The sequence below is a fragment of the Schistocerca cancellata genome, chromosome 1, assembly GCF_023864275.1.
Source record: "Schistocerca cancellata isolate TAMUIC-IGC-003103 chromosome 1, iqSchCanc2.1, whole genome shotgun sequence".
Classification (NCBI taxonomy): domain Eukaryota; kingdom Metazoa; phylum Arthropoda; class Insecta; order Orthoptera; family Acrididae; genus Schistocerca; species Schistocerca cancellata.
The window spans coordinates 864015950-864137845 of NC_064626.1; the positions used below are offsets into that span (position 1 = coordinate 864015950).

At 43.3% G+C, this 121896-nt stretch overlaps 1 protein-coding gene across 1 annotated transcript; it reads right to left on the reverse strand.

Annotated features, from left to right (window-relative positions):
- Nucleotides 1-37129: 37129 nt before the first annotated feature.
- LOC126108430 (hatching enzyme 1.2-like) lies at nucleotides 37130-121679 on the reverse strand. Its single transcript, XM_049913680.1, has 11 exons — nucleotides 121653-121679; nucleotides 117617-117683; nucleotides 117085-117188; nucleotides 108983-109064; nucleotides 88344-88461; nucleotides 83334-83509; nucleotides 70531-70599; nucleotides 61468-61577; nucleotides 59159-59249; nucleotides 58975-59085; nucleotides 37130-37257 (listed from the first exon to the last, which is right to left on the reverse strand). The coding sequence occupies exons 1-11, from the start codon at nucleotides 121677-121679 to the stop codon at nucleotides 37130-37132; spliced, it is 1083 nt and encodes a 360-aa protein (XP_049769637.1).
- Between the last annotated feature and the right edge of the window lie 217 nt (nucleotides 121680-121896).

The following is a 121896-nucleotide window of genomic DNA, read 5'->3' on the forward strand; positions in this document are numbered from 1 at the left end:
CGCGACGAAAGAAGTGCGCCGACCTATCATAAACACCAGTCTCATGAACTATGGATCCGTCTACTACACTGTAGAAGGTAGATGAGAAGCGGACAAAGATCGAAAGACGACTTATACCAGCAGTTAGAAAAGCCATACATTGGCCGAGAATTAGGTCACAAAAGTGTACGGTAGTTTGGCCACGTCGTTCGAGTGGATAGATCCCTCCCATACCGAGTCCTCCATTCTTAACCTGCTACAAAGCCCACAAGGGAACGTCCAAGGGGGCGATGGAACGATTATTAACAGCCCCTAATTAAGTGGAGCAGACAACAGTGGAATGTGAAGTTGGAGACGGATGGATTACTATCTGCAGCAAATATTTCCTCTATTGTGGCTCACTGACCTACTTTATATTGTGCTTTTTGTAAGGTGTCCTTTTATAATATTTTATAGAGTGCTGTTTTTTCTCCTTTTGTAGTGTGATTATTATTTTTTGTTTTCTGTTGTAGGCCTTAAAGCCCCGCTGAAGCTTTAAATGAGGATTTAATAACTTTATTGGAAGTAAAAGTTCTTTATTCTCTTTCTTCAGGTTTTGCAATTTTAATATTCAGCAGTGAAGTTTGTGAACTTGAAAGTGCTCCAACGTACTGAATAACCAATGATATTACGGGCATGTAGCTAGATGAGCACAACTTCTTATGTTGTTTCCGCAGCCGTATTCAAATGAACGGATGCATATATCACTAGTGCGGGCTCTGGTATTTTATACACACCGTCAACGACTAGACACGACTACGTGCTCGACGTCGCTACCATATATAGTAGGGCGCGACATGGATGTTGCGAGATCGACCCCTGATGACGAAGGAAATTTACGTCACCATTATTCGTCTATCAAGATAGGGAAAAAAGGCGATGACATAAAGTATCTGATCACCAGATTGGGCTCCATCATCCTAGCGTCAATTCCATACCCTTTCGAAACGTCCCGAAAAGAGCCGACGTGTTTCACTGTTGATGGTCAACCGTGCATCATAGCCGTCTTCTTGCTATTCGCGAGTTGTGAAATGCGCTGGAATCGGTTATGCCTTATTCCTTTCTTTCATTCCTCGCTAATCCTTAACGACAGAAACACAAGGGTACAACGCAGAAGTATAGAAAACAGACAGTGAGTCATAGATCACAAGAAACAGAAGACAAACCATTTCCATGAAGACTTGCCCCAAATAATTTAGTCTACTTCTTTATAATTAGTTCGAGCCACTGAGTAAGCAAACGCACCCAAGCGACATCTTTCTGGTACTCGTTCATCAAGAGAGGTGTCGAAAATAAGAGAGATTTATCAATTATTCGCGATAATTCGCCTCCATACCTGTGTGATTAGTGTATGCGACTGCACGCAGAAAACAAGAACTACATCACCACCACCGCACTGTATTATTATGCTGTGAGTACCACAATAGTGTTCACTCCTCGCAGTGAGCTGTCTGTGGGTGAGGTAGCGACCCCGGTTTCGATAGCCGACAAGAATGTTTAACAGTGATCGGTCGACTTTGGACCATTCGCTGGGTGTGATATTTCTTACATCAAGATGTACATCTCGATAAAACCTGGAACCAGTTTGTCTTAGAAATTAGGTCTAAAGGGTGCATTGATACATTCCTTATTTAACCAAAAATGTCTGGCCATTAATTACTGTTCGTTACAAATATGCCAGCAATATAATTTATAGAATACAAGACTTATTACGAATCTATTATAGCGTGCAATCTTCGTATAAAAAGTTTTAGTAAGTTGTGATACATCGAATACAACATTTATTTCCATTCTTCTTGAAGGACGTAGGATAGTGGTTGCTGTATTTTGCAAACGAAATGATTTGGGAGCCTACCAATTGTACCAAAATAATGGGAGCTATCAACAAATCAGTTACATGCCACCCTCATGCAGAACAAATCTACGTGTAATAACACCCGTCTCAAAACCCATTCGGTGTTACATAATAGATAAACTGTGTTCTTTACCAAAAATGGCTGTTCCTATTTAATCCCAGTAAACTTATTCTTCCTACTGCGAGGAATACGATAACGACAATTTTCTTATTGGTGAGTCTTGGTTCACTTGCAAGAAGACTGCCACTGAAACATTAACATAGACAAATGCAGATACAGATGTCTTCTAGCAGCACCCATTACATACTATGCAAAAAAGTTATTAGCATCTATGTACGAAACAATGTACACTACAACAGAGAATAGTAGTTAGTAGCAATCCTGCTCAATGCTCGCTTTCCGAATTACTTTTCCCTTGACTTTGAGAAGATATAAGAGATCGCTGAGGCAACAACTTTTGCATTATATTCGACGTTTCGCAATATGTGATTGTAATAACACATTGCGGATCCTGAGTTTACTCGTGTCTCGCGCGCCATCCGTTGCGGACGGATCTCGATATAACTCGTATTTTTTACACGCTGTCTGTAGAAGCCACCTGCTGTGACATATTTTAACTACGTCGTCTATTTAGATGTTTTCACCAGTAGATAGTGTATCAAACTTAATTTTTTTTCTTTATTGTGATTTCATTCCCCTGCCCCATATGGGCAGGGGAGGGCTGTCAGTGGCACAATCCGCCACTCTTCAGCAGAGTGACATGACAACCAAGACAAGAATAAAATGCTGCATATATGAGGTGATAAAAAAGGGGAACATAAAACAGAGTAAGGAGAGATAATGGAGGTAAAAATACACTGACAGGGAGACGTTCATGGGGGGCAATTAAAAAAGTCACCATTAAGTTAAAAAGACACAGTTGGCGACTCTTAAAACACAAAGAAGACACTGAATGTACATGCACAGGTTTTAAAAACACTCTGGAACAACACACTTAAAACCCACTCGTAGAGGATGTGCGTGGGGGATGGAAGACGGATGCGGAAGGCGAGGTGGAGTGCATGGCGTTCGAGGATTTGGATGGCTTTATAGAACCGGGGAGGGGCGGGAATCCAAGATACGCTGGCATAACAGAGTATGGGGCAGATCAAGGATTTGTAGGTGTGAACGATGGTGGAAGAATGCAGACCCCACGTCTGGCCGGACAGGAGTTTCAGGAGGCGGAGTCTGTTGTGAGCTTTGTTTTGGATGGTAAGGAGATGGAGAGTCCAGGTGACGTGGCCGTCGAGGGTGAGGCCAAGGTATTTGAGGGTGGAGTGAGGTGGATAGGACGGCCATAAATAGTGAGGTAGAAATCATGGAGACGGAAGGAGCGGGGGTTGCGGCCCTATGACGATCGCCTGGGTCTTGGAGGGGTTGATACGGAGGAACCCCTAGTTGCACCAAGCGGTGAATTGGTTGGTTGGTTGGTTGGTTTTGGGGAAGGAGATCAGACAGCGAGGTCATCGGTCTCATCGGATTAGGGAAGGACGGGGAAGGAAGTCGGCCGTGCCCTTTGAAAGGAATCATCTCGGCATTTGCCTGGAGCGATTTAGGGAAATCACGGAAAACCTAAATCAGGATGGCCGGACGCGGGATTGAAACGTCGTCCTCCCGAATGCGGTGAATTGGTCAAGGTGGGTTTGGAGGGTACATTGGGACCGTTGAAGGGTAGGATGAAGGGCTAGGAAGGTGGTGTCATCAAACTTAATTACGTTAATGTACTTTTATCGTATTTTGATATTTTAAACATTTGAGAACGAAGTCTTTAGCGACGGCACTGTTGTATAAAACATTCTAGGACTTCTTGCCGTGTCAGTTCAGGGTAAAACCTCGAGCTTTCGACGATGTCCTCCATCGTCTTCGTCAGGAACAACTGACTGTCAAAATTGCTGCTGCAATGGCCTTACAATGCAGAAAGACGGCTTCGATTGATCAGTAATTACGTCATGCTGTCGTAGATGGTGTCAAAACGTTTGCGTTATGGGGCGCCACTTGCCCCGCCGTAACGTAAACACTGCGACGATTATCTCTGGCTCTTCTCAGCATCGAGAACTCGCTTCCATGCACCGCTAAGATTATATCCGGCCGTCCGGTTGAAGATTATCTCACACATTCATATTTCTAAAGCCTTTGTAATTGTAGAGTCCCAATATATAGGAGTCAGGGACAAAAATTTTGTTTCATCAAACAGTATTTCATATTTGTTGGTGAACCTGTGCTCAGAAACTGCAAATTTCACTAGTTACCGATTTCGTTCTAGGCGCGCAGTCCGGAACCGCGCGACTGCTACGGTCGCAGGTTCGAATCCTGCCTCGGGCATGGATGTGTGTGATGTCCTTAGGTTAGTTAGGTTTAAGTAGTTCAGATGGCTCTGAGCACTATAGGACTCAACTGCTGAGGTCATTAGTCCCCTAGAACTTAGAACTAGTTAAACCTAACTAACCTAAGGACATCACAAACATCCATGCCCGAGGCAGGATTCGAACCTGCGACCGTAGCGGTCCTGCGGTTCCAGACTGCAGCGCCTTTAACCGCACGGCCACTTCGGCCGGCGTTTAAGTAGTTCTAAGTTCTAGGGGACTGATGACCACAGTAGTTAAGTCCCATAGTGCTCAGTGCCATTTTAGTTCCCGATTTCTTTAGTGCGCGTCGGCTTGCGGTACATTGTCTCCAGCAATGGCTAACGCTTTTATGTAACATTTTGAGGAACCTGCCTTAGATTTGGCTCTCCTTCGACCATATTCATGTCATCATTACGTTGATGACACGTTTATGGTGTGGCCACACGCACTCAAACATCCTATTCGCCGTCGAGACAGAGATGCTACCGTTTCTGGTACAACGGAAGTCGGATGGACGTCTCGGTCACTCAGTGTACCGCAGGCCGACGCACACTGATATATCTGAGCACCCAGAGTTTTCACCTTCGGGTACAGAAGAGAGTGGCATTAAATACACTGGTACACGGCGTAAAAACTGTTTCTGACGAAGATCATTTGGATTCCTATATTAATCATGTGAAATATGTGTTCCGAAAGATCGGTCACATCTTACGAAGTCGGCGTTCTCCAAAAAAAAGAAGCGTGAAAACGTTGAATATTCGTGTGATTAGCCACCGGTCGCATTCCTTCCATTCCGCGGCACTACATGCAGCAAAATAGGCAGAGTCCTGCGACGACGAGGTATCAGATCTATTTTCCGACCTCCTAAGAAGATAAAGAAGATACTACACCTTGTTAAGGACAGTCTCGGCCTCAGAATTCCTGGGATTTACAACATCCCTTGTGAGTGCGGAAGAAATTACATCGGTCAGTCCATCAGCACCATTTCAGACACTGTCCAGAACATCAGTGCCATATTAAAAATGGAGAACTGGAGAACTGGATAAATCTGCAGTTGCTGAGCACAGCTTCATAAACAAACATAAAATAATGTTTGCTGAAACAAAAGTTTATCCTAGGCTCCTGCGTACTGAGACTTTGTAATTAAAGAGATTGTGAAAATAAGAAAGTGTGAGGAAATCTTCCACCGTGACAGCGTGTGTAATCTTAGCGGTGCACGGAACTGAGTTCTCGATGCAGAGAAGAACCAGAGATATTCGAAGCCATGTTTACACTATGGCGGGAGCGGTGGCGCCACCAGCGCAGACGTTGACAACATCTGCGACAGCATGACGTAATTACCGACCCATCAGAAGCCGTCTTTTGGCTATGTAAAGCCACCACAGAAGCAGTTTTCGCGGTCAGTTGCCGCTGAAGGAGACGGTGTAGGTAATCGTCGAAAGGTTTTTATCCTCAACTGACGCGGCAAAGAAGTCCGAGAATACATTTCAGACCTTCCATTTTCGTGTCCAAGTTACTTCTACATTTATAGATGACATTGCTCAGAAAACGCAGGTAAATAGATGAATGTGAAATACTTTCGAGGGTTTTCGGCGATGATTGATGAGGTATTCCCAGCGAGAATTCGGATGGTTGTGAGAATTATTGTTTTTATGGTCATGGAGACGAATTCGGTTGCAGTGACAGCATTACACAGGCAAAGAAGCGTAAGGTGGCAGTGTTTTCAAGGGATGAAGGTTATTCTGTTCTTGTGAATGATTCGTTTTGTCACGATTTTAAACCTTTAGAGGCGGCGCCCTAGTTTCATTCAGCTATGTTAGAGCACCAGCGAGACTCGGGCGCCGTCTCGTATTTGCTAAGATTTTCCAGTGCGCCTATCTTTTCAGCGAGTGGGGCACCTGGTACGGCAGAGAGCGGTCAGCGGCCCCTAGTACTCACAGGAATTCGGCGAGCCTGGTGGACGCGGCGAGGCTCATCTTGTTGACGCTGCAGACGGCGACGGCCGGGAAGGGCACCCGCCAGATGGGGAACGTGGTCGAGTCGATGGTCGTGACTGTGGGCCGCCGCATGAACTCCAGCCACACGTCCACGATCACCACCACCACGCCCCACACGGTCGCTGCCAGCACCACCAGCCACACCAGCCTGCGGGGCACGCGGCCACACCAAAGCCGTCACCGCCAGCAAACTTACTCTGCTGCTGCTCTCACTTAAAAGCTAAGGCACGTGTGGTCTGCATCTGTTGCAAAAGTATGCACTTGTCATTTGTCATACAATTAGTTAAACATGATTTACGAACAGCCTATACAGCTTCACTTTATTTCTCTGAAGAGTGCTAGTCCAGCTGAGTTTCTGTGGAGTTTGGAAAGTATGAGAAGAGGTACTTCCAACATAGAAGCTGTGATCGCGGATCGTAATGCATGTAGAGCCTGGCCGATAAGTGCATTGCCGGCTAAAGGAAAAGTTCCCAGTTCGAATTCGGTCCAGAAACAGTTTTAATCTGACAGGAAGGGTCAAAAATACATCCAGTGCGGAGAGAGAGATTCGGTCTGGGAACTCGACACTGACATTGCAACAGTAAGACCTGCCGAAACGGGTGAACTTTCGTAGGTGTAGTGGTTTAGGAAGTGTGCGCTACTCAGGCCCACATCTCGGAGGAGAGCAAGGACACATTACCTCCAACTGGACCATCTATAGTACAGTACTGCAGCTTCGTGACGACTGCCCTCTTGACTCGGTGAGAAACACGATCTGATCAAAAGTATCTGGACACCTATTAGTGGACATTATTATGAGGTGTGTCCAATCTTCGCCATTATGGCGCCTTGAACTCTGATGGGGACATTCTTGACGAGTCGTCGGAGTCATTGAGGAGCAATGGCAGCCCATTCACTTAAGAACCAAAACCAGTTGAGGTAGTGATGTTGGATGCTGGAGTCTGGTCCAGTGTAGATTTTCTAACTCATCCCAAGGAGTTCCATTGGGATCAAGTTGGGGTGCAGGCCAGTCCTTTTGTAAGTGTTATTGTTCACAAACCGTTGGTACACAGGCGCTGCTTTACGAAAGGGTGCACTTTTATGCCCACAAAAAGAATCATCGTCTCCAAACTGTTCCTTTACTGCATGTGGTACACATTGCTGCAAAATTTGTTTATGTCCTGCACTTAACGTTTTTAATGGCAGTGGGAGGATCACACTCTTACCACGGAAAATACACCTTTACTGTAACACTACCTCCTCTGCACTTTACTGTTGGCACTACACAAGCTAGCAGGTACCATTCTTCAGTCGTTCGGCAAACCCAAACCCTTCCACTGGGTTGCCACAAGACACATCGTAATTTGACACGCCAAACCACTTGTTTATAGTCACCCAGAGTGCAGTGGTGTCGCTCTTTACAACATATCAAGCGTTGCTTAGCATAGACTACAGAAATGTGAAATTTATGAGGAGCTGCTCGATCATTGTACCCTATTCTTTTTAGCTCCCTACGCACGGTCATTGTGCAAGCTGCACTGCTGGCCGAATCACAAGTGATTCCCTCCGCTGATATCATGTTGTGTTTTACAGCCACCCTCCCCAATCCTCGACGGTCCGTGTCCGTCAGTACATGAGGTCTGCACTGTTTTAGTTTAGCTGTACTCGTTACGTAGCGTTTCCACTTCGCAGTCACATCAACAAACGATTTCGGCGGCTTTAGAAGCGCTCAAATGTGCCTGATGGATTTGTTGCTCGGAAGACCAGCCCATTCTGTTACTACTGCATTTCTACTGACAACACAATACTTCCCGGCTCAATTTATAATGCGGGCCTGTCGCTCATCACATGTGGTGGTCAGTTGTGCGTTACATAGCGATGTCCAGAGACTTTTCATCAGACAGAGTATGTTCGTAATGTGACTATGCTGTACAAGCGAATCTTCAATATAGTGGATGGGGGAAATACGATATAATGCTAGAGAACGAGAATAAATAAACATACGGAAAAGCATTCCCGGAAGACCGGACGAAATTGAATATGCGCTTCAGGCATTTAGTAATACGAAGTACATCCATATAGACTGAAGAGCAAAAGAAACTGGTACACCTGTCTATCGTGTAGGGCCCGCGCTAGCACGCATAAGTGCTGCAACACGACGTGGCATGGACTCGACTAATATCTGAAGTAGTGCTGCAGGGCTGTGCATAAATCCACGAGAGTTCGACGAGGTGGAGATCTCTTCTGAACAGCACGTTGCAAGGCAACCCAGATATGCTCAATAATGTTTACGTCTGTGGAGTTTGGTGGCCAGCGGAAGTGTCTAAACTCAAGAAGAGTGTTCCTAGAGCCACTCTGTAGCAATTCCGGGCCTGTCTTGTCTCGCATTGTCCTACTGGAATTGCGCAAGTCGGAATTCACAATGGACATGAATGGATGCAGGTGATCAGACAGGATGCTTACGCACTTGTTACCTGTCAGAGTCGTATCTAGAAGTATCAGGGGATTCCATATCATTCCAACTGCACACAATCAACACCATTACAGAGCCTCCACCAACTTGAAGAGTCTCCTGCTGACATGCAGGATCCATGGATTCATGAGGTTGTCTCCAAACCCGTACACGACCATCCACTCAATACAATATGAAACGAGATTCGTCCGACCAGGCAACATGTTTCCAGTCACCAAAACTCCACTGTTGGTGTCGACAGGTCCAGGCGAGGCATAAAGCTTTGTGTCATGCAGTCATCTAGGGTACACGAGTGTGCCTTCGGCTCCGAAAGCCCATATCGATGATGTTCCGTTGAATGGATCACACGCTGACACTTGTTGATGAGGAAACGTTGCGTTTCTATCACGCTGAACGATTCTCTTCAGTCGTCGTTGGTCCCGTTCTTGCAGGATCTTTTTCCGGCAGCAGCTATGTCGAAGATTTGATGTTTTACAGGATTCCTGATATTCACGGTACGCTCGTGAAATGGTCGTACGGGAAAATCCCCACTTCATCGCTACCTCGGAGATGCCCCGCCCCATCGCTCGTGCTCCGACAACACCACGTTCAAATCACTTAAATATTGATAACCTGTCATTGTAACAGCAGTAACCGGTCTAAGAACTGCGCCAGAGACTTCATGTCTTATATAGGCGTTGCCAATCGCAGAGCCGTATTCTGCCTGTTTACATATCTTTGTATTTGTATACGCATGTCTATACCAGCTTCTGTGGCGCTTCTGTTTAGTTTTACTTAGCACCTCTAAAAATACGCTGAAGGAAAAAATCGTAATAATAAAATTATTGATGTACAGTAATGAAACTCGGCACTATATCTGTGTAGGTACCTATTTAAGTAATTAACATTACAAGATCACAGGTTAAAGCAAGCACGATATAAGACATTGCAAATGTGAAATGCTGATACATTAATAACCCGTGTACGTACTAGAACGTTGAATGCAAGCAGGCGAACGTTCAAGTGTTGTGTTTTACAAGTGCCGGATGTCAGTTTCTGGTACAGAGTTCCATGGTCGGTCAATACAGGGACGGTTAATGCTGGTTGTGGACGATGTTGGAGTTGTTGTCCGTTGATGTCCGTCCTCGGCTGGGGACACATGTGGTGATCGAACAGGCCAAGTCAACATGTCGACACTTGGTAGAGTATGCTGGGTTGCAACAACGGCGAGTGGCGAGCGTTATTTGTTGGAAAACGCCATCTGGAATGCTGTTCATGAATGGCAGAACAACAGGTAGAATCAGCTGACTCACATACAAATTTGCAGTCAGTATGCTGTCATACGAAATCGCACCCCAGGCCATAACTCTATACGTCCAGTGCGTCTAGCATGCAGATAGGTTGACTGTAGGCAACTGACCTCTTCCTAATCAACACACGGCTGTCACTGGCACCGAGGAAGATCCAGCTTCCATCAGAAAACAGAGTAGATCTCCAATCTGCCCTACAATGATATCTCTCTTGACACCACTGAAGTCGCAAAAATCGGTGGTTCGGGGGCAGAGGAATACACTATAACGGACGTCTGGCTCGGAACAATTCGTTGTGTCTCCGTGGTGCCAAATGCTGCTAAAATTGCGGCTGCAAATGCAGTACGATGCGTGAGAACCATACGCCGAACTTGATCGTCTTCCACTCGGCCGTTCGGAGCCCCGTCTTCTTGCTACCATACATTCTCGTAACACCGCTGCCAGCAGCCATGCACAGTGGATACATTCCTGCCAGAAGGAACATCCAGCTTCTCGCAGCCCTATTACACGACTTCGATCAAACTTGGTGAGATGCTGATAATGGCGTCTTTGTCACCTTAAAGTCATTCTTGACTAACATCTACTCACCACGTCCAACCTCAAAGGGAACTGATGCTCACGATCGTTACAGCAGGTGTTTAAAGTAAACTTGATTTGCATCCTCATAGTACGCTACCAGCGCCACCCTTATGCGACTACCGCGATATTTGAATAGACGTTATCTTTCAGATGTAGAAACACGCCTACCAACTTTCGTGCGTGGCACGCAACTCCTTCTTAGCGGTGCAACTTTTTTTCCGTCAGTGTACTCATGTAATTAATTTTTTTCTTTGTTTCAGGTACATGTCTGTAGTTCTGCTACCCACCAAACCTCCACGCCAAAGTATAGTAGTACATCGCTGAAAAATGCTGCAGCCCGTTGCTAAAATGGAGTACCGCGTGGTGTCGCAGGTTCGAATCCTGCCTCGGGCATGGATGTGTGTGCTGTCCTTAGGTTAGTTAGGTTTAAGTAGTTCTAAGTCTAGGAGACTGATGACCTCTTATGTTAAGTCCCATAGTGCTCAGAGCCATTTGAACTATTTGAAGCAGTGCCGCGTGGTAGTTGGTTTTCTGAGTTTGAAGGGGCACAACGCTGAAACGATCTACGCTTAGTTGATGATGGCGTGTGCGGCAACAACGCACAATAATATGACACAGTCAAAGGAAAGGAAGGCCCTGGTCCTCGAAGAAGGGCGTAGCACAACATAGGGGATAGCGTAAAAGTGGAAATCAGTCGTTGAGCAGTTTTCAACATCTTTGCCGATTTTTTTAGGGCAACAATGGCCGCTGCTTACTGAGTTCCGCAACTGCTCGAACCCGTTCAAAAAGTGCGCCAACTCGAGGCAGGAGGATGCAAGCTGCAGCAGTGTCAGGCCAATGAAAATGATTTCTTCAAGTCAAGTAATAAAACAAAACTCATGTTCAAGGGGAATGATTTATCCATTCAACGCATAGTTCTTCTGCTCTGATGAAACATTTTAAATTTAAGAACTACTAGAAAAGCACATTTGATTGCTAAATTGTTAGTAAAATTTATGAAATTGCTAAATACATTTCGTGCCGCATTGCAATAAGCAACATCTTAAATGAAAAAAAAAAAAAAAAAAACAACTGCGGTGTTGCACTGCTGTTGCTAATCAGTGTTTCTTAAGTGCATTATTATATTAAAATTATTACATATTTTGACTGCTATACGTATGTTATTAAGAAGTACGGGTAATTGTGATCAAACGAATATGAGAGTCGATGATTCTTGTTTCATTAACTTCCTTGAATTGGTGCTCAAACCTAAATGATTTGGACAGGGTTACTTGGATGTGCCTTCGTTGACATTTAAGTAAATGTGCTATCCATGGAATTTGTAATTGCGCTATCATTAGTGTGTGTGTGTATGGGGGGGGGGGGAGGGAGGGGCGAGCGGTCTAAATTTAAATGATTGCTTATTGCGTTACGTAACAACTTTGCTTGCGACTTATTTGGTTAAATGTGTCTACCACCAACTCGATAGCTAGTCGTTAAAAACTGTATGGTTTTTGAGCTGTAAGGTCGATGTTAAAATGTGTTACTGTTCTGCCCACCGACAAAATTTCGAAAATTTATCATGGTATTTTCTGAGTACATTGGTGAAAGGGACAAATGGTGTAATTTAGGTCGTTACGGAGTAATTACATTTCGTTTGATTTCTTACCTCCGTTTCTCTTTGTTCTGTATTGTACTGAAAAATCTGCTCAAGAGTGCAGAAGTGCACTTTGTGTGTTATTTAGAAACAAACTTGTTCCATTCAGTCACGGTACTCCTTGTTAGCCATAGTAATGCCGATATTATTCTTCGCACTCCACCTTGCATTCAGTACTACTCGTTTCTGTATAGTGTCTGATTTCCGACGGTGATTGTGGTTAACTGTGATACACAGAAGTACCGTGGGTATGTTTACTGATGAAATGATGGCGACATATACCTCGTGTGTGGGTTCACTGAAAGCTGCGGAAGATCGAAACAAGGACCTTATGATGAGCTGTTTTCACAGCACTGGCAACCGCATACCAGTACTATTGCAGACGAAGGTTGTTTGTTGTATTACATTCTGATTTAGGTTGTACGTTTTGATGATCGGACATTAAAGCCCTTTTCGGTGTTGTGAAGGCATTCTCACATAAACAAAGGTAATCACGTTGAGGTAACGAATACATAATAACTACACTATTAGTCTGTCACGAAATGACTAAGACCACGAGTCGCTTCTACCAAAACACACAGAAAATATTCGTGAACAACCTCCGGAATTTTGTCGGTGGAGTTCGCGGTCTTCTTTACTTGATTTTGCCATACGAACTGACGTGGCAGTGAGTTTGCCGATACTGCTGCCAAGGAAGCATGGACCCTTCCAAAAGTAGACCAATGTCCTATCCCTCTGTGTGCCATGATGTCACTGTTGTAAAGGTCGTCATGTCTCTGGGAGGAAGAGAGTCAGATTTTGATAGATGAGAACTTAATAAAAGACACTATAACGCCGTGGCTCACGTGGTTCCTGCCAGTTAGAAAAGCTGAGTTCTACTTAACGCTTCCTCGAATATGACACAGCACTTTGATGGTGGCTTCCTTCTAAGACGTGAAGAATCGCGCGTTTGTGGAGCATGTGGCGTGCTGATTACAGTTCACAATATTTTAACTGAGCATCGTTTATATAATGACGAGAGGGGAGAAGATGTTTTAACCGGCAGACCTTCCCTCAATTTTAGTGGTGATGAGATTAATGTGGAAAGTATTCTACGATGTTTGTTTTATTTTATCTGACCTTCTAACTAAGTTGTTAGGCAGAAGATCGTATGTGTAGGTGACAGGTGACGGTTGGAGCATCCAGTTATTGTATAAATAATTAGCCAAAAATCTTTTATAGACTTCTTGTTTCGTGTCTTTTCTGGTCTGGTAACAATATTTTAAGCGTACGTCTTGAATCGGTTTTCACTTTAGTATCGTTAGGTTAAGGTGCTCTGTTTTCAGATGGTGCCCTAATCTCGGATAGATGGATATTTTGCCGCGCGGAGTGGCCGCGCGGTTTGAGGCAATTGCAAACTAGGCACTTTTAAAAAGTCATGTTTTCGAGTGGCAGAAAAGGTTTCAGTGCAGGACGATACCAGAGCTGTTCGCCTGTCTACAGCACACGTTGATGCAATCGTAGGGCATGTAAGGCAGTTATTGCAAGAAGACCGTCATGTAACTGTGCATCCGATGTCAGAACAACTTAAGTTGAATCGTGATGTGTGTCAGAAGATTTCATGCGAACGTTTAACGAAACGGGAACTTAATGCAAAACTCGTCGCTCACGCACTAATAGACGAGCAGAAAGAGGAAAGACGAAGAATTTCTGCTAAAGTGCTAGATAGAGCCAGGTGTGATCCCACATTTGTGTTAAAGATTGTTGCAGGGGATGAAGGTTGGTGCTACCAGTGTGACACTCACACCAAGCGACGAAGTCTGAATGGCGGAGTCCTGGATCACAAGCCTCGAAAAAAGTCAAATGACAACCCCCGCAAACAAAGGCAATATCGATTACATTCTTTGATAGAAAAGGATTAGTTTACTATGAGTATGTTCCTCCAGATCAAACAGTGAACGAAACTCTTTACACCGAAGTCTTGAAACGTTGGCGACAAACAATTCGACGTCGCCGCCCTGACATGTGGCATTCTCAGGACTGGTTCTTACTGCATGACAGTGCAACACTCCATACTGCTTTACCTGTTACCGAGTATCTGGCCAGATAATCTGTTATTGCCATGCCATATCTGCCATATTTGCCAAACTTCTCGTCTTGCGATTTTCTCTTGTTTCCGAGAATGAAAAGGCAACAGAAAGCAAAACTTCATCAAGGTATTGCAGACATCCAACGGTCTGTGACAAACGAGCTTACAAGCATTGCAGTTGAAAATTTGCCTCCTTGCTTCCAAGACTTCCAGAAACATTGGCAACCGTGTATAGATGGCTAAGGGGACCACTTCGATAGGGGCTAGAATCATTTTTGGTGCCATTTTCAATTAAAAAAAAAGCTGTCTAGGGACTTTTCTGACAAAGATAATGTAACCAAAATCAATTACGTATTACCAACGACAGTCATTTTTGGAGAGCTGTCACCGGATTTTTAACCAGCCATATACTTAGATTTCCTTAGCTATCCGAGAATAGGAGATATTATTCCAAATGTGATCTTAGGTAGGTTTTTAGCACGTGTGCATTTTATATGACTCGACCCTGTTCATCTCATGCACTAATTGTGCGGGCGCTGATAAACACAATGTTGAGCGCTCTGATCAAGCGAGAGCAAGTCACGACCACGATTCCCCATGGGCTTCCTGTAGAGTTATTTCACGGTATAATTTTAGAACTGATTTGTCTGTGCCTAGGTGGTCTGTATGTATGCTGTAGCTGGCAGCCAATTCTTTGACATATACGAGTATACTGAAAAGAGTCGTACCGTCGCAACAGGAGCGACGAATGGAGAAAGCCACGTGCAAAAGGCTATAGGGAAACGTTACAGTGTGTGACTATGGTGGCGCGCCTAACCGCCGGACTCACCTCTCTGGACAGGGCTGTGTGAGGTAGCGCGGCCCGTGCAGCGAGGTCTGCTCCAGGTAGTCCCTGGCCACCCGCTGCAGCGCCGCCTGCGCCATCGCTGTTGCTATCGCTGCCACTGGCCGCGGCTCGTCATACTGTGGGGACGCGCGGCTTCCAACTCAGTGCGCATGCTCCGTGCTCAGCGCCGCTACCGGCGCTCCAACCTGCCGCCACTGATAAACAAGTGGCTGCGCCTTGGGACCACTTGCCTATTATTTTATGCATCACGGTCGATCAGAGATTCTCTATCGACAGTTGTCAAAGTTCCTTCGATGGCATAGCGACCTCGAGACCTTAGACTTTTTTCGTTGTTCCGTAATGCACCGTTTTAATTACGGCACATTGTGGAATTCATCTGTGTGTGTTTCGAGCCGAATTTTAGTGTTGTGATCAGTTGTAAATAATACATTGTGAACTCATTACTACAAAAAATGCGTGTATTAACTCACTCCTGCTCGCTTTGGCACACAGTCACTCCATTTGTAAAATTATAAAAATTTAAAAAACTTACTATAAAACCTTTTAAAACTTACAGAATTTTTCTATGTATTGTCTCAATCGCAATGAACATTACAAAAATTATTTGCAAAGTGATTTCCAGTTTCGACAGCTTAACTACCATCTTCAGATCTGAGAGCAGACAAGCCAACAGAAATAATGCCTTAAGTAACGAAGTTATATAAAAATTGCTACTGGCCTACTTTTAAAAAATGTTACAGGAATTAACATCTGGCATGTATTATTATAAATGCACTCGACGTGTACAAGACCATTGCTTCGTCCACAACGTTTTTATTCTAAACTTCCAGGTAAAATGTGCTATGTACGGTCTAAAACGAACATATGGGAAGTATATTACGTGCTGGTAAATAAATAAGAATGAGAAATGTCTGTTTAGAACATCAATATTGCAATTGAGTATTTACTTAGATCGCTTCCTCCTATTCTGACATTGACAGATATATTCATTAAATAACTATCCATTAAAGAACTAAACATCTATTTTAGCAGTCTTTCATGAGAACAATCTATTATCTGTTCTATTAATGGTGCCAGAACACTCGGAAGCACCATTAATCAGTCACGCTGAGATATCATATCTGTTCTGTCACACGATATGAATTCTCGTTGTTCTTCTTTGAGCAATATAATCAGCAGGTTAAGGTATTTAATAATAACAAACTATCTCTAATCACTGTACGTCAATTATAAGGGGCGGTCAGAAAGTCACCATTTAATAGCGTTGCTGTAGCGTACACACGACGTAGCGCGACTGTGATGCGAGTATGTAAGCACCGACATGTCGGCAAGGGACTAGTGTGGCATTCGTGTCTTTCCGAGCTCCGTGCGATAAAAGCGGAAACGTGAACTGTAGTGACGTTCTTTCCAAATGCGTCCGAGCAGCACCAACGAGCTGTTTTTAATTCGTGGCTGAAGAAGGACAAACACCGGTAAACACCATCTGAGCCGGCCGTTGTGGCCGAGCGGTTCTAGCCGCTTCATTCTGGAACCGCGCGACCGCTACGATCGCAGGTTCGAATCCTGCCTCGGGCATGGATGTGTGTGATGTCCTTAGGTAAGTTAGGTTCAAGCCTTAACAATTTTGTAGGTTTAAGTAGTTCTAAGTTCTAGGGGACTGATGACGTCAGATGTTAAGTCCCATAGTGCTCAGAGCCATTTGAACCATTTTTTGAAACACCATCTGACAATGAAGAGTGTGGATGGGGCAGCATGTCTGTCGACGACCGCAGTTCTGGAAAACTGCGGCAAGGGGCACTGCCGCTCCATGATAACGCACGTCCCCACATCACAAATGTCGTAACGCAGAAGTTACGCCACATGAGTTGGCAGACAATAGAGCACCCACTCTATAGTCCTCATCTGCCCCATGCGATTTTAACGTATTCGGTCTTTCAAAAAAGGCCTTCAAGAGTCGGCGATTCCTACCGGACGAGGATCTGCAGTAGGCATTTGACGACTTCTTCATTCCAGCAGGACACAGTGTTTTATCAAACGGATATCTTAAACCTGGCGCGACGGCGGAATGATTGCCTGAATCCTCTTGGCGATTTTGACATACTGATTCTGGATTGTACAATCTTCGAACTTTTTGAGCAACCCTTTTATTTGTTACAATTGAATATTTCTCACTAGCTTCCCTGACTGTCATTTCAAGATGTATGTTTTTTTCTAAAATTTCTTTCATACTATTTTCGTCTCATGTGTGTTATGAATTCTCTATCTTTGTCTCTTAAAGAAAAAAGCCGTGAAAATTTAACTTTTTATGCTATATGCTATCTGCATTGTCTGGAACAACCCGAAATTGCTCTCTCCGATACTAACCGAGTGTCCGGTTTGGTAGTTCAGCTTCCACGCTGTTATTTGCAGGCATTGTCCCAGCCTACAGTATAGAAAATAACGTTAATTGTATCTGACGATACAATGAAGATAGACAACGGCCTTGCGGCAATGGGTACACCGGTTCTAATCAGATCACCGAGTTAAGTGCTGTCGGGCGTGGCCGGCACTTGGATGGGTGATCATCAGGGTCGCCATGCGCTGTTGCCATTTTTTGGGGTGCACTCAGCCTCGTGATGCCAATTGAGGAGCTACTCGACCGAATAGTAGCGGCTCCGGTCAAAGAAAACCGTCATAACGACCGGGAGAGCGGTGTGCTGACCACACGCCCCTCCTATCCGCATCCTCAGCTGAGAATGAGACGACAGTCGGATGGCCCCGATGAGCCATTCGTGGCCTGAAGACGGAGTACTTTTATACAATGAAGATATAACATGACGTAATGCCAAAGAAAATACAATACTTCAAACCGAAGTGCATGGACTGAAAAACCATTAACAACAGATAAGTTGCTGCCACTACGAAACGCACCATTATTTTCATTTAACATCACGTGACAGTTTAGTTCCTGCATACTTCAGACATCGGTTGTGCCACGGGAACAGCCTTTAAGACAGCTTTGTGCGATAAAAGCCGCTCCCCGTATTACCCGGCCTTCCCTAACTTACGACCAAGAAAGTGACAATCTGTGCACAAAATTACACTTAAAACACAATGTGTTTCGTATCAATTGCTTCAATATGACTTTCGTGAAATAATGGTCCAGTTGTTTCTGTTTCTGATTCTTATTCACTTTTTTCCTGCCGATGGCTTTTATCTTATAATAGATCAATGCTCGGGGTCAGAATTATTTCGTACCACAAAAGACATTCCCTAAGTCTGCCCCCACCGTGCACGTGCTCGATAGTTGAAACTGTTCACCGGCATCTCAAGGATATCATCCATAGCGATGCAAACATTTGAACCTCAAAAAAAGAAGAAATATTGAGATGCGATGTTGACGCAGTGAGACACACCTAGAGTTGAGAGCATCCGCATAGCAACCACTCTTATGGGTTGGTATTTGCTACGGTTTTTTCCAGTCTCGTGTCTCTCTACGTTGTTTCGGTGCCTTGATATAACTTGTTGCCGAAAGAGGTCCCAGAGCCCCCGCAGATTCAAAATACAACGTAACGGTCACCTCGTCAAAACCAGTTATCTTTATTTTAATGTATGATTACAGCTGTTTTCAAGTTTCGTGCTCACTTATTTGTATATATGCCATTTCTCATCTGCGTTTCTTTCTTTCTACCATAAAATAGTATCGAAAGACAGAATATTCTATTTCAACTCTCAGTTTATAATATCACGATTTTCTCCCACCAAGACCAATGGTCATCTGGCCAGATCACTATTCGGCTAACTGAGTTTACGTACAAAAAAAATCCTTTTTAGGAGTTTTTGAAAATCCGGCAGATAGGTCTTTGTTTCGATTTCCCGTAACGCCTATACTGTAACTGTCATTGAGCAAGTTTTGACTTCGTTTATTTATTTTTTGTGAGGCAGCATTCGGTTTTTTTATCTGTCTTACGGCTCTCTCTGCTTTCGTAGTAATTTTCTAGTATTGTTACTGAACATTAGTTTGTTTTTCCCATATTTCCATAACAATAATGTTCTCTGATTTATACACTCCTGGAAATTGAAATAAGAACACCGTGAATTCATTGTCCCAGGAAGGGGAAACTTTATTGACACATTCCTGGGGTCAGATACATCACATGATCACACTGACAGAACCACAGGCACATAGACACAGGCAACAGAGCATGCACAATGTCGGCACTAGTACAGTGTATATCCACCTTTCGCAGCAATGCAGGCTGCTATTCTCCCATGGAGACGATCGTAGAGATGCTGGATGGAGTCCTGTGGAACGGCTTGCCATGCCATTTCCACCTGGCGCCTCAGTTGGACCAGCGTTCGTGCTGGACGTGCAGACCGCGTGAGACGACGCTTCATCCAGTCCCAAACATGCTCAATGGGGGACACATCCGGAGATCTTGCTGGCCAGGGTAGTTGACTTACACCTTCTAGAGCACGTTGGGTGGCACGGGATACATGCGGACGTGCATTGTCCTGTTGGAACAGCAAGTTCCCTTGCCGGTCTAGGAATGGTAAAACGATGGGTTCGATGACGGTTTGGATGTACCGTGCACTATTCAGTGTCCCCTCGACGATCACCAGTGGTGTACGGCCAGTGTAGGAGATCGCTCCCTACACCATGATGCCGGGTGTTGGCCCTGTGTGCCTCGGTCGTATGCAGTCCTGATTGTGGCGCTCACCTGCACGGCGCCAAACACGCATACGACCATCATTGGCACCAAGGCAGAAGCGACTCTCATCGCTGAAGACGACACGTCTCCATTCGTCCCTCCATTCACGCCTGTCGCGACACCACTGGAGGCGGGCTGCACGATGTTGGGGCGTGAGCGGAAGACGGCCTAACGGTGTGCGGGACCGTAGCCCAGCTTCATGGAGACGGTTGCGAATGGTCCTCGCCGATACCCCAGGAGCAACAGTGTCCCTAATTTGCTGGGAAGTGGCGGTGCGGTCCCCTACGGCACTGCGTAGGATCCTACGGTCTTGGCGTGCATCCGTGCGTCGCTGCGGTCCGGTCCCAGGTCGACGGGCACGTGCACCTTCCGCCGACCACTGGCGACAACATCGATGTACTGTGGAGACCTCACGCCCCACGTGTTGAGCAATTCGGCGGTACGTCCACCCGGCCTCCCGCATGCTCACTATACGCCCTCGCTCAAAGTCCGTCAACTGCACATACGGTTCACGTCCACGCTGTCGCGGCATGCCACCAGTGTTAAAGACTGCGATGGAGCTCCGTATGCCACGGCAAACTGGCTGACACTGACGGCGGCGGTGCACAAATGCTGCGCAGCTAGCGCCATTCGACGGCCAACACCGCGGTTCCTGGTGTGTCCGCTGTGCCGCGCGTGTGATCATTGCTTGTACAGCCCTCTCGCAGTGTCCGGAGCAAGTATGGTGGGTCTGACACACCGGTGTCAATGTGTTCTTTTTTCCATTTCCAGGAGTGTAGTTGAATAGAGAAGATGCTAAGTAACTGTTGTAAATTATGCATTACCTAAAGCACCAAGAAAACGTTGTTTTAATGATGATATGCTTCTTGAGATGAGCCATGTAGCAAGTAGCACGAATTACTTTTGCTTTTAGAGCTTATATGTGGAGTCAAATACCTCACGTGCTGATACGTTGATACGGAAGACAAAGACACAGCTTCAAGTGTCTTTTTGTTTTAGTCCGGAAATCAGTCTTATTTCATGTGACTTCGCATTTAAGACTGATTACACTTCTTGGTTTCCTTGGATCAATAAACAGCAGCTGCTTCCGACATTTTAAAGAAGCAAAGAAATATAAAAGCGCAACGGAAGCTTCCATCCATGTTGCAAATTGAAATGCTTAGTTTAAGTACATGGAAACAAACATAGTAACAATTTGAACAGCTGAGTCAATTACTTAGTCGAAGTGTTAAAGCATAGGTACAATTCCCAGCATTGCTGCCAATGTAAGTGTATTGCGATGTGGAAGACCCCGAGTAACATCATACAGGGAGGATCAGCTCATATGTGTACAGAGTAAACGTCAGAGGACTCGTACTACATCTGAAATTCACGAGAAAGTAAACAGTACTCGAGCAGCTCTAATCTATGTCTTAGCAGTGCAATGGCTTCTTCTTGAATAAGGATTAAAGGGCTGTATGTAGCCCAGAAAACCTTTATTATGCAAACCAAACAAGATGAAAAGACTGGAATTCGCACAGTAACATAAAAAATGAAGCGTGCAGCAATGGTGCATTGTGCTAGTCACGGACGAATCTACGTTTGAAATATTTGTAATCCACTATCGACTGTTTGGTTATCGATCTCGTGGAGGACGTATTAAGAACCAGTGCGTGACGCCAACGGTGAATCATAGTGGACGGTCGATCATGGTGTTGGGAAGTTTTTTGGGTGATAAGTGAGAATTAATGAAACAGTAATGAAGGAAGGATATCACAGGATACGGATCAACAATGCAGTTCCATCTGGCGAGAGACTTATTTGGTCGTGGGTTTATTCTGCAGCATGGCAATGGTCCCAGACAAGCTTCTAAATTGTGCAGAGGGAATGTCAATAGGAGAGAGAAACGTGGGGAAATGAATATGATTAGGCCAAGTCAGTTACCCGACTCAAATCCCATTTTACAATTTTGGGATGAACTTGACAACGAGGTCATACAACTGAGCTCAACTAATGTTAAAAATTTTGGAATAATTTACAGACAAATTGGATTGCAATATCTGCAAAAACACTACAAAATCTTATCTCCACAATGCCTAGAGTTCGCGGAGATGTTCTGAGGGCAAAGGGAGGATGTTTTGAAGGCCTAAAATCTAAACCATGTTGTACTTTACTTAATGATAGAGAGAGAAAATATTTATTTTATTGGTCCATTTAGTTTGTATGATGAGTTTGTGCATTGAAAAAATGTAATTTTTTCATGTGAATCGAAAATTTTTGACCCGTGATATAGGTTTAAGGAGACCCTGAGTAAATAGGATCTTGTGTCAGTGTGGAAAATCAGACGTTGATCAGACGTTTCGCACTGTTGAAAGCAAATGCGATGAACATGGACGTTGCACTAAACTAGGCCAGCCAGAAAAATATGCAGTTGCTGAACACTGTCTTAATTTTTTTGTAATCAGCCTTCTGACTGGTTTGATGCCCGTCATGAAATCCTCTCTTGTGCCAAGTGCCAACCTCAGTAGCACTTTCAACCTATGTCCTCAATTATTTGCTCGATGTATTCCAAACTCTGTCATCCTCTACTGTTCTTATCCTCCAAGCTCCCTCTAGTACTACGGGAGCTATTCCCTGCTGTCTTAAGAGATTTTCTATCATCCTGTCCCTTCTTCTTGTCAGTGTTTCCACATATTCTTTTCCTCTCCGATTTTGCTCATAATTCCTCATTCCTTACCCTAACAATCCACCTAATGTTCAACATTCGTCTGTAGCACCACATCTCAAATGCTTCTATTCTCTTCAGTTTCCTCCATTCCATGTTTCACTACCATACAATGCTGCGCTCCATACGTATATTCTCAGAAATTTCTTAATCAAATTAAAGCCTGTATTTGATACTAGTGGACTTCTCTCGGCCAGGAATGCCGGTACTAGTCCGCTTTTAATGACCTCTTTGCTCCGTCCGTTATTTGCTGTTCTGATGCGTAGGTAGCAGAATTCCTTAACTTCATATACTACGTGATCACCACTCCTGATGTCAAGTTTCTCGCTGTTCACGTTTCTGCTACTTCTGATTACTTAGTCTTTCCTTAATTTATTCTCAGTCTATATTCTCTACTCATTAGACTGTTCATTCCATTAATCAGATCATGTAATTCTTCGCCACTTTCACTGAGGATAGCAACGTCATCAGCGAATCTTATCATCCATATCCTTTCACCTTCAATATTAATTTCACTCCTGAACCTTTATTTCATTTCCACTAGTGCTTCTCCAATGTACAGATTGAATAGGAGAGGTGAAAGACAAAATCCCTATCTTACACCCTTTTTAATCAGAGCACTTCCTTCTTGGTCTTCCAGTCCTATTGTTCTCTCCTGGTCCTTGTACATATTGTATATTACCCGTCTTTCACTGTAGCTTAACCCTATTTTTCCCAGAATTTCGAACACCTTGCACCATCTGACACTGGAGAACTGTTTTCCAGGTCTACAAATCCTATGAATGTGTCTTGATTTTTATTTAGCCATGATTCGATTATCAAATGCAACATTAAAATTACGTACTTGCTGTCTTTACCTTTGCTAAAGCCAAAATGGTCGTCGTTTAACATATCCTCAGGTTTCTTTTCCATTCTTCTGTTTATTATTCCTGTTACAAACTTGGATGCTTGAGATTTTAAGCTGATTGTGCGAAAATTCTCTCCTTGTCAGCTCTTGCAGTATTCGGAACTGTGTGGATGATATTTATCTAAAAGTCAGGTTGCATATGGCCAGGCTCACTGATTCCACACACCAACGTGAATAGTCGTTTTGTTGTCACTCCCCCATTGATTTTAGAAATGCAAAGATAGCTATTGCTTTTCCCTTATTTGATCTTAAGTTTTCCAAAGCTCTTTTAAATTATGATCCTAAAACTGGATCCCCTATCTCTTCTAAATCGACTCCTGTTTCTTCTTCTGTCTTGATAGGGAACACATTATAAACTACGGAGAGAGCAAGATCCTTTCGTCTGCCTCCACGTATTGGGACACTATGTTTAAAGAAGCAGCCAGAATACATGGGCTAAGGATTTAATTAACAAATACACACTGCCTCAGCTAAGAAAGCAGAGCATCCAGCATTGGCGACACGAAATAAACGTTTCCGCCTACAAACTAGTCCACTGAGATAACATCAATGGGGAATCAAAGCCAAGACCAACACCTTAGCTGCAGGCCCAGTGGAGGCAGACTCAGCGGCTTGTTTCTCCGACAGGGTGCTCTGGATGCTGACGTCTGATTTATAGCAATGCTTCTCGGCACCTGCGCTTTTCTAACGAATCTACTGGATACTTCGGCTACCCCTGCCCGACACATCCCTTCTAACATCTCTGTGTTCCGGGTTGCAGGCCGTGCAGGCAACGTGCATATGCGACGGCTCCTCAACAGAGCTGACTTCCAGCGCAGGAACTACTTTGCCGCATCTGCAGCAAGCGCAAATCAGAGACTACGGTGATATCATTCAGCCAGGGAGGGGGATGGGGGGGGGGGGGTAATTAGTGACCAACTTTCTATCTACGATAATTGGAACCAATCACGCTACTCCACAGTAATCGTCCGCCCTGTGCTGCAACTCGCGACCGAGGCTGCAGACCCGCTCATATCAGAAAGTCGTCTCACGAAGTCGTGATCGGCAGTTGTTCAGTCACAGTGGATTTATTGGGACACCACCATGGAATACATCGTAGTAACAGCGGACTTGTTATTGCAATCAGCACAGTCAAATAATGTGTCACTATTTGGACTTAGCCTCAGGCACACACTTTATTACTGGAAGTCGTAACTCGGCACAAGATCGTTAATTTGTTGACTAACGAAGTTAACTTTTCGAGTAACGTATTAACTTTTTAGTTAATTTTAGATAATGTTAACGGACTCTTTAACTTCCGTTAACTTTCTTTGAGTCCATTAGTCGCTAATTAGGTACCCACTACTTATGACACAAATGACGCTGCGCCGCCCGCGGAAATCACGTTCTGACAAGTTCGGGTTACGTAGGTACGCAGCTAAGCCGTGGTGCACGCGATTCGTGTAAACAATCGAATGCGAGCGAGGATAACTGGGTATTGGCTGTTTATTTCTGTTTTTTACTAAGTTCACATTAAGTACAACTTTCCGTTAGTTGACTGACTGTGGAAAGTAAATCATGGAATCGGACAAAAATTTACAGAAAAGTCTAGTATTACGACAACTGTAAGCAGTAAAGCCCAGAGTCTAGTCAATATATATCTGGACACAAAGTCAAAACACTCAACCAACGATCTGGTATGTGCATGAAGGAAAATATGCACCTTATCAGACACTATCTCATTCACCTGTACTTTGATTCTCCCGTGACTTAAAATTGATAAGTAAATATTATAAAACTAATTGATTAAACTGGTTTTTTATTTATCGATGTGCCACCTAAACTTCCCAGACCAAAACATTCTTATTTAAGCAACGGAAAACGTTTGATTCACTTGCTCATTTAACTACACCCACAACATAAACTTTATTACAACGAGTTAACGAGTAACTTTAACACCCAATAAATCTCCTATAAAGGAACTCTTTGACGTATAACGAAGTTAACTTTTTTTAATGGGTTAATGACTAGCGAAGTTAACTTCTTGACTACCATTTCCCAGTTATACTGGAAGTATTGTGTACTTGTGTTCAGAGTTCTTATCAAGGTATTTGTGAGTCTGGACTTGGATTAATTTATTGGGTAGTTGTTTCAGAACGCTACGCTGGTGCAGTCATTTAGAGTGACGTACCTCATCAGCAGTGAGAGTATTTCACAAATGAACCAGCGTATAAAGTAGCGAACTGCAGCAGTTAGTCATGTTCGCTTCCCACTTAGTTGAATTCCTTTGTCCTTGACAGTGTGGAGCTTAAGTGTCACGGAAACTGTGCGTCATATGCTGCCAACCGTAACTTCCACTCGTAACTTTTGATCAAGCACCCTGATATTACACCTACAATGATCGTCTCCACTCCGTATATTTCCGAAGTTGCCTTACTTCTCAACTTCTTGAAGAGAGTTAACTGCTGAAAACTTCACGTCATTGTGTAACGCAGCACTGTGTTTGCAACTTACCACCACTCTTTACAGTTCAAGTCACCTTATCGATGTGGAGAGCAGAAACGACAGAACTCTACTTCTCAAAAAATCGTTACATGTGGAGCTGGGATGTCTGTGGGACCTGAGTTCGAAAGGCCTTCATGCTATTTCTTGTTTTAACAGGAGAGTGCAAATGTTGTGTTTTCTTGCTATACGAAACAGCAACCATTAGCGATTTATTCAAGCTGCTTCCCGAGAACTCACCGAATGGGGTGGCGCAGTGGTTAGCGCAATGGACTCGCATTCGGGAGGACGACGATTGAAACCCGTGTCCAGCCACCCTGATTAAGGATTCCATTATTTCCCTAAATCTCTTCAGAAAATGCTGGGATGGTTCCTTTGAAAGGGCACTGTCGACTTTCTTCCTCAGTCTGATAGGACCGGTGACCTCGCTGTTGGGTTCCTTCCCCCGAGCAACCAACCAACCCGAGAAGTTTTGATACAGGTTAGGGTGTTTACAGTTTCGTAGGTTACTTTATTTGTTACAGTTCGGGATTTTCAGAGGAAAACGTTCATAGATTGGGTTAAATTCGTGTTATACTTCAGAATTTTTCAAATGATAAGCTCATTGCATTCTGATAACTCTTACTACAAGTAGGAGCAGAATCTAAACAATATGCAGAGTGTTTGAGGTATAAGTGCAGGAATTTCTATTGACGATTGTGGACAGTGTACTAAACAACATAATATCAGTACTTACTTAATTTGCAGACTAATAATCATAGGTACTAAGAGTGGTATGTTTTTAGGTTGGTTGGTAACTCCCCTAGTCCGCATAGCACAAGCAAGCCAACTTGGTAAGCAGGTCGGGTATTTAAATGTGGAGGTATGGACGCAAAACAGCTAGTCCATACTGACAGGTATAGTCCATTTCGTGGGGCAGTTACAAACGCGCAGAAAATATCAGATAGTAAATTAGGCGATGTGTTTAAGGGGAGTTTGTTACGCACAGATAAAAAACAACTAAGACGTGAAGGGGGTACATATTAAGATGCCAATGATCACAACATCTGCACTTATACCCCTGACACCCTGTGTACTGGATTAGTTTCAGTCTTAAAGTTCAGAGTTTTCACGACATACCCGGAGCTTAAGCACACTGGAAAACAATGTACTGTAATTGGAACTATGCTCTCTCGGCCGTTGATGACGGCTGTCGAAATCGTGGCCACTAGATACGCTTCACATCTCACTTGTCTTCCAGAGGCTCGTCCCATTCCTCCTACATGGTAAAAACTATGAACATATTTGGATTCGACCCAGGCCGCCTGTGTGGAGGATCATTTCGCTTCGATCCATAAAAGAACGCCTAAGAAATATGCGTCTTGTAGACGGACAGTTTGTGAACTTTCGTCGATCGGAACAATGTCAAGCTGAACAAAAAGTGTTAGGTGTACGAAAAAAGTGCTTTATGAATCATGCGTCAAAGAGAATTAACGCTATTGTAGATTTAAAAAAAATCAGATTCACCTGTCTTACAGACAAATTGTCGTAGTATTCTTTTATGCTGAACTATTAAACTACACTACCTAGAAGCTAGAATATTTGGATATATTGTTGCATTGTTTGTTTGATTCGTGCCACTCACTCAATAAGCTGTATTTTTGTAAACAAAAGTTATTCTGTCATTCTGTCTGCTTGTTGAGCAGGGTGGCTAAATAGGCCCTACACTAGCACGAGGCCGACGCTGTGCAGGTTTGCACAGCTTTCAAGAACGAAGTGAATGAGCTGACGAGAGGTCGACAGAGATAGAGACAGCTGTGTTTAGCGACGAAGAAAGTCAGCGAAAATACCGAATGCAGAGATAAATCACGCCTCGGGGTGATAGTGTCATTTGTACAGCCGTTTCGTGACGGCCGACCTGGACAAGTATTGGATTTCTCATCAAGGTCGGAATCGAGATACCATCTGCATGCTTTTCGTAGATGGAGCACCTGCATTGAGGAAATCGTTTTACCGCCGTTTTTCCAAGCATATAATGTATTTGAACAGCAGGATTGCCACGTATTATTTTTTTTAATAATTCGAAAAATACGGTCTCTAGCGGAAGCGCATCCCAGTACAAAATATAACTACATTAAATTACCTTCAAAATTGATTTGTTCTTTTTTCTGTAGGACTAATAGCTATCGCGTAGCGAGCGAGAGAATATGAAAATATTGCCCGTGGTATTTGAAGGCTTTTGAGGTTGCATAAAACCCAGGGCTGGGGGCACCTGAATCACCCAGTATAAGATTAAAAGACTTACTAACATAATTTTTTTTTATTTCATTAATCGAATGATTTCTTCACCAAGATTCCAGTTATTCTTACGGCATTGCTTCTCAATTTCTAAAGTGCATCTTTTCAATATTATTAACAACAATCTCTCTCTCGATGAACCTAAGCGCAGAATGATGATTTCCTTTGTGAATCAACGCGTTGCATTTGATTACAGTACCGACGGTTTCTGCGACTTCTCGTGAACGCAAACGCAAATCAGCAGCGTTGTGTTACAATCAAAATTGCGATCGCTGCAAGTAGATCTTTGGTGAATTTGGAAGGAGAGCGTAGGAAATCGGCTGTCCGTTCTGACGGAACCATCCCAGTATATGCGTGAAGCAGTTTATTGGAGTACATATGACTGAATTACTGAATTCTGGATAAGAATTCGGAAGACGATACTTTTGAAAGTGAGTAATGACTCTTATCTCAAGCGCCATATCTTTCGGAAAGAAGAGAAAAAACGAGATCTTACGTTCGGCCTCTTCTTATCAACAGAAGAGGGTGGTGAGGTGCTAAATCTTCAACCTGTCGTCCAGATCCAGGTTTTTCGCGGAATTCCGTAAATCTATTAATATGAAAGCCGGGATGGTTCCTTTAAAACGGCACAGCCGATTTTTTTCCCTATCCTTTCCCAATCGGTTTTTGTGGTCCGTATCTAACATCATGGCCAACAGGATGCCGTTTCTTAAACTTTCTTTTTACTGCTCGTTATGAATTGCAGTAACAGAACAATAAAATTAAACAATGTGAATTATGTATGATGGTGGAAGTAATTTTGAGTGGAAGTATCTGGCCGGCAGCAGGAGACCAGATGGAGTGAAATTCCTGATCGCCAATAAGATATCGGGCTCGAATGACGCAGTGGGTGACGCACCGCGTCCGGAGCATGCCACGCCGTCCGGTGATGCTAGCGAGCTTGTGCTGTCTACAAGTTGGTAAAGTCTGACCCACGTTGCTCTCTCGGAGCCAAGTTGCACGCTACGAACGCTACTCTTGCTGCTCTCTGAACTCATACCCTGCTGTACACATCGCTCCATCTTCGCTTCTGGACTGCAACTGGGGACAGTGTTATTTGGCTTGGGATCTACACCTTACCCTCTACTGTGCTTCAATAACGGCCATTAAAGCTACGCCCTCTGAGGGCAGTGACTCCGTAAGTGCTGGCAGATGTTCCGTGGAGGTGTTCGAGAGAGCTCGGTTTGTAACTGAAGCGTGGGAGCAGCCTTACACTCTGAGATGTTGACCCATATTGTGACTCTATGGCCTTTGTCGACATGTTCTCTGATAATATTTTCCTCGGGGCTGCAACCAGGTAATGCAGTCATCCAAACACAATATTTCCTGCTCCACCTGGCCGCCATCTTGCAGTGACAATGCTGTATGCTAATCTCGCCGGAACTGACTCATACCATGAGGGCCACGTTATACACGGCGGAAGGCAAAGAGCCCGGGCGCCAGAAATTATCGCCGCTGTCCCCTAGCGCATACCAGTGGTGGAAGCTAGCGAGAAGCGATGAATCGCTATGAATATATTCTGCCGGCCGAGTCAATGACCATTGTTTTTTAATTTAAGAGGAAACAGTGTTGCAAATCCTATTAACATTACTTAAAAGGCTACCTCTCGTCTCTATTTATATTGTTGCCCGGCAACCTAATTTCGAAAGATTCCTTTAAAATACAGTTCCTATAGCGTGACGATATGGCCACCTGCGTCTCATTATTATACAACATTCTGTGACCCTCGATAAGACAATGCTCCGCTATCGCAAATTTTTAAATCTACATCAAACGAGTGCGGCGATGGTGCTCAGAACATGGGTTGAATGCTGCGAATTGTCAGGAGAATATACGAGTTCCAACAGTGGCAAAGAATTTTGTAAACACTGGGCCTCCACAACCTGTACTCCCGTACGGAGAGAGAACATCTCTGACAGTTGCTTCGCACGTCCATGACGAACGATCAGATCGTGAGATTTTGTTTATGTTACCGTGGCAACTCCACAGTGTTGCCACTGCGCTAGGCGATCCCTGCTGTCAGACAATGGTGCCACGTGCTTTCTTCAGGTTTGTGTGCACTCCACAAATACTGTGAGTTTCTTGCCGTGTGTGTGGGAAATGACTTCCTGTAGAGCAGAGAAGAGGACTTCTGGAAAAGGAGCTACGCTGAAATCTCAAGCATGCGAATTTATGTAGATTTCTTGTTTACGTTAAAAGCGAAAGGGACAGTAGTGGACCTTTGATAACAATGAGCAAAGTGACTAACAGGATGGTAGAAGCATTGAACAACTCTGCAGTGACAGTGAAGAGAGTCACAACTGATAAAGGGGCTGCCAATTCAACTGGGAGCCCTGTTATTGTGGCGCCTGGAATGTCAAGGAAGAGATCGTATTGTGTGACTGAAAGAGACAACTTTGACAAAAGTGCTATCAGGCAACATATATACGCGTACTGCAGCAGGAAGCAGTACATGACACTTAAAAAGTAGATGGCATCATTGTTGGACAGTGATGTGTTCACAGGCACATCGAGAAGTCTCTCCGCTTTTTTTTTAAAAAAAAAACTGGCTTTCGGTGGAAAAAGTTCTCAGGAAGAAAGGTACAAATGGAACACGGAGACATTGCGTTACGAATGTTTAGTTTCCTGCGTGAGTTGCTAGCAATGAATCCGTAGAATGTAATATGGATTGATGAAACGTATTTCAACGTGCGTTATGCACAATCCGTCGCGTGGACAGACTACACGCGCCACGGAACAATAGTGTGCAAACTTTGAGAGGGAGGAAGGCTAATCATTGTTCATGATGGCTCTATGAACGGTTTTGTGCCCGGTGCTATGATAATGTTCCAGTAAAAAGAAACAAAAACTATCGATTGCCACGAGAAAATGAATGCAGATTCATTTAGAGACTTGTTCGTTAGTCGTTTGCTACAAAATGTCAGATCTGGTAGTTTTTGCGTGATGGACAACGCGCCGTGCGCCCATTATGAACAATGAAATAAGGCAGCAAGGCTGCAGCAAGGAGAAACAAAATAGTCAGCTGATCGAAAGGCAGTAAAGCAGACTTTGAAGAGAGCATGCGAAAAATGCAACTTCTGGAACTAGTGAAATGATACAATCCAGAGAAGACGTAGTATTTAATTGACACGTTAGAAGAGAACCACAGCCACAAAGTTACGCGTCTTTCGCCGTACCACTGCCATTGGAACGCCATCCAACTTGTCTGTGGTCACATAAGAACAGATGTCGCTGAGTGAAATAAAACCCTTACGTTGCGAAATGCAGAGGGGCTGGTAAATGAGGCTGTCAAACGAATAACGTCAGAAAGTGGAAAGAACGTTGTAAAACATGTGTGGATGGAGATTACAAGGTCGAACATAGAAGAAGCTGTAAGAGAAGAGTCCCTGCAAAGTACTGTAATTTGTTAATCAGACGATGAGGATAGCAGCAGCGAAGTTTCCGAAGACTGTGTGGTCGTGACGAGATATTATCAATCAAATGGCGATTATATTGGGGTTTCCAATCTCCCGCACGAAAAATAAAAAGTAACGTCTTCATTCGATACTTACACGTAACATCTGTGCATTTTGCTGTACGTTGTTAATGTTGAAAATGTACTTGTGTGTACGATATTGCAGTGCCTGTGTTATTCGGGAGGACGATGCGAAATTCCTGAACACATGCGTGCATGTACGAAGGAACAGACACTGCTCGAACTACAGCCGTTATAAAATACGTGTTCGTAGTTGCGAATATGGAGAACCATTAGGTGTATAATGGAATGACCATAATCAAATTTACGCCAGTCTGGGACTCGAACCTGGATTCCCCGCTTATTACAAGCTGTCACCTTCCCATTTGGCTACCTGAGCACGACTCATACCACCGCAAAACTTTCATATGTCGTGAACCGTGTGTCTACAACCTGTACTCATACACCCATCATGTAGATTCCCGTACAGAGAAGACATGCACGTCTGAAGGAATTTTGCATCGTAATTAAGAGTAAAACAGTGACTGCAATATTGTAATTATCCGCCGACACCGGGCAAGCGACTTTCAACTAATATGTATCCCCTGTACACGAATGCAGATAATGGATGTACGAGCATATGTTGTAGAGACATGGTTGACAACATATGGAAGTTTGGGATAGCAAATGGTTGCATGCAGATACGAAACCATGTGCAACGTTTTCTACAAAGACTGTATCCCACAGTGTTATCGTCCTTTCTGTAAACCAGTATGTCTAGAAATGGAAGCTCTCTATTCCTTTTAATCACCATCGTGAACTAGATGCAGGGATAAAGGTAATTAAAATGATCCAGCAGACAGTTCATAGCGTCTAATCCATGTGGCCATATCATCAACGTATTGTCAAATTACGTTCACAAAAAGTTAAGTTTTAAAACCGCAGTCCTCAGTGCTGTGTCTTCAAAATCTTCCATAAATAAGTTTGTGACTATGGAGGATAATGGGCTCCCAAAAACCACTTCCTCAGTTTCTTAAAAATAATTGTCATAAATAAAAAATATGACGTCAGCACATGACGGCAAAGCTTCGTTAGTTTCACGTCCAAGTTTTCACTAAGTTCTTTGAGAACTTTGACTCACATTGTGGGCAGGTTTATTTTATGCAACTAAAGGCTATCTCCATTAGACCATGTGCCAATGGCTTGGATTATATCAGACTCTAAGTAGTGTTGGTGCTAATTTGTATGCCAGATGCGGAAATCAATGTTTTTATCTCCGTTGTTGTCACAGTCCGCGTGGCCTCCCCGTCGGAGGTTAGAATCCTCCCTCGGGCATGGGTGTGTGTGTCGTCCTTAGCGTAAGTTAGTTTAAGTTATATTAGGTAGTGTGTAAGCTTAGGAACCGATGACCTCAGCAGTTTAGTCCCATAACACCTTACCACAAATTTCCAAATATCTCCGTTGCTGCTATTATAGACCATTAGGCATTGATAAGTTGTCTCTGTTCAGTTTCCATACATGCTTACAGAAAACAAACGTAACATCACTCTTCTGTCATGTAACAGCCATTCCACGGCACGTTTGAATTCCCGCCGACCCTGCAATCCACATCAGCTTGTTGCCGGCGCTTATCCGCCGCGAGCAGCGACTGGGTTCGGCACTGAAGCCACGCAGGGTGCACCTTCTGGCGCGGTGCACTATCGGGCCTGTTTTGCATTAGCCTGGAGCACTCGGAGGGGGCGTGGTTCCGTGATGTCGGAGGACATGTGGCTGTGTCGCCATGAGGTGAAGCGGTCGCGGTACCCAGTGACAGTTGGGGAACGCCGGCGAAAGTGTGTGCACCCTGGACACATCGAACTGTGCTGAAGTGGAGGCAGCAGAGCAGCTGGACTGAGAGCGGCTGACTGGGGGTGTGGACGTCTGTAACGGAGGGGGTCGTTGAGCTGCAGCAGCAGAGGGTGTTCACCTCTGTACACCCAGAGGATACGACAGCTGGGAGCCGTAGAGGAATCGTCAAAGAGAGTTTCTGTTATGACGATTAGCAAGCAGGGCATAAGAGTGACTTGTGTAGTTGCGTGGTGGTGGTAAAAGCATTTGCGCTCGCATCAATGTCTGTTTGAGAGCTTAATTATCAAAACACACAGAAACCATTATGTGCCTGAATTGGTAGAACAGTGCCTCATGAAATTGTACTCGAATCGAAAAGGCATGGCGAGGCCGTGGAGAGCTCCGATTTTACTATAATTGTGCTCTATTTGATAAACTCAAGGTCGTGGTGTGATCCAGTTGTATCTTAGTGATAAGTACCTTTATAGTTGACTGTATGTTAGTGACAGTCATCTCCCAACCTCTACACCTTGCGTGGCACAGAAGCGCAGCCCCTGTGAATCGTGAACTGTACCTCAGCCAGACAAATGAGAAATGTATCTTGGTTCTGATACCTAGTTTAGTAGTGTAGAGATGTGTAGTGTAGTGTTGTACAGTAGTATAGTTCAGAATTATAAATTACAACATTTGTGATAGAGCATTGAGCATAGTGTAGTAGACCAACAGCGTGTGGATTCTGGGTTCCAGGTGAACATATATCTGTGTGCCAGATGGGAAGATGGTGTTTGTAGACATTTCTTTTTTAAAACTATTTTTTCTTCTACTAAGATATTATATGTAAATTTTTTTCCATTAAGCACCATAATGCTTATTTATACATTTGAAATAATGTGATATGTTCATGCCAATTCAGGAATAACGTTTGGTCTGTTGTTGTATCTAGGTAAAAGACTAAAAGAGACAGGAAACAAATACTTACCATATATGTGGTATCACACCTTTCCAACAGTTCCGAAAGAACAGAAACCACATACACAAGTAAGGCGAGGCCTGCCATTGATAGCTCCAGTGGAGATGAACGCCACGTTCGAACACTTAGCGGAATCGGCAAAATGCCGCGAGTAATAAGGATTATGGGTAGAGGCATTACGTCAGTAGCGTATGGATAAGTTGGGAAGTCAGGTCTGACGGGAGGCGTGCACGGGTAGTCCGCGCAGTTGCGATGACCACTGTGCCTGGACGGCTTAGCGATCAGAGCGCCTGGCCAGTCAGCAGAAGGCACGGGTTCGAATTCCAGTCTGGCGCAAATTTTCAACTGTACTCACTAATGTTAATCAATGCCCACTCATTAATTCATTTGTATCTTGAAATAAATGACAGTTTGTGTGTCAGTGTGTAACGCCGGAAATGCATATCCTCCTATTTCCATCTATTGTACTATAGATTTTTCCTTATTTTGTTACCTGAAGATATAACATTTCCGTGTCTTTGTATATTGTAATTGTTTTACTATTTGTATACATATGCATTTATGTCGATTTATAATTGGTTTGTTTTGTGAATATTATGTGTATTTATACGCTGGGTCTGGCCTAGGGAAAACTATGCTATCGAACGAATACATCGATAGGTCATGTGGAGAACCAATGTGTTTAGGATCTTTAATAGTGTGAACTCGGTCGCGTGGAGCGCGGGCAGAGGGGAGTCTGGCTGGGGTGGTGCAGTGGAGCAGATGTGTTGTGTGACGCTCCCGCGAGTTGCCGCGCTTTCGGGGTTGGGCAGCATGAAATTGCGCTCGACTTGCAATGATAGTTTCTGACACGGTGTCACGGACGGGAAGCATTAGCTGGCGCACATCAAGAGCCCGTTTCGCCTGGTGACCGTGTCGAGAAGAAGGCGCACCAACATCCAGTTTCTGCAACAGCGAGGGCTGACAATGAGTGACTGTCGCCACCTCCTCGATCGACGGCTTCAAACCTTCAATCAATCAACAAGGAAGACTGGAAACACGTAAAGTTTTAGAACTGTATGGCAGACCTCACCTTTTCAAACTGTTCCATTTTCATAACTAAATTACAGCAATGTAGCATGAACCTTTGTTGCTCATTGTCCCAGTTGCATTACCAAGCAGGGTCCCTTCCTTTTCCGGAATGAACCCGAGTGTCGTTGAAATTCAAACGCCAGCATCATTCGATTTCACTGCTTTAATTTCAAAGTTCAGTTAAGGTATTCATAGCTGGCTACAATGTTTAGATTAGACAAGCACAAATTAAGAGTGCGAGTTTTGTTACCATATTTTAGCTTACCTGTGACTGCAGCTCAGCTTGGTACGTACTAAATTTTACTATTGTTAATTACTCAGAATCATTTAATTCAAGTTCAAAGTTAAATCTCTTATTTCTAAATTGCGTAGATTCAAGTACCTTTTGAAATGATTGTTGAGGTAGCCGAAGACTAACCGTATTTTACTGAATTTCGATGTGCTTCAGAAACAAAGCTCACTATTAATTTCAGTCACTAAATTAACTTTCGATTTTCCGGTTTTATTAATTCTTTTGCTTAATAAAGTCAGAGTGTAGCGAAATTTATTACTTCTGACAAACTTTCAGTTTTCACACTACACGTGTCAACCTTCAGTTGCCACGCTTCTAGTGCTAATTATAAGTGTAATAACCTTTCTTTTTCAGTTACTATAGTAATTGTCCTTAGGATGGCGACTGTAATTTCCTCCAAATCTCAAATATCTAATTACCGCTAGTTAATTGTTAACGTAACGGCCGCACATTTACTTTCTTTATTAACTTTACCCCTTTTCAAAATTTATTTCCACCAGTTTCATTTGCATTTTTCCTTTCATTTAGATGTAACCCTTTCCTCCCTCTTTACCGACAAATTAACTTCGGTGACGATTGCTTTTCCCAAATTTCCATTAGGTACACGCGGTTTAATTTTTCACTGTCATTAAGGTCGATAAGTGAGGGGGAGGTTACAAGTGTAGACTGCATTGTTCGCATGTGTCGGTAGGTCTGGTGTTTAATTAATGTGTTGGTTGTTGCTGGAGTTGTTGTTGTAATATCTGGGAACCTCGTGTTGTTGTTGCAGAATTATTATTTTCCCCTCTGCAAAGTTACTTTAAGTGGGGCGAAGGAATGCTTTTTTATATACCTGTATCTTAGAGTAAGTTTTCTACTGTATCATCTTTGATGTTCCATTGCAGTTTCAATTCTCTAATTCTGTGAGTGAGTAATTATATTTTGTCAAATTTATATTGTTATATCGGAAGTTAATTTGGTATACTGAACACAAGTGCTTGTCGTGTTTACTTATGCATGCACTGTGGCATTGTAAGTTCTGTGTTAACAAATCAATGTACTTGTTTCAGAGCCCACACTTGTACAACAACCAGCCAAATTCCACACCCACTAAAACCCTGCGCCACAAATGTATAATCTGTAATCTCGGTCATACAGACATTCACTCGACTCTTATGGACACCTGAGTGCCGTGGCTGTTGGACTGGAGAGGAAAGCAGGAGATCAGATACAATTTTTACCAATTTGTTAACAAATAATTTATTTTTGCAGTAGTAGCGCGGCAGCTGGCTATGTACAGAGCGGCGGGAGCTAGCAGGTGCCGCAGGCGGCGGGGCAGAAGGCGGCCATGTAGTCCGCGGAGGTCGCGCACTCGCCCAGCCGCGCCCACCGCTCGCACAGCTCGTTCTCGTCGACGCACGCCCGGTCCGCCGCCACGCCTGCAACACGACACGACTCGACAGCGTCTCTTACGAGCCGCAGCTGCAGATTTCACTCAGCAGTTTGTTTAGTCACCAAAATCATAAAAACGCCTAACAACTTCCATTTAATAAGGACGGAAAGTTAATAGCAAAATTTCTGCTACTCTTTATACGAGGTTTCTCTGCCAGTTTCGATTGAAAAAGTGCGGAATTTGATATGGGACATGGTGGCATACTCCCGCTTCAGCCCCTATATTTTCATGAAGTTCCAACAGTTAGCGGTGCTAAACGTAGCCATCGTAATGAGTCTGTAACGGAGCTGCGTTTCAAGCAGAGAGCTATCACGGAGTTTCTTTCGGCAGAAAACCACAGCATCGCAGATATTCATAGGCGTTTGCAGAATGTCTAGGGAGAGCTGGCGTTGAACAAAAGCACAGTGAGTCGTTAAGCGAGGCGTCTGTTATCATCGCAAACCTATCAGGTGTCCCGCGTGCCGACTGGCCACACAGAACTGTGATTTCTGCAATTTTGGAACGTGCGGACACTCTCAGTCGAGGTGATCGATGGATCCCAACCAAACACGTCGCTGCTCAACTGGACATCTCTGTTGGTAGACCTGACACACTTGCCCACCAGTTGGGGTACACAGAGGTGTGTGCCATCTGGATTCCTCGACATCTAACAGTAGATCGTAAAGAGCAACGCAGCACCATCTGCGCGGAATTGCTCGGGCATTGCGACGCTTATGGTGACTATTTTTCGTCGAACATCAACATAAGCGATGAAACATGCGTTCATCACTCCGAACTGGAAACAAAACAGCAACCCACTGAGAGGCGCCAATCACCTCTGCTCCAAAAAAAAGATTCAAAGCCGCAACCTCTGTCGGTAAAATAATGGCGATGGTCTTCTGGGACTCTGAAGGGGTTACTCCGTTTGATGTCCAACCTCATGGTGTAACGATCAACCCCGAAGTGTATTGTACTATAGGCGAACACCTTATCCCCTCCACATTCCAGGCTTCCTTCCCTTATTGTATACCTAAAATTAATTTAGCTATTATACCCTACAAATACAAATCTCCTAATTATTCCTCTATCTTTAGCTACGATGTATTTAATACAGCTTACCAATAAGGAACAAATCAGAACCGTGAATGAACATCATATAATAAGATACCTGTTTATAATGGAAATCCAGGAAATCAGAAGAACAGATTAACGAAATGCCTAGCATCACCTGGATGTCCAAATATACGAGTACATGAAAATTGTATACCCTGCAGTAGCCGCAAGAGCAGAACACTGAAGTCCGTCAGCTGCATAGTAAACTAGAGGGGATCGCCATACGACCGGAGGCGCTAGAGTTCGATGAATGTAAGATTACCCCTGGAATACTTAGTTGTGTATACTGCATTTAAATGTGCATTGATTTTAAGGACTAAATAGAACATTTCTCTTAGTAAATGATATTTAACATGACCAACAGCACGCAACACTTGACGATGAAAGCCATTCAAGGTTTCTTTCAATATTTTTTGGGCTATAAGTCCCAGTGGCTGTTATGTTACGCAATAAATGTGTTTGCATTATTTCAGCCTTGCCAGTTGTCTTGTCACATGGTCAAATAAACTCACACACTGAAGGTGTGTGTCAGTGACGAGAGCTAGGGCAAGAGTACAGCCGAACTGTGTGTGTGAAAGACCTGTCGACAACATTCGGCTATGGTACTCATTCAAGATTTCGTCCATTATTCTCTTGACAGCCAAACGATTTTCATTTAGTATTTTTCTATCTATAATGCTATCTTTTGTTTCACATCTGTTATGTAATAGTGTCTGTTTCTTTAGAAGTTTCGCCACTACGGCGACTTGCGTGTTCCTAAGAAACTCCAGTTATCCAACCGCGGAAAGGGGACCTACAGTTCAACGTAGAATCAGTACGACGTGCCATTTCTGGCGTCTTCTCAAGTACTTCAGAGGTGAACCCTAGATTAAAACGCAGACTGAAAAATCTTAGGTCCAACCGAGATTCGATCCCGCGACCGCTTAGTTTACAATCAAGCCCTTTACTCCTTTTTTTCCTTTACTTTGTTCGTCATTTTTCGCATCATTTGGTAGAGGTAGACGTCACAAGACACCCCTTCAACTCCATCGTTAAAGACTGCACTCATCCTTTTTTTATTACAGGGAGCGCCAACCCTCTGACCGAATACACTGAGCTACCGTGCCGGACCGCTAGGTCACAAGGCCCGACACATTACATCCGGAAATCCTTGGATCATGATTTCTCGATTTTCGAAAAGCACTTAACTCATTACCACACCTTCGCTTATTATCAAAAGTACAACCACATGGGTTATTAAGCGATATTTGTGATTGGCTTGAAGATTTTTGGTAGGTAGGACACAGGAACTTATCATGGGTGGAGACTCATCGGCAGATGTAGAGGTAACTTCGATTATATCCCTAGAAAATGTAGTTGGACCCTTGCAGTTCATGTTCCTTATTATTGACATTGCGGACAATATTAATAGCAACTTCAGAATTATCGCAGATGATGCAGTTATCCATAATGAAGAACTGTGCGGAAAGAAGCTGAAAAAGTATTCAGTCAGATCAGATTTAAAACTCGCTGTTGTTGAATTTACGAAGGAAAAAGGCATGCAGTGACGAAAATTAGAACATTCTGAATAGATTGCAGGCTTCGCATTTTAAACGGACTTGACGGCATCCTGCCCATAGTACGCCACTGCAAGGTAACTTCTTTCTGATTTGATGGGGCTGTATTTAAAAAGAAAATTGCGTTATAGAAGGGACACATTTTGACAAATCTCACTGACGTTAAAGAAATATCGAGGTTTTAAGAATTCGTCGTGGCCTTGAAATAATTACAAGGATATTTTCCTACATGTTTTGAGGACACTGCAAAATCTTACATATGATTTCATTCTGTTTTAGGGAACGTTTGCCGTTTCAGCGGAAAGCGTCCTGTTCGTATGCATACGTAACTGACTGATCTGCAAGGTAGTTTCCGTTTTAAGGACTGATATCTTTAACGTTGAAACTGTCCAGGACGTCTACATTTCTTTCCTCGGGTAGACTTTACACCTCTCCATAACGATATTGCAAAAATGCTGCAACATTTCGATCAACATATGTGTGTGAAATACGTTTCTTTGGTTATGAAACTAAATAAGTCACAATTACTCGACTACCTGAGTGTGAAAACCTGAAATTGTCTGCTTCCGTACATATGCCGACGTAGATGAATCGCATGGTTGTAAATTTTGAGGTAGAGGTCTCTATGGATGATGTTGCTGTGAGCTTATAGTAAACATTTCCTACCTGAGGTACTTGGATGCAAATGGGATTGGAGAGGAAGTAACATGAGAAACGATGTGCGATGAGTCCTGGGAAGAGTCGAGAGCTGGTACGTTTCGTATAGGATTATAGTTACGCAGGGAAAGGGTGGGTTGAAATGTTCGTTCGGGAATGGAACAGATAGTGCAGGTTATAGTTTACAGGATCGTTAGATTACAGGAACGATTTCATCATTTGGGAAGGGAAATCGTTCGAAACTACCGTGGGAAATGATACAGAGTATGCAGAGATGTCGAGTCGATGGGACGGTGGCAGAGTTGCAGCAACAGGGTGCCTTTTGATGGGAGATATAAATGAGGCAAAGGATTGGAGAGGATGTTACACTTATTTAGAGTGTTGGAACTTTATAACCTGGTACAGGACATGGGTGGGGAAGGATAAATGGATACACAAAGTGAGACGCAGTGCATAACGATCAATGATTCCAAGCAAGTGCTAAAACATGGGACAGGTGGGGAGATCCATGCGTCATCTGCACAGCTGAAGTTGGGCCGAATGATGATCTAGTAGATACGTATGATCGTAGAGGAATTTAGTGCCTATATTTGGTCAGTCATCGTTTTTGTTTTGGGTGGTTTGTAGACGGTGGTTCCACGATAGCTTTTCATCGAGTGTCAGTCCAAGGTGCTTTAGAGTTTTAGTTAGATGAATTAGATGGTTGTCGATTGTGATGTAGACGCCTCGAATTCGGGTGATTTTGTTCTATAGTTATTGATTGGGTAGTTGCAGGACTGATGGCTCAAATGGCTTTGAGCACTACGGGACTTAACATCTGAGGTCATCAATTCCCTATAACTTAGAACTACTTAAACCTAACTAACCTAAGGACATCACACACATCCATGCCCTAGGCAGGATTCGAACCTGCGACCGTAGTGCTCGCGCGGTTCCAGACTGAAGCGCCTAGAACCGCTCGGCCACATCGGCCGGCTGCAAGAATGGTGTACAGGTATTGGTATTCCTTTGGATGAGCTATTGATAGGACAATTTTCAAAGCCCCTCGGAGAGTGGTATGTAGAGAACCGAAGAGAAGTTGTGGGATCCACGAGACTAATCAATTCTAGGCATTTTCTATGTAGTTTATTGCGAAATGTTATGAGTTTCCCTAAAAATTTCTGCCAACTAAGGTATTTCAGGATTTCTGTTGTTATTTCTCGCCAGTCAATAAAGTGCATCACCTTTTGTGCTGCCATACTTCACGCACTCGCCGTGTTTGCTGTGAGTGCAACCCGACATTCGAGTACTAAGGCTACACTTATAAATAGTGGTTTTCTTGCCTTTACGATCTGCGCGTGTACGGTATCTGACAAGACACTGTTTTCATCTGTTCACCGCTTTTGTGACTACGTGAAATACATAAAATTATTCTCCTATAAATTAGTGTAATTAATTGTTGTTTGATACATACATTAGTTTGTCGTGAGAATATCGAAACAAATTGTAAAACTTTGTGTAAAAATCTTCATGAACACCACTTATATTAGCGAGTGGCAATAAGGCACTGTAATTTCATATTACTGTTTGTTTTGTGTGAGACAAAAACATGCATTCAACAGCAAAGCGAGGTTCTGCGCTAGCCTTGAATGTGCGTTGGCATGTTATTGAGTGGAGGGCATCCATCAGCGAGAAATATCGAGATGATAATCTGTACACATAACGTGCTCTTACCGCTTCTGGAGAATACATTGTTCTGATCGTTGTGTTTGTTTTGCTGAGATACTGCTGCGTCGTGGGCGACTCGTATATGTTATATATTTGTTCACGACAACAAGCGAGTGAGGATCCGATTATTGCCGAAATCTGAAGCACCGGAACATTTCCTATTGCACCCTTAATCTCAGAAAATTGTAACTAGTTAATTATTTTGTCTCTGTCTGAAAAGTCTACTTATCCTGAACGATAGAAAAAAAAAACCATGAGCCATTATTGTTCTCATAGTTCAAGTATTCATCTGAATAATCAGATATTAGAAGCTTGCGTACAATACTGAAGGCTCAAATACATTCATCTGAATCATACTTACTGCATCTAGCAGTCTGCGCTGCAAATTATATTTTTTAAGCCGCTATACTGCTCTTACGTAGATTCCATTAGTCGTTCGGAGTACCATTTAATGTATTCATTGTTGTACGATTGCAAGCATGTGAGTTAAGTGTTTTATGCTGGCGCTAATCCTCTAATGAATGTGTTTTTGTTTTTCGATCCGAGGGTTTTTCCTGAGATATAGCTGCATCGTGGCCGAATCGACGTCTTGAACCAGCGTTACAAATAAATGTATTATATCCTCGTAAACATAGGTACAAAACATGAATGTAAAATAAAAATAAAAGGTAAATTAACCGAAGTACTTTCTCAAAAACAATATTTACCACTAATAATGTAGGTTAATTTTACAAAGAAGAAGATAGCAACCAGCCACTATTAATGCTGCTATTTCTTTAGGTAAATAGCGCCGTTACCGGTTTCGAACTGGCAAGTTCATCATCAGACGGCTGTTCACATGATTTTCAAGATACACTTTACATTATTGTCCGTTTCCGATTTTTATTCTTCCACTGTGGCGAAGTATTTCTTGGTGTGTTGTTGCCCTACGGTAGAAAACATTGTTAGAAGCGTCCTATGTGAAAATAACTAACCTTCAAACGATGAAATACAGAGTAAATAAATATGTGAGGTTAACTGGTTATGGTACTTACGTCGAAAATTACGCGCGATTTTGTTGCGAAGTTGCAGGATTGTATTTTTCGAAAATTCCAAAATATATCCAGCACTTACGTAATTTGTACATCACCATATTGTGCAATGCACCACACACACACACACACACACACACACACACACACACACTCACACCAACACCAAAAATTATTTGCCACAGTTATCACAAAGATTCGATTTCACAGTATGACTGTTTTTAAAGAATAACATAACGTAATGAAAATTAAAACTCAAAGATAAACCTTACATCATGAGCATATAATATTACAGATGAAGTTGACAGATGTAGTAACCAGCTTGTGTGAATGCTACTTATGTGGTATTATGTAAATACTGTGCTATATACAAGGAGCAACATAGAGGTGAGATAAAATGAATAATATGACAGTGACAATTATATTGACATCGATGGTGCCCTGAAATTTTGAATAAACTATAGTAGCAGTAAAGTTTTTGTTACTAAACCTGAAGTAATTTTAGAAATTTACAAAAAAATTTAAAAAATAACAAAGTTTACAAACATAATGATGGGTTGGCAATGGGTAGCAGCCGAGCTGGGAAGTTAGCAGACATTTATATAAACCACTTAGAACACACATTTTTCAAAACTAACAGTCACATCAACAGCAAAATCATCTACTATAAAAGGTATGTAGATGCTAAAATTATTCTTTTTTATGGCACTAATGAAGAAATTGACACATTAGCAATCAAGCTGAGCAGCATGCACAATAACATCAAATTCACTGTTGAACATGAATCCAATAACAGCATTAGATTTAAAAATTTCCAGTAAAAACGAGAAACATCACTTTGAAATTTACAGAAAGCAAACAGACACAGATGTGTGCATCAAGAGCTCATCTTGCCATCCAAACCAAGATAAGATGGCATACTTGAAGTCCATGCTCAATTGCCTGCATAAAATTCCACTGGAACTTGTTGAACAACATAAAGAAACCAATGTCATCAAAGCCATAGCTCTAAACAATGGATATAACCCACACATGATTGATAAATTATCACAAAAAATCCAGAAAACAGCAAACAACAGAGCCCCACAGCAGACAGCTATGCAGTGAACACAAAAGTCTGCAGAAAGCAGAAAAAATATGTCTCACTTCCTTTTCTAGGGAGCATATCCCATAAAATAAGTAATCTCTTCAAAAACACAAACATAAATATAAGCTTTCACACAAACCATAAACTTCAGCAGCTAATCATTCATAGCATAAAGAATAACAACCCCACATACAAAAGATCAGGTATATATAAACTCAGATGCCACAATTGCCCTTCCTTCTATATTGGAAAGACTGGAAGAGACTTTGAGATTCGATTCAAAAATCATTTAGATGCTATACGTCTGAACAATCCTTCAAAATCTGCATTTGCAATGCACAAAATTCTCAATAAACATGGAGTAAAAAACATTGAAGACCACATTCAAATATTGCATCATGTTGAGAAAGGTAGCCTCATGAGTCTGCTTGAAGAGATAGAAATATATACACATAAAAGCAAGTCACCACATCATATTCTTAATGAACAGATGGAGCTAGTCAATGCACCCTTTCTACAAAACTTCACTATCCTATTATCCAGTCTAACACATAAATGAACACTATTCCTTTTAACAACAACATGTAATCAATAAAGCAAATAAAGTATTACATCATAATATGGCTGCCTGCTCAGTCACACATTACTGCAACTGTAAAACTGATTTAAAAATAAAAGTGGTGTGCCATACGACATTAATATAATTACTACTGTCACATTATTCATGTATCCCATGTATATGTTATCACCTGTTTATTGCATTGTATTTACACAATAAGTAACATTCATAAAACTGGCCATCACATTTTCCCAGTTTATTTGTAATTAATGCTCACTAAATATGGTATTCTTTGTAATATAAATACTTGTAATGCTACCTTGATTCCTTGGCAAAAAAAAACTTTACTGCTACTATACTTGATTCAAAATTTCAGTGCACCATAGATGTCAATATAATTGTTATTGTCATATTATTCATTTTATCTCACCTCTACGTTGCTCCTTGTATATAGCACAGTATTTACATAATACCACATAAATAGCATTCACACAAGCTGGTTATTACATGTCAACTTCATCTGTAATATTATATGCTCATGATGTAAGGTTTATCTTTGAGTTTTAATTTTCATTACGTTATGTTATTCTTTAAAAACAGTCATACTGTGAAATCGAAGCAATCTGTATATTGTGATGTCTCTGAGAGAAAACATCTCTGACACTGTTGTATTTGTAAATCTGCAATCTTTGTGATAACTGTGGCAAATTCTTATTGGTGTCAGTGTGTGGTGCATTGCACAATATGGTGATGTACAAATTACGTAAGTGCTGGATATATTTTGGAATTTTCGAAAAATACAATCCTGCAACTTCGCAACAAAATCGCGCGTAATTTTCGACGTAAGTACCATAACCACTTAACCTCACATATTTATTTATTCTGTATTTCATCGTTTGAAGGTTAGTTATTTTCACATAGGCCGCTTCTAACACTGTTTCCTACAATAGGGTGCCAACACACCAAAAATACTTCGCCACAGTGGAAGAATAAAAATCGGAAACGGACAATAATGTGAAGTGTATCTTGAAAGTGATGTGAACAGCCGTCTGATGATGAACTTGCCAGTTCGAAACCGGTAACGGTGTTAGTTAGCTAAATAAATATCAGTATTAATAGTGGCAGGTTTATGTCTTCTTCTTTGTGAGAATAAACCTACATTAATTGTACACAGCCACGGTCTCACCATGTCAGTTTTAGACAAAATAGTATATGTACCACTGTTTTTGAGAAAGCGCTTTAGTTAATTTACCTTTTATTTTTCTTTTATTTACATGTTTTGTATCAATATTTGCGAGGAGATAACTTTATATAGATTGTTTGTGATGCACAACAACGATGGTATATGCCACAACCACATACAACAACATTTAATTGCACAAAGTAGCTAGTTTATAAGTGGGAACGGAATCAAAAATGCGTCACTGAATTCCAGTGTCCTATGTTTCCGTCAAGAAAGAGGTGGTAACAGCTGGAGATATTCCCACTGAGGCAGTTTAGCTTGACATTAACGCGGTCAGTCTTCCGTTGCGTTAACTTCAGGTAAAAGCCATTTTTGGTAGCAACTTAATATAGAAGTTATACAGTATTTTCACTTACGCACTGAAGGAACTGTTACGCTACACGTGGCTACTATAGGGGGACAGGACGTAGTCATAGCATCATACGGTCGCTGACATTTCACATAATAATTGCGCTGTGCTAAAGCTGTACGAACAAGTGCTAGAAAGTCCTGAAATTGCAATTCTGGAAGCAAAATTACAAAAGTTATGGAAAAATTTGAGTAAAATTTTGAACTCAAAAACATAAGACTTGGTAATCAAAACTGGAGCAAAAAGCAAAAAGACAATATCTTTCAGGTTCTCAATGTAGAAAACACAAAAATGAAATCTATAGTATAAAACGTCAAACATGGGACGACAATGCAAGCGAAAGTCAACTCACATAGGACGATAATGTAAGCGAAAGTCAGTTCACATGGTTCAACAATTAAATGAGCTAGGTACAGTTCTTAAAACGATCTTACAGAGAAAATAAAGTCACAAAATGGTCTGACGGAAATATAAGAGAATAATGGGAAAACTTGAAAAGAAATACTTAGAAATCATTGACGTCTTAAAAACAGATCTGGGCAACAGGTTGCAAAATTCTCTTTGGTGAATGAACAGATCCAGAACGTATTATTAAAATTCAAATAAGGGATGGATCAAAATACTAGAGAAGTAAATGGGGAATTGTGCAGTAGGCAATCTGAGTTGGGCGAAACAGTAACACCGAGATTGAATATTTGAGTAAAGAACTAGAACACTAGGCAAATAAGTGCAAGAAAGTAAAAAATCGCTTCAAGCAAATTGTTAAGGTGCATCAGATGTTTTCTGTGGCAATTTTATTTCGACCCCTCTTTTTTAGATATTGATCTGAGGGGAATTTATATGCTGTAGCATTCATTAATGTGCTAAGAGGCAGGTTCATATAAATTATATTGGTCGTCTAAGGATAAGCTACACAAGCAAGAGCTTCATTAAAGAGAGTTAATGCTGACTCAGGTGCAAGCACACCAGGAAGATATAAATTTTTTAAAGAACTTAAAAACGATTTCGTAGAGAAAATTTGGTCTGTGAATGTTGCGCAAAGAGGTTTCACACCGGCAGCTCGTTACAATATGCAGTCAGGAAATATGTAATGGGAGGGCGAACGTATTTGGACTAACCATTTGATAATAACGATATGATAGACAATCTGATGGAGAAACTGTCACTTATCCACAATGTTACACGCCGCCGTGTATAGGAAATTGATGATTTTCTGAAGACAGTGGGTAAAGAAAGTGTGCCGGCCGTTTTAACCGAGCGGTTCTAGGCGCTTCAGTCCGGAACCGCGCTGCTTCTACGGTCGCAGGTACGAATCCTGCCTCGGGAACGGATGTATGTGATGTCCTTAGGTTAGTTAGGTTTAAGTAGTTTTAAATCTAGGGGACTGATGACCTCAGATGTTAAGTCCTCAGTGCTTAGAACAATTTGAACCATTCTTTTTTCTTTTTTTTTTTTTTTTTCAACTTGTCTCCACGGCTTCGTGGGGTCTGCGTCACACTCGAACTCTACCACCAGCTCTTACCAACTGAAATTGGGATTCATCTGACAAGGCTACTGTTTTCTAGCGTCCAAACGATATGGTTCTAGCCCAGGAGAGGCGCTGCAGGTGATGCCACACAGTTAACAAAGGCACTCGTGTCAGTCGTCTGCTACCATAGCCTGTTAACGCCAAAGTTCGCCACAATGTTTTAACGGATACGTTCGTCGTACGTCCCACATTGATTTCTGTAGTTATTTTACTTGCTTGTCTGTTAGCACTGACAACTCCATGCAAACGCCGCTGCTCTCGGTCTTTAAGTAAAGACCGTCGGCGATGTGTTGTTCGTAGTGAGAGGTAATGCCTGAAATTTGGTATTCTTGGCACACACTCGACGCTATGAATCTCGGAATATTGAATTCCCTAACGGTTTCCGAAATGGAATGTCCCATGCGTCTAGTTCTAACTACCATTTCGCGTTCAGAGTCTGTTAATTCCCGTAGTGCGGCCGTAACCGCGTCAGAAGCCTCTTCATTTGAGTAACTTGAGTACAACAGACGGCTCCGCCAATGTACTGCCCTTTTAAACCTTTTGTAGGCGATACCCACGCCATATGGATATGTGCATATCGCTATCACACTACACCTCAGTGTAGTTAGGAGTTATGCAAACATGCTTGTGATACCTCATGATTAACAAATTCCTTTCAAAAATGGTTCAAATGGCGCTGAGCACTATGGGACTCAACATCTTAGGTCATAAGTCCCCTAGAACTTAGAACTACTTAAACCTAACTAACCTAAGGACATCACACGCACCCATGCCCAAGGCAGGATTCGAACCTGCGACCGTAGCAGTCCCGCGGTTCCGCACAAATTCCTTTGAAATTGGCGTCTGTAACCTGTGGCCAAACAACCAGAAAGACGTTGCCACGTTCTGATGCAAGAAGCTGCTGCAGAGAGAGGCCGCACTGACATTCGAGAGTCTCCGTGTAATCTCCCCACGGAAATTTACGCTCTACCACGCAGTAATTAACAATGGTCAACCAAATCATCCACATTTATTCACTTTTGGAAAGTATCTGATCGGATTTCTAGTAATATATGCGCCGACAGCTCGTCGACGCCAAGGTATTTTTCTAGTAAGATTATTCTTTGGAATAACAGAGATACATAGATGTATTCTCCATGGTTATTATAGAGGGAGAAGGAGTACAGCTTCGGAAGTATCTGTTGGAAGATTGTCGGCTTGCTAAAAGAGACATATTTGCTCTTCTTCTCGCTAAAGCGAGCTATTAAAGTTTGTGCCACTAGCGGGTTATTGGTGGATAGAGAAAAACGGTAAACGAAAATTAAGTAAGACTTGGAATCAACAGAAAACGGAACATGTAATGGAGATGGATTGAATATACTATTTTCCTCAGAAATAAGGTTTGTGACCCTTTTATTCTAGAGTGAATGACGAATGAGTTCTCTGTCTGAATCATTGATGATTGCCTTGGCCCTGTAATTAGTGGGGAAGTTTCAGCTGTGACGAAGAGAGCCTGCAGTCACCGAGTTTTGATAAAATCGTCCAAAAAGGTTTCGTCCACATCTGAAATTCTAAATCTGTCGTAAAAATGAACGAATTGTTCAAACGATCGATTTTTCCCAACTGAATGCAGCGCTTAACAATAATAACAAATGTAAAGATCTTTTCCAGCAAACCAGCCGCTGAATATTAAGACGAAGGGCTCCACCAGAGATTCTATTGGGCTGATTCCACGTAAATGAAATAATATATTTAAAACTGTACACAGATAAAGGACAGAGAGATACACCTCTGTACAGACAAAACATTACACCAAGTTAGCGGCAAGCTGCATTCACATACTTTCATCAATTAAAGGAGAATTCATTATAATGGCCAATCCGTGACAGGACACGTTTTTGGACGTTGTTAAAATAATTTTGTTCTCTGTTTCATGTGAACTATGACGAGCCAACTTAACTGACGCTTGGAAAAGAGAAGAAATACTCGCAGTCACATTCAGGGGATCTACAAATAAGAACATAAACAACACGCTGGGCGCAGAGGATAGGGCAGATCTATGAATTTATTATTGAAGTTTACTAGAATAGATGAAGTATACGCTTCTGTGTTTAGTACTATTGAATATTTGAACGTTGATTAATTGTGTTCATGTTAGATGTAGTTAGACCTGCCCCAGTTACTTTTATCTGTATAAGTACAGTAAGAAAGTAGCCACAGAAGTACTCTTGTGTGAAGGGAGATATATTTATATAGTGACAGTAGAATATTTATATGGTTTTAACTAGGGCAATGTTTAAGATGAGTCAAGCAGAGCAGAGCAACACGCAACAGCCTTCAGCTGAAGCACTGATAATAATGATGCAGTAAGAAGTGTTGTAGGACCGATGGCTACAGATAGCGCAATAGAACGCCCGGTATACACGGCTGGAGATGTAACAGCAAGTACGCAACATGGATTAGATCCATTGGTAATTATCATGAGACAGATGCAGATGATAACCGAGAGCATGAATAATTTGAAAATCGACATTAACGCGAAATTAGCCTCAGTTACTGAAGGGCAAAATGATTTGAATAAGAAATTAGCCTCAGTTACTGAAGGGCAGGAAAATTTGAAAATCGACATCAATACGAAGTTAGCCTCAGTTACGGAAGGGCAGGAAAATTTGAAAGCTGAGATTAAGCAGCAGTTACAAGATAGTTTTTCCGAATTAGAGCAGCGGATAGAGACGAAGACAAAGGAACTTAAAGATCGGGCCGAAGAGACGGAACGAAAATTAACTGCACAAATAGAATTGGCGAAAGCTCAATGTGAGGAATCTACTCACCGCGTACGTGTAGAAATGAAGGAGTATGTGGCTATTAAGATAGATACCGTACGGGAACAGGTGGAAATGGTTCCGCAATTAGTACAAAAGCAAGATGCCATGTCATGTGCAATTGCGCAACTTCCTGAATTGGCACGTACGCAGACTAACCTAAAGGAAAGTGTTGAACATCTGACAGAGCGTCAAGATGTTATAGACCACCAAATTAATGTATTAACGGGTAAATTATCCGAAATCACATTAGAAAACAAAAGGCTAATGTGTGAAAACGTTGAGCAAAATGTTAAAGCAGCATTCCAGAGTCTATGTGGCAAACAGGAAGAGAATTTGTTTGCGAAAGGACTTGAAGAAGTGCGACAGCAGTTAGGTGCTGATTTCGAGCATTGGAAACAAACGATAGAAGAGTCGCTACGCGTTTCACAACAAGGCTCAGAACAAATGAATACAGGCCAGCAGCAGAAGTTGGCAGCGACTATAGAGCCAGTTACTGCACATTCGCACACGATACCGACTTGTGTAAGTAACTCAAATATTAAATTGCCACGAGCTAGTTGTTCGCGTGAAGTTTTATCTGAAGGAGATTACGAAAGCCTTTGCCATGCCGAAGAAAAAATGATAAAGCATCGGCAATTCCAGATTTTTAACACTGACAAAAGGGGGGTCCATCCGATTGTTTTTATTCGAAGTTTCAGAGGAGTGCTACCCAGAAATTGGTCGGAGTGGCAGAAGATCAGTTTCGTGACAGGATATATACAAGGTTCGGGGGCGATCTGGGCCTCGGACATGACTTCCATCCATTACATAAAAAGGGTGATAAGTCAGATCCAAACAATTACAGAGGCATTTCGCTAGTACCAGTTACATACAAAATTTTCTCTAAGGTGCTATTAAACAGACTAGAACCACAAGCAGATCTGCAAATTGGGGAATACCAGGCAGGCTTCAGAAAAGGGAGATCATGCATCGAACAGATCTGGAACTTGAGAACACTTTTGAAAGTCAGACAGGCAAGAAACACTGTAGTTACCTTTGTGGACTTTAAAAAAAGCATATGATTCCATAGACAGACAGACACTCTTTGACGTGCTGGAAGAATATGGTATCGACAGAAAAACCAAGGCACTTATACAACAGACGCTTACAGACACTACCTCCAAGATTAAGTTCATGAGAGAAATTTCGGAACCCTTCCACATACACACAGGTGTCCGACAAGGAGACGGGCTCTCACCAATCCTGTTCAACATGGTGTTAGACAAAATTATCAAGCAGTGGGAGGAACAAGTTAAAGGAATACAGCTGGGAAGAACACGTGAAACCAAAACAATCATAAAATGTCTGGCATTTGCAGATGATATAGCCATACTCAGCAATAATACACAGGAGGCAAAGGAAGCACTGGAATGCTTGCATGAAATAGCTGCCAAAACAGGTCTGCAGGTATCTTACGAGAAGACACAATATATGGAACGACAGACCAACAATGTACACACCATGCATACTGTATATGGATCCGTAGAAAGAGTCGAAAAATTTAAGTATTTAGGGGAGTACATACAAATGGGAGGATCAAACAAGGCGGCTAACATGGAACGAACGAAGAAACTCCAGAAGGCATACAAACTCACATGGTCACATTATAATAAGAAAAGCATATCGAGGCAGGCCAAACTTAGGCACTACAAAACAGTTGTATTACCAGAAGCATTGTACGCGTCAGAAACAACCACAATTGGAGCATCAGGCATCATAGACACAGAAAAAATAGAACGCAAAATTCTCAGAAAAATATTTGGACCAATTCACAGAGATGGCATATGGATGAAGCGACCTACCAAAGAGCTGTACCAGCACATTGACAGACTAACAGACGCGATCAGAAAACGCAGATTAACTTTCTATGGGCACATACAGAGAATGGACAACAACCGACTTACAAAGAAAATTTTTGATGTAGTAAACAGCTCAAGCAAGAAAACAAATTGGTATCATGAAATAGACGAAGACTTAAGGCAGATAGGGATCAACAGGCAAATGATAGGAGACAGGAAATACTTCAGAAACAAAGTTAGGAGTGCAAAATTTATTGTAAAGGAGAGAAAGAAGACAGGAACATTATGGACAGAGCAAAGGAAACAGGAGCACAGCCAAAGGATGAAGAGATTTTGGGAAGAGAAGAGGAAGAAAGGCAAGAAGTGAAAATTGTGTCATCATGTGATTTTCGAGTTCAGACACTGTCCATAAGGGCAACAATGAAATGAATGAATGAATGAAAGTGTGTGTGTTTAGTGTTAGAAAACTTTAAATTGAAATAGTTAATCAGTGACATAGATTATAGAAATAGTGACTAACTATTACTATCAAGTGTTGTAAAGAAGATAGTGGAGATAGGCTTCACCTGTGGTTGGGGTGAACATGGAGCTTTAGCATTGCTAATGTCATCAAGATTTATAAAGGATCTAACTGACCTTCAAGAAGAATGAAATGTTTCCCGCAAATGACGCTGAATAATCAAAAGAGATTCCGAGTGAATGTTCATATATAATCTCAAGTGCACGCTGAGATGTGTAAACGTGTGAAGGGATGTGTTGAGGTAGTGAATAATGAGTGACGGTTAACGCCGCAAAGATAATTTCCCGCGCAAAACAGTTGACGTCGGCGCGAGAGTTAAAATCGATATAGACGACACAGATATGCTTTGTAAGAGACTCGCACCAAACGCGAGGGTAAACTGATTCATGTTGAACTTTAAAAAGAAAAGGTGTTATAATTAGAAGTTAAGAGTTTTTAATTTATTAATGAATGATTAAAGAAAGTAATATTCATAGAATTAGTAGTTATGTAATGGTTCGTGTTCGTTTGGGAATTTTGTTTGAAAAATCCATTTCCATATATGTGCATGTATGAACGCGGTATGAATCAGTGAATAAATGAAAGAAGTGAATCCGCATTCCTCAATGCTAATAACTTTTACATCACAGCAATCAAGCGGAGAAATAGATGTATTTAGAATAAAAAATTTTGAGTATAGATAAATTATATGACTTTTCAAGAAAATGATGGATTATGTCTTTGTATAAAAAGAACTACACTTTCCATTATTCGATGATTTGAATCCAAAATCTATTGTAAGTTGCATGAATCCTTTAAATTACGAAGAACAAATCAGTGATGGAAAATATGTCAGAACTTTTGGACTTATAAGCACAAGTGGGGATGCAAAGTCAAAAAGAGTATTCAAACGAGAGTAAATATGATGATGCTTTTGGGCAACATCATTAGTTAATGGCTAAATTCCTTGAAGTATGTCATAACAAAAAGGATGCATGAAGCCCTAAGGATTTTGCTTTCAAAAAGGAGAATCTTGGACGGTGCAACCTAACCAGTTCTCTTACAGGAAGAGTTTCCCTTTGGTCATTGCTAATTCTTTTGGAATGAATGTTGCATGTGAATTCGAGTATCCCTGTCCCTTCTACTCTTCCCATTGTGGGCCGCGTAGAAGACCGACTACAAATGTGGACGTCGGGGACATGCAAGACCCGGGGGAGTTTTAGCACCGCAAGATATTGTCCTAGGAACAAGATTGTAAAACGAAAATTCACGTTATTTATTGTAAAATGTTTTTTTTTTTTTGCTAGAGGCACAAACCACTCTTCTCAAAATAGTGATATAAATTGATCCCTGTCTTTTCTTTAGAGATCTATTTCAAAATTATTTTTTTTCTTCTATAGGCTTTCCTATCTTCTATGTACCGTACGCTGGGGGTCTAGGCTTAAGAGGTTTTCCAAGGTTTCCCTGCTTAAGAAAGTTCCCGAATGGGTAGACCCTGATAACAGTCTCATGAAAGATCATCTTCCTTGGTTGTGCACAGCAAACATAACATCTAGATGCACATAAAAGCAATACAGCCGCGGTACCTGTTTCTTCATTTTTTCTGTTTTCAACATTTCTTTTCTTCGTCTGTCTTAAACATAATATTCTCTTTTTCAGTCGGAGGACTGACAATCATCACTTCCGGGTTATCCACACTAATAGATAGCTCGCGAAGTGTGTTCGGTAAATCAAAATTGAGCTCACAAACTTCGCTCGCTGCGAGGGGCATTGTAATCTCCCCACGGAAATTTACGCTCTACCACGCAATAATTAATAATGGTCAACCAAATCATCCACATTTATTCACTTTTGGAAAGTATCTGATCGGATTTCTAGTAATATATGCGCCGACAGCTCGTCGACGCCAAGGTATTTTTCTAGTAAGATTATTCTTTGGAATAACAGAGATACATAGATGTATTCTCCATGGTTATTATAGAGGGAGAAGGAGTACAGCTTCGGAAGTATCTGTTGGAAGATTGTCGGCTTGCTAAAAGAGACATATTTGCTCTTCTTCTCGCTAAAGCGAGCTATTAAAGTTTGTGCCACTAGCGGGTTATTGGTGGATAGAGAAAAACGGTAAACGAAAATTAAGTAAGACTTGGAATCAACAGAAAACGGAACATGTAATGGAGATGGATTGAATATACTATTTTCCTCAGAAATAAGGTTTGTGACCCTTTTATTCTAGAGTGAATGACGAATGAGTTCTCTGTCTGAATCATTGATGATTGCCTTGGCCCTGTAATTAGTGGGGAAGTTTCAGCTGTGACGAAGAGAGCCTGCAGCCACCGAGTTTTGATAAAATCGTCCAAAAAGGCTTCGTCCACATCTGAAATTCTAAATCTGTCGTAAAAATGAACGAATTGTTCAAACGATCGATTTTTCCCAACTGAATGCAGCGCTTAACAATAATAACAAATGTAAAGATCTTTTCCAGCAAACCAGCCGCTGAATATTAAGACGAAGGGCTCCACCAGAGATTCTATTGGGCTGATTCCCCGTAAATGAAATAATATATTTAAAACTGTACACAGATAAAGGACAGAGAGAGAGAGAGAGAGAGAGAGAGAGAGAGAGAGAGAGAGAGAGAGCGAATGAAATTCGAGAAAATACTCAGAATCTTCAATTAGCATAATTGTTTGCCTGTCTTATCACGGATCAGTCTCAAGATAAAACAGGAGGCCCTAACTGTATTGTACCGATTTGTGTGTGAGAGTGAAGGGGTAATAAAGGCGACAGATACACCTCTGTACAGACAAAACATTACACCAAGTTAGCGGCAAGCTGCATTCACATACTTTCATCAATTACAGTAGAATTCATTATATCCACTCTGGTGCTAAATCGAGACTAGCTACCACACGTCGAGGCCCCGTTGCTGCTGATGGGGCTAGAACGCTGTTGACACAGGGGTCAGGCCGTCACAGTGGTGGACCGGTTTGCGCCCTGACCATTCCTGGCATTGCGCTGCTCCTGAGGTCTACGCGATCGAAAATAATGTCCTGTGAGACCAGAGTGGGGTCAAGCGATCATGAATACCATCCTCTCGGCCTATGCAGTATCTGTCATTGTCTGCAGCCAGCTCCGAGAGATACTCCACGACAGTCGTGGACCCGATCTGCATCATACAGCCTGATACTATTAGGCGGCGACTCCGCTAGTTGTGAAATTAGGGGGCGCGCCAATGCCTGATGCTGCCAGGAGCCGAATGGTTGCCTTCCAGGTGGGAGCTATGTGCTGGTTGACTTAACCAGCTTCACGGCACCGACCTGGAGCTCCAGGGTTCGTTCACGCACCCTTACTACTTGCCACAACCTCTACCCGCGTTCAGGCACTTTGCTAACACAAACTTCCATCCTATGCTGTGGTCGCTCAGTTCGATTCTGTACGAGTTCTCCCTAATGTGACCCTACATTTGCGCCGAACGGCTTGACAAACTTGCAACGGCCCTGCATTTCATTGGATCACGACTGTTCTGCTTAGCGAGTGAGCACACCCGCTACTCTCTGGGACCAGTCTGCGCTGCTGGACTCTCACTGCAGCATGACGTCACGTCAGCTGCTGTGCTGCTCATAATGAATAACAGTGCAGTTGAGTTCTCCTTGCTTCTACGACGTTATGGCGGCCGTCCATTTGGTTCTACATACCTTCTGCCCTACCAAACACCTCGCATCGTCATCGCGACCTGCAGTGAGGTCTATAAGCACTCAGGCCATCCTCACCTTCTTGCACTGGAAATACCGTACACTTTATAACAAACAAAGATTCATGGGTCATATGGCAACCGAGATTACGTACCATCCTGAACTTATCGAAAACTGCGATTCCATATCACTTTACGGCAATGTTTGTTCTGATTTCGAACGTAAAATACGGGGATTCATTATCTTCACATAAGTACACTATACCCTGAAGAATTTACGAAATTATATATATTTTTGCAAACTACAATGTGAAAGTGTAACATTACGAATACAGTCATGCTACAGATCTAACTTAAAAAAAAAAATGATCAGAAGGTTTTATAACTATGAGAAATGTAATTTGATTTCTTTTTTATATCATTTATAACAAACACCACGTGGACTTTGTTTTCCAAATTTAATTTACTTAATACCAAATAGCAATGCATTGATCACTAGACAAAGAACCACTATTATATTTAAAAAATACAGTTAACTTCTTCGTAAACAGTTTATGTCCATGTAAAATTTTTATTTAACAAAATGTAAACAAACACTGTGACGGGGCATATCTTGAAATGTATATTCTATTTTATGGCTATGTAAAATATCTGTCATTATCATCTCTGAATGCACGGTTTCGCGGCGACATGTAATAATAAAATTCTCTCGACTTCCAGCCGCGTAAAGTGGTTTAAAATCCACGAGCTTTCGGCCAAGTACCCCTCGGCCATTGCCAAGTCGTGACTGCCTTTGGTTGTTCCTACCGTTATTATATATCCGCGCTGCCTTATGTGAAGTGACTGGTACACACTCCAGCGCCATATAAGGCAAAGTTTTCGTTGCATGTCCCTCATGTCCGCTTCAGTCTTCAGACGGCCGGGTCCCAAGCCGTGTTTAGCTGCAGGTCGCCGTCTTTAATGAGGGCTTTGTCACAAATTTTTATCTCGATCGCTTCTTTAATAACGCAATCCCTGAAACTACTAGTCCGTGTAATAACGGATGTCTCTGGATTAGCAGTTTCAGGGACGGCGTAGTCAAAGAAGCGATCGTCATAAAAATTTGTGACAAAGCACTCAATAAAGATGGTGGCCTGCAGCTAAACACGGTCTGGGACCCGACCGTCGGGAGACAGATGCAGGTGCGGCAGACAGGCAACGAAAACATCGCCTTGTATGGCGCTGGAGCGAGCACCAGTCACGTCAACAAAGGCAGCGCGGCTATCTAAGGGCGGTAGCCGCAACCAAAGACAGTCACCAGTTGCTAATGGCCGAGCAGTATTGGGCCAAAAGTTCGTGGATTTTAAACCACTTTATGTGGCTGGAAGCCGAGAGAATTTTATTATTATTATTGTTTTTATTCTCACGTTTTTGTAACCATAAAAAGCTAAAGGTGATTACTGTTTGTAAAACTGGATGCTGCTATAAAACATTATTTCGATAAAATGTCTTTGAGAACTTTCTGGAAAATAATTCTGTGTTGCACAGAATTGAATGTGCTGCGAAAGAGAGGGTAGCCAGTGGGAGTCAGTCCACAGTCAGTTGCCCATAGCAATCAGTCCAGTCGAGTGTTGGGATCCAATCTGTCTGCAATTCGCATTTTTCTCTGTTGTCTCTGAGCGACAGTAATACGTCTTCTCTTGTGAAAAGTGTTGCGCAGTAAGTTCTCGTTTGTGCAACAATTTGAATGATACGTTTTACTTTTGTGACCAGACAGATGTGCAACAGAATGTGAAGAATTGTCAAAGAATAGTCTTTTCATTGAAGAATAAACAGCCTGAGGACCAAGTCATCTCCTAGGAAGGCGACGAGCAAGACATTCCCAATAACGAAATAATGAGTACTTATCTTACTCTAATAACGTTCATAAAATTCTGTTTTGAGGGGTGGGGGACTTCTCGTTGCGTAACTTTTGGATGTATTACATTAGCACACTTATGAGCTAAAACAGTACGTAAATGTTGATAAAAGCTGCAAGAACTTCTTATATTTTTGGGAAGAGGATCACTTAAAGTTGGAGACTCACCGCAGAAGCGGCAGGAGAGCGCGCAGTGTGTCCGCATCCAGTAGGGGCTGCGCCGGCACTGGCCGATGCGTGCCCAGTAGTTGCAGAAGCGGTCGCTGTCGGTGCAGACTGCTGGAACAGAGGAAGGCGTCTGCAGGGTGCGCTCACCACCAGGCCAGCAGCCAGGAACACTGAGGGTACTCACCAGGGCGCGGGGGTGGCTGCGTGGGTGGCGTGGGCGGCCTCACCAGTGTGTTGCGGCAGCCGTACAGCAGGTTGATCTTGGCCACGTCCACCTGCAACACGTGCCCGCACGTCACCATCTCTCAACGGTAGCTCCACGTCTTATCATGCTGTCGAGGACTATTTTGACAGTGACTGGACTAAATAATACGAACACCTGATAATGCATGGAAAGATAGGTTACTAGTATTACGGCCAAGTATTACTTCAACTTTCGAGTTGAGAGGCTGTGGTCGATTCCTCACCATTTGATGTGGACGTCTTCACAACTGAACCAATCCCAACAACCGCGTGGATAGCTTAATGGGCCCGAATATTTAGTGGCGTTATAAAGGGGGCGACAAAAGTGATAGGATACCTCTTAATATCGTGTCGGCCCTCCTTTTCTCGGTGTAGGGCAGCAACTCGACCTCGCATGAACTCAACATGTCGTTGCAAGTCCCCTGCAGAAATATTGAGCCATGCTGCCTCTGTATCCGTCAACAATTGCGGAAGTGTTGATTGCTGTATTTTGTACACCAACTGACCTGTCTATTGTGTCCCGTAAATGTTCAGTGGGATTCATTTGGATGGTCAAACCATTCGCTCGAATTGTCCAGAATGTTCTTCAAACCAAACGCGAACAAATGTGGCCTGGTGACACGACGCATTGTCATCCATAAAAATTCCATCGTTTTTTGGTGACATGATGTTCATGAATGGGTGCAAATGGTCTCCAAGTAGCCGAACATAACTATTTCCAGTCCATGATGGGTTTCATTGGACCAGAGGACCCAGTCCATCTATATAAACACGCAGCCACCACCAGCTTGTACAGTACCTTCTTGACAACTTGGGTCTTTTGCTTCGTGGGGTCTGTACCACCCTCGCCCCTACAGTCAGATCCTATCTCTGAAATAGGGTGTCATCTGATCAGGCCACAGTTTCCCAGCTGCCTAGGGTGCAACCGATATGATCTCGAGCACAGGAGAAGCGCTGCAGTCGATGTCGTTCTGTTAACAATGGCACTCACATCGGACGTCTGCTGCCATAGCCCATTAACGCTAGACTTCGCCGCAATGTGCTGAAAGATACGTTCGTCGTACGTCCCACATTGATTTCTCCGTTTATTTCATGCAGTTTTGCTTGTCTGCTAGCACTGACAATTCTAAACAATTCTCGTCTCTCTACCTAGTTAAGTGAAGGCTGTCGGCCACTGCGTTATCCGTGGTGAGAGATACCACCTGACATTTGGTACTGCCGCCACACTCTTGACACTCCGAATCTCGCAATATTGAATTCCCCAACGATTTCCGAAATAGAATTTCTCATACGTCTGGTTCCAACTATCATTCTGCGTTCAAAATCTGTTAATTCCACTTCTGCGGCCATAATCACGTCGGAAGTCTTTTATATGAATCATCTAAGTGCAAATGACAATTCCGCCAATGCACTGCCCTTTTATACCATGTGACAAAAGTCTCTGTAGTACATGTTTCCCCCTCGTACTACGCTGCCATATATTTCTTTCGTACACATAATAACGAGCTGAATCTCCTACGCAAAATATTGCGCCGTGTGTGTTAACGATGTTCAGTGCAGATTCAAAATTTGTTGTCATCTTGTACGACTTGAGATGTTTCAGCCATCGTCATCATCAGAGTGAGAATGAATACAACAGATACAATGTTTCTCGTCAGATCGGGGTCGGTGGCGCAGTGTTCAGCACACGAAACCCCATTCCGGATGACGGCGGCTCAAATCCCCGTCACGTCATCTGGATTTATTTTATCCGTGATTTCCCCAAAACGCTCAAGGCAAATCGTCCTTTGAAAGAGCACGGCGGACTTCCTTCCCCCCACCTTTCGTAATCCGAGCGCGTGCTCCACCTCTAATGAGCACGTCGTCGATTGGACGTTAAACTCTAGTTTCCTTTTTTTCTCGTCAGGATAGTACCTTTCTGTACCGGAAATGAGAGGGAATTTCAAATAAATTACGATACGGATGATGAAAGGAAAGAGGGGGAAAGCGATTACTTTTTCAGACACCTATAACTCATTACATATTCGTTTAACACTGACACTCCAAAGTGCTGCTGTCGCCATCTACTCCTCATCGTCCATTTCACTACTCTCCCTTTTTCTTCCAACAACTGAACGCCTCGAAAAATGAAGCGCTCATTGAGCTTGTGACCCAACTTCCTCGATCATTTCTTGTTTTATAAGTTCTCAGTGCGCAATATGCGCTTCTGAAACTATCCATACGTGCACCACTGATCGAGTCGTGACTCACCTCGCTGAAGCCTCGCCGCTGGCCGATGGCGGCTCGTGGGTCCCTGGGCACGATGGTGGGCGAGCGGCCGTCGCGCGAGAAGGCCAGCCTGCCGTAGTGCATCAGCGAGCCTGCAACACGCGGACACCGCCGCCGCTGCAGGTCTTGACAACGTCTCTGCGCTCACAAAGCCAACGAACAACACTGGGACGGACAGGTATGCAATAAACATACAATTCCATTTTGTTGATTGTCAAGTGTGTTTTTCACTTATAAAAGACGTAAGCAAAAACTCCAATCAGTACAACCACTGTTACCTAACTGCCGTGACATGTGCAAACCACACGCTATGAATTATGACTTTCTTGTTTTTATTGTTTATAAAGTTTCTAATCACCGTTATGTACATATACCACGTACTGACTCATTCCACGATCGAGTAGCTTTGGCTAGTATGGTCCCACGAAGCCTACTGAGCCAAAAAAAAAAAGAAAAAAAACTCCTGGCTGTGTATAACAGGGGTTCCATCTCTCCTGGGACCACTATCCTTGAACTAGATCAAATATTGCAAAAACAGACATAATGTCTGATGGGATAGCAGCAATCAGTGATTGTATAATGTTACTTATAATCCGTCTTGATTGCTGTGACGCAGCATGTGAAACTTGCTGGATTTGGACGGGTTACTCCTGTAACTGAAATATCAGATCTGAAGATGGTTCTGAATGAACCGAAACCAGTCATATGAATAAAAAATTTTGCAATAAAGACGGATTATAAGTACTAGTATAGCCCAACATAAGTAACATTATAGCCCAACATTATAAACCGGTCATATGAATAAAAAATTTTGCAATCAAGACGGATTATAAGTAACATTATAGCCCAACATAAGTAACATTATAGCCCAACATTATAGCCCAACAAAGTTTAGCACCTAACTAATCTTTCCGATTAAAAAAAAAAAAAATACCGCACTCATTTTCGAATGATGAAAGATAAATTCTATTTAATTCCAAGAATGAGATTTTCACTCTGCAGCAGAGTGTGCGCTGATATGAAACTTCCTGGCAGATTAAAACTGTGTGCCGGACCGAGACTCGAACTCGGAACCTTCACCTTTCGCGGGCAAAGTTTGGAAGGTAGGAGACGAGTTACTGGCAGAAGTAAAGCTGTGAGGACGGGGCCTGAGTCGTGCTTGGGTAGCTCTGCCGGTAGAACACTTGCCGCGAAAGCCAAAGGTCCCGATTTCGAGTGTCGGTCCAGCACACAGTTTTAATCTGCCAGGAAGTTTCTATTTAGTTCATTCGAAATCTCGTAAGTTGCTGTTTTATGGAAACAAGAGGTAATATTATTGTATTATATTATATTATATTATTTATAGCCAAACTTTTGTTATATTTTGTTTGGTCTCTGCATATGCACAAAAAATGACTCTGAGCACTATGGGATTTAACATCTAAGGTCATCAGTCCCCTAGAACTTAGAAATACTTAAACCTAACTAACCTAAGGACAGCACACAACACCCAGCCACCACGAGGCAGAGAAAATCCCTGACCCCGCCGGGAATCGAACCCGGGAACCCGGGCGTCGGAAGCGAGAACGCTACCGCACGACCACGAGATGCGGGCTGCATATGCACGTCCTGTGACATTCTTGTACAACGACTAACTATCCAGGCCACAAAATGATATTCGCAGCCTTCATATAGGTCACAATTTATTTAACTGAGCATCATTATAGTCACTTCACAGGTATCTATCCACTTATGAAAAAAGCGATAGCCATCACGTGTATGAAATGAACAGCTGCAATCATTTACGGAAGACTGGCAGAGAGATCATGTGTTTGGGAGGCTTATCTTATATCTCTGAGCAAAGAGTGCATTACGCCGCAGCATACCTTCAACAACAGGCTCCCATAATAAATGGAACCAGTCGGTGACAAAGTGCGTATGGCCCGTTTGACTAAGAAGTGAAACGATTCAGGGCAGTGGCTTATCTGAATTATAGAAGCCGGGGGGCACGTGCCCCGGATGCAGTTTCCGTCTGGACTCGGTTTTACGGTGACTGAAAGAAATGAGGAAGGGCTAAAGTAGGAAATAGGAAAGAGGAAAAGAAGAAATAGAATAAGGGATTGTGCTAGAGGGCAATCAAATATAAAGGGTGCTGAGAAGGATATCAAGAAGAGACTCTCATTGGACTGTGCTGAGCAAGAGTATCGTAAGACCTACATTTCCTTGGTAAGGAGATGTTTTTGTCTTATTCTCGACTTGTAGGTGGAGGCCAAGTACGCCAACGCAACTAAATGTAAACAGTACATTCTGTGTTTAGTATTTTGTTGATTAAAACACCACAGTTATCAGCAATAAAACAGTGAAAACGGTATCGTGTTACTGTTGTAAACAGAGCGATTTTGGACAGTGTGCTGTTCCATGCTGTGAATTGCTTGAAAAAAACAATGACTGAAATGTGCACCTTTTACTTCATTATAAAGTCATGTTGAACGCAATAAAGGAATAAGCAGACTGAGCAACTGCGAAAGGGGAGACGTCGGCAGTGTGGTGGCGCGCCACGTAGGCGTTTCCCCGTGGATTACACCGGCTGCGCCACTGGGCACTCATTCAGAGTTTAACGCCCTACCGATCTCTAAGTAATTAAAGATGGAACATGTGGTCGCATTACATGACGATGGAGCGGGTTATTGGCTGAGAATGTTTTAAAGGAACCATTCCGCCATTCAAGTAAGTGAGTTAGGGATGCCGCGAAATCCTGCATCTTGGAGGGTGGTTGAAGATTTGAACTTACTCTTTCCGACTATGAGTCCATTACCTTAATCATAATGTCACCGTACTCTGTAAGATACACTTTAATATGACTTTTGTTAGTGCTACTTACTAAAATAAGAGACATAAAGAAAATATTTTCCTTTTATCCAAATTTTTGGACTGTTACTAACTCCAGTCAACTCATATAGCTTTTCCTCGGTTTTCTCAAATATTTATTGTTGGATTCGTTACTAGCCTGGCGCCTTGGCCGCTAATTTCCCCGGTCACTGTACTTTATAAGCAATGTGAAGTTAATATCTTATATAAAAACATTATTGCTGACATTAAATTACATCTCCGTCGGTACCTCGTATAGTGTGACAATCAGAATGAAATTGTACACACTTACTTGATGTTCTGCTACTGTTATTTATTTGTTCACAAACCGGTTTTCGCTTTCTTAGGCCAGCATCTAGTGAAAACAAAACGTCTCAATTTCGAATAAAATGGCGTGTGACGTACACAGATTTTACAGATTCGGAGTTTTTACAAGTAAAGGCATAACATTAACAAATTATAAAGAAAAATTTAACAGAGAAGAAAAACCTAACCTCGCATTCTGTGCCACATTTTCATTGATTTCGAATATTTCCATTAGTGTCACCTCTTAACGGTGTCTAGAAACTCACAGTATACATCATATGACCCTTTTTTGGTAAAACATATTTTCGCAAAAGTTAAATCTATTTTCCCTAGGATCCAGCTACTCTCATAGTCTGACAACCAAATTATAACAGCTCTGCCTGTCAGATCAACAAATAATTTTCGCCAGTTCTTGCAGTCGACCATACATACCCCAATTTGTCTCAAAGGTTTGGATTACATTTGAATATTTTGAATGTTACTTGTAATACGCACGACTGTAACTGCAAGATTTTTACCTTTTTTGTACGGCTATATGATAGTTTGACAACACTTGGTACAAAGCATCAGTTTTAGTCACAACTCACTGGTTTATGTTGCCCAGCGTACAGAAGTGTAGGATTTCACTAAATTTGATTCTTTGAACATTATCAGTCAGGTCATAGCGCGTACAGAAGTGTAGGATTTCACTAAATTTGATTCTTTGAACATTATCAGTCAGGTCATAGCTATGGCCATTGCAGAGCATAATGAATCTGATTGTTCACAATTATTTTCGGAAGGCAGTTTTCATATAATGGAGCAGATACACGTGGCCATGCTCTTTGAAATTGAAAGCTACATGTTTGTGATTTTGTGAGTGCTGCTAGCTTGCAGCGAATATAATGTCGCTGTTTTTTTTATAAATACAAAAAAAAGAGTTTCTTTGTGTTGGTGTTTGTATTAAAGTTCGAGAAATTTATAGAACAACCTCATCGCTCATTGTGCAATGATTGAATAATATTGGTATTTAATGTTGAAAGAATGTTTTTAATTGTCGAGTTGCACCTGCACACTATCACGGCACATTATCCATATCTGAGACAGTATTTAATTTTGCATTTCATGGGTGCTTTATGTAAGAAAACTTGTTCAAAGTTACCTACGAAAATTTCAGTGTGAGACTGAAAGGGAAAGTCATGGGTAGGTTATGAGACAATCTATAGAAGAGTTCTCAGACTGGAAAGAATTATGTTATACGCATTTTTGAATACCAAATATTAATCATCTAATTCTATGTGACTTCTTGTAGATATGTGAAAAAAAGTCGGCAGATATATTAACGCACTCATCATGAGTAAGCTAGAGGAGTTAGAAGTTCGGAACTGGATGTCACATTATATCTTTAGCTTTATCCATTAGAGGTATGGAGTTTCTGACAACAAACGTGGGAGGGAAATCCAAGAAGAACCAATTTACCACTTTTCTTTGTAGTGATGTGTTCTAGCTCCTTCACAAATAACAATGAGCAGAGAAGAATGACAGTACTGGGCGTGTTACAAACGTAAATGTAAAATTTTGTTCCCTAGAATTTTGTAAATCCCCTCATTTGGTTTCAGAGAAGAATGGTAAATCAGTGCAGGTACGAAATTTTGTTAAGAACCAAAGGAGGCGGCTTAGTGGGGCGTGTCTACCGACTACACAACGGCACCCTAATTCAATGTCAACACGGGTGACCCGAAGTACAAATAAGCTGTGAACTTATTTCATCAGACTGTGAGAGAGGGAAGCCAAGAACAACCGATTCAGCACTTCAACAACAGTACGGAACAGACAGAACGTGCTCCTGTATGTATCTATGTATGTATTAAACCGGGGACCTAGAAACGGCGGAGAGGCTTCGTCCCGCCGTAGCCCTCAGTGGTCCACAACCCCGCAAGAGGCCGCAGCTGTCCACCTACCCAACAGACCGCCGCCCCACACAGAACCCAGGGTTAGGGAACGTCTCATACCTCAAATGTTTGCGTGGTAGAATAATTATGGTGCATGCGTATGTGGAAATGGTGTTTGCGCAGCAATCGCCGACACAGTGTAACTGAGGCGGAATAAGGGGAACCAGTCCGCATTCGCCGAGGTCGGTGGTAAACCGCCCGAAAAACCTTCCACAGGCTGTCAGGCACACCAGACCTCGACACTAATCCACCGGACGGATTCGTGCCGGGGACCGGTACGCCTTCCCGCCCGGGAAGCAGCGCGTTAGATCGCGCGGCTAGCCGGACGGGCTTTGTGCTACTGTAATGAGGCTACATATAGTAACTTTACTTAGAGATACCATAAGAATGCCTTTCAGGAGGCAAACTTCGCATAAAGGAACGCTCTGAAACCCTGAAGTTAAACACTAGATCAGCCAAGAGCACTGACAGGCTGAGAAAACGAGGGTACAATCCGTGCTGTCCGCGCTTTCAAGCAGCGCGGATTCAGTACGGTCGCTGCTAGGCAGCGCCGGGAAGAAGACGGATTGTAAAAGTCTAGCCAATAAATGATTGTCAATTGAATGATGTTTCATTGGTGGCTCGGCCCTCTATAGGATATCTCACCCCCGCTCTGCCCTCGACCCCCTGAGAACAACGCGATCCCGACTCCGAGATTGGTGTCAGAAGTGGATGTGACACGTATTCTCCGGTTGCGACATTCAAGTCAACTGATGATGACCTACGAAGCCGAAGACCTGATTATGGATAAATAAAATTGCATAATATCAGAAAGTGATTGCTTTCTTGTTCTCTTTAAAATAGTTCAACCCATTCGTCGCTGCTCACTGTCTTGCCTTAATTTCGGCTTTCCAGCTTTGCATTCACTGAAAACCTTCTCATGTATTTACAGCTGTCTGCTCTTTGGAATTTCAAATCCTTGTCTACTGGAGGCATCTTTTCGTTCTCCATTTATTGATGTCCATGTGCTTTCACCTCCCGTGACTAATTTATGGCTGTACCTTTAATGTCATATCTTTGTATGTACTATCCAAGTCGATGACGTTTTACTACATTCAGTTATTAGTAAACTGACATCTGCAAACGCAAGGGGGAATAGAATCACTATCAGATGATTATTATTATTCACTGCAATTAATTATTAGCCGATAACGTAGCTATATGATCCGCAAATATGTGACAACGTTACATTAAAAACTTACAGTATTACAGTTGTCGTATGACATAAAATTTGTATAAATAAAAATCCAAGAAGTAGGAGGCCATAGACTTTAATACCCCCATCCAACTGAAAGGTCCCCAATCATAGTGTCACCTGCCCTCATCCCATAGGACACTGAAGACAGCTTTTGGATTTGATCCAGGGTATTGACGCCAATGTTGATAGTCAGGAACAGTATGCTACCAACTCACTTCACTTTACCGGCCAAATATTGATGAATAAGTTCTTTTTCTTCACCTAAAGACGAACCAGTAATTCTCAGCGCAATCTTGCGACTACGACATACATATATCTGTGATGGAAGCATGTGTTCATTTGCGCAGGCAGGACCTGTGAGAGGTGAACTGCGACAAGAAATTAACGAAAAACGTTCGTCGAAAATCTGTCCAGTGTACGCAAACCTAGTTGTTTTCTCAATTTCGATATTACCACTAGACATCACTATTAAGTAATTCTTGTAATCATTGTCATAGCCAAAATTTTTCTTCAGCAGGATTGTGGTACTTATGTTTTAGTGAGTGGCTGATGTAGCAGCTGAAAAGCTTTCCCCTCCCTCCCCATCTGATCCGTTATGAAGCTGTGAGTGGGACATAACGATCCTCAGTAGGGAATATTTGAGAGGGAGATTTCAAATTCTGTCGTTACCTGAAAACCAATAGAAACCCTGTGGTAAACTTTGATCGCAAGCGGAGGATTGTTGGTATTTTTAATATGTATCTGCTCTTCTCCAGTCCAGTCAACTTCTTCTCCAGATTCGTTTAATTCTGCTGCCTTACGTTCCTGAGGGGAGTCATTATTCGCATAATGAAGACGTAACGAGGAATATAATGTACATAGCGTTAACTAGATTAACATTTCTGAAATATCATGTATTCATGTAGAAGTAGTATTTATTAGTTAACGTACTTCATCTACTGTAACGATAACTTACTAATTTTAGTAAGTTTACATTACCATAGATGAAGTACATTAACTGTACATAATAATAATAATAATAATAATAATAATAATAATAATAATAAGAGACAAAATAATAGATACATGATATTCCAGAAATGTCAGTCTAGTTAACAACGTGTTCAGTATATTCCTCGTTACGTCTTTTACATTTAGTTGTGTCTGGTTAGTTGGAACAGATCGAGGTAAGGATTTGAATAATGTCATCATTGTGGCTTTTCTTACTGTACTACTGCCCTCCCGATACATCGAAAATTATGTAGAATGTTCGAGTATCAGGCGTGCAAATTGCTTAATTCCGCTGTGTTTTAATCACTTCATTGAAGCTCCACATTTGCACTTCAAAGACGAATAAGGGAGGAATGTACGACAACAAAGCAACTATTGTTTTGGGAAACATGATTTTGTAAGTACTCCATGCGGTAACCGGTATTGTCTTAAGCAGATGTTTAGCTTTTTGCTTCGCTATATCTAACATATGAGTTTTGGGAATCTGCTGCACCTTACTCCTTTTACAAGGATTTTTTTTTCAGCAACTCATGCTTCTGAAATCCGTTTTTTATCCATCAAACTTCGATTGTGTCCAAATACAGAACTTGGAACATACAGAACTTTATATTTTAAAATAATTTTTATTCGATTATAGCCGTTCGATCTGGGGAACTCCACTTCTTAGGAACGTGTGAAAGGTGCAGTAATAAAACATTGTAACTTGGTAACTATTTAGTATCAGAAACATCCGCTTAACTCCACTGTACACTGATGTTTCATTACATCTTTAACATTTCTGGATATTCTGGCTAGCTTATTTAGCGACCTTGTCTACACATACAAAAAAAAAAAAATTGCCTACGTCGTGTCAGCTGTCTCCTCCCAGAAGAGACATAATGAAAACAATTTCAGATCAGAATGAGCCTACAAGATAACGACTTAAGTAGCATTTATTTCTCGCCACTGAGAGTTATGTGTAAAAATACGTAATACATTCAAGCATAATATTGCGAAAAACTGCACGATTCAAAGATTTCTCTCTTTTAACACAATAATAAATACGTCTATAAATGCGTTCCAGTGAAGATAATGATGTTAGTTACTCACAGCACAAGAAATAAAATTGTCACAGGAAATGGTTGCATGATATCTGTCAGAACATTCCGTAACCAATTAGCAGAGTTCAGTAGGAGCAGGCTTGAAAATGCTGCCCAGCCGTGCACATTCGGTATACCGCGACGTCTCTCACACCCTGAGGTGAATGACCGAGCCGCGCGGAGTAGTCGCACGGTCTAGGGCGCCTTGCCACGGTCCGCGCAGCTCCCCCCGTCGGAGGGTTGAGTCCTCCCTCGGGCATGGGTGTGTGTGTTGTCCTTTGCGTAAATTAGTTTACGTTAGATTAAGTGGTGTGTAAGCCTAGGGATCAATGACCTCAGCAGTTTGGTCCCATAGGAACTTACCACAAACTTCCAAATTGAATGGGCGAACGGCTCTTCGACAAAGTCATGGCAGGTATCCTTTCGGTCCGAGGCAGCAATATCGGTGCTTCTCCTTTAATACCATCGACAGGATGTTAAGCTCTATCATTCCTTACAAACTAAAGACACTACGCGATTGTTTTCTGTCTCGTTGTGTAAGAGCTGTGCACATAAGCTGATACTTAGTTATATATCCTGTGTATAACTTGGAAACATCATATTACACAGTAAGATGAAGGCGCTGCTATCCGTCAGATTTTTATACTAGACTTACCAGTGTCGTACGGCAGGCCGAGGCTTTGCACTATCTGCCAACTATACTTCTGGAAGTTGTGCTCCAAACCTGCGGCAAAGTAAAACAGGCAAAGATAATCATGCTCACTCTTTGCGTAATTAGTAGTTAGATTATTGTTTTTTTAAGTTATTAGTGTTTAGGCTGGCATGCTGTGTTTCCTACATTTTCGTACTTTGTGTTGACCTCTTCATCACTAAATTCTTCATTTGTATGGCCATAGTGTCCGTAGTTGCTTTACAATTCTTGAGGGTATTTTTCTTCTGTCGTAAAATGCGTGACTTTTTTCACGAGACGCGTTTCACTTTATTGAGGTAAATCATCATCAGTGGTCTGCAATTATGTTGTTTACATTTTGATTTGCAATGACAGAACAAAAATACCCTCAAGAATTGTAAAGAAACTGTGGACACTATGTCCACACAACGAACTGTTTTTCGATCTAAAAGTAAATCAAAATATAAATAACTTTTTACAGACCACTGATGATGCTTTACCTCAATAAAGCGAAACGCACCTGGTGAAACAAATCACGCATTTTTGTAGTTGCAACAACAGAATAAAAATACCCTCAAGCTCTGTAATCTCTTCTAGTCTCGGTTTACTTGTGGTATTTATCTCTTGCACTGATCCTCCCAGTGCAGGTTAATCTTCTTGGATGTCTCACTAACGTGTCTCTTCTTCTGGTAGGTGTTCTCCATCTACTTCTACCTTCACATATTCCTTTTAGCAGGTTGTCCATCCACTAAATTTTTAACGGTCTTCGACAGCATCACACTTCACATGCTTCTAGTTCTTCATTCTGTTGACTACCAGGATCAGCTTCCACACGACTCTGTGCTCATAACGTACACTTGCAGAAACTTCCTCGATTACACATCAATATATGATATCAATAGTGCTCCTTAACACAAGAAACCTCTCTTCCTCTGCACCATTTGACTACCCATACCTTCATTGATTCTGGTCTTCTGTGAAATCTCGATTCGTAGACTGGAGGATACTTCCACAAGTGAGACATTATCAGTTCCGATGTTAAGCAAGTTATTGTGCTCCTTGCTCCTAGTCTTCATCACTTTCGACTTCGCTCCGTCTATCCTTAAGCCACATGCCGCTCTAACTATGCTGTCCATTCCTTTCAACAGGTGTTCTACTATGTAATACCGCAGCCACTTTCGTCAAGGCGCCGCGAGCGGCCGTGGAGGAGGAAGGGGCCGGACTGCCTGGGGCGAGTCGCCGGGTGCAGTCACTCTGCAAGCACACAGCGGGAAGCCGGGCTGGCGTGCTCGCCTCGCTCAAGAAGGGACACGATGCGAAGGGCCCGTCTGACAACGGGAAGCATGCCGAAAGCTGATGGACATCTGCAGCCATTAGGACGGAACTGTCAAGAATGTATGCGCGACAGCATCTGAGTTCTTCTGGCCTTGCGGCAGTCATTTTACCTGCCTTAGAAAACAAGGATGTGCCGACAATTCCAGCACCCCACGGGCACAGGGAGGTACGTCCAAAAAGCGCTGGGAATCGGCGCAAGGAGGCGTGTGAAAGAAACCAGCATTCTTAAGATGTTTTCCTCGACAGTGAGGACATTGCTTGTAAATGACGGAGCCCAAACATGATTCTGCCCAGAGCTCACACACAGAGAGCGGTTATAAAGAATTGTGGTGTAGCTGCTCTCCCAACAGCCTCGGAATGCAAGAAAACATCTTGAGAATGTGAAATCGTGAGAATTCGTGCCAATTCACGAGGCACACACCAGACCACGTCAGATAGAAAATTTCCACCCTGCACGGAAAGGCGTGGTAATGAAACGGCAATCTACCATTGGGCTGCATTGAAAATTTCGTCCGCCAATGACACGTCGAAAGGAATAATGTTTCGAAGAGAAGTTGAGCTGAGAGATGGACGAGAAGCGGAAAGCGGGAGCCATGGAAACTCCGCCGAAGCGAGAGGCATGGGCGCTTTTCCAGCCAGCGCGAACATCCGCCTTCCGACACCGTGATAGTACAGCTTCGGCCACGCAACCGACTATGGGCAGACAACGCGCGTATACACTCCTGGAAATTGAAATAAGAACACCGTAAATTCATTGTCCCAGGAAGGGGAAACTTTATTGACACATTCCTGGGGTCAGATACATCACATGATCACACTGACAGAACCACAGGCACATAGACACAGGCAACAGACCATGCACAATGTCGGCACTAGTACAGTGTATATCCACCTTTCGCAGCAATGCAGGCTGCTATTCTCCCATGGAGACGATCGTAGAGATGCAGGATGTAGTCCTGTGGAACGGCTTGCCATGCCATTTCCACCTGGCGCCTCAGTGGGACCAGCGTTCGTGCTGGACGTGCAGACCGCGTGAGACGACGCTTCATCCAGTCCCAAACATGCTCAATGGGGGACAGATCCGGAGATCTTGCTGGCCAGGGTAGTTGACTTACACCTTCTAGAGCACGTTGGGTGGCACGGGATACATGCGGACGTGCATTGTCCTGTTGGAACAGCACGTTCCCTTGCCGGTCTAGGAATGGTAAAACGATGGGTTCGATGACGGTTTGGATGTACCGTGCACTATTCAGTGTCCCCTCGACGATCACCAGTGGTGTACGGCCAGTGTAGGAGATCGCTCCCCACACCATGATGCCGGGTGTTGGCCCTGTGTGCCTCGGTCGTATGCAGTCCTGACTGTGGCGCTCACCTGCACGGCGCCAAACACGCATACGACCATCATTGGCACCAAGGCAGAAGCGACTCTCATCGCTCAGGGCGACACGTCTCCATTCGTCCCTCCATTCACGCCTGTCGCGACACCACTGGAGGCGGGCTGCACGATGTTGGGGCGTGAGCGGAAGACGGCCTAACGGCGTGCGGGACCGTAGCCCAGCTTCATGGAGATGGTTGCGAATGGTCCTCGCCGATACCCCAGGAGCAACAGTGTCCCTAATTTGCTGGGAAGTGGCGGTGCGGTCCCCTACGGCACTGCGTAGGATCCTACGGTCTTGGCGTGCATCCGTGCGTCGCTGCGGTGCGGTCCCAGGTCGACGGGCACGTGCACCTTCCGCCGACCACTGGCGACAACATCGATGTACTGTGGAGACCTCACGCCCCACGTGTTGAGCAATTAGGCGGTACGTCCACCCGGCCTCCCGCATGCCCACTATACGCCCTCGCTCAAAGTCCGTCAACTGCACATACGGTTCACGTCCACGCTGTCGCGGCATGCTACCAGTGTTAAAGACTGCGATGGAGCTCCGTATGCCACGGCAAACTGGCTGACACTGACGGCGGCGGTGCACAAATGCTGCGCAGCTAGCGCCATTCGACGGCCAACACCGCGGTTCCTGGTGTGTCCGCTGTGCCGTGCGTGTGATCATTGCTTGTACAGCCCTCTCGCAGTGTCCGGAGCAAGTATGGTGGGTCTGACACACCGGTGTCAATGTGTTCTTTTTTTCCATTTCCAGGAGTGTAGTACCTGGGACTCGCCACAACGCCACGATTGCTGTTGAAGGCAGCCGACACTCGCAGCACAGCTCCGACACGACACGCCACACCGACGCAGCGCCTGCCTCCGACAGCACTACACCACGAACGATAATGAATAATGGTCAGACGCTTCGTCCCTCCTCCTTCCCCTTAATAACTGAGTCATGTGCAAGCCCAGTCATAGCGGTACTGAGATTCATAGTTTTGTTTTAGTTTGTATAAATAGCACAAAAATAAATACATTTGTTTCATGTTTTCATCATATATGCAATCTCTTACATTCATACATGAACCCGTTAATGACGAAACATTTGTGTTTTATTTCATTTAATTTCTCGAGTTCACTACATTTTTGGCGCCCAACGTGGGGCCACCTGATTAGTAATTTTCATGGTATGTGATGTCAGAAAATAATTTCTCGAGGTCACTACAACTAAGTCTTCCTTACACGTGGCCAGAGGGGCTATGCTATGTTGTCTGAGAACCTTAGCGTTGTTACCTATTCCCCCAGAACTTTAAATTTGTGTTATGAAAAGCTCCCTGAGTTCGTTTGTTTCTTCTTCGACGCCCAATTTAAACAACAGTGGTGATAAGCTGTAATCCTGGCAGATTTCTTAAGGCGAACCTGTCTCTTTTTACCTTCTATAATTACACCTATGTGTTTTTATACGTTGTGTATTATTCGTATGTCTCCACACTTTAGCCGTGATCTTCTAAGGATGGTGAATACCTTATTTCACCATACATTAACGAAAGCTTCCTCCACATCAAAAAATGCATCATCTTGTCCGCCTTCCCTAGCCGAGTGGTCAGTCAGTCTGCATGTCGCAGCAGTTGTGCGCAGACCAGCCACGTCTCGTTGCTGTCTGCAGTCAACAACACTCCGATGGGAAAGTTAAGCGCCTTGCTATTGTAGACAGCAAGTACTCAATTCAAGGAGTTTTTGATGTATAATAGTATAATGTCGCTACCAATGCGAATACATATATTGAAAGTAAAGTTAGACTGTAACTTTATGCGACCGAATCCTAGCTCCAAGAACCGATGAAAATCGCCTTTGAATACATAGTACGCATCCATTATTCACTTGTGAAACGTGTTGGGGTACGCAAAGCTGAACAATACTGAGCTCTGTGACAGAATGGTTGAATGGGACAATGAAATTCAAATGTAGCGATGGAAACGCGAGTAAAGTTACTGTGATCCATGCACGACCTATTCTTCGCACTATCCGGATCTTCTAACTTCCATTTGAAATAAGCGCTAAGCAAATAAATGCAGCGATTTCCCCATATAGCAAGGGGGTAAACAACTTCGTCCAGAAGTGGCCCCTGCCTACAAATTTCCAGCTGTAAATGGTGTCAGTGCAGAGCTGCCCAGCTTCCAGTTGGCGATGGTGTGTGAAACTCCCAGTTATGACCACACTGCCGTTAACCTACGCAGCAGCAGCAGGAGACCACTACTCCGGCACTGGGACTCCAGATGAGATTGTAAATGAACCGTCCTTTGACAAGAACTACTCGTGGAATCTTCCTTTCTCCTTTTTTTTTTACTCTTAGAAATCAGTGAGCCGAAAGAGACACCACCGCCTAAGAAGCACGACACAGAAACAAACACAGCTACCTAAGCTCAACTACGAGCAGAAGAGAAGAAATAATCCGATACTGTCTCTGATGAAGATCACAACCCGAGCCAGCTATCAAAACCTGCCACAACAGAATCTGAAAACATCACCGGAAGTTCGTCTCCAGGAAAGAAGTAGAATTAGAAGCGGCGTATAGCCCACCAAGGCACTGAACACATGGCTGAACTACTATGCGAGGAAGCTAAAAGTCTACGAAATGCATTCGTAAATTGCAGATACGACTTTACAACGGCTACACGAACTATTACTAACATATGAAAATTTGTGCCGAATCGGGACTCTAGTAAATCGTATAGCCGTTGTATACTGGCAGTCGCAATATGTGAATACAACAGTGGTCGAACTCCATCGAAACTGTAAATTCAGACACTGCACTAATGTAAAGCTAAAAGAGTCGGAAACAAACAGATCGAGTAAACCTCTGACAAAGACAACATGACAATGGGTGGGCTAAAAGCAATTCAGAGCGAAGAAAGACTTTCCTCCTTAAGTGCAACTGTCAAAATGTTTGCAGGAATGAAAAACTTCGCCCCTGACCATAAAGAGAACGGCAGTAACAAAGAAACAATCCAAAACAACGTTCACAGGGGAGTGTGCAGACGAAACTGAGGAAAACGACGAGGATGCAGATGTGATGGAGAAACCTGAAGCAATAAAAGAAGAATTAGCCTGCCAACGAATACACTAGCTGCTGAGAGAGGACAACACTTCAATGGAACGGAAATCAGAAAGAGAAGCACCAAAGCGTCTCTACAACGGCGAGTATCAACTACACAAGAGAAACACTACATAAACTAATTACAAGCGAATAGAGTTGAGACAGTAAATATCATTGAAGTACATTCAGCGTTACAGTTAAATAATCTGCAAGATTTCTTATTGTCTGCAGAAATAGACATAGCCTTGCTGCAGAAAGTAGCGCATATCCAATTAGAAAAACTAAGGGACTGTAATGCCATAATGAAACCAGGAAACAATGGACATGGCCACCCTCGAGAGAGGAGGAATGCCATTACAAGAAGCAAAACAGATCCCAGACAGTAGAGGAATCGCCGGTATCTTCAACAAAAGCAAAATCAACAATATCTGTACACAGTCCAGAAGTAATAATATGCGCAAGAGAGCGGAGTTCTTTAAAGATGAAACAGTTCCTTCTTTCAGAAAATCTTATGGAAATATCATATTTGCAGGAGACTTGTAACTGTGTAGAAATTATTCAGATAGTTAAAGGAGGTGAAAATTAAATTGAAACGGGGAACTAGAAATCGGTAGCAGGAAAGAGAAGAAAAGGAAAAATAGTAGGTGAACGTGGACTGGAGGAAAGGAATGAAGGAAGAAGAATTTTGCACAGAGCATAATTTAATCATCGCTAACGCTTGGTTTAAGAATCATACATAAATGTTGTACATGTGGAAGAGACCTGGAGACACCGGAAGTTTTCAGATTGATTATACAATGGTCAGATAGCGATTTAGGAACCAGATTTTAAATTGTAAGGCATTTCCAGGAACAGACGTGGGCTCTGGCCACAATTTATTGGTTATGAACAATAGATTAAAACTGAAGAAATTGCAATTGGGTAGGAAAATAAGGAGATGAGACCTAGATAAGTTGAAAGTACCAGAGGTTGTTGAGAGTTTCAGAGGGAGCATTAGGCAATAGTTGACTAGAAAAGGAAAGAGTACAGTAGAAGACGAATGCGTAGCTTTAAGAGATAAAGTAGTGAAGGCAACAGAGGGTGAAATACATGAAAAGACAAGGCCTATTATAAATCTTTGGGTAACATAAGAAATAATTAATTTAATTGATGATAAGAGAAATTTCAAAAATATTGCAACTGAAGCAGGCGAAAGCGAATACAGACGTTTAAAAAATGAGATTGAGGGGAAGCGAAAAATGGCCAAAACAGAGTGGACAGAGGCCAGATGGAAGGATTTAGAAGCAGCTGTATGAATACCAAGAGCTCAGATGGAAGGCCAGTCCTCGGCAAAGAAGGGAAACTGAAAGATGGAAGAAGTATATAGAGGGTCTATACATGCGAGATGAACCTGATGGCAATATTACAGAAAAGGAAGTGGACGTAGATGAGAATGAGATGGGAGATATCATACTATGAGAAGAATTTGACAGAGCTCTGAAAGATCTATGGTAAGTCGAAACAATGCTCCGAGGGTAGAGAATATTCCGTCAGAACTCCTGATAGCCTTGGGAAAACCAAACGTGACAAAATTCTTCCATCTGGTGTGCAAAATGTATGAGACAGGAAGAATTCCCTTAGACTTCAAGAAGAATGTAGTACAATTCCAAAGAAAGCAATTGCTGGCAGGTGCGAAAATTACCAAACTATCAGTTTAATAAGACATGGTTGCAGAATACTAGCACGAATTCCTTACAGGAGAATGGAAAAACTGGTAGAAGCCAGACTCGAGGAAGATCAGTTTGGATTCCGGAGAAATATATGAACATGCGAGGCAATACTGAGCATACGATTTATCTTAGAAGGTATATTAAGGAATGGCAGACCTACGTTTTAGCATTTTCAGACTTATAGTTTTGAATATGTTGATTGAAATACTTTCTTTGAAATTCTGAAGATGGAAAGGGTAAAATACATGGAGCGAAAGACTGTTTACAACCTGTGCAGAAACAAAACGGCAGTTAAGAGTGTTGAGGGGCATAAAAGGGAAGCAACGCTTGAGAAGGATGTGAGACAGGGTTGTAGCCTACCCCCAATGTTATTCAATCTGTACACTGCACAAGCAGTAAAGGAAGCCGGCCGTGGTGGCCAAGCGGTTAAAGGCGCTACAGTCTGGAACCGCGCGGTCGCTACGGTCGCAGGTTCGAATCCTGCCTCGGGCATGGATGTGTGTGATGTCCTTAGGTTGGTTAGGTTTAAGTAGTTCTAAGTTCTAGGGGACTGATGACCTTAGAAGTTAAGTCCCATAGTGGTCAGAGCCATTAGAACCATTTTTTTAGTAAAGGAAGTCAAAGAAAAATTTGGGATAGGAATTAAAGTTCAGAGAGAAGAAACAAAAACTTGGAGGTTTGCCAATGACAATGTAATTCTGTCGGAGGCAGTAAAAGACTTGGAAAAGCAGTTGAACGAATGGACAGTGTCTTGAGAAGAGGATGTAAGATGAACATAAAAAAAAGCAAAACAAGGGTAATGCTATGTAGGCTAATTGAGTCAGGAGATGCTAAGGGAATTAGATTATTGTACTGGTTAAAAACAGTCTTGGTTGCAATTTTAGTTTTTTAGCTTTTTTAATTTTATTTATGGTACTAGCACACGACGCTGTGGTGTATTATGCTTACTACCTGAGCCCCCATTTTATTCTGTTACTTGCTCCTGTGAACGGGAACGCGTTATGCAGATCTTGGTGTCACTCGTATCCGCCTGAAAAGATAACCTGAAGATGCCTAAATAAGGCGAAACGCGTCGTTGAAAAATAAAAAAACTAAAATTGCAACCAAGACTGTTTTTAACCAATACTGTTAAGCACTGGTTTGCTGTATGCCACATATGGATTGGAAGGAATTAGATTAGGAAACGAATCATTTAAAGTAGTAGATGAGTTTTGCTGCTTGGGCAGCAAAACAATGAACGCCGAAGTAGAGAGTATATAAAATGTAGACTGGCAATGGCAAGAAAAGAGTTTCTCAAGAAAAGATATTTGTTAACATCGAATATAGATTCAAGTGTAAGGACGTCTCTTCTGAAGATTTTTGTCTGGAGTGTAGCCAAGCGTGAAAATGAAACATGGAGGATAAACAGTTTAGAGAAATGGAGAATATACGCTTTCGAAACGTGGTGTTACAGAAGACTGTAGAAGATTAGGTGAGCCGATCACGAAACTAATGAGGAGGTACTGAACAGAATTGGGGAGACATGAAATTAGTGTCACAACCTGATCAAAAGAAGGGATCGGTTGATAGGACACATTCTGAGGCATCACTGGATCATCTGTTTAGTATTGAAGGAAGTGTGGGAGGGGGTGGGGGATAAAAATCGTAGAGGGAGACCAAGAGGAAAGTACAATAATAACATTCGGAAGGACGTAGGTTGCAAGAGTTATTTAGAGATGAAGAGGTTCGCAAGCGATAGAGCGGCACGGAGAGCTGCACCAAATCAGTCTTCGGACTGAAGACCACAGTAACAGCAACTCAGTCTTAAGGACCAAACACTGAGCCTTAAAAAATGCGCAGAATTCAAGAAAAAATTATCCTCGCGGGAGAGTTTAACCGGGTATTCAGTCTTAGGGACCAAACACCTAACCTTAACAAATCGACGTAATTAGACGATCTAATGCGCGAACTACAGTTGACTGATACTTAGGAATTGAGGCATGACACACGACTTGGATTATCATGTGTTATTCAAGAGATAAAAGTATGTGGCTTAGAAAGACGACGGAATTCTATTACAATTGCCTCAGAGATCTGCACCTTTCAGAAGAACAAGTAATAGGAAATTATGCGATGATAAAACAAATTATAGTAAAACTAATAACACTGAAGAGGCAACAAACAAAAGGCAACAAAATAAGATCTAGAGCGCGGGCAAGACAGACGAAGATTAAATGTCGATACACCATTTGTTACGACAGACTAAAAGAACAAATGCGGTAATATTCACTGAAATTAAACTAAACGATGGGAAAATGCTCACGACACAAGACGAAATTGGGACAGCCCTATTCAACCAACTCATAGTATTAAAGACCAGACAATTCTCTGATGAAGATGCTCAGTAGGTACTAACAAGCAACGAACGAAGAGTATTCGGTGCCGAAGAAATAGAAAACTTCACTATGGAAATTGATGAGGACGAGGTCGAAGACGCTATCTTACAAAGTCCAAAACACAAACACTAAACTGCTGTGCACGTGTAATGAGTTAATAAATGTAAACAGTGCAATCCCGACTGTGCTCTTTGAGAAAGTTGGGAGTCTAAAGGCAATGAGCCTCTTGAATGGCGACTACAAAATTATGGTGCAGCTCTTAGTGAAAAAGCTGAAAACGGCGATGGACACAACAGCCTGGGCGGTACCAAACGAACTTCGGAAGAGACAAGAAAATCCTCCATAATATTTGTGAATACGGAGATATAACATCAACCTTAGAAGCTTTTCAAATGAAGTGCGCAATAGTCTTCCCCGAGTTAGAGAAAGCGTTTGATGGAGCAATTTTTGCAATCACCATCTTCGCACGATGTGTCTCCCGTACCGATTAACCAGTATCATACAAAATATTTTATGTAGCGGTATAGCCAAATAATAGTCAATGGACAACTAACTCAGAGATAAACAGAAACGATTCCACGCGACAGGGATGCTCGATCTCCACGGCACTTGTCGCCGTTGCTGTCGAATCGTTGCTCACCACTATATCAGAAAAATTACAAGGATTACATATGAAAAGGAAAAATTGTGTGTAATGCGTATGCAGACCTCATAGGCTTCTTGATCCGAAGCGAAGCAGTACACACAGCTCTGGAGATTATATTCAAGTATAAATTAGCGTCTGAAGTCAAAATAAGTAAAAAGATGTCAGGCATAATGAACACTGGAAAAGGTATATAAATGCATAATTATGGTCAGCTAACTAAAATGTCGAAAATGAAGCGCCTATGTATCGATGTTCTGACGTATCATCCAACACACCATTACTGCGAACTGTCAGTGGGTTTTCTTTATTTAAATCTGTGAAAGGTGAACATATTTCAAAAGGGAAAACGCATTTCAGTGAAGAAAACCAACAGACGATGGCACAGATGTGGTGAAACATGTTTCGGTCACATGAAGAAACTGTGTTTTGCATAAAAAGCGGACGTAATATCCAGTAATTATACCTTTTCAGATTGGTCATAATTAATATATTACTCCATCTTAATGTTGGCGAGCTGTATCGTGAGCGAATTTTGAAAATATTGAATAATTGTTGGGTGGTGGTTCACAGTTATTAAGTGCCCTGAGAAAGTGGAATGTGTGATGTCACTCTTCAGAGCTCTCGTGTGCTCTGTGTACCTTGTTAGCAAATTCCTGCGTTTGTAGTTCGAATTCTTACGACTTCTGTTCCTTACGTAGGTCTCTGTGTAGGATTTGCGGGGGTGGGTGGTATTCATGCGTTTATGTGTGTGTGTGTGTGCGTGTGTGTGTGACGGAGAGAGAGAGAGAAAGAGAGAGAGAGGGGGGAGGGGGAGGGAGAGAGAGAGACAGAGAGAGAGAGAGAGAGAGAGAGAGAGAGTAGGTACGTAAAGCTGCACATCTTCATTTGGCCAGACAACGCAGAAACTGAACACTGACTGGTAGCGTGTAGTGTATTGTGAAGAGTCGCACGCTTCAAATGCCCCGACGGCATGGGACTAGGGATGGGAAAGAAGCGACCAGTTAAAACCGATAACGGTATTTTAGTTCTGAATAACCGGTGTTTTTCAGTGCTATTTTAATAAGAATGATGACCGAAACGAGCAACAAACAAATGGCATAAGAACTGACACAGCACTTCTGAGACAATTACATACTTGTTAATATGCTGGGGACTATCAGCTCGGAGACCATGGCTGCGGATACCCTTGACGCTGCATCTCAGACATCGCGGTGAACGCACATTGGAAGCGTGTATTCGTCATCGCGATACTGGAGTATCACCCGGCGTGATGGTATGGGATGCCATTGGTTACAGGTCTCGATCATCTCTTGTTCGAAATTGACGGCACTTTGAACAGTAGACGTTACATTTCAGATGTGTTACGATCCGTGGCTTTACCCTTCATTCGATCCCTGTGAAACCCTACATATCAGCAGGATAATGCACGACCGCATGTTGCAGGTCCTGTACCGGCCTTTCTGGATACAGAAAATGTTCCACTGCTGCCCTAGCCAGCCCAATCTCCAGATCTCTCACCAATCGCAAACGTCTGGTCAATGGTAGTCGAGCAACTGGCTCGTCGCAATACGTCAGTCACTACTCTTGATGAACTGTGGTATCGTGTTGAAACTCCATGGGCAGTTGTACCTGTACACGCCATCCAAGCTCTGTTTGACTCAATGCCCAGGCGTATCAAGGACTTTATTACGGCCAGAGGTGGTTGTTCTGGGTACTGATTTCTCAGGATCTATGCACCCAAATTGCGTGAAAATGTAATCACATATCAGTTCTAGTATAATATATTTGTCCAATGAATACCCGTTTATCATCTTCATTTCTTCTTGGTGTAGCAATTTTAATGGCCAGCAGCGTAGTTCCTTCGCGTTACATACGACCTTGTCACATTGGTAACACCGGTACCCGTCAGATGACCGAGGTTAAGTGCTGTCTAGCACTTGGATAGGCCACCGTCCGACCTGCCGAGCAATGTTGGCAAGCGGGGTCCACTCAGCCCATGTGAGGCCAATCGAGGAGCTACTTGACTGAGAAGCAGCGGCGCCGGTCGCTAAAACTGACGACGGCCGGGAGAGCGGTGTGCTGACCACATGCTCTTCCATATCCGCATCCAGTGACGCCTATGGTCTGAGGATGACACGGCGGTCGGTCGGTACCGTTGGGCCTTCAACGCCTGTTAGAACGGAGTTTAGCTCAAAAGAAACTGGTGTTGAAAAACCCGATTTTGTCTAAAACCGGTTATTTCAGCAGTAACTGCCATCCCCACCTGGGACGACGTTGCGCAGCAGCACGGTGACGTAGGCGTCGCGGTCTGCGCGGCTGTGCTCGTGCCAGAAGCCGAGGGCGTGCATCAGCTCGTGCTGCACGACGCCCTTGTACACGCAGCCGGGACCCAGGCTCACCGTCTGCTCGCCGCCCACGCGCCCGATCAGGCTGCTGCACCTGCACAGCGCACAGAGACCAGAGTTACTTGCCGTAGCGCTGCTGGCAGTTTCCGCCTCTTAAACCTGTAATCAGATCTCACCGTCTGTCCTCTACTGCCCAACCTGCGTATCGAAGACCAAACCATAAATTAAAGAAAGGTTCAGAAGCGGAGTTACAGAAAATCACCAGATCCAGATGGAGCACTCTCTGTTTTACAGATAGTACTCTACGGCATTGGCCCCTTACCTAGTTTGCATTTATCGCGAATCGCTCGCCATGCACAAAGTCCCAAGCGACTGGAAAAAAGAGCAGGTGACTTCAGTATATAACAAGGGTAAACGAATAGACCCGCAAAATTACAGACCAATATCCCTATCTTAATTTGCTGCAGAATCCGTGAACGTATTCTCAGTCCGGATATAATATACTTTCTTGAGACTGAGAAACTTATGTCCACGAATCGGCATAGTTTTAGAAAGCATCGCTCGAGCGAAACTCAGCTTACCCTTTTCTCACATGATATATCGTGTACTAAGGACGAAGGGTAATATACAGATTCTCTATTTCTAGACTTCTGGAAAGCATTTGGCACGGTGCCCGTTTGCAGACTGTTCACGAAGATACTTATTCGATTAAGTTCACAGGTACGTGAGTGGCTCGAAGAGTTCTTAAGTAATAGAACCCAATACGTTGTCCTCAAACGCGAGTGTTCATCAGAGACCAGGGTTTCGTCATGAGCGCTCCAGGGAAGTGTGGTAGGACCACTGCTGTTCTCTACATGACTTGGCGGACGGGGTGGGCAGCAATCTGTGCTTGTTTGCTGACGATATTGAGGTGTACGGTGAGGTGTCGAAGTTGAGTGACTGCAGGAAGGCACTAGATGACTTAGACAAAACCTCTAGTTGTTGTCATGAATGGCAGCTAGCTCTCAATGTAGAAAAATGTAAGTTAATGCGGATGAGCAGGAAGAACAAACCTGTAATGCTCGGATACAGTAGTACTAGCGTCCTGCTTGACACAGTCAAGTCATTTAAATATCTGGGCGTAACGTTGCAAAGCGATATGAAATGGAACGATCATGTGAGAACTTTGATACGGAAGGCGAATGGTCGGCTTCGATTTATTGGGAGAATTGTAGGATAGTGTGGTTCACTTGTAAAGGAGACAGCATATAGGATGCTGTCGCGACCTGTTCTTCAGTAGTGCTCCAGTGATTGGGATCCGTACCAGGTCGGATGGAGGGAAGACGTCGAAGCAATTCAGAGGTGGGCTGCTAGATTTCTTACCGATGGGTTCGAACAACTCGTAAGGGTAACAAAGATGCTTCGGGAACTCAAATGGGAAGCCCTGGAGGGAAGTCGACGTTCTTTTCGCGAAACACTATTGAGAAAATTTAGAGAAACGTCATTTTCAGAGGAATGACGAACGATCCTATTGTCGCCAATATACAACAAAGATAATATACGACAAATTAAGGCTCGTAAAGAGGCATATCGACAGTCGTTTATCCCTCGCTCTGTTTGTGAGTGGAACAGGAAAGTAAATGACTAGTAGTGGTACAGAGTAACCTCCGCCACGCACCACACGGTCGCTTCCGGAGTATCTCTGTATATTTAGATGTACTTAAGGACGAAAGAGTGTTAATGGTAAGATTCGGTGATAGCATTACTATCCTTTGTTCAAGGGAGGTAGAATTGTATCTCTTGTCGAATAGATTCAACAGTCCACAGTGTTCAGAATATAGACTGAGACTAAACCGAAGAAAGACGAAAATATTAAGTGGTAGCAGAGATGAAACTAACGACAAACTTGACACCAAAATTGGGGACCATGTGCAGGACCAAATTAAGGAATTCTTCAGCCTCGGAACCAAAATAACACATTAGACTATGACACTACGAGGATTCGTCTCGCCTAACGAGAGCTGGCAGAAGGGTCATTACTGTCAGCGCAGAGGCCGAAGAGAGCAAGCTGGCCCAGGTAAGCGGAGTGGAGTGCGGCTCCAGGCAGGCATGCGTGAGGAGGGTGAGGAAGACACAATGGCGCTTACGGCGAACGAAATATAAGATGCTTAATGCATGTTCTGAAAACTATGTCACAAACCGTTCAAAAATGACGTAGTAAAACCAAATAGGCCATAAAAAATTACAGCGAGTAGACGAGTCCATTGCAACTTTAGGCAAAATTCTGCGATAAATATTAAGACAGCGTGGGCAACAGAAATTCATCATATATCAACATCCGCTCTTCTCACTATATACTAATCGTACAGGGCTTAATGAGAAATCGTTAGGCTTTTTAATCGACTTCGCCGTTGCGTACCGGTTTTGCGCTAAAACTTACTATTTGTGAAAAATTTTAACACAAAAGAGCTTTTAAGCGGCCGGCCGGAGTGGCCGTGCGGTTCTAGGCGCTACAGTCTGGAACCGAGCGACCGCTACGGTCGCAGGTTCGAATCCTGTCTCGGGCATGGATGTGTGTGATGTCCTTAGGTTACTTAGGTTTAATTAGTTCTAAGTTCTAGGCGACTGATGACCTCAGAAGTTAAGTCGCATAGTGCTCAGAGCCATTTGAACCATTTGAGCTTTTAAGCGTCATAGGCAAAAGGCCATCATGGATGCCCATCTTCATACCTATATTTTACGAAGCTAACTTATTAATCACGTATAACAGACACCTTTTTCATATTATCTTTTACAAATACCATTTCCTTCCTTTTGAAGTGCTTATCATACAGTATGTCTCAGATAATAACAGTGACGATTGCGGTGGTCCGTTATCTCTGACTGTCGTACAAGCTGACTTTTCTAAACGAATATACTTTCCGGAACGAGAAACATATTTCTCACTGTCGCCAACTATCCTTATCCCAACGACTATACTTATTCCAAATACTGTCATGATTTACTACTATAAAAGTGCGAAAGTTTCACACGGGTCCCCTGATAAAAATTACACCATTAGAGCGGTCACATCAAATGAAGTATCAAATAAAGGCTGAAAGTATCAACTGTAACCTGATATCAAAAGTTACAGAAGTTATTATAAAAGATAGATACGCGTATGTGCCACAACCACAAATCCTCAACAGTTACAGATAGTATGAAGGCAGCGTCAGTCACTTAGTTTCTCACCAAATGATCCCAGATAATGGTTACCTACAGTTAACTGTTAGATATACTTTAAGCGAATTTTTTTAATGACAATCAATAAAAGTTATATTAAATAGCTGTGCAGCTGTGAATAACAAGTAAAACACGTGCACAAAAGTGCATATGTCTAGAGGGCAGAAGAATGTTCTTCCTTCAAGCTCGCCAAACGTTTTTTGTAGTTTTCATTTTATTCTTTCACACTGTAAAAACGAGATGCAAGCATGTTTATGAATTGACCTAATAACTGAGTTAATATTGCATTGTTTTTGTAGCGGGAGGTCGCAAAATGACCTTAATAATTGTGGGATTACTTTAATGCTTCGTTTGACTTCGAATAGTTGCGGGTGAGCATAGGGTCACACTTAACTTTACACAGGATTTAGAGTATTTGACGGTGGTTTCGACAATTAAGTTTCAGCGCGCTTAACTTTATTTGTGGGACTCGAAGTAGCTGAGTACTTTATCTATGGTGTTCCAGTTAACAGAGACTCACGTGGGAAGGAATTGTTGGCTTGTTTTCGCAGTGATCATTTAGGTTCAAAATGGTTCAAATGACTCTGACCACTATGGGACTTAACATCTGAGGTCATCAGTGCCCTAGAACTTAGAACTACTTACACATAACTAACCTAAGGACATCACACACATCCATGCCCGAGGCAAGATTCCAACCTGCGACCGTAGCGGACGCCCAGTTCCAGACTGAAGCGCCTAGAACCGCTAGGCCACACCGACCGGTCATTTACGTAGGATAAAGAACTTTAGTTTTATGTTGTAATTAATAATGATAAACTACGCTGCTGGACTTTGAGCATTTTTTTCTGAACTTTGTGATGAATCGACTGTTAAACGCAGTTTGCATGCTCGTGTTCGAGTTGAGGGAAGCACAGCACTGACGCGAATTCCCCATTGACCACCGGCTGAATTAGTCGGATGGTTGCAAATGTTGCTGGTCGGTGGCTAGAGTCGTTAATCCTCGGCGAGTTCAATCCTTTTCGAAAAAGTCATTTTTTCTGAGCGTCATCCTGGTGATGGTGTGTGAGCCAATCAATCAAGACTGGCTCAGAATGACCTGTGTGGAGCCGTATAATCAGGTGGTCAAACGAATAACCAAAATTTGTTTGCATCGATCCTTAGAAGGTTTCTTGAGTTTCAGATCGCCCTGTAGACTAGTTGGTAGGGGTCCATGATTGTTGCTCATCGTGTGCCTGTGCAACAGGTACTGTGTTGCTCAGTACATAAAATTCCACCGTTGCTACTAGCTCCTTTGTTTTATATACTGCTGGCTTCAGAGGATTAATCCTCCATCTTCAGACACTTCAGACGCCATTTTGTTGTAGTTCACTGCACTAAAATTGCTGAAGATGTACAATTAACCCCCGTGGTCGTTAGCCTTTAATAACGGATACTATGTCAAATGGTTCAAATGGCTCTGAGCACTATGGGACTTAACTGCTGAGGTCATCAGTCCCCTAGAACTTAGAACTATCTAAACCTAACTAACCTAAGGACATCACACACATCCATGCCCGAGGCAGGATTCGATCCTGCGACCGTAGCGGTCGCGCGGCTCCAGACTGTAGCGCCTAGAACCGCTCGGCCACTCCGGCCGGCCGATACTATGTCAGAGCTGGAATTTTCTTCGCTGTACTTAGACAAGCCACGAATGGGTAAGCTTGCAGCGACTGGGCTGTACTCACCCGGCGCCCTTGCGGAGGTGCACGTAGCTGGTGTGCCCGGCGCGCGGCACGAAGCGCACGCACGTCAGCTCGTGGATCTCCCGGAAGGCCGCCGCCACCACCAGCCGCTCGCCGCCCGCTGCAAAGAGAGGAGACACAAAAACCCTACAGAGACGCTCTGCACTCACTGCCCTTCCAGCTCTGCTGCGCCGTGCCGCAACTTCACCAGTTTTACAGATCCAAATGTGTGTGTGTGTCTGTGTTTGTGTGGGTGTGTTTGGGGGGAGGTTACTACAGTATACACCATCTGATGAAAAGGATCCGGACAGCTATTAGTGAGTATCCGGTGTGTCGAGCCTTGGACTCTGCTGGGACACTTTAAACGAGGTGTCTGAACTTATGTGGAGGGAGAGCAACGCATTCTCCCTCTAGAGCTGAAACCAGAGAAGGTAGCGATGTTGGGCGCTTGGGTCTTCAACCAAGTCGACATTCTGACCTGTCCTAAAGTTGTTCCGCTGGATTCAGGTCGTGACTCTGAGCAGGCCAGTCCATTTCAGGAATATCAATGTTCAGAAACCGTATCCTCTCAAACGTTTCTTTATGACAGGGTGCACTGTCGTACTCATGCAATCAATCATCGTCTCGGTACTTCCTTTACTGTATGTGGTACGTTACCTTGATAACTGTTTTAATATCCTTCAAACAGTGGAAAATCCAGGATGGTATGCAACAATATTATGAAAAGGAAAGTTTCTAAGTTTCTGCTCACCATATAGTGACTCGTAGATAGGTACAACAAAAAGACTGTCACAAATAAAGCTTTCGGCCCGAAAGGTCTCCGTCAAAAATAGATGATACACACACACACACACACACACACACACACACACACACGCACGCAACTCACACACACGACTACAGTCTCAGGCAACTTGAACCACACTGTAAGCAGCAGCACTAGTGCATTATGGGAATGGGGAATGGGTGGGGGTAAAGAGGAGGCTCGGGTGGGGAGGGAGAGAGATGGTAGGGTGGAGGAGGCTGGGGCAGTGAGGGGGAGAGATAGTAGGGTAGGGGTGGCGGACAGTGAAGTGCGCCGGCCGGTGTGGCCGTGCGGTTAAAGGCGCTTCAGTCTGGAACCGCGTGACCGCTCCGGTCGCAGGTTCGAATCCTGCCTCGGGCATGGATGTGTGTGATGTCCTTAGGTTAGTTAGGTTTAATTAGTTCTAAGTTCTAGGCGACTGATGACCACAGCAGTTAAGTCGCATAGTGCTCAGAGCCACAGTGAAGTGCTGCAGGTTAGACAGAAGGGGAGCGGTGGGGAGAGGGGTAGTGGAAAAGGAGAAAAGTAAAAAGACTGGGTGCGATGGTGGAATGAGGGCTGTGTAGTGCTGTAATGGGAACACGGAGGGGGCAAGATGGGCGAGGTCAGTGGATAACAAAGGTTGAGGCCAGGAAGGTTACAGGAACGTAGGATGTATTGCAGGGGAAGTTCCCACCTGTGCATGTCAGAAAAGCTCATGTTGGTGGGAAGAATATATATGGCACAGGCTGTGAAGCAGTCATTGAAATGAACGATGTCATGTATAGCAGTGTGCTCAGCAACAGTGTGGTCCACTTGTTCGTTGGCCACAGTTCGTCAGTCGCCATTCATGTGGACAGACAGCTTGTTGGTTGTCATGCCCACATAGAATGCAAATTAGAATTTTTGATGAAGGCCTTACTGGCCAAAAGCTTTATTTGTGAGAGGTTTTTAGTTGTGCCTATCTGAGACTCAGTGTCTCCACTAGATAGTGAGTAGCAACTTTTCTTTTCATAATATTGTTTTAATATTCTACCATTTTTAGCGTTTTCCTAAGGGCAGTAAGAGAACCACATTCTCTCTACGAAAAACATCTCCATACATCATCATCATCATCTCCTCCATGCTTCACTGATGGCACCACACATTTTGGCAGGTATTGTTCTCAAAGTATTCGACAAATCCAAAACCTTCCATCAAATTGCCGTAACGTGTAGCGTGATTCAGCACTCCAAACCTCTGTTTCCACTCATCTGCTGTCCAGTCCCTTAAGTGCCATTCAGCATGGAGTACTGAAATGTGTGGCCTTTGAGGAGCTTCTCTACCAGTGTATCCCATTATTTTTAGCACTCTCTGCACAGTGATTCTGCTACTAGCTGGACTGCTGGTATAGTAATTTGGAACTCACAAGTGATTCTTTCTGCTGATTTCGTGGGACACTCGACGGTCCTTCTCCATCAGCAAATGAGGTATGCCTGTTCTTCATTTAATTGTGGCTGTTCCTTCACGTTTACATTTCACAATTACATCGTCAGCAGTCGACTTGGGCAGCTTTAGAAGGGCTAAAAGTTCCCTTAGGAATTGTTACTAAAGTAACATCCAGTGACTAGTTCACATCCAAAGTCACTGAGCCCACCTGACTGACCCATTCTGCAGTTTCTGCTTCTCTTCGCACAACACACTACTTCTCGCCCCCTTTTACGCGGATGGATCCTCTTCGTCTTACAAAGGAGTGTAAAGATACCTTTGATCGGATAGTGCACACGTCCATTTCTGAGCTAACTACTACGAAAACTAGATATCTCAGACGTGGGACGCAACTCTACATAATTACACGCTGTGGTTATCATAAGACAGTTCCCAGTTGCTTGTCTGAGAGCCTCCCCACGTGGCCAGGTATGTAGCCTGACAAGCAGCAGTAAATATTCAAGCGAGGAAATGGCACCCGCCTCGGACTGACTGTACCTGACTACCTGCTACCAACAACGAATCTGAGTGGCTTTGTGAGCCACCGCAGGAGCCTGGAACCCACATAAAACAAGGCAGAACAGAAAGCCAAGTACCCACCAACATGAAAAACAAAATAACACAACCACCGACTTTCCCGAAGAAACAGCGTCCTCCCCCTACCATCATCCATTTACACGATGGTATATATCTGTGCTCATAGCCATACTGAAGTGGAAAGTATTGATAATGGTGGGAGCACGTGTCTACTTTAGACCGTGGAAATTGCGAAGTTTTGAATTATGTGAGAACTTGTTGCCATTATAGTTCTTAAATAAATTACGTAACACATGAACTTCTTAATTATGAAAACCTACAAATTGAAAACTTGAAGTCCTACTAAAGTGACGTGTCAAGAACTGATGTAAACAATTTATTATTGTTATTATTATATAAGTTTGTACATTTTTTCTTATTATTACTTACATCCTATGCGTCTGAGACATATTAGGAATAGGGATGACAACAAGCTACATTGAATGGTGTGGAAGGGGTGAAGATAGTAACAAACTATGACCCCATCAGAACCGAACTCTGCATCCACACCTTAACTCCAGAACTTGCCACTTGTCTCCATCTCTGGTATTCTTAGAAACATTAATGCCTGTATGGATCGAATGCACTGGTTTTCTAGGGGAGATAGCAACGAGTTCACTAGCTCCATACTATGAAACAAGTGACATTAAACATTCAGATCATAATGTGACATTCAAGAATTGCTTTTCCAGTGCTCGCTGTCTTCTGTTTACACTCATACTTACGTGCATGCCTACACGTACATTTCCCCGCGGGCTACAGGATCTAAATGACTGAGTGCTGAGTCACTACGGAACCTAGACCACATACATGAATAAGTGAATCAGTGGCTAAATTACTGTATACTGTAGTGTGGCTACCTACTCACTTAAATCAGGAGTGGAGAAGATTACGGCTCTCGGGCTGTGCCTGGACAGGAGTGCGAAAGCGCTTAGCGTTGCTTCACATTTCCCCTACAGCCGGCCGGCCGCGGTGGTCTAGTGGTTCTGGCGCTGCAGTCCGGAACCGCGGGACTGCTACGGTCGCAGGTTCGAATCCTGCCTCGGGCATGGGTGTGTGTGATGTCCTTAGGTTAGTTAGGTTTAAGTAGTTCTAAGTTCTAGGGGACTTATGACCTAAGATGTTGAGTCCCATAGTGCTCAGAGCCATTTGAACCAGCCCTACAGCCACACTACGCTGCCTGAGCGCGAGGAGAGGGAAGAGGGGACAACAGCGAACGCGCCGCATTTAAATAGCACTATAGTCTCACTGCATACTACTTGGTTTTATATTTCACATCTCTCACCAACAAAGCTCACAAACAAAACAAAATTTAATTATTTTTCGGACTCTCAAGACATGATATTTTATGTGGTACAAACTGTCGACATACAGACAGACGCAGACATTTACTTTGATTTTCCCACTTAAGTTGCCACGTAATCGTGACTTATTTACTTTCGTAATCGGAAAGATGTCTTTCACCCAAATGTGTATGTCGAACTATTGTCGCAGGTTTGCAACCTCATTATGGTGACTTGGGAACTCCATCTGAGGAAAGGAATGTAGACGTCCTGGACAGTTTGAAAGTAAAAAGATTTGTCATCAAAGCTGGAGTTAATCTGCTGGTCAGTCAGTTACATCTGCAACAAAAACAGCTCGGAAATAGATGTAAGATTGACAGTGTCCCGAAAATCTTTGTAAAACTATCCCTGTAATTCTTTCAACGCCACAATGAAGTCTTTAAACTTCACGTTTACCTTAAAGCCAGTCAGCTCATGAAACTGGACTGCCTTCCTCTGAATGTGCCTTTCTACAACGCTATTTTCGTTTTTAAATGAATCAGCAACAAATTAGAAAAAAATTACCATGCAGTGTCATATGCATACAGTGTGCAGTCAAGTACACTTAAAATGCGAAGTCTACACTCCATTCCGAATGTTCTGAGTTTCGTCCTTGCACTTCTTTGTCCTTCATAAATTCAACAATAGTGAGTTTTAAATCGAAAAGTCGTTCCAGGCAAGCCCCTTATCTTGACCAACATACTTCGCACTAATGTATGAAGTATCCATACTCTCCGTTCAGTTCCACTGAAAACTTTTGCAACTGACCACGAAATAATGCGAGCGACTTCAAAAATTTTGCTGTTCGCGCCATTAAATTCTTCAACAGCTCCAGGTCTTCAAATTTAGCACAAAATGTTTTTTGATGTACAGAACAATTGAATCCGTGTGTCGATCGTTGTAATTCCTTGCTCTTTGATTATCAACGAAATTTTTAGATTCTTTCTGTATGATACTGTAATGTCATTTAGTAGCAAATGTGTAACTGAGAATTCTCATCCCTCCCTCTGTCATTCCCATTCTTTTTAAAGGATTGCAAAGATAGATCACAAGACTGCCTCTCTTTGTGCAAACGAGCACTGGACTTGTGAATGTCCTTCACATCATAAACAACTAGCGAAGGTCAAATAACGCTAACAACACGATTCTGTCGAAGTCGGAGAGTTGTACCGACCGGAAAATGCCGCGCCGCAATGCTAAATGAAACGTGGCGCTGTGCCGGGTACTTCCGAGAAGTGCCGAAGAAAGCCGAGTGCCAGGCCGGGCCTGGGCCCACCCGCGGTTCGCCACGCTGCACGTGCGAAGTTCGGCACCCCACGGCTGGTCCTGACTTGCGTGATACAACCGCCAGCTATATTCACGACTTCACTCCAGGATCGATGGCCGTTTAATAAGTAATGCAACACTTTCTTTCTATATGCAGGTTGGTTTCATTCATGATTGGAACACACCTTACTATTCCCCACTCGTCTGGCTACAAAATCCTCTTTTTCAACATAACCTCCGTTAAATGCGACGGTCTTTCGCCACCTCACTGGCAGCGCCTTTATGTCCCCATGCTATCGCTCTGCTGGTCGACGTCAGAGTCAACGTCATGCTACGTTAATAACCTCCTCATCATCCACGTACTGCTCCCAGTGGACTGCATCCTTCATTGAGCCAAACTGACGGAATTCGGAAGCTGCGAGATCTGGGCTGTAGGGTGGATGAGGAAGAACAGTCCAATGAAGTTTTGTGAGCTCCTCGCGAGTACACAGACTTTTGCGAGACCTTGCTTTGTCAGGTGAAGAAGATATTCGTTTGCATTTTTGTGGTGACGAATCTGCTGAAGTGGTATCCCGTAGGTAGTATAATACAGTTTCAGAGTTTATAGTTGCACCATGGCGGAAGATATCAAACGAATAACCCCTTTCAGAGCCCAAGAAGACCGTCGCCATGTTTTTACCAGCTGAGGGTGCGGCTTCGAACTTTTTCTTCAGAGGTGAGGTGGTGTGGCGCCACTCCACGGAGTGCCGTTTTTTTCCGGTTCAAAGAGATGAACCCACGTTTCGTGGTCTGTGACAAATTTCTGCTAAAAATTGTCACGACCAGTCTTGTATCGCGCAAGCAATTCCGCACAGATGGCCCTTCGTTACTCTTTACGGTATTCAATTAGGCGGCGATGAACCCAGCGAGGCCACACATTTGAGTATCCCAATAGGTGCACGAGTGTGTCAGCGCTACCATCAAGGTCGTCCAGCTGAGCAGCGATGTATTTGACTGTGATCCGTCGATCATCTCGAATGAGAGTGTCCGCACGTTCCAACATTGCAAGTTTCCCAGCTGTGCGCGGCGGGCCGGTACGCGGGACACCGGACAGATTTGCGCGACCTTGTTGCTATGACGTCAGAAGTCTTGCCCAACGACTAACTGTGCTTTTGCTCACTGCCAGGTCTACGTAGATATTCGGCAAGTGCCTGTGAGTACTTGCTATGCTCTGGTTTTCCGCGGAAAGAAACTCAATGACAGATTGGGATTGGGGTTGTTTGGGGGAAGAGACCAAACAGCTTGCTCATTCGTCTCATGGGATTAGGGAAGGATGGGGAAGAAAGTCGGCCGCGACCTTTCAAAGGAACCATCCCAGCATTTGCCTGGAACTATTTAGGGAAATCACAAAAAACCTAAATCAGGATGGCCGGGCGCGGGATTGAACCGTCGTCCTCCCGAATGCGAGTCCAGTGTGCTAACCACTGCGCCACCTCGCTCGGTATCGATGACATGTCTCTGCTTGAAACGCACGTCCGTTACAGGCGCAATTTCAAGGTAATGTGTAGCGTCGCTACGTATGGGAACTTCATGAAACTAAAGGAACCGAAGCGACAATTTTCATAATGTCCCACAAAAAAGAGCGCAATTTTTGAACCGAAATCTGCCGATAAAAATGCGTTAGATTAATTATTGAACGCCCCTCTATCTACTGACGATTTTAATAGATTCTGGGGTGAGAGCTGTGGCCGCAATCGAAGGGAAGGGGGGAGTCGCAAGGGGGTAGCGCATCAGCAACAGTGAAGCAATGAAAGAGATCGCAATTTTTATCACCACTGCATAGATTGCTGCGATGTTGCAGTGCTTATGTATTGTTGTTGTTGTTGTGGTCTTCACTCCTGAGACTGGTTTCATGCAGCTCTCCATGCTACTCTATCCTGTGCAAGCTTCTTCATATCCCAGTACCTGCTGCAACCTACATCCTTCCGTATCTGTTTACTGTATTCATCTCTTGGTCTCCCTCTACGATTTTTACCCTCCACGCTGCCCTCCAATACTAAATTGGTGATCCCTTGATGCCTCAGAACATGTCCTACCAACCGATCCCTTCTTCTAGTCAAGTTGTGCCACAAACTTCTCTTCTCCCCAATCCTATTCAATACCTCCTCATTAGTTATATGATCCACCCAACTAATCTTCAGCATTCTTCTGTAGCACCACATTCCGAAAGCTTCTATTCTCTTCTTGTCGAAACTAGTTATCGTCCATGTTTCACTTCCATACATAGCTACACTCCATACAAGTACTTTCAGAAACGACTTCCTGACACTTAAATCAATACTCGATGTTAACAAATTTCTCTTCTTCAGAAACGCTTCCCTTGCCATTGCCAGTCTACATATTATATCCTCTCTACTTCGACCATCATCAGTTATTTTGCTCCCCAAATAGCAAAACTCCTTTACTACTTTAAGTGTCTCATTTCCTAATCTAATTCCTTCAGCATCACCCGACTTCATTCGACTACATTCCAATATCCTCGTTTTGCTTTTGTTGATGTTCATCTTATATCCTCCTTTCAAGACACTGTCCATTCCGTTCAACTGCTCTTCCAAGTCTTTTGCTGTCTCTGACAGAATTACAATGTCATCGACGAACCTTAAAGTTTTTATTTCTTCTCCATGGATTTTAATACCTACTCCGAATTTTTATTTTGTTTCCTTCACTGCTTGCTCAATATGCAGATTGAATAACATCGGGAATAGACTACAACCCTGTCTCACTCCCTTCCCAGCCACTGCTTCCCTTTCATGTCCCTCGACTCTTATAACTGCCATCTGGTTTCTGTACAAATTGTGAATAGCCTTTCGATTCCTGTATTTTACCCTACCACCTTCAGAATTTGAAAGAGAGTATTCCAGTCAACATTGTCAAAGGCTTTCTCTAAGTCTACTAATGCTAGAAACGTAGGTTTGCCTTTCCTTAGTCTAGCTTCTAAGATATGTATTACTTGCGTAAATTGCGACCTTGATCTGCAGTTACGCTTTGACATGGGAAATTGATTTCGCCTGTTACCAGCAGTCAGTATTAATCTTATTCTTAATAATGTGATACAGGTATATCGCCAAGCTTAGGAGTGACTGGACATGAATGGGAGTATCATGGAGATGCAGCGTAAGTTAGCATCTGGCAGTGTTTACCTGCACCTAATAACTGTTTGTAATTTGAGTGCTGAAAGGTTCTCTAATACGAGGGTAACCCCAAAAGTACGGTTTCCTATTTCTTTATAAGTACAGAACTCTGTTTGTGTGGCAGTTGGTCACACTGTTATGAAGAGTGCTTCACGCTGAAGCGCTCAGTCTTGGCTTGACAGCCGTTGAGATTGGAGCTCCCGTTGGATGTTACGACCAAGTGCGACTTGCGCTCAATTATTCGGTTTTTGAACGCAAAGGGCACTGCACCGATTGAATACCATCGCGAATTGACGGAAGTATATGGTGTTCGTGCATTGATATCAAAAATGTTCGTAAGTGGTGTAGAGAGTTTGCAGCTATTCGGACCGAAATTCAAGACGGACAACGGAGCGGGAGACCGTCAATTTCTGAGAAGACAGTGTTGAGGATTGAGCAAAGCATGCGTGAAGATCGGCAGATCACCCTGGATGATCTCTGCACGTTGGCTCCTGAGGTTTCCCGAACCACCGCTCACAGAATTTTAACGGAAACATTGAACTATCGGAAGGTGTGAGCAAGATGGGTGGCACGCATGCTGACCACATGCGGTAACGAGTTGATGCTTCTCACGCATTTTTTCACAGCCTTGCAGCCGAACAGGACAACTTTCTGGACTCAATTATCATGGGTGACGAAACCTGGGCATAACACTTTTCATCTGATATCACACAGAAGAGGTTCATAACTTTCTGAACAGCATGGCGGCAAGCTGGTATGTCATGGGCATACAAAAACTGCCATAGCGTCTAAAAAAATGCATCAACAGAAATGGTGATTATGTCGAAAAATAGCTAAATGTTCAAGCTGTAAACTTATGTAAACCATTGTGGAAATAAACAGGTCTATGTACCTACAAAAAAATTGGAGACCTTAAGTTTGGGATTATCTTCGTATGTAAAAGTGCCACGAGATCAAGTAGACTAATTCCTAAAGATATCGTGCGGCCTTGATTCCAGATGCAACAGTTGCACATGCCAGCTAGAACGAAAAGATAAGCAAGGATTCAGTATCGCCCCGTCAGTTGTGAGACAGTTTTCCGCACCATTCTATCCTAATACAAGAAAATTTTGGTTCAGAATGAGGTATGAGATAGTTTAAAGTGTGTGAGTTGGGAGCACTCACCGCCGCCTCTGCCGCTATTCCCTGTCAGGTTGCGGCCCGGAGCCCTGCCTCTCTGCCGGGGAGCAACTCTCGAGAGCGGGGGATTTCAGGGCTGCAACAGAAGACGGCGCAAACTCTGCAGGCTGCACGTTCTCGGAAACTTTTTCGTACTACGCTAATTACGTCCATTGTAACGTAACAAGATGTTTTCGTTTCATGCACTGAGTTCAGGTACGTTCGTCTGCACCATACCGTTGGTATTTGTAATGGAATACGTGACAGCTTCTTATAATCTGAATTCCAAATGTACACTACTGGCCATTAAAATTGCTACACCACGAAGATGACGTGCTACAGACGCGAAATTAAACCGACAGGAATAAGATGCTGTGATATGCAAATGATCAGCTTTTCAGAGCATTCACACAAGGCTAGCGCCGGTGGCGACACCTACAACGTGCTGACATGAGGAAAGTTTCCAACCGATTTCTCATACACAAACAGCAGTTGACCGGTGCTGCCTGGTGAAACGTTGTTGTGATGCCTCGCGCAAGGAAGAGAAATGTGCACCATCACGTTTCCGACTTGGATAAAGGCCGGATTGTAGCCTAACGTAATTGCGGTTTACCGTAACGCGACATTGCTGCTAGCGTTCGTCGAGATCCAACGACTGTTATCAGAATATAGAATCGGTGGGTTCAGGAGGGTAATACGGAACGCCGTGCTGGATCCCAATGGCCTCGTATCACTAGCAGTCGAGATGACAGGCATCTTATCCGCGTGGCTGTAACAGATCGCGCAGCAACGTCTCGATCCCTGAGTCAGCAGATGTGGACGTTTGCAAGACAACAACCATCTGCACGAACAGTTCGACGACGTTTGCAGCAGCATGGTTCAAAATGGCTCTGAGCACTATGGGACTCAACATCTTAGGTCATAAGTCCCCTAGAACTTAGAACTACTTAAACCTAACTAACCTAAGGACATCACACACACTCATGCCCGAGGCAGGATTCGAACCTGCGACCGTAGCAGTCCGCGGTTCTGGACTGCAGCGCCAAAACTGCACGGCCACCGCGGCCGGCAGCAGCAGCATGGACTATCAGCTCTGAGACCATAGCTGCGGTTAACCTTGACGCTGCATCACATACAGGAACGCCTGCGATGGTGTACTCACCGACGAACCGGGGTGCACAAATGGCAAAACCTCATTTTTTCGGATGAATCCAGTTTCTGTTTACAGAATCATGATGGTCGCATCCGTGTTTGGCGACATAGCGATGAACGCACGTTGGAAGCGTGTATTCGTCATCGCCCTACTGGCGTATCACTCGGCGTGATGGTATGGGGTGCCATTGGTTACACGTCTCGGTCACCTCTTGTTTGCATTGACTGCTCTTTGAACAGTGGATGTTACATTTCAGATGTGTTACGACCCGTGACTCTACCCTTCATTCGATCCCTGCGAAACCCTACATTTCAGCAGGATAATGCACGACCGCATATTGCAGGTCCTGTACGGGCCTTTCTGGATACAGAAAATGTTCCACTTCTGTCATGGCCAGCACATTCTCCAGTTCTCTCACCAACTGAAAACGTCTGGTCAATGGTGGCCGAGCAACTGGCTCGTCACAATACGTCAGTCACTACTCTTGATGAACTGTGGTATCGTGTTGAAGTTCCATGGGTGCATGGGCATCTGTACCTGTACATGCCATCCAAGCTCTGTTCGACTCAATGCCCAGGCGTATCAAGGCCGTTATTACGGCCAGAGGTGGTTGTTCTGGGTACTGATTTCTCAGGATCTATGCACCCAAATTGCGTGAAAATGTAATCACATATCAGTTCTAGTATAATATATTTGTCCAATGATTACTCGTTTATCATCTTCATTTCTTCTTGGTGCAGCAATTTTAATGGCCAGAAGTGTATTTGTCTCACCTAGCTAGTGACTGTTAGTCGACACAAGTGTTTGTGTATTTTTTGACTACTAAGTTACAATTATCAAAATATGTTTCATCTGAGACATAACATACCACAACTCCTCTTGACCTTATCGTAACGACGATGTAATATGCCACGACTTCTAGTTCGGACAACTTAGACACTCGTCTTGACAGAGTGAAAAAACTCAGAGCTTGTCACAATTTATGGAGTGTCTGTACACAGTCTGTCACCAGCTTCCAAGTTGCCACAGTCCTAAACCTACGCGAATACAATAGTCTGTCCTGACACTAATAACCTATTTTATACGATTCACTTCTGCAATGCTTCCGAGTAATGTGGTGGACTGATAGCATTGCAGTACGATAAGACATAGAATTCCGGCTCTAAGACATCGATAATAAGCTGTAAACTTGTTTCCATCTTGCTGTTTTGATGAAGTAAGATTTTACACTGCGTTTTATGGAGTTCCCTTTTAAGTCTGTGGCGACACATTCGTCGGCGATTTATACTAAGCGTCAGAATTAAAGATTTCTCGGTAGTAGGTCCTTGACGGACCTACTAAAAGCTACATAAATGGAAAACTACACGACGCATATGGCTCCGAAATTCACCAAAACAATCGTAATTCGAGCATTTATAAGGACGCTGTCCTTTCTGGACGTCCTAGTAGAAAGCAAAACAGATGACACCATACGCCACACAGTGAGTAAAAGTGTTAGACTAACTTGTGATTTTTCAGTAACTTTTAGGTGTGTGGCGTTGTTCAGCCTGGAACTAGTCTCGATGGAAGGTCGCTAGTACATATTTTGCATACGTTTACCAAGAAATACGACAGTGTGTTTGCTAGCTGTACAGGGTGCTCATAAACAATCTTAGAAGATTGTAAGAGCGTTTCAGGGTAGATTGTGCTGATAAGAAAAAGATTCGATAGGTTGTGCCTTTTCCGAGTTTAATCGCATTGAAGTTAGCAAATCAGGCCGTAGTGCGCGCCAAATTCAAGCGGTCCGCCAGATACAATTAGTCTCAGTTATTCTCATAGGGTAAACGATAGCGCACGAGACTGCTCAGCCTTTGGCACCGGTTCGATCCTTACTACCGCCCCATATCCAATTTTTTTATCGCTCTCTTGTTAGGTTTTAAGAAACTCTTGAATTTGCGAGCGCAACACCCTGATTGGCTAACTCCAATCCTAATCAACTCTAAAAGGGCGCTACGTATCGAATTTTTTTCTTAAAAGTTACTTCTCATCACAATCTATCCTGTAACACTCTTAAAAGCTCTTTAGACAGTTTCTGACCACCCTGTAGAAGGAATATGCACCACTTGTATGGCGGCATTTGCCTGGAGCGATTTATGGAAAACACGGAAAACCTAAATCAGGATGGCCGGACGGCGATCACAACTATCATCCTCTCGAATGCGAGTACAGTGTGCTAACCACTGCCTTACTTCGATCTGTATCTTTTCTAGGGTGAAACTGATGGTTCTCTAGCAGAGCCTCATTTTTTTCCCTTCTTGTGTATACTATTCCTCCTGTAGGATGTTTTATAGCCCTGCTCCCTTGTTTGATTATAAGTCATCCAAAGCTCTATTTTATGCTACAATGGTTCTAAGGACGGATTTAAGCAAAGGAAGATACACGGGAGAGGTCTTCATCAACCTGACAATCGCATAAGACACTGTCAGCCGCCGAAGGCTGTTTTATTTGACGTGAGACTATAGTCTGCCATCAGTGAGCAAGATTCGAGCTTTCAGAAGTAAAAGAGAATACGGTGTCAGCTCTGAGCACACTCTACCTCACGCTACTAATCACTTGAATCCAAACCCCAGCAAAAAAAAGGTCTACGTTTCCCACCCATCTCAATAGCTGAGAAGCATGTGACTCCATTCCTTGGCGAGCATGCTGTTTCTCATGTATGGCAAAATTTCATGAACGCTTGTCCTGGAAGAAGTATTTAAATAGAATCGAAACCAACACAATATGGGAAACGGTTTACCAATATATTAAAAAGGTAGAGATGGTAACCATGGGACCTGGAATAGCTCGAGAACAGAAATTTCTTGAAGATGGGAAAGAAGAAGCATAACACAACAACTCTCAACACAGGATCTATCAGCTGCACTTTGTATGCGGCCCGCACATGTACTGAACGCTACAAAAAACTTTTATTTCAAAAGATTTTTAAGTCTTCATAAAGACGTTTTTAAGATGTACACTGACGAAAAAGTATCGGAACACCACAAAGGAGTTGTGCGACATACCGAAATTTGGTAGGTTTGTTTTTACGTCTGAAATCTGACGTCTATTGCCGTTTCGCGCCAGTCGCATAAGTGAGCATGTAATTAGGTTTGCTTTAAATACAGTCTGTAACGGTCGTCAGCGTTAGTTATCTTTGAGGTTGGAAATGATAAATTGATGTTATTCAAGAACGCCTTTAAGCTGACAAAGACGCAATTATAAACACCTAACTGAGTTTGAACGAGGTCGTGTAATGAGGCTACGATAAACTTCTGCGACAGTGCAGAAAGACTTGGCAGGAATGTAGTTACGTGATTGCTAGCATTCTCGGGAATGTACAGTCACTTCAAGGACAGCTCCGAACCAGGCGCCCTCTAGTGTGCATTCCACTGGCCCCAAACCATCGCTATTTGCGACTTCAGGGATGTCGAGCGAGAGCTTATTGCAGGGCAGAGTGGAGGTCTGTATGATTTATGATGAAAGTTGGTTCTTCAAAAATAAAATGTGTGTGAAATCTTATGGGACTTAACTGCTAAGCTTACACCCTACATAACCTAAATTATACTACGGACAAACACACACACCCATGCCCGAGAGAGGACTCGAACCTCCTCCGGGACCAGCCGCACAGTCCATGACTGCAGCGCCTCAGACTGCTCGGCTAATCCCGCGCGGCGAAAGTTGGTTCTGTCTCGGTGCCAGTGATGACAGGGTGTTGGTTAAAAGGAGGCTATTTGAGGGCCTGCAACCAACCTGTCTGGATGCTAGACACACTGGACCTACACCTGGGGTTGTGGTCTGGGGTGCGATTTCGTACGGCAGCATTACCAAAAAAATGGCTCTGAGCACTATGGGACTTAACTGCTGAGGTCATCAGTCCCCTAGAACTTAGAACTACTTAAACCTAACTAACCTAAGGACACTACACACATCCATGCCCGAGCAGGATTCGAACCTGCGACCGTAGCGGTCACGCGGTTCCAGACTGTAGCGCCTAGAACCACTCTCGTGGTTATCCCACACACCCTGACTGCAAATTTGTACGTTAGTCTGGTGATTGGACCTGCTGTGTTGCCATTCATGAACAGCATCCCAGGGGGTGTATTCCAAAAGGAGAATACTCGCCCACATACTGGTGTTGTAACACAACTGACATGTTGTGTTTGCCTACTCGATCACCAGATATCTTTCCTATCGAACACATATGGGACATCATCGGACGACAACTCCAGCGTCATCCACAAACAGCATTAACGGTCCCTGTATTGACCTACAAAGCGTAACAGGGGTGGAACTCCAACCCACAAACTGACATCCGTGACCTATAAGACACAAATTACGCACGTTTGAATGCTAGCATTCAACATTCTGGCGGTTACACCGATTGTTAATGGACCTGCATTTCCCATTTGCAATGCCTTATATCGCGTTTACATTAACGTGTAATCTTGCAATGTTAATCGCCTAAATATGTTACCTAGAGTATGCATTGCCGAAATTTCATCTTTCTACATTAATTAGTTTTTGTGTTAGTACATTTGATGAACTAGCTATATCGATTACAATCTCCATTTTGTAGGCAAACACCAAACGGTGGAAACCAAAGTAGGAGTACGCTTCCCACAAAGCAGCCCCACGATGCTGCAGTGAGTCAGCGGTATCGACCGCCATTATCAGAGGTTTGCATGTGCCGAGGACACCCGTCCACCAAAATATGCTTCATGTTTGCGCCGAACGAACAGAGATTGTGGTGATACTGCTTCTGTGAGCTGTGTGTGGCCAATTCCGTATCGGATTTCATATGAGAGGTTTAAGTAAATACTCATCGGTTCCTCCCGACAGCATAATGTGAGAGATAGGAACACTGTAGAAACAGATTGGCAACAGCGATGAAAGCTAGCTCCTCAATAAAAGACTTCTTGTTATTAAGTATGACAGGGAGTTTCTGAAGAACGTTCCCCGTTTAAAAACGAGGGAAAGAGAGACTCGAATTACTTCAGATGTTATGGTACAAAAGGATCCTGAAAATCTGGCGAGCATGTATGAATACGAGTGGGCGAGTTATGGACACGGCGGCTGCCTGCCGAACTATATCTGTCTGAGTGTAGTGAGGCGACAGAGAAATCTAGTGGTGGTGGTGGTGGTGGTGGTGGTGGTTTGATAATCTGGGACGTTTTTTTCTCGTTTAGGCCCTTAGTACTGGTTTTTACCGAAAGAAAAGTATGTTTAACAATGAATTGTTTCCTAATCTGTGGCAGCCGTTTGTAATTGAACATTTTCTGTCCCAAAGTGATTATGCTCCAGTCAACTGTTGCACCGAAGTACGAAGTAGCTGACGCGCTGGCCTGTGCAGAGACCTAGACTGAAGCTGTCGAAAATCTTTGATATGAACTGCAGCATCGGTTCAGTACTAGATCAAATTTCCCAAGGCACGACTTGTAGGTTACTAAGCCAATTACGCCCATACTGAGAAATACGTGCGTCGTGCTAAATTATTAACGATAACGTGCACCACAGTACCAAGGAGTAAATTGCGATTCAAACTCATAATCAAGTGTATTCGCAGTAAAGTCCTCCTAATGAAAGAAACGTTTCTCCGAGAAGTATTGACACTGTTGTGAGTAAATTTATTTCCTTGGTTTTCATCTTTATCTACATCTACATGACTACTCTGCAATTCACACTCGCAGAGGGTACTTCGAAATACCTTCAGATTATTTTTCTACCGTTTCACTCTCTACCAGCGCGTGGGTAAAATGAACGCTCCAATCTTTCTGTACGAGCCCTGATTTATTACAATGAGCCTTTCTCCCTATGTATTTTCACATCCAAAGGAGAATGTTAGCGACTGAAATTTAGTGAAAAGATCTCACCGCAATGAAAAACACATTTTCTAATGATTGCCACCCCAATTCACTTATCATATCCGTGACACTTTCTCCGCTATTTCGATGTAATAGAAACGAGCTGCTCTTCTTTGGACTTTTCGACATCCTCCTTTCAATCTTGTCTGGTAAGGATTCCATATCACACAAGTATACTCTAGCTGAGACGAACAAACGTGGTGTAGGTAGTCTCTTTAGTAGACCTGTTGCATCTTTTAAGTGCCCTGCTAATAAAACGAAGTCTTTCGTTTGTCTACCCCACAACATTAACTATATGATCGTTCCAGTTTAACTTCTTTATAATCATAATTCCCTGGTATTTAGTTTAATTGACAAGCTTTTGATTTCTGTAATTTATTGTGTAACAGAAAATTTAAGCCATTTCTTTTCGTGCTTATATGGATAACCTCTCACTTCCCCTTATTCAGACAAAATTGCCACTTTTTGCACCATACAGATATAGTGTCTGTCATTTTGCAACAGATTTTTATCTCCAGATATGACTTTTAGACGGTAAGTGACAGCATCATCTGCAAAAAAAAAAATTAGAGGGGGGGGGGGGCGTATGCGAACTTGCAATACTTTCAAAAAAAGTTATAAAGTCCAAAGTTTTCAAAAATACGTAACTAAATTCGGTACAGTTATTCAGGAATGTCATATGGATACGCACAAATCTTTTCATGGTTGTCGATGTTACACGTTTTCGATCATAACCAGTTGAAATTTTTTTAACAAGGTGAGTACAAACGTTTCTTTTTTGAAAATTTTGTCAGAAGGAAATTAACGTATTTTTCTAGAGAGTTAGACATACCAATGTTACAAATATCTGTTGAACAGAATTTGGTATCTTCTTTTGCTATATTTTTAAAGCTCTTTAAATTTCTGTGAAAAAAAATCACCAAATCTTAGGACTTTCTCTTACGTAAATGGCTTCCTACTGTAGCAAATGGTAATTCCTTCCACAGAATGTTTCACTACGGTACTGACTAACAGCATGCCGAAGTTAAGTGCTATAATGTCAGTGGTTTGAGAGGAAAAGGTACAAGAGTTGCCAAAACATAAGTTCGGAAAACCTGAATCACATATTTGACAGTGTTAGCATCAGGCCTTGCCTTATCTGAGTGAAGTAGAGCAAACCATATGCATTCTCCTCTTCATCCTCAAGCATTTTTTTCTTTCCTTAGGTTAACGTGATTTTGAAACTGAATAACAATAAGGTCAGCAGAATCAGTTCTCCTGTTATCAGTTTCCATCAATATAGACGGCGTGAAAGGTCCTGGATCAAAGCCTAGCCTCCGTAGAGTCGATAGTCTGCCAGGATTAGCACAGTTAAAAACTAAACAAGCCTTATACGCTAAACAAATGTTGTCTTGGGGCATAGTTTTCCATGAATACACTTTTATAGAAGTTCTGGATCTGCTTAACACCGAATTATTCCCACATTATTGCCGCATAAAACTGGAAGAAAACACCACAGGAATAAATAATATGACGAAATACAGAACAACAAGGGTGCGTGGCCCCCTGCAAGCTTTTGTTAATTGTCATTTTTATCCCACGTAGAAGTGGAATTCGAACGTAATATTCAAGAATTGAAATTTCAATACTCTGTAGTAAATGAAGGTTCAATAAAAAAATGTTCACAATTTTCGTCGCTTTTGCTTACGTCCTACCTTAAGAGGGCTGCTCAGATTGTCGCCTAAATCGATTAAGTTGATTACGAACAACAGAGGGCCTACAAGACTTTCTCGGGGAGCGCCAAGTGTCACTTCAGTTTCTGTCGGCGATATACCGTCGATTACTAAATACTGTGACCTTTCTAACAGGAAATCACTAATTCAGTCGCACAACTGAGAGGATAATCCATATATGTTCATATGTGTGTGAAATCTTATGGGACTTAACCGCTAAGGTCATCAGTCCCTAAGCTTACACACTACTTAAAATAATTATCCTAAGGACAAACACACGCACCCATCCCCGAGGGAGGACTCGTACCTCCGCAGGGACCAGCCGCACAGTCCATGACTGCAGCGCCCTAGACAGCTCGGCTAATCCCGCGCGGCGATAATCCATAGACACACAATTTGACTAGAAGTTGGTTTTCAGGGACGGTGTCAAAAGCATTCTGGATAGCTAGAAAAATAGAATCAATTTGTGATCATTACGTCGTGTGAATACAGAGCTATTTGTGTTTCACGATAACGATATTTTCTGAATCCGTGTTGACTGTGCTTCAATAGACGCTTTTCTTCGAGGGAACACGTTGTTTTATACGTGTTCTTAATCGTTTATCAGAAGATCTACACTACTGGCCATTAAAATTGCTACACCACGAAGATGACGTGCTACAGACAGGAAGAAGATGCTGTGATATGCAAATGATTCAGAGCGTTCACACAAGGTTGGCGCCATTGGCGACACCTACAACGTGCTGACATGAGGAAAGTTTCCAACCAATTTCTCATACACAAACAGCAGTTGACCGACGTTGACTGGTGAAACGTTGTTGTGATGCCTCGTGTAAGGAGGAGAAATGCGTACCATCTCGTTTCCGATTTTGATAAAGGTCGGATTGTAGCCTATCGTAGCCTATGGTATCGCGACATTGCTGCTCGCGTCGGTCGAGGTCCAATGACTGTTAGCAGAATATGGAATCGGTGGGTTCAGGAGGGTAATACGGAACGCCGTGCTGGGTCCCAACGGCCTCGTAGCACTAGCAGTCGAGATGACAGGCATCTTATCCGCATGGCTGTAGCGGATCGTACAGCCATGTCTCGATCCCAGAGTCAACAGATGGGGACATTTGCAAGACAACAACCATCTGCACGAACAGTTCGACGACGTTTGCAGCAGAATGGACTGTCAGCTCGAAGACCATGGCTGCGGTTACCCTTGACGCTACATCACAGACAGGAGCGCCTGCGATGGTGTATTCAACGACGAACCTGGGTGAACCAATGGCAAAACGTCATATTTTTGGATGAATCCAGGTTCTGTTTATAGCATCATAGTGGTCGCATCCGTGTTTGGCGACATCGCGGTGAACACACATTGGAAGCGTGTATTCGTCATCGCCATACTGGCGTATCACCCGGCATGATGGTGTAGGGTGCCACTGATTACACGTCTCGGTCACCTCTTGTTCGCATTGGCGGCTCTTTGAACAGATGTGTTACGACCCGTGACTCTACCCTTCATTCGATCCCTGCAAAACCCTACATTTCAGCAGGATAATGCAGGACCGCATATTGCAGGTCGTGTACGGGCCTTTCTGGATACAGAAAATGTTCCACTTCTGCCCTGGCCAGCACATTCTCCAGATCTCTCACCAAAATGGTGGCCGAGCAACTGGCTCGTCACAATACGCGAGTCACTACTCTTGATGAACTGTGGTATCGTGTTGAAGCTGCATGGGCAGCTGTACCTGTACACGCCATCCAAGCTCTGTTTGACTCAATGCCCAGGCCTATCAAGGCCGTTATTACGGCCAGAGGTGGTTGTTCTGGGTACTGATTTCTCAGGATCTATGCACCCAAATTGCATGAAAATGTAATCACATATCAGTTCTAGTATAATATATTTGTCCAATGAATACCCGTTTATCATCTGCATTTCTTCTTGGTGTAGCAATTTTAATGGCCAGAAGTGTATAATGGCCCATTCCCAGAACGGACGCGTACATATGTAAATTATCGTGAGTGCAGGGTAAATGCCCAGGTAAAAAATGTTTCTGAATCGACAAATTAAACCTGTTCACATGAATCACAAGCTCTGTGTAACTGTGCGGCATTGGCAGCCGTAAGCACTGGTCTGTAGACGGCATGCGGTGGTGACACTCACTGAAGGCAGCAGAGATGACGTAGGGCACCACGCCGCCCTCCCAGCGCCGCGTCGAGCCGTCGCGGATGGCGGCGTTCCGGTTCTGAAAAACACACACCACACAGCGGGCTCTCAGCACTGCGACACTGCTAACACACTGACCAAAGACTCCAAACACTCATCTCGAAGGCACGTCATTCATGCCAGGTATCCAGAACTGCTATCGTGGCTCACAGTCGTAATAAATTATGGCAACAGATCCAGGGCTCGGTAAAATACACTCCGGCGACAAAAGTCATAGTACAGAGATATGCCCATATACAGGTGGCGGTAGTATCGCGTACACAAGGCATAAAAGAGCAGCGCACTGGCGGTACTGCCATCTGTACTCAATTAATTCATGTGAAAAGATTTCCGACATGATTATGGTCGCACGATGGGAATTAACAGACTTTGCACACGGAATAGTAGTCGGAGCTAGACGCATGGGTCATTCCATTTCGGAAATTGTTAGGGAACTCTGTATTCCAGGTTTCGCAGTGTCAAGAGTGAGCCGAGAATACCAAACGTCAGGTAATACTTCTCACCACTGATAACTCAGTGGCCGACGACTTTCTCCTAACGAGCGAGAGCAGCAGCGTTTACGTTGTCAGTGATAACAGACAAGCAATAATGCGTGAAATAACCGCAGAAATCCATGTGGGACGTGCGACGAATATATCCCTTAGGACAGTGCTGTGAAATTTGGCGTTAATGGGCTATGGCAGCAGACGACCGACGCGAGTGCCTTCGCAAGACAACGCCTCTCCTGGGCTCGTGATCATATCAGTTGGACCGTAGTCGACTGGAAAATCGTGGTACGGTCAGATGAGTCCCGATATCAGTTCGTAAGAGCTGATGGTAGGGTTTAAGTGTGGCGCAGACCCTACGGAGCCGTGGATGCAACTTGTCAACAAGGCACTGTGCAAACTGATGGTGGCTCCATAACGGTGTGGGCTGTGTCTGCATGGAATGGATTAGGTCCTCAGGTCCAACTGAACCAGTCATTTACTGGAAGTGGTTATGGTCGACTGCTTACAGAGCATTTGCAGCCATTCATATACTTAATGGTCCCAAAAAACGATGCAATTTTTATGGCTGAGAATGCGCCATGTTACTGGGACACATTTGCTGGCGACTTGGATGGAGGACGTTTTGGAAAATTCGAGCGAATGATTTGGCCACCGAGATCGGAAGACATGAATCCCATCAAACAGATATGGGACATACTCGAGAGGTCAGTTTGTGCACAAAACCCTGCAATTATGGACGGCTCAATAAGTCTGCAGGGGACTTACAGCGACGTCGAGTTGCTGGACTACGATGGGCAAAACGAGGTCCAACAAGATATCAGCAAGTACCCCATGACTTTCGTCAGCTGAGTGTTATACAAAAATGCACTAGTATGATGTAAAATCAACTCCTCATAGCTATCAGCATAGTGAAGGGATTTTTGGCTGATGTCGTAATGGGACTTCAGACTTGCTTGATGTTTTGCTGTGATCCAATACAGTCGTAAATTATAACTTTAAAATCATAGTTTTGTGGAGGTTTAGGTGCTCATCTCTCATTATTACGTGCATCAAACAAATCTTGGGGGATGAAGTTCCTTTTCCAGAATCTGTCAGTGAATGTGCTTACCTAAAGTGTTCTCATAGGCCTGAGGAGCTTCCTTTCCTTTCAATGAGACCGTAGAACGGCTGAAACTCATAGATGATAGCGAACAGTGCGATAGCGCATTCATAGGAGCAAATTACAAATTACTGTAGCAGGTAGTCTCGACTTTGTGCACACTGCACGACTTATGTCTACTCCTGACATTCACTTTGTTTCGCATATGTTTGGCAGCAGTCCCAACGTACGATTTTTTTTTTTTGGGGGGGATATTCCCATCTTATTATTCCGATTCACACTGTGTTCTGTAGATACAAGTTAACTCATATGTCGCCTTCTTGGCATTATACGAGGAGACTTCAGAAAGTAAGTAAAACATGTCGTCCCACGCAAACACCGTAGGGCAACAGGAATAGCGCACTGTCAGAAGAGAGTACATATTCTGCGTTTCCTGTAGACACAGCCCTGTTGCGGTACGGATAACAGATGTATCACAACGTGCGACTGAAGCAGGGCGTCAATGGAAATGTACTACAAAGTTGGGACTGTACGATGCTTGTGAGAAAGATGTCTAAATTTCACACACAATCACTGTGAAATTCGGGCGTTACGTGGACCATATGCAATGTAACGCCCAATCGCAGTGAAATGGCGCCAATATTTAGACATGGGTGATATGGAAAGAAAGGCCATACACATCGACCACAGACGAAAATATGCAGTCAGTTGAGATGATGAAATATTCGTATGCCATATTGGCTGGGAGACACCACCTGGAACGTTCGGCCACCTTTTAATGACGCCACTTCGCTGACTTTCACTTCGATGATGACGAAATGATGATGAGGACAACAAACACACACACACACACACACACACACACACACACACAGAGAGAGAGAGAGAGAGAGAGAGAGAGAGAGAGAGAGAGAGAGAGAGAGAAACGCTAGCCACAAGACCTCGAACATCCGACATCGAGGAAACGATTCGCGTCAGTCGCGGATTTTCCAGTAGTGAGAAGCTCCGCACTGCGGTTCTCGAATGACTGTGTCGAAGCAGTGGAGTTCTATCGTCGAGGAACTGAACGTTTGACAGAACGTTCTGACTGATAATCAAAATATCCACGGGTATGCTGCCGGTCTATAGTGTCCAACGGGCACAATATTTCGGCGATCAAACATGTCGCCATCATCAGGTGAACTGACGGACTGAGCTCCTGTGAACGTACCGGCACGGAGATCCGTACGCTATGGCTGCTCAGAGGGAACTGGGTTCGGTCGCGGCGGCGGCCGATTTAAATACCCTCCGCCCGCGGCGCGCTCCCTCCGCCGTCCGCGCCCAGCGCCACGGTCGCGCGGTGGAACAGCTTGCGACGGCGTCTGAGATGACGTCGGTGTGATGGCTCTGTCCGCCGTGGTCGTCACAACTATACGTCTGCTCGATTTACTCTTGATTAACCCGATCGCTGGTTCCCAAACCTTGCTAAGATTATAGCCACAGTCCCGGTTTATGAGGTCGTCATTGGTGCGAATTTCGATGGCCTCTCTAACAACGCTGTCCCAGTATCTCGACGTCTGTACCAGAATCCTCGTGCGGTCATACTCCATGGCGTGATTTTCCGACAAACAATGTTCAGCGACCGCCGACTTGCTCGGATACATCAGTCGAGTGTGCCTCTGGTGTTCACGGCATCGATCCTCGACGGTACGCATCGTCTGACCAATATACGACTTGCCACATTGACACGGAATCTGGTACACGCCGGCCTTCCTCAAACCGAGGTCATCTTTGGCGCTCCCCACCAGTGCACGAGTTTTATTTGGAGGACAAAACACAGTTCCGACCCGGTGTTTCTTCAGAATGCGGGCGATTTTCCCCGAGAGTGCGCCTGTGTATGGAATAAATGCAGTGCCTACCTCCTCCCTCGTGACTTCATCCATCTCAACAGGTTGTGCTGCAGTGGTTGGGCGGAGAGCACGTTGAATCTGCCACTCTGAGTACCCATTTTTTTCGAAATACAGTTCTCAGATGTTCCAATTCCTGGGGTAGACTCTCTGTGTCAGAGATAGTGCGCGCCCTATGTACTAGAGTTTTAAGTACCCCATTCCTCTGTGAAGGGTGGTGGCAGCTGTCTGCATGCAAATACAGATCAGTGTGCGTAGCCTTCCGATACACCCCATGACCTAGGGTGCCGTCAGCCCTTCTCTTGACCAAGACGTCAAGGAAAGGTAATTTACCCTCCGTTTCAGTCTCCATAGTGAATCGGTTTGAGGAAGGCCGGCGTGTACCAGATTCCGTGTCAATGTGGCAAGTCGTATATTGGTCAGACGATGTGTACCGTCGAGGATCGATGCCGTGAACACCAGAGGCACACTCGACTGATGTATCCGAGCAAGTCGGCGGTCGCTGAACATTGTTTGTCGGAAAATCACGCCATGGAGTATGACCGCACGAGGATTCTGGTACAGACGTCGAGATACTGGGACAGCGTTGTTAGAGAGGCCATCGAAATTCGCACCAATGACGACCTCATAAACCGGGACTGTGGCTATAATCTTAGCAAGGCTTGGGAACCAGCGATCGGGTTAATCAAGAGTAAATCGAGCAGACGTATAGTTGTGACGACCACGGCGGACAGAGCCATCACACCGACGTCATCTCAGACGCCGTCGCAAGCTGTTCCACCGCGCGACCGTGGCGCTGGGCGCGGACGGCGGAGGGAGCGCGCCGCGGGCGGAGGGTATTTAAATCGGCCGCCGCCGCGACCGAACCCAGTTCCCTCTGAGCAGCCATAGCGTACGGATCTCCGTGCCGGTACGTTCACAGGAGCTCAGTCCGTCAGTTCACCTGATGATGGCGACATGTTTGATCGCCGAAATATTGTGCCCGTTGGACACTATAGACCGGCAGCATACCCGTGGATATTTTGATTATCAAATACGCCGGGAGAAACTCAAGAATCACGTTCTGACTGTTGTTTACACAGACTTTGTGACTATTTTAAAAAATAATGCCATGTGTGTGTGTCATTTTGAAGTGTAGTGTAGCATTCAATAAAATTTACATGGCCTGTTATAACAACGTGTAACTTACATTTTGGACTCTCCTCGTACTAACTAAACGCAAGGATCATTGTAATACGCTCTTGTCTCCACCAACAAACCTAGCTTTTATTCAATTATTAGCAGGCAAAGTTGTCTCATAGAATTTTGACGGTATCACTACTCTCGACTTCCCTAGACAGCCCAGGTAACTCCTGTACATTTGAGACTGCTGTCGCTCAGGCATCAGCTGAGCGGAAATATTGGTTAGTCTTGGAAGTCTGCAAGGACCGACATGCCGTTAGATCGTCACAGTGAACACAGAAGTATTGGCAAATCCAGTGATTGTTGGCCATCACTGATAATCTCCAGACAATGTAATTTCCAGACAATGCAACATAACACCAACCATGATCCAGATATGGAACATCACAACCAGGGTCCTCAATTTTCTTTGTCCAGTCCCTGCGCTTTGACATTTAACATTACCTCATGAAGCGGACACTTGTTCACAGTCGATACCATATACGGGTAAGTACTGTAAAGGTAGTACGCTAGGAATGAATGGAGCAATTTTTCTCACTGGACACTGAGTGCACGTGGGCTAACGCACACCTGCCCCTATAAACAAAGTACCACCTTTTGTTTAATCTCGTCAGTGCGCTCATATGTTCAAGATCTGCAAACAGAAAGGATGGTTAGGGTTTAACGTACGGTCGACGGCGACTACACAAGGATAGAGCGTGAACTCTTCCTTGTCCTTTACAACAGGAAACCCAAATAATTCTATATCTTAAAGCAACATATACATTGAATGGCACTGAGAAACGGTCACTTCGACTATAAGCATGCAAGAGAAACTCTTGGGGGGCAGTCTTTTGCTGGACACGGTTATTGAGAGGCATGTTAGTTTGTGGAATGAGTGATGAAACTGTCGCGTATGGACTTAAAAAAACTTCTGCTAGTTGGCTAGTGCTGGACTTTTCAATATTTTCGGCACTCTTTTGACTACAAGAAATTCAGATAATTGCTAGGTCTTGGGACTTGGAAATATTCCAACTGCAGTTGGAATCATAAATATTTTGAGTGTTGCTGGACATGGAAATATGTTCGACTGTCACCAGACTTTGAATTATTTATGTCAGTCGTCGATCTAAGAGTTTTATGTATTTTCCATATAGATACAGAGAACAACTAATAGTAACACAGAACGTAGGGGACTGTGGCTATAACACAGGAGACAATAACAGAGAGACACGAAGAGACAACGACAACGAGCTGGGCTGAAAGAGTGAGAGAGAAAGGACAGCTGGGAGTGGATGAATATGAGCGACTTAACAGCGATGAACTGGTGTATGTGAGTTAGTTAGGGGAGCTTGTGGGAGTATGAGGTGCGTTGCGTGTTGAAAAAAGCGCGAGTATGTTAACATGCTAAAATTTTTGGAAATATTTTTAAAGGTACAGAGGAAGCTAGAATGATACAGCAGGTACCTCAATTTTCTTTTAAATAAACAGTAACACATTCGCATTTATTGTGCTTCGATAGGAGCGATTTCCCGCTTGTCTGCAAGTCTTCGAACTGCAGTAGATTCTCAAGAGTGCAATTCACGGCAGCGAATAAAAAAATTTAAACAATGATCAAGAAATAAATCAACGCAAAGAGAAAAAAGGCACAGTTATTTCTTTGACAAATCTCTCAAAGTCTCTAACCAACGCATGTCAACAAGAAGTTAATATACAGGGTGTTACAAAAAGGTACGGCCAAACTTTCAGGAAACATTCCTCACACACAAAGAAAGAAAATATGTTATGCGGACATGTGTCCGGAAACGCTTACTTTCCATGTTCGAGCTCATTTTATTACTTCTCTTCAAATCACATTAATCATGGAATGGAAACACACAGCAACATAACGTACCAGCGTGACTCCAAACACTTTGTTACAGGAAATGTTCAAAATGTCCTCCGTTAGCGAGGATACATGCATCCACCCACCGTCGCATGGAATCCCTGATGCGCTGATGCATCCCTGGACATTGGCGTATTGTATCACAGCGGTCCACAATACGAGCACGAAGAGTCTCTACATTTGGTACCGGGGTTGCGTAGACAAGAGCTTTCAAATGCCCCCATAAATGAAAGTCAAGAGGTTTGATGTCAGGAGAGCGTGGAGTCCATGGAATTGGTCCGCCTCTACCAATCCATCGGTCACCGAATCTGTTGTTGAGAAGCATACGAACACTTAGACTGAAATGTGCAGGAGCTCCATCGTGCATGAACCACATGTTGTGTTGTACTTGTAAAGGCACATGTTCTAGCAGCACAGGTAGAGTATCCCGTATGAAATCATGATAACGTGCTCAACTGAGCGTAGGTGGAAGAACATGGGGCCCAATCAAGACATCACCAACAATGCCTGCCCAAACGTTCACAGAAAATCTGTGTTGATGACGTGATTGCACAATTGCGTGAGGATTCTCGTCAGCCCACACATATTGATTGTGAAAATTTACAATTTGATCACGTTGGAATGAAGCCTCATCCGTAAAGAGAACATATGCACTGAAATGAGGATTGACACATTGTTGGATGAATCATTCGCAGAAGTGTACCCGTGGAGGCCAATCAGCTGCTGATAGTGCCTGCACACGCTGTACATGGTACGGAAACAACTGGTTCTCCCGTTACACTCTCCATACAGTGATGTGGTCAACGTTACCTTGTACAGCAGCAACTTCTCTGAGGCTGACATTAGGGTTATCGTCAACTGCACGAAGAATTGCCTCGTCCATTGGAGGTGTTCTCATCGTTCTAGGTCTTCCCCAGTCGCGAGTCATAGGCTGGAATGTTCCGTGCTCCCTAAGACGCCGGTAAATTGCTTCGAACGTCTTCCTGTCGGGACACCTTCGTTCTGGGAACCTGTCTCGATACAAACGTACCGCGCCACGGCTATTGCCCCGTGCTAATCCATACACCAAATGGGCATCTGCCAACTCCGCATTTGTAAACATTGCACTGACTGCAAAACCACGTTCGTGATGAATACTAACCTGTTGATGCTACGTACTGATGTGCTTGATGCTAGTACTGTAGAGCAATGAGTCGCATGTCAACACAAGCACCGAAGTGAACATTACCTTCCTTCAATTGGGCCAACTGGCGGTGAATCGAGGAAATACAGTACATACTGACGAAACTAAAATGAGCTCTAACATGGAAATTAAGCGTTTCCGGACACATGTCCACATAACATCTTCTCTTTATTTGTGTGTGAGGAATGTTTCCTGAAAGTTTGGCCGTACCTTTTTGTAACACCCTGTATAACCATGTTTATGTCCTGGTATGTTCACGGGCAACGAGTTTTGGTTCGGAGACGGTACTGGATTTCCGATCGACGGTTGGCGGTACGCTGTGTCGCCACCCACTCACCAATAGAACGTCCTCCGGGGAGACCCCAGCGATGTCGCCCTCGAAGAGCCCCGCAGCAAGGATGGGGTCCGGGGATCCCTCGTCCAGTGGCGGCTGCAGCAGCGCTGTAACACGACACAACACAACACATCGCGCTGCTGGCTCCGAACTCTAAGGGCTGCGCAGATAGCGAGGTAGCACCAAGCCGTACATTCCGGCCCAGGAGTATACCACGCCATTTCGAACTGTTCTAGGCAAACTTAATGAAATAAATTATGTCACAAACTGCAAAAAAGTTCTTTTGGTAGGGCGGGACCGTTAAAGCTTACGTGTTTGACATACCACTCGCAAATAATACTGTAATGTCTGTAAATATCCAGTTGAATTGGCGGAGATGAATAATTTTGAAACGTCACAATTTACGTCTGCAATCTGAATATCAGAGAGCAAGGAATGTTAAAATTTGTTTCCTCCAATGTACGACGGAGTGTGAAACGGAAAAATACTTATATGACTGTGTGTTCTTCTAAAGCGGCTAAGCACCGGCACGCACCTGCAGCAGAGGTGGCGGACAGCGCGAACTCCTCGGCAGAGATGGGCTCCCCTGGCTCGTCTGCTTCCTGCAACACACACAACAGGCACACCGATCAACAGGTCTGCTCACAGGTGACGGGCCCTGGCTAGAGTGGCGCTCTGCCACAAGTATGGGTTGGTATTTTTGCTAGAGAAAATAGACGATGTAGTAAATGGTAGGATTAATGGCAGTATTGCTAGCATTGCCAGAGAAAGAAACATACGTGAATGTATGAGGAAGAAACTGGACGGCGACTACTTCTCTTTGCCTCCTTTTTTTTCTTTTTTTTTTTTAAATATATAGTTAGTGCCTCACATAGCTCACTGTTAGTTCATTGTATATGTTATATCCTTGTTGTTGTTGTTGTGGTCTTCAGTCCTGAGACTGGTTTGATGCAGCTCTCCATGCTACTCTATCCTGTGCAAGCTTCTTCATCTCCCAATACTTACTGCAACCTACGTCCTTCTGAATCTGCTTAGTGTATTCATCTCTTGGTTTCCCTCTATGATTTTTACCCTCCACATAGCCCTCCAATGCTAAATTTGTGATCCCTTGATGTCTCAGAACATGTCCTACCAACCGGTCCCTTCTTCTTGTCAAGTTGTGCCACAAACTCCTCTTCTCCCCAATTCTATTCAATAACTCCTCATTAGTTATGTGATCTACCCATCTAATCTTCAGCATTCTTCTGTAGCACCACATTTCGAAAGCTTCTATTCTCTTTTTGTCTAAACTATTTATCGTCCATGTTTCACTTCCATAGATGGCTACATACAAATACTCTCAGAAACGACTTCCTGACACTTAAATCTATACTCGATGTTAACAAATTTCTCTTCTTCAGAAACGCTTTTCTTGCCATTGCCAGTCTACATATTATATCCTCTCTACTTCGACCATCATCAGTTATTTTGCTCCCCAAATAGCAAAACTCCTTTACTACATTAAGTGTTTCATTTCCTAATCTAATCCCCTCAGCATCACCAGGCTTAATTCGACTACATTCCATTATCATCGTTTTGCTTTTGCTGATGTTCATCTTATATCCTCCTCTCAAGACACTGTCCATTCCATTCAACTGCTCTTCCAAGTCCTTTGCTGTCTCTGACAGAATTACAATGTCATCGGCGAACCTCAAAGTTTTTATTTCTTCTCCATGGATTTTAATACCTACTCCGAATTTTTCTTTTGTTTCCTTTACTGCTTGCTCAATATACAGATTGAATAACATCGGGGAGAGGCTACAACCCTGTCTCACTCCCTTCCCAACCGCTACTTCCCTTCCATGTCACTCGACTCTTATAACTGCCATCTGGTTTCTGTACAAATTGTAAATAGCCTTTCGCTCCCTGTATTTTACCCCTGCCACCTTTAGAATTTGAAAGAGCGTATTCCAGTCAACATTGTCAAAAGCTTTTTCTAAGTCTACAAATTCTAGAAACGTAGGTTTGCCTGTCCTTACTCTTTCTTCTAAGATAAGTCGTAAGGTCAGTATTGCCTCACGTGTTCCAATATTTCTACGGATTCCAAACTGATCTTCCCCAAGGTTGGCTTCTACTAGTTTTTCCATTCGTCTGTAAGGAATTCGTGTTAGTATTTTCCTGTAGGCAGTATCTATCTTACCCCTAGTGAGATAAGCCTCTACATCCTTATATTTGTCCTCTAGCCATCCCTGCTTAGTCATTTTGCACTTCCTGTCGATCTCATTTTTGAGACGTTTGTATTCCTTTTTGCCTGCTTCATTTACTGCATTTTTATATTTTCTCCTTTCATCAATTAAATTCAATATTTCTTCTGTTAGCCAAGGATTTCTACTAGCCCTCGTCTTTTTACCTAATTGATCCTCTGCTGCCTTCACTACTTCATCTCTCAGAGCTACCCATTCTTCTTCTACTGTATTTCCTTCCCCCATTTGTGACAATTGTTCCCTTATGCTCTCCCTGAAACTCTGTACAACCTCTTGTTTAATCAGTTTGTTTAGATCTCATCTTCATAAATTCCCACCTTTTTGCCGTTTCTTCAGTTATATCCTTACAAAATGCAAATTGCGTTTTATAAGTGATGGAAATGGAAATGAGCGATTCGCGTCATTGGCTGGGAGGCCCCTTACGGAACAGGTCCGGCCGCCTTGGTGCAGGTCTTATTACATTCCACGCCACATTGGGTGACCTGCGCGCCGGATGGGGATGAGATGGTAATGAAGACAACACAACACCCAGACCCTGAGCGGAGAAAATCCCAGACCCAGCCGGGAATCGAACCCGGGCCCCTTACGACGGCAGGCCGCCACGCTGACCATTCAGCTATCGGGGCGGACAGTGATGGAAATTAGTTGATCGAGTTACTTCTGCACTTTTATGTAACCAAAGCAATTACTTTTGATGGAAGTGCAGTTTACATACAAAACATTTAAAAAAACTGTGTAATCATTATTGTTATTTTGTACTCAATGGAACGTTATTCATCACGATTAAAGGCAAGAGTTTTCTGTTATTATTTATAAATGCGAGAGCTGTTTGTGAATAACAGAAACACGTTTTATATGAGCTTGACGAGGTATGAAGCGATTTTTGATATAATTTTGTTGTGCGTTTCTTTTAAATTTTATCTTTTTTTCTTTGAGGAAATGTTTTCTAGCACTACATCATAACGTGTAATGACTTTTTTTTATTTTTGCTACAAAAGCGCTTTGTTTCACGTTACAAATAAACAATTTTCGAATAAAACCTGAATTAAACATTGAATTTTCATTTTTTTCTGTAAATACTGTTTGTTTTTAAGTAACAGACAGAAGGTTAATTGGGTAGTAGACTGCAGTATTCCTGGCTAATCTTGGATGTCTGTCTTATTTCTCTTCGCAGCTGTCCTTCCAGTGGCCACAGCATCATCCTAATCTTGCTTAGAAAGTAACGTAATGCACCAATCAATATGTTTGCGAATTGTATCATCTGCGCCCTGAATGTTTTAACTGTTCGTATGTTATGATATAACGTCCATGCATTTGCCAAGATGGGCATGGTAAGCCTAAAGAGTGCAACCGAGACACCAATTCACCAGAGAAACTGCGGGAGGGACCAGACTACGTCCGTTTCAGCTCTGTGCTTCACGTCTGTTGTACGTGGTGTGCTAAACAAGAAGCAAAGAGCGGGATAAGTGACAAAACCCTGATTGCGACTTATTCATTTTTTCTTACAACAATATTCTCATGAAACAACCTCAACAACATTTTTTACGTATTGTCTGCAGTAAGAATCACAAAACTATTGCAATTTCTTAACTTGCCTTCCTTTTATCAATAAAAATAAATATTTTATTCTGAAAAACGCAGAACGTGCTTCATGCCATACAGGTATCGGCAAAAATAGGTAAGAGCCAATGAAAGATATTTCAAGCATTTATCAGTTTTGCTAATAATAAACATTTTCAGATACACTATACTGTGATTAAATTGTGTTTAATTCTTCTTTTAATTTTATACAGCACAAAGCAGTTTTATTTGATTAACTCTTCGAAAAATGTTCTGTTACCTACTTTCTACTACGGCAGCATAGACCTTTTTTCTCTTCAACTGACAAATTGTTTTTACATTGTTGTGACGGTAAAGCAAAGTTCTTTATTATGTCAGTGGTGATCCCTTTCTGGGTCCAGTCTTCAAGATCGTTAAACACTGTTCTCATCTTGACGAAACCAGGGGCAATTTTTCCACTTCAATCAAATTAAATTTCGAAATATTTATTTTCGTTGTATTAATTTGTATATTGGCTGCTTTTTTAAAAATAAAATGTCCTCAGGCTGCAGCATAATAACCATAAATGGATTGTTAGGTGTCGCTTTCTCCATAATTTTTACGAGGTCCTTAGTTACTTGACACTCTGACATGCTTCAAGCCTCTTACATTTTTTCAATCTGGACAAAACCTGTCGTACGCTGCAGACAATTACAAAGCTTTGTGCCATATGGCCCGCTGTAGCCTGACAATTGGGCCGGCACATACCGCTCATGCTATCTGTCGTACCTCACATGCACTACTAGAAATGGTCATAGCGCTTAGCCCGATTTTCAGGTGGTCGGCACTTAGCTTGGTTTTTCGGGTATAACTAAAAAAAAGGCACTTAGCTCGTTATTGTTTTCCAGTCTACAGTTATTACATTGAATTACAGTATTTTATTGTCACAACAACCATTGCCACAGTATATTAGCATTATGGCAGTATATTAAGAAGTTATTACATATTAATTTAAAGGCGACGTTCAATTTTG

What these genes read in the sequence shown, in the direction of transcription:
- LOC126108430 (XM_049913680.1), bottom strand. Translation starts at nt 121,679, where the DNA reads ATGACCATTTCTAGTAGTGCATGTGAG. An exon ending in CGGCCTGCCGTACGACACTG is followed by an intron (nt 61,578 to 70,530) that starts GTAAGTCTAGTA and finishes CGCGTGTTGCAG; the next exon opens with GCTCGCTGATGCACTACGGC. An exon ending in GCAGCCACCCCCGCGCCCTG is followed by an intron (nt 59,086 to 59,158) that starts GTGAGTACCCTC and finishes CCTCTGTTCCAG; the next exon opens with CAGTCTGCACCGACAGCGAC.